This window comes from Muntiacus reevesi, chromosome 18 (genome assembly GCF_963930625.1).
Source record: "Muntiacus reevesi chromosome 18, mMunRee1.1, whole genome shotgun sequence".
Taxonomy (NCBI): domain Eukaryota; kingdom Metazoa; phylum Chordata; class Mammalia; order Artiodactyla; family Cervidae; genus Muntiacus; species Muntiacus reevesi.
The window spans coordinates 30,954,860-31,099,038 of record NC_089266.1 but is presented as its reverse complement, the minus strand read 5'-3'; the positions used below and the strand labels follow the sequence as shown (position 1 = coordinate 31,099,038).

At 44.1% G+C, this 144,179-nt stretch overlaps 1 protein-coding gene across 6 annotated transcripts; it reads left to right on the top strand.

The window, feature by feature from the left end:
- The first annotated feature begins 55,943 nt into the window (after positions 1 to 55,943).
- Positions 55,944 to 143,593, top strand: MYOCD (myocardin). 6 transcript variants are annotated; one of them, XM_065910099.1, is made up of 15 exons: positions 56,199 to 56,262; positions 86,436 to 86,501; positions 91,204 to 91,247; positions 95,930 to 95,985; positions 97,600 to 97,675; positions 99,675 to 99,836; positions 112,803 to 112,978; positions 116,870 to 116,983; positions 120,959 to 121,203; positions 122,171 to 122,324; positions 125,893 to 126,834; positions 129,574 to 129,717; positions 131,150 to 131,278; positions 134,325 to 134,382; positions 137,569 to 143,593. In XM_065910099.1, the coding sequence occupies exons 5-15, from the start codon at positions 97,660 to 97,662 to the stop codon at positions 138,138 to 138,140; spliced, it is 2,712 nt and encodes a 903-aa protein (XP_065766171.1). In that variant the 5' UTR covers positions 56,199 to 56,262; positions 86,436 to 86,501; positions 91,204 to 91,247; positions 95,930 to 95,985; positions 97,600 to 97,659; the 3' UTR covers positions 138,141 to 143,593. The 6 variants fall into 6 exon arrangements, with proteins under 6 accessions (XP_065766168.1, XP_065766170.1, XP_065766169.1 ...); XM_065910096.1 differs by lacking the exon at positions 91,204 to 91,247 and having other exon boundaries at positions 55,944 to 56,262; XM_065910100.1 differs by lacking the exon at positions 91,204 to 91,247 and having other exon boundaries at positions 56,209 to 56,262; positions 86,444 to 86,501.
- Positions 143,594 to 144,179: the final 586 nt, after the last annotated feature.

Genomic DNA, 144,179 nt, shown 5'->3' with positions numbered 1-144,179 from the left:
ACTTTAGATGAGTGCTCTATGCTAGGTACTAACTTCCAAATACAGTCATGGTAGGAATGACCTTAATACACTTTTTTGCAGAAACATTGTCAATAAGCATAAAAAGTAACAAAGATCATTCCTTTTGACCGAATGATTCCACTTTGGGGAACTGACCCTAAAGAAAAGAAGATTGACATAAAGATGAGTGAATAAGAGTACTTATAATGTAAATATTAACAATGGCAGGAAGTAGTGAAAAACTAGAGAATCCAATGATGAAAAATTGGTTAAAGAAATACTGGTATATTCACAGAATAGAATATATTGGGGCTATTAAAAGCCATGTTATAAGAATACTTAATGCCATGGGAAAACGTTCATAATCATCACGAAATAAAAAACAATAAGTCAGTTACAAAACAGTTTAGACACTAATGCTACTTTAATAGGTTAAAAATGTTCAGAGAAATGCCATATTGAGAAAATATATAAAATATCAGCATTTTAAAATCAGGTACTGCAACTATGATTTTTATTCACCAGCTCTTTATGTATTTTCCTATTTTCAAAATATATTGTTAATACCATCCTTTTGTCCTTAAAACAATCAATATGTGTTAGAGATCTCTAGTTCTTTGAGATGCTTAATGATATCATCTGAGACACCGGCCTTTCTTAACTTTTGATACTGCTTTCCATAGCTTTTTGATTTTGATTTTTATGTTTGTTTCTTCATTGGTACAAGATGGCTGTTGTACCTCTGGGCATCACCACTAATACTCCTGGTAGAAAGAAAGAGGAAGAGAGCCCACCTTCTGCCTCTCGACCTCCTCCTCATCAGGACCGTTTCCCAGTAACCCCTCAACAGACTTGTTTCCATCCCACATGCCAACAAAGGATGCCGAGGAGAAAGTATTCAATTTTCCAGACTGCAGAGTGAATGATGGCAAGAACGAAGAGGCTGGAAATGGATGCCAAGTGAGCCAATTGCAGTTTTTCTACACAGTATTTTGTGTAGAAAATTAAAAGCATATTTTGCAGAGTGCACTGATCGAATGCAGTGACAACCAAAAATGCAAGAACTGTGTTTCGCAGGCCTTGGAAAGAGCATTTGTGACGTCATACCTTTAAAGAGAGTGAGGAGATGTACTTACAAATTATCCAGATTCTGATCCCTCTGTGGAGTTGAGGGAGGGGGGCGGTGCGGCAGTATATATTGCATGTCTTTTTACTAAGAAAAGATGAGAAGGTTGATGTCAAGCACATACGTCTGCATCATAAACTCTTCCACAGGCACGTTGTTGTAAGCGGCAGGGAAGAGAGCTTTCAAGCTGTGTTTGGTTACATGAAACCTGAGTCAGCCATCCAGTGACTGCAAAAAAAAAAAGTCATCGAAAAGCAGGATTGGTCATAGGGTTGAAGGCAGCAAGCTGTCAGACAAAAAGGCAAGTCCAGAGGTCAGGAGATCTGAGGGATCCATCACCCTCTGCTGCTTACGGCTGGGGTCCCTTGGACACATCATTTACTCTGACCAACTTCAGCCTCCTAATCTGTAAGATCAGAGGGTGGGTGGAAAAGACCCCTTCAGCACTTTGAGCAGGAGGTGACCGTTGTTGTTTTTCAGTCGCTGAGTCATGTCCAACTCTTTGTGACCCCATGGACTGTAGCACACCAGGCTCCTCTCTTCTCCACTATCTCCTGGAATTTGCTCAAGTTTATGTCCATTGAGGTGGTGATGATATCTAACCACCTCATATTCTGCTGCCCTCTTCTGTTTTTGCCGTCAATCTTTCCCAGCATGAGGGTCTTTTCCAATGAGTTGGCTCTTTGCATCAAATGGCCAAAGTATTGGAGCCGAAGCTTCAGCATCAGTCCTTTCAATGAGTATTCAGGGTTAATTTCCCTTAGGATTGACTGATTTGGTCTCCTTGCAGTCCTAGGGACTCTCAAGAGTCTTCTCCAGCACCACAGTTCAAAAGCATCAATTCTTCAGCACTTAGCCTTCTTTATGGTCCAACTCACATCTGTACATGACAGAAACAGTAAAGACCTAACTGAAACAGAAAAGATTGTAAAGGGGTGGCAAGAATACACAGAACTGTACAAGATAGGAAATGATTAGATCCTATTCTGATTGATATCCTCTGAAAATGAATAACTACAAAGGTACTGAATCACATAAAGCTTTTCATTGTGATCAGACAGGAGGACACACAGAGAGGTCTGGGGAAAAAAAACATGAGGAGTCATTAGCTCTGCTACATGGTACAATCCACAAGGGAACCAGAGCAGGTATAAAGCCTCAGAACTCAATAAAACTCTACCGATGTTATTTTTGTGTCATTGAAGAAATGGCTTAGTACTGCAATCTATGGAAATCACACTCTAACTCAAGACTTGGAGACCCTGCAGATTTCAGTTCACAAACTAGAAAAAACAAACAAACAAAAACACTCCAAGAGTGAAACAAGTGATGATCAGGAAGTTACTACTGGTAGTTTACTAAAATCTTTCAATCTTGAAATCAGAGGCCATACAAGGAACCTGACATTGGGAACGTGTCAACCTTCAGTTTTGAATAAAAGTGGTGGCCATCAGCACAGGCTGTGATAGAGTTGGAATTCTTCCTCCACTGCTTAGAACTGCATGACATTCAGAATGTTATTTAACCTCTCTGTGCCTCCAGTTCTCACCTGTACAATGGGGGAACAATAATGGCACCCCCACCCACTCGGGGAAATTTAAAGTTTTTAGTCTAATGCCTGGTCTCTAGATAGTTATTATCAGGTAGATTTTAATTCTTCAAATCAATGAATTTGCAACTAAGCTTATAAGCTGTTATGTACTTAGTAACTACTTGTGACAGGCTTCTCAATTAGGAGAATAGTTTCTTCTCTGCAGAAAGGTATAGAAATGGCAGAAGCAGGCCATAAAGTAGTTTACCATAAAGTTTGGGGAAGCTTTTAATAAAATTCATTCCAGAGCACATGTGCAGTTTTGCAAACAGTAGGTGCCTAAAGCCCTGAAAGTGTTAATCGCTCAATCATATCTGACTCTTTGCGACCCCATGGACTGTAGCCTGCCAGGCTCTTCTGTCCATGGGATTTTCCAGGCAAGAATATTGGAGTGGGTTGCCATGCCCTTCTCCAGGAGATCTTCCTGACCAAGGGACTGAACCTGGGTCTCTTGCATTGCAGGCAGACTTTTTACTATCTGAGCCACTAGGGAAGCCTTAAAATCCTGGCTGCTCTCAAAGGCAGATATCTCTACCTCTGGGGAGAAGGCATAGAATAAGAGAGAGATTCAGTCTGGAAAGAGCAGAAATAGAAATGTCCTTTTGGATTTGGCTTGGACTCTTATCTTTTGGCAGACACTGATAATTTAACTGGAAATGGTCATAGAAAGAAAACTGGAAGAGTTTCCAGCTCTCATCTATTCCTGTTTTCCTTGTTGGAATCTTCTCCTGGGTGCTTAACAGGTGGTCTACTGCCAGACCCCAAATATGAGGTGTTAAAATAGACTTTCAAATCAGTGGGGGAAAGGCTGGTTGTTCATTAAACAGTATTGAGACAGCTGGCGAACCATTTGGAAAAACAAAGTTAGAACCCGATCTCAAACCAAAATAAACCCCAAGTGGGTTAAATATTTAGAAATAAAGAGACATGAAAGTATCAGGAGAAAATACAGGTGAATAACAACAGAAAAATATTATGGGAAAAGGCCTTATGACTATAATACTTAGCAGAAATTGTCACGGGAAACATGATTGTAGAGTGCAGAATATATTTGTAAGATCCCTTTCTAAAAAAATACAGCAAAATAAGGAAAACAGTAACTGAGAAAGAAATAACTTCAAGATATCATCAATATAGAATCTCTCAGTATAGAATAAGATTTGTATAAATGACTTAGGAAGAGATGACCTGTCTCCTCCTCCTACCCTAACACGAGAGCTCAGTCGCTTCAGTCAAGCCCACCTCTGCGACCCAGTGGACTGCAGCTCATTCGGCTCCTCTGTCCTTGGGATTCTCTGGGCAAGAATACTGGAGTGGGTTGTCATGCATTTCTCCAGGGGATCTTCCGGACCTAGAGATCAAACCTGGGTCTTCTGCACTGCAGACAGATTATCTGCCATCTGAGCCACTAGGGAAGCCCAACGGCTCTAAAAAGAAGAAAGCCTTATGGCTGATAGACATGAGGAGAATTCAGCCGCACGTGTAATCACCTACTTTTCTTCTGTCATGTTGTGTTAGCTTCAGGGCAACAACACTCTGAGTTTTTGATGAAAGCATAACTTGGTGACATGCAAGTGTACGCATGGATGCGGGCAGGGTAAATAAAAACTGTTTGGAGACCTGGTGGGCCAATTAGATCTTTTTTTTTTTAGAGAAAAGTCTTTGGAAACTTTTAACATTTATCCTTAGAAAATGATCAGGGACACACCTGGAAATTTAGATCAAGGATGTGCATTGCAGCAGAGTTGGGAATCGTAGTGTAAAAAGTTAAGGAGCTATCTGTCATCTAAGGTTGGCTAAAAAATTAAGATTTAGTTTTCACAATGGAATATTCTGAAATCGGTCTTTTTGTTTGTTTGTTTTAGTGATGATAAAGAGTGATATCCCGATTTAAAAATTATAAAACAGAAGTATAGTATGTCTCATATATATATATATATGTCAAAATTCTTTATCTTGCTATATTTTAGCACATTAACACATATAGTGGAAGAATATTGATGAATGATCCCTTATGGAATCTAAAAAGTAATGATACAAATGAACTTATTTACAGAACAGGAAGAGACTCACGAACTTAAGAGAACAAAGTTATGGTTGCCATGGGGGAACAATGTGGGGATGGATAGTTTGGGATGGACGTGTACACACTGCTGCTATATTTTAAATGGACAACCAATAGAGACCTACTGTGTAGCACAGGGAAACTGCTCAGCATTATGTGGCAGCCTGGACGGGAGGGGAGCTTGGGGAAGAATGGATACAGGTATATGTATGGCTGAGTCCCTTCATTGTTCACAATATTGTTTGTTAATCAGCTATACCCCAATGTAAAATAAAAAGTTTAAAGTGAAAAAAAAAAACTCTCCCCCCAAGACTCATTCTCCTCAGGATTGTCATAATAATGAAAAACAAGAAGGCATCACAGACCAGGGGTGCCTGGGAGATACAACAGCTGCACGGCTACTACACCCTGGACTGGCTCCTGGAACCGGAAGAGGACCTCAGTGGGAAACTGATGAAGTCCAATAGAGCTTGGAGTTTAGTTAAGCTTAATATATCAACATCAGGTTCTTGATTTCGACAAATGTACTGCAGTCATGGGACAGATGGTAAAGAATCTGCCTGCAAATTAAAAAAAAAATTTTTTTTAATCTGCCTGCAATGCAGGAGACCAGGGTTCAATGCCTGGATCGGGAAGATCCCCTGGAGAAAGGAATGGCAACCCACTCCAGTATTCTTGCCTGGGAACTTCCAGGGACAGAGGAGCCTGGTGTCTACAGTCCATGGACATGAACGAGCGACTTAACACACACATCAATATTGTTTAGTAAAGAATGATCAGATTTAAAAATAAAGTGATATTATAGAAATTTATTTGTAAACATGAAATAATGTGAAAAAAAAACAAATAATACAGCATAATTCTATTGAAATGGTTTTCACGTTGGTGGTTTGCTTTTGCTTAACTCTGCTTTTCTAATTACAAAAATATGCATTATGTATAGGATACAGAATAAAGTTTAAAACATTCCTGAAGGTGATCATGGGGCAGGTGCAGTTCTCAAGCCTCTGGCCTCATGAGTTGGGATCCAGGGTTTTCTGGCCATGCACCTTCTCCTTGTAACTTTCGGGCCACAGAAAGTTTGTCTCATCTGGTGATATATTTAAGTAAATATTCCATTATTCTAATTATGACCCAACATATCTTACCTTTGCTTAAGGCAGTCCATTCAAGAAAGAAGGGAGGGGACCTCCCTGGCGGTCTAGTGGTTGGGACTCTGTGCTTCCACAGCCAGGGGCCTGGGTTCCTTCCATGGTCATGGAACTAAGATCCCCCAAGTCATGTGGTCAAAACAAAAAAAAGATGGAAAGGTAAACTGTGAGTCGTGATGTAAGTAAAAAGAAAGAGAAAATGCAGGAAACATTATTTCCTTCTGGGTTGGTTATTTATATGATTTTTCAGAGAAGATGACAACCAGCTGAATGAGAGAGAAAAAAACAAGATCGCTAAGCTCAAACACTGTTATTGGAAAACTGAAGACAAAAACGTAAATAACCATTTAGCCTACTTCATGTTGATCACATAATCACAGCCCTGCCATATTTGGAATAAATAGCCTAACATTTGAATGCAAATGTGACTGATAATTTATTATAATATTTTGGACACGGATCCATATCCTGCAATCTTTTCAGATGCTTGCCTTACCCAGAAATGAATTAGCTGGAGGGTTTCCAAGCTGTCATTTGGACTTAGAAGAATGTAAATACCACATGACAATTGAGTTCCCAGTAGCTTTTAAGTTCGTGGAAATCAGGCAACAGCAGATGAAAGTGTGTTCAGAAGCCCAGAGACCCATCTGCCTGCCTCCTGCCCCCATGGGCCTCCCACTCGCATGGGCTGTGCTTTAGAATTAATTTCTGTGCATCTCTGAGACTTTATGATTTTCAAGGGCCTTCCTCAGGACACAATGGCTCGTGTCTGCTTGGGGTTACAGATAAGCCACACCTATACGAGGCACCCCTGGTGCCAGTAGACAGGTCAAGGAATGGAAAGAAGTGAATAGATTTGAAACACATTTAGAGACTACTCAGTGATTTTTTTGACTGCATGGCATGTGGAACTTCCCCAACCAGGGATCAAACCCATGCCCCCTGCTTTAGAAGCACGAAGTCTTAACCACTGGACCACCAGGGAAGTCCTAGACTCAGTGATTTTTGAAAATTGTTTGGATGCTACCTGTGAGAGAAAGGATAAAGGGTAAAGATGTTTTCAGTATTGGGCAATTGGGTGGGTGGATGGGTACACCTACCAACCACATATGATACCAAGAAGGAAGAACTGGATTGGAGAGGATGATGGAGTCTGCTTTGGCTTCGAGTTTGACAAACCAAAGAAAGGTTGTCCAAGTGGAACTTTTCAATAGGGAATTGGTTGTGTGAAGACGTAAATCTTTCACACACGTCATGATTGAAAAGTCACTATTTTAAACAACAGAGGTTGGTAGGAACAGAAAGAATCTTGTGTAAAATAAGGAAAGAGCATAAGAGATGTCTTTAAAAGGGATAACGAACAAGGTCCTACAGTCCTATACAGGTTCCCTGTATGGCACAGGGAACTTTGCTCCATGTTGTGTGGCAGCCTGGATGGAGGGGGGTTGGGCAGAGAATGGATACAGCTGACCCCCTTCACTGTTTACCTAAAAACTCACAGCATTGATAATCGGCTATAATCCAATATAAAATTAAAAGATTTTTAAAAAAAAACAGAGAGCAGCCTAATAGAAAAATAAGCATGATTTTTATCATCCAGACTCCTAGGCTCATTACAGAAATGAGGGCGCAAAGCAAGGTAAGTGATGTCACGGTTTCCTTCCCGTCTGCTAACCACCGTCTGGTTCCAGACCAGTCAGTTCCTCACACCCATCTCCTGGAGACTTGGGAAGTTGAGTCCACCGGAGGACCTGGATTTCCCTTCAGTTCAGTCACTCAGTTGTGTCCGACTCTTTGTGACCCCATGGACCACAGCACGCCAGGCTTCCCTCTCCATCACCAACTCCCAGAGCTTTCTCAAACTCATGTCCATCAAGTTGGTGATGCCATCCAATCATCTCATCCTCTGTTGTCCCCTTCTCCTTTCAGCTTCAATCTTTCCCAGCATCAGGGTCTTTTCCATTGAGTCAGTTCTTGGCATAAGGTGGCCAAAGCCACCATCAGCTTCAGCATCAGTCCTTCTGATGAATATTCAGGATTTCCCTACTCACCAGCAATTACTAGGTACCTAAAGTGTCTGTCCTATATTGTGCTAAGCTTCTGTTGGTCAGTAGAAACCATCATATGGTTCCCCCTTCTCAGAACAGTCCCGATGCTTGGTCTATTGCAGGGGACCCTAGAACTGTAATTCTCCTGACAGCATGGAAGAACAAGACTGTCTTTGTTGAAAGCATGGCTGAATTTGCTTCAAGAACACGTGTAGATCTGGAAAAGATGGAAACAAGGCCACTCACTGTCCTGTCCCCTTTATTGTCACACATAATCAAGGTCCAACCATAAAGTCTCCGAGGGTGGTACTTTGCATTTGGCACCGTCTGAGTTGAAGCTCAAATAGTGCCAGTTGCCACACACTTCTTAGATATCTTATTCACTAATAAGCCCGAATGCATTTGTCTACTTACTGGGAAGGCATGCGTGTTTAGTCGCTAAGTCACGTCTAGCTCTTTTGTGGCCACATGGGTTGTAGCCTACCAAACTCCTCTGTCCTTGGGATTTCCCAGGCAAGAGTATTGGAGTGGGTTGCCATTGCCTCCTCCAGGGGATTTTCCCAACCCAGGGATCGAACCTGAGTCTTCCATGTCCCCTGCATTGGCAGGCAGCATTTTTACCACTGAGCCACCTAGGAAGTCCTACTTGTTAGGGAAGATGGAGTTAATAGTTAGGCTTTGCAACAGGACAGGGAAGGACAGAAGAGGTTGCACAGCAACCATAGCTGACTGCTTGGTTTTGACACACCTGGGAGGAACCTCTTGGGGACCACTTGAAAGTAACCCATGAGCAAAGGAGAGGAGGCTTTGTTCTTGCTTGAGTTCCAAGGATTAGAATTTGTGCACAGATCGTTGTTGTTCAGTCGCCTAGTCATGTCCGACTCTTTGTGACCCCATGGGCTGCAACACTCCAGACCTCCCTGTCCCTCACCATCTCCCAAAGTTTTCCATTGCGTCACTGATGCCATCCAGCCATCTCATTCTCTGCCGCCCTCTTCTCCTTCTGCCCTCAGTCTTGTTCAACTTCAAAAACCCTATAACCAACCCCAGACTGGTGAGATCCAGAAACATTTGGACAACATGAGCTAAGTAAACACATATTCAAATCCTTCTGGGAACCTGGGATAAGATCGTCTTGCTTTTGGGAAAAGAATACTTGTAACATGAAATAATCCTTGATGTTGATGTTTGACTTAAGATGACAATTTGATCAGCTTAGTAACTCCATCAAGAGCAAAAAATTCATATGCAGGAGATTATAGGAAAGCAGGAAGATTTAGTCTCTTGGCAGAAAGGATGGGAACCAGTCAGCTATGGCCAAGAAGTCAACAATCCCTAAGCAAGTTGTAAAATCCAGTCTGAAAGCATGAGGAAATCTATGGACTATAGCACACCAGGCATCCACTGTTCTCCACTACCTCCCCTAATTTGCTGCAAATTCATGTCCATTGAGTCCATGCTGATGTCTAAGTCGTACACCATTTAGCAGCTGAACAGCAGGAAGTCTTTGATTATAGAGCTATAAGAGGTCTAACAAATTTACACCAAGTCAAGAGGGAGAAGAAAAATTCACAAACTGAAGTCAATTCTAGGAAGCATGTCTATATAGATGGGTGTGCTAACACCCACTGTGCACACCCATTGTTTTCTCATGCTAGAACAGAGATAAGCTGCCTAAAACACAGCCAGATGGTTTTATTGAGTGCACTGAGCTTCTGCATCCAGTTCCTACAAATCAGTTATGAGGAGGACAAAGCTGACCGTCAAAGGCACATTCTTAGTGGGCAAATTCTTCTTCTGCAACTCATGAAGTCAGAATGTTTGTGCTTCTCAACTATACTATGCCTATAAATCATCTGGGGGTTATGGTTAAAATGCAGATTCTGATTCAGAAGGTCTGAAGTGGGACCTGAAATTTTATATTTCCAGATGATGCTGTTTTTCATGTCACACACTAGCTAGTTGACTTTTCCTATAAACTCTCATAGATAGAGCAAAATCTCATTACCCTTTCCACTTAGAACTGTAAGGTGAAAATCAACAGCTACAGGGCAACAATTTCCCTTGTATTAAGCATGGATTTAATTCTAGGCAGCCTTCACAAGATGGATGAACCTTACCAATTATTACTAATTTAAATAAAACAAGATTGGTGTCAACTGTTTGTCAGTCCTGTTTTACATGGTTTTTTACAACTGTAACAGGTAACATGGTTGTGAATGGTTGTAACATGATTGTAAAACCTGTTGTGAGAGGCTGAATTTACTCAGATGTCCACAACGACTGGCAAACTGTCCATGTTCAGCATTGAATTTCAGACCTGAAATTTCAAAACTTTTGTGCCCTAGCAACTTGCAAAGTCAGATATGCCCTTGGGAACCAAAATATAAACCTGGGAGACCAGTTTCTTTTTCTCTGTTAAATCACAGATAAGTTAGGCTTAAGACTGAACTTGAATGAAAATCATTTGTGCACTCTTTTTTTCTATCTTCTCAGATTTCTTACATCTTATATACCATCAGTTTCCTATCTGAAATACTTTTGAGTTTTGGTTAGATTTGAAATTCATTTGAATCTAGTATTTTCATGATCATATAAGAATAATTCAGTTGGTTGCTGTTTCTTATTTCAGCAGACTTCTAATCATGCCATGATACTGTTTTTAAGAATACCCAGGAGTTTCTACTACTGCCTTAGAGGAAAAGCTCAAATCTTCTCATTAAGGACTCCTTATCACACAACAACTTACTTTTTTGGTCTAATGTCTTTAGGATCCAGAAGCACTAGCTTACCCACTGGTGGCCAAGTGCCTCATTTGCTTTCTTCCTACTGTCCATTCATTTACCTTCAATACCATCTCGTTGGTGATGCTTTCCAGACATGAGAGCCCTAGGCAGAATGAATCACCTTCCTCGACTCCCAGAATCCTCTGCTCCCATCATTGGCCCAGCAGAGATCTCACAGGTCCTCCAAAGCCATGGGTGTGACTGTCTTGTTGTGCAGACAGTGTTGAGAATGAGAACAGGGACTATGCTTATTCCTCTTTCTAACTCCGGCATCTGAAGTAGAACCTGGCATATATGCTTGAGAAATCTTTGGGGAAAAAAAAGTTTTTAATGAGTGAATTCTCAATGGCATCTAGAAATGAGAGGACTGAGCGTTCCTCTACGTGGTGGATCGCTCTTCTGTATGTTTTAAATGTATAAGCGTATCTACTGGTTGTGAAATGAAGAGCACTGTGTTCTTTTAAAACTGAATCTTTCTACTTTAGAATAATTGGTTAAGCATGTGTTTTGTTCTGTTTTTTCTAGGTTGCTTTTTAAAATTTAATTCTATATATACTTCTATTGAAATATAGTTGATTCACAGTGTTGAGGTAGTTTCAGTTATAAAGCAAAGTGATTCAGTTATACACACACACACACAAATATATATTATGTTGTGCTCTCAGTTGCCTCAGTTGTGACCAACTCTTTGTGACCCCAAGGTCTGTAGCCTGCCAGGCTCCTCTGTCCATGGGATTCTCCAGACAAGAAAAGTAGCCATTCCCTTCTCCAGGGGATCTTCCTGACCCAGAAAAAGCAAATTATTTATCATCTGAGCTACTAGGGAATACACACACACACACACACACACATACTTTTCTTACATTATTTTCCGTTATTGCTTATTTGAAGATATTAAGTATAGTTCCCTGTGTTATATAGTAGGTCCTTATTGTTTATTTTATATATAATAGAATGTACATTGTAATCCCAAACTTCCAATTTATCCATCCCCCTCTTTCCCTTTGGTAACCATGTTTGTTTTCTATGTCTGTTTCTTTCTTCTTTATTCTGTTTTGTAAATAAGTTGATCAATATCATTTTTTTTAGATTCCACATATAAGCAATATCATATGATCCTTGTCTTTGTTTGGCTTACTTCACTGAGTTTGATGATCTCTAGGTCCATCCACCTTGCCAGAGATGGCTTTATTTTGTTCGTTCTTATGGCTGAATAATATTCCATTGTGAATATGTCCCTCTCTCCATCCAAATGTCCATAGAACCGCCATTCTCCCACAAAGAAAAATTAGCAAAAAAAAAAAAAAAAAAAACAGCAACAACAACAACAAACAAGCATATACAGAAGGACATTAACTGCATGAAGGAAAAAAAAACCAACTCTGAGGACTTTCTATTAAACGTAGTGTTGACATACTGAGACGGAGTTGATCCTCATCATTTGTGATTCCATCTTTACGAATGTGCCTTGGAGCTAAAGAGGGCAGGAGGAGAAGGCGACAACAGAGGATGAGATGGCTGGATGGCATCACCGACTCAATGGGCATGAGTTTGAGTAAACTCTGGGAGTTGGCGATGGACAGGAAGGCCTGGCATGCTGTGATTCATGGGGTCGCAAAGAGTTGGACACGACTGAGTGACTGAACTGAACTGAACTGAAAGTTTATTTGTACCCCCCATCCCCGGTCAAGACTCAGGTGCTCTTACACTCACTGGGGGATGTGAGCAGATGTGAGGAGATGTCACCTGACGGGCGTGTTCCCGTGAGGTCAGCAGCGCAATGTCCACCCTGTCCTCCTCTCTCAGCTCATTCTGTCCACAGTGCCCTTTGCCATCCATTCAGTGCCACATGTGTGGCATTTGTGTGCCTTTTGTTTGTGACTTCATTGCTTAAAACGGTCCCCAAGCGTATGCTGAAGTGCCGTCCGGTGTCCCTAAGCACAGGAAAGCTGTGATGTGCATTACAGGAAAAAGTAAGATAAGTTTCCTTCAGGCGGGAGTTACGGCTCTGTTGGCCACAGGTTCAATGTTAATGAATCCACGATATACATTCGATAAGGTGTCTTTAAACAGACACACACGTAAAACAAGGGAATGTACTAATTGTTTGACAGAAAGTTAGCAGCCACAGGCTTTCAGGAACCTAACCCTGTATGTTTCCAAGAGCCATGGTTCAGTATTTGCTATTTTGGCATTCACTAGACTTTAAAGAGCATCAGTACCACGAATGAAAGAATCAGCTGTCAACACAGATTAACTGATATATGTCTGAAACTTGCCTGAAGATCATCCAGAAGACCAGAAATAGTAATATAAATGAAACAGGTTATCTCTGAGTAGCTCACTGAAGATGTTTGATGGATGTAAGAGGGTTCATTACACTAGTCTCTCAGCTTTTGTATATATTTTAAATTGCCCATAACCAAAAGATTTTATCCTTTAAAAAAAAGAGAGAGAGAGAGAATAGCAGAAACCCAGGGTTGGCTTTTTCTTCAGGCATTTAAAAAAAATCATTTCGTGTATTCTATAAAGAAATATAATTATTTAGAAGTAGGATGAATTAAATTTCACATTCAGTATAAATGATCCAGGGCCACATAAAGTTAATATATACAAATCTGCAAAAGCAAAAGACAGTGAACAAGTGTGGGCTTTATAAATTGTAAGTTAATATAGAAACTTCCATGAGGTTTTAGAAAGTGAAAAGAGAAAGGCAGGCGACATCTAAATAAAAGACCACCTTCTGCCATTTCATTGTACGAAGGCTCAGTTCCTAACCTGCACTCATGTTTATCCTGTTAATAAACCTGCTTCAGGCTCCTGGGAGGGCTGTGGCCCCCTGCCCCATCTTAGCCTCTGAAAGTTCAGAGCAGGTCAAGGGCAGGGACTAACATCCCGCTTTATCTCCACCCGTGTCCACCACGATGCCTCGGCTTGCACTCTAGCCCCCTGACACTAATTCGAATCACTTGTGCCAAGCTAAAGCCTCTCTATCATTCCATCCTCCCTTACTTCCTAACTGTGTTCTCCAAATGCATCTTGATGGTCTTCGAGCTCCAGGAACATTTCCCAGGATGGGGAAGGGCGGGGAAACTAAATGACCCCACAGCATAGAACCACACCTCTTTTTTTTTTAAATGGAAGTATAGTTGATTGACCTTGTTGTGTTAATTTCTGCCATACAGCAAAGTGATTCAGTTAAACGGAATATTCTTTTCCACTAATGGTCTATCACAGGATATTGAATATGGTTCTCTGTGCTGTGCAGTGGGGTCTTATTGTTTATCTTTTCTCTATATTCTAGTTTCCATCTGCTAACCTCAAAATTTCTCTTCTACGCTCTCCCAACCCCTTCTCCCTTGACAACCACCAGTCTGTTCTCTATGTCCCTGATTCTGTTTCTCTTTCATGGATCAGTTCATTTGTGCTGTATTTTAGATTCCACATGTAAGTGATATCATGTGATATGTGTCTTTCTTTTTCTGACTTAACTTCCCATAGTATGGTGATCTCTAATGCTTGGTTTTTGTTTGGTTTGGTTTTGCTGCACCACATGGCATGTGGGATCTTAGTTCCCCCATCAGGGATTGAACCCACACCTCATACATTGGAAGCATGTAGTCTTAACCACTGGAGCATCAGAAAAGTCCCAGCATGATGATCTCTGGTTGCATTCGTGTTGCTGCTAATGGAATTGTTTCATTCTTTTTTATGGCTGAATAGTATTCCATTGTATATATGTACCACATTTTCTTTATTCATTCATCTCTGATGGACATGTAGGTTGTTTTCATGTCTTGGCTATTGTGAATAGTGTTTCTATGAACATAGGGGTGCGTGTGTGTCTTTTAATACAGTTTTGTGCAGATATATGTCCAGGAGAAGGATGGCTGGATCACATGGTAGTTCTATTTTCAGTTTTCTGAAGAACCTGTATACTGTTTACCATAGTGGCTGTACAGACTTACATTTCCACCAACAGTGTAGGGTAGAACTACAACACTTTTATCTGCTTTATAATTTGGATTTTGCACAAGATTTTGCAAGGGGAAAAAATAATATTCTGCTTCTTAGGAAAAAAAAAGAAAAACCAAGCTTCTGAGTCTCATTGTGTACTAAGGGCACCTGAGGGCTTGAACCTGGCTCAGTTCAGGTGAAAGACACACTTCCTTGGAATGTTTCACTCTGTTTTCTTAGAGAAACCAGGCTCTTTTGCGGTCCACATTGGCATCAGGACCTTTGAGATGCTTATCTTGGTGGGTTTTTGGCCCAGAGCTGTGTGTTCCAGGCTGAGAAATATTTGGAGAATCTGAGAGGTTTTGGATTCACCATCTTCATTTCCATTTCCTGAGAGCCTTTTGTTTGCCCATTCTTGCACTAATTTGTTGCTGTTCAGTCTCTAAGTAGTGTCTGATTCACTGTGACCCCATAGAGTCACACCAGGCCTCCCAGTCCTTCACTATCTCCTGGAGTTTGCTCAAACTCATGTCCATTGAGTTGGTGATGCCAGTACTTCAATATCAGTACTTCTGAAAACATAAGACCCTAGGAAGGCTTCGAGAAAAGGAAACAGACAATTAAATAATACCTAATGTGTGTTATATAGTATAGAATTTAGGAGCCCCAAGAATGCTGGAGTGAGTAGCCATTCCCTTCTCCAGGGGATCTTCCTGACCCAGGGATTGAACCCAGGTCTCCTGCATTGCAGACAGATTCTTTACCATCTGAGCCACCAGAGAAGCCCTAATATTTATATTATGGAATATATAATTTATTCATTAATTTTATTAAATGCATTAACACATATAAAGTCAGGAAGTTAAAAGGTAAAGATAGAAAGTAATGCTGTCCAATAGAAGTTTTTGATTTCTATTAGCCAAATTTAAAAAGTAAGAGAAAAGTTGTGGAATTAGTTTTAATAATTCATTTTAGAAGACCAAATATATCCAAAATACAGTCAACATGTCAAGATATTTTACATGATTGTTTTCTCATACAAAATCACAAAGCTATTAAAAAAGTTCTTTGAAACCCAAGTATATTTGACACTTTCAGCATAATTCAGCATGTATGCTAAATGTTCAATGGTTAAAGTGAAATTGGTAGTTCTAACAAATAATAAAGTTGTTTAACAGGAAAATCATTTACACACCATCAGTTTTAAAATTTAAAGACAATTAAAAATTTGGTGGCACTAGAAGCTGAAACTCCAATATTTTGGCCACCTGCTGCAAAGAGCCGACTCACTGGAAAAAGAACCTGATGCCAAGAAAGACTGAAGGCAGGAGGAGAAGGGTACAACAGAGGATGAGATGGTTGGATGGTACCACCGACTCAATGAACTTGAGTTTGAGCAAACTCCAGGAGATGGTAAAGGACGGGGAAGCCTGGTGTGCTGCAGTCCATGGAGTCGCAAAGAGTAGGACATGACTTAGTGACTAAACAACAAAGTGGCATATCCAGTGCCCAGTACCCATGTGTCTCCTGATCACCGCTTGGGACAGCAAAGCAGCGGAAGTTACCAGGTGGCTGGTGGGGTGGGGAGGTTGTTTCAGATAGAGAAGGCAGGAAGATCTTGTGTGGCGATGACACTCTAGCAGAGACATGAATGGAATGGGAGAGTGAGTCTGCCAAGATGGGAGAGAACAGCATTCCAGGAAAAGAGAAATAAAAATCACAAAGGTCCTGAAAATGGAACTATAAATCCTAACACATGTATAACCTCCAAGGGCACGACCTTGGAAGTCTACTTGTTTTAAGAATGCCATCATGGTGCAATACCTCTTTGGTGCTTGGGGCACAGAGTTCCTGAAATATGCATTGTTTTCCCTTTCTGCGGTTCATTAGAACAAAACATGAGATTCAGCTGCATGATGAGAAGGAAGTGAACGGAGTCCAAGGCCCTGTGTCTGGTCCCAGGACGGAGTTAGTCATCTCCCTCTGGCTGTGTGGCATGTGCCACTAAAGAGGAATCCAAAGAATGAACTTTCTGATCACACCTGGCAGCGAGGTGCTGCTTGCTCTCAGCCCACCACTGTCCCTGAGAAGAGTTCCCAGTGGCCCTCTGCATTTAGCTAATCTCAGTGTTCTTTGCTCTCGGCAGTTTTCTGGACAGCTGACACCTTCGACAGTGATAATCAGAAGTAGGTTTCCAAACAGCGCTATTCATGGTCCATCCACTCAGAGCATCCGAGCCAATGGATGAAAGCCCTCCTTATCTCTGCTTTTTCTTAGGCAAGTTAGACAGAGGTGCACAAGCTGCTGAATAATCTCAACCAGGGACAAGAAGTCTAGAGGAACCAAAACACCAAGAGCTGAAAAGCCTCTCAAGTGGGGCCCATGCTCCAGGGCAGGGAGCACGCGGGGCTTAGGAGCAGAGTCGGGGGGATAGACTCTCTATCCACACTTCCTTATCCCTGTGCACACAGCAAGATGCCTGAGTGTCTGCACAGTATTGCTGAAATGGATTAGAGAGATGGAAGGGTTTAAGATAGCAAAACTACATTTTCTGGGAGTGATTGGTTGAAAGGTTTATTTTTTTTCCTTTTATCAAAATTGTATTTAGTAATTCGTATTAATTAGAAGTTGAAAAACAGTGAAAAGAAGCTCAATATCACTAGTTGTCATGGAAAGGAAAATTGAAACTAAACGAGGTGTGGCCTCACACTTGTTAGAATGGCTTTCGTTAAGAAGACCAGCGATAACAAGTGTTGGCGTGGATGTGGAGAAAAGGGGAGCCTGGAAACACTGCCAGTGGAAATGGGAACTGGTGCAGCCTCAATGGAAACCAGAATGGAGAGTTCTCAAAAAATGAGAACTAGAGCTACCGTATGATCCAGCAGTCCCACCTCTGGGCATATGTCCAAAGGAAATAAAATCATCCTCTCAAAGAGAGAGCTCTACTCCCACATTTACAGCCGCACTATTCACAATAACCAGCACGTGGACACAACCTGACCGTCCGTCACAGGTAAATGGACAGACGCTGTGGTGCATGCATACAACGGAATACTACTCAGCCAGAAAGGGAACAAAACTGGGCCATTTGTAGTGATGTGGGTGGACCTAGAGTCTGCCATACAGAGTGAAGTCAGAATGAGAAAAATAAATATTGTATATTAACACATATATATATGGAATGTAGAAAAATTGTACGATGAACCTATTTGCTAGGCCGGAATAGAGTTGCAGATGTAGACAAGGGAAATGTGGACAGAGTGGGAGAAGGAGGGGGTGGGGCGGATTGGGAGAGTAGCTTTGACCTATATAGTGAAACTGAAAAGTGAAAACGTTAGTCCCTCTGTCGTGTCAGACTCTCTGCCACTGCGTGGACTTTAGCCCACCAGGCTCCTCTGTCCATGGAATTCTCCAGGCAAGAATACTAGAGCAGTTGTCGTTCCCTTCTCTAGGGGATCGTCCTGACCCAGAGATCGAACCCAGGTCTACTGCGTTGCAGGCAGATTCTTTACTGTCTGAGCCACCAATTAATGAATGGGCTAAAAGTTTGCCTGGTGACATTAAAGCCTGAGGATCTTAGTGAACATAGCAATAAATATGACAATGTGTACAGCCCCATGGCTGGGAAATCTACTGGATACAGAACACTTTGCAGGACTTGTGGTTTAAGGGGAGTCCTCAGGTTTGAGGAACAGAGGTGATTAACAGTAAGCAAGGCTGGAGGGAGGTGTGTTTCAAAACTGCATTTCCAAAGAGACCTTGAAACATTTGTAAAATAGGACTAGGAAAGTTTCAAATTGTACTGTTTTCTTTCATCTGGAGAGCTTTGGGGGATGTCTGGAATAGAACTGGGGGAGATAAAGCGCCCCCCGTCACTGTATTGCCCCCACGCTGTGCTATCCTCAAGCCACACCCCCGAGCTGACACAGCCTGGGTTTGCTAAGGAGTACCCATAGGACTGGGCCCCTTTCTGAGCAGCGGAAGGTCAAGTCCACACCCGTGAAGCCCAGGGGGCTTTGCCCCGGGTTCCCGTATATCGTGGACTTCTGTGACTCCCTTCTGCATTGGCCTTCAGCAGCCCAGCTGATATCACGCCGAACCCTGCAGATCTACCAGAGTGACTCATTGAACGTTTGCAATCTTTGAAAGATGTAGTCTTTGAAAGAGGGGTTGCTCCTTAAAGGAGTTAGAAAAGAACCAAGTCAGGAGTCCCTCTGGTCCCAACAATTTTATCATGGCCTGTGCTTTTACTTTCTTCCACTGGCTTCGTATCCACCCCCACACCCCCTCCCTGAGCTCCAAAAGTCAGACTCAGACTCACGCTGGAACAGTTTGCAAAACTCCAGTCTTTTCTGATTGGGTACATCTGAATGGAGCCGCCACCAGTGTCTTTACAAATGGCATTTCCATTAACATTTCTATTTCTGTCCATTCGGGGCACCTAAAGATTTCCCACCAAGATTTACATCATCTATTTTAAGCAAGTGCTTTTAAAAAGCCAACGCGTTGGCTAAGTTTAAATCTGACTTTCTCAAGGGATGCTTAAAAGAAATACACAAAGTTTTTTTTTTAAAGGAAAAAAAAAAAAGAACCTTTGTAAGTTCAAAATAACATTCCAAAAGGAGTCACTAGAAAAACATTCAGGGGAAGAGAAAGAAAGATTTTTTTCTTGAGTTTGGGGCAGTCCTGGCTTCATCCTCATGTTCTATGTTTGTTTTTTGACGCAGGAAAGTCAAATAGCCCTAAGAGTCAGATAATAATTGAAAGAAAAATGGGTTGTGCCTCTCATAGCTAGGTTATTTACAACAGAGGGAGGAGTCAACCCTGTCTGGACCCATTATTCAGTAGACCAGGTAGAAAGAGAAGATTTTGACAAATAGTGGATCAAAGGCAGGGCTTCGGAGAGTCTCTTAGATGTTAGATGATCAGCGTCAGAACCATTGCTCAACCATGCCAGCTGTAACTTTCCATCAGGCTGATGACCACAATCTTCTGATGCCATCGCCCTATGGAATGACTGATACACTTGGACAACTGCCAGTCAGGAAGATCAGCCATGGATAATTCAGCAAAACCGAGAGCTGAGATGATTGTTCTCCTAGGCATGGAGACAGACCTCTGCTAGCAAAGCAAGATGAATGGCATCTCAGTGAAAATTGGATTTTGCTGCTAAAACCAAAAAAAAACCCAACATTTATAATTGCGGTCTAATCATAAAAAGTCTCAAAGAGGAGGTTTAGGGCTAATATGTTGGGACCCCATTGTCATCTTCCCTTCTCAGATGGTTAAGAATCTGCCTGCAATGCAGGAGACCCAGGTTCCATCCCTGGAACTGGGAAGATCTCCTGGAGAAGGGCATGGCAACCCACTCCAGTATTCTTGCCTGGAGAAGTCCATGGGCAGAGAAGCCTGGCAGGCTACAGTTCATGGGGTCACAAAGAGTCAGACACAACTGAGCAACTAACACATACATACATACATATCAGTGTCATCAGGGTCCCAAGCTCTTAACTGTTTCCTCTGCCACCTTGAACACATGACTTCCATTCTCCAGTTTACCTCATGGCCCCAGAGGCTGCCAGGTCACTATCCATCATGACTGCATTCCACATAGAAGAAGAGAGGAAAGGTGGGGGGGGGGGGTGCAGAGTATGATCCCTTTTCTTTTAGGAGATGTTCCAAGAGTCCCATACAATGCTTCCATTGTGTGTCCTTGGCCGGTTTGGTCACATGGCCTTTAGGAGCCACAAAGGAGTTTCTACCTTGTAGTCTATTCCATAAATAGAAACTGGGGTGAGTGCTCTCATATCTTCCAGGGGCACCAACTTGCCTAAACTCAGTATTGTAGATTACAGAAGGCCTTTATGAATGTTGGCTCACCCTTGGACATGAAAAAATAATCCAGAAATTTGAAAAGAAAGCCATTTTCCATGACATATAATACATGGTAAATATTTAATCCTTAAAATAGTAGGCAAAAAGTATCTCCTGGGCTTTCTCCAGAAATGAATATGAAAAGATAGCCTGCACTGTAGTCTAATAGAGATGGGGTGTCCAAAATTCACTTTTGAAGGAAAATGAGAAAACTACTGGCTTGTAGAGAAGCAGCCCATGTGCTTGCAGCATTTATCCCCGGATACCCAGGTCTGCGTGATTCTACCCAGGATGGTTTAAGGGGTGCCAGTCTGGGTGGAAGTGAAAGGGGAAACAGAGATAGTAAAGTCTGTCCTGAGGGTGATTTTCATAAGCAAGCACGATGCCCCTAATTTGCGCAAAGTATCGATTTCAAGCTGCGTCTTCCCTACTCCAATGGCAAGGCATGTTTGGAGGCAGTCTTGTTTTGGAAGCTTTTTCAGGGTTCCTACGCAGCAAATGTCTATATGGCAGGTGCCACCACCATAGGCAGGCTGTATTCAGACACCTTTGCAAGAGTAACTTCCCTGGATGTCTGCTCTAGGTTCTGAACTCTTGATTGAAAATAGTCAGTGGATCTTTTGGCTTTAATATTTCCTTCCATTTTAACACATGATACATACAAGGTTTCTTTCACACCAAAATATATAATAATAAACATCACATACTTATTTGAGAATAACTGTATCCATTATTTATGCACTATAGAAGGAAAAAAGACCATGTTGGTCTTGAAACTATTGACTGATATCATTATCTACAATAAACTCCAGTAACTTGACTCTGATTGGGGTTTTTTTTAATATATTTTCCCATTTTTATTGAGATATGATTGAAAAGATTGTAAGACATTCAAAGCATATATGTGATCATTTGATATATGTATGCATTGTGAAAGGATTCCCCTCATTGAATAAATTAACCCATTCATCAGGTATATATATTTATCTTTCTTTTTTGGTGGTAGTGGGGGGATTGCATTTAAGTTCTCTTTTGTGAAATATTTTATTTATTCATTGTTTGATTTCTGGCTGCACTGGGTCTTTGTTGCTGTTCGGGCGTTCTCTAGTTGCGGAGAGCAGGGGCCACTCTTCACTGCAGCGCTCAGGCTTCTCGTTCTGGTGGCCTCTCGTTCCAGAGCACAGACTAGAACACAGGATCATCGTTGTGGTGCATGGGCTTGGTTGCCCACAGAATGTGGGATCTTTCCTGGATCAGGGATCAATCCCGTGTCCCCTGCATCGGCAGGTGGATTCTTAACCACTGGACCACGAGGGACGTCCCTAAGTTCTACTCTTTTAGCAAATTTCAGTTACTCAGCACAGTGCCATCAACTGTCATCACCACGTTATACATGAATAGAGTCCTCTGACTCTATTCATCTTGTAACTACAAGTTTGTACCTTTTACCATCTTCCCCCCATTTCCCCCACCCGCCAGCCCCTGGCAACCACTTTTCTACTTTGTTTCTGGGTTCAAGTTTTTTGTTTTACATTTTCAGGATCCTTATATTGGCCCTCTGGTAGAGAGATTTTTTAATGTAATTGACGGGAAAGCTTCGTCATCTTGTTCTTTTCTGCCTCCTCCTCACTCCTCTGCCTAGAGGCCTGGTGCACATGAATAGGTTCAGGGAGCCAGTGAGATTGTGTGTCCAGGTGTGTGTATTTGTGTGTTTGCACTGGGAGCAGGGTACACATCAGACTCTCAGAGAGGTCTCTGGTGAGCTGTGCAGACTTCCTCCAAGGCTAGCCATGCAGGCTTGTCTCCTGTCTCCAGGTCTGCTGGGGACAGGAAGAGGAGGTCTTTCAGACCGAGAAAGCAGCGCTGTCTACCTGGTGGGCTCCTGCTCAGCCTTAATATTCCAGAACAAAACGAGTCTTCTCTGCAGAACTTTTTGACTCCCCTAAGCAGATTTTTTTGGAGGGGAGATGCTGTGCTGTGCTACCTGCACCTTATTTCATCATATCGTGTTGTAATTACTTGTGTGTTTCTTCTTCCTATTTGTCTGTAAACTCTCTGAGGCTCAGAGAGTACGACAACCACCACGTTCCAGTGAGTTCCCAGTGGGCGGGCAGGTGGGTGGTTGGATGAATGGTGAGTGAGTGGTTGGGTGGGTGTATGAAGGATACATGGATGGATGAATTGTGGGCATATGGGCAAATGAATGGCTGGGTGGATGGATGGAGGAATGGATAAATGGGTGAATGGAGGGAGGGAGGGATGGGCAGCTGGTTGGATGAATGGATGGGTGGATAGATAGATGGATGGATGGAGTGAGTCTCTCCTTTTATTGCTAATTTTGCATTATTCACATATCCTAACCCTAACAGACCTGCCATTTCATTAACTCAGGGCTAACATTAATTTTAGTGCCTAATATTGCTGAAGGTTCAGGCTTTAAAATAAACAATCCTGATTAATCGAACTTGGATTTCTTTTTTCTCTGGACAAATTCTAGAGCTGTAACTACATATTGTAAATGAGCCTCATTTGGTTCCTGAATAACAAATGGAAGCGGGGCTGTTATTCTCTTTAATTGGGACTGTTTCATCCTTCTGCCTTTTTGGAGAAAGAAAACAACTTCTGGTCTCAGACTTATTTGAATCTAGCACCATTTTTCACAAAATGTTTTTGTCTCGGCTACTTTACACGGCTCTCCATCAACTGTTGATCCTCACTCCCCATCATAACTGGATTTTTAAAACTGTCTCCATCCTGAGGTTTTGTTCATTTTTAAGCTTTGCAGTGCTGACTTTCAGGTTGCAAATTTGCTTATGTCTAAGCTTTCTCCCAAGAGCTGATGAACTCTCCCTTCCATGTTGATAAGCCGTGAAAGAGTGAAGAATTAGGAAAGGAAAGAATTACCATCTCCCAAGCTGGGAGCTTGCCTGTCTAGCATGCTGTTTGGATGAGGTTCCTTACTTGTGGAAATGGTGTGTTCCACAGGCAAAAATAGCTTTTTAAAAAAGAAAAAAAAAAATCTCTGTACCCTCCTGAAGTCATCTCAGAATGAATTCAAGATTTCTCATGAAACGGAAAAACCTTTATCACATCCACAGTGGGTCCTTGGGTACTTGGCCATGCCACATTAAAGCCTAATCTCAGCAACATCAGGGTCCAGAAAAGGCTAATAGAAGCTTAATGATGAGGTAATGAAAATGGAGGTCAGGGGTGGGGTGGAGGCGCAGGGAAGCAGGTCTTCTATCTGGAACTACATGATCGTGGGAAAATCTCACTTGAGACCATAAACTACCAAAGAGAAACAAAAGAGTGAAGTGAGTCAGAAAGAGAAAAAAATATTGTATATTAATGCACCTATATGGTATACATAAAAATTGTTTAGATCTTATTTGCAAAGCAGAATAGACACACAGAGGTAGGAAGCAAATGTATGGATACCAAGGAGGGGGATGAACTGGGAGATTGGGATTAACATACACACACTACTATGTATAAAATAGATAACTGATGAGAACTTACTCTATAGCTTAGAGAACACTTCTCAGTGCTCTGTGGTGACCTAAATGTGAAAGAAGTAGGGAATATATGTATATGTATAGCTGATTCATTTAGATGTTCAGTAGAAACTAATATATTATAAAGCAGTCATACTCCAATAAAAATTAATTAAAAAATAAAATTAACAACAACAAAAAACTGAAACAACTGAAAGGGCTGTTCCAATATGGGACCTTTCCCTTACCTGATTTTAAATTAAGCACAAAGGAGACCACATTTTGAGTCATAAATCAAAGCATTTTATGTCAGCTTCACATGAGAGTCAGCTAAGGAAAAGAGAAAGCAAAGGAAGGATAAACAGAAAGAAGGGTGGTAAACAGAAGAGAAAACTGAAAGTCGCTCAGTTTAGTTCAGTTCAGTTCGGTGGCTCAGTCGTGTCCAACTCTTTGCGACCCCATGAATCGCAGCATGCCAGGCCTCCCTGTCTATCACCAATTCCCGGAGTTTACTCAAACTCATGCCCATCAAGTCGGTGATGCCATCCAGCCATCTCATCCTCTGTCGTCCTCTTCTCTTCCTGCCCCCAATCCCTCCTAGCATCAGGGTCTTTTCCAATGAGTCAACTTTTTGCATGAGGTGGCCAAAGTATTGGAGTTTCAGCTTTAGCATCAGTCCTTCCAATGAACACCCAGGACTGATCTCCTTCAGGATGGACTGGTTGGATCTCCTTGCAGTCCAAGGGACTCTCAAGAGTCTTCTCCAACACCACAGTTCAAAAGCATCAATTCTTCAGTGCTCAGCTCAGTTTTGTCCAACTCTTTACAACCCCATGGACTGTGGCCGGGCTGGCTCATCTGTTTATGGGATTCTCCAGGCAAGAATACTGGAGTGGGTTGCCATGCCCTTCTCCAGGGGCTCTTCCCAATCCGGGGATGGAACTGGGGTCTCCTTCACTGTAGGTGGATTCTCAACCATCTGAGCTACAAGGGAAGCCCCCAAACAGAGAAGAGAAGATAAAAGAGAGAGAAGGAATTTCTGGACAAAAGAACCAGCACTTCCTTTGTTCCATGTTCTAGGTGTTTCACTCATATTGGTTGTTTTAATCATATATCCTCAAGGCCAATGTCATTATTCTCTGTGAAGAAGTGATGCACAGAGAGGTTGAGTAACTCACCCAGTCAACATAGCTAGCAGGAAGAGGAGCTGGGACTTGAACCTGAGCAGTCAGATTCCAGGGTCTGTGCCTTGATGATGATATGACTGCCCATGTGGCTGAGGAGCTGGGAAAGCTGAGCTCTCCTGGCCCCAGGCTGACTGTTTACATCCCCTCAACATTCATGTACTAAAACCTCACCCCCAATGTGATGGGATTTGGAGGAGAGGCCTTAAGGGTGATGAGGTCATGAGGGTGGGTCCCTCACAAATGGGATTAGTGCCCTGATAAAAGAGACCCCAGGGAGCCCCTTCACCCCACTCCTCACTTGAAAACAGTGGTTTATTAACTAGAAAGTGGACTCTCACCAAATATACAATCTTCTGACACATTCATCCTGGACTTGCCAGTCTCCAGAACTGGGAGAAATAAATTTCTATTGTTCATGAGCCATCTGGTCTGTGGTGACCTGTTACAGCAGCAGAAATGGACTCAGACACCATGGAATCCATCCCAAATTCCATTCAGAGTCCAGCCGCCCACATCCCTGCTGTGTACCCTCCACCCTCTTCTCACACTGAGGTCTCTTGATAACCCTTTTCTGATTGTCCAGGTCAGCTGGTCACTCCTCACCAACTATGAGCCCCACCTAAGTCTCCTGACCTATGTGACCTCGTATCCTGTCCCCATGGGGCCTGATGCCCCTGCTGAGGCCACAGAATTCTCCATCCGACTGCCCATGCCTCCTACTCAGAGCAAGCCTGGCGTGAGCAGCTCACCTCAACATTTTTGTTAACTGATGGCATCCCATTGCTTCTCAGCCTTTTGGTTAAGATCAAGTGTAGTACCTAATGGAGTCCCAGAAAGAATGTAGCAAGATGAGTGTGTCTGAACTCTGAGCTGAGGACCCCGGGGTCCAACAGAAACCTAACCTTTGTAAGAATATGGGGAAAATCTAACACAATTGAGTTAGTTATCAGTGTGGATTTCCATGGTGGGATTGGACATGGATACTGAATTGCATGGACACCTCCGATCTTGTGGCTGTTGAAAACTCAAGGTTTTGGCTATACCAGTAAACACTGCAGGGTGTATGTCCTAGTCTTAGCAGTATTGATCATTGCAGTTGGACATGGCAGCACACAATACCTCCTTGAATAGACTATGAATATTCCCAGCCCTGAACATCTTCCTGGACAAGACTATACTATATTGAAAATTTTTATTTTGTAGATAATCCTCTCTAAATAACTTACCTCTCCTAAGAGTTCTAGTCTAATAATAGGCTTTCCTTCTAATTCAGAAGGCACAATAGGGAAAGCCCTGGATTCCAGGTAAGTTGCTCTGGGATGGGAGTGCAGGGGTAGGGTGGTGGACATAGTAGTGTGATCCCAAAGCCCCCAGGTACTTGGAGTGGTGGGGGCCGATGCCTTTTACCTGAACCCCCCTCAGAGATTTGGTCTCAGCCAAAGAAAATAACCTAAGGTCACATCCACTTCATGGTCTTCCCAGGTGGCTCAGTGGTAAAGAACCCTCCTGCCAATGCAGCCAATGTGGGTTCAATCCCTGGATCAGGAAGATCCCCTGGAGAAGGAAATGGCAACCTACTCCAGTATTCTTGCCTGGAGAATCCCATGGACAGAAGAGCCTGGCAGGCTACAGTCCACGGGATCACAGAGAGCAACAGAGAACACAGCTGAGCAACTAACACACATACTCCTGGAGAAGGAAATGGCAACCCATCCCAGTGTTCTCGCCTGGGAAGTCCCACACAGAGGAGTCTGGCAGGGTACAGCCCATAGGACCTCACAGAGTCAGACACAACTGAGCAAACACGTGCACACACACACACAAATACACACATGCCTTCTATGCCCAAACCTAACACTGTCAGAGTCTGTTTCCTGAGGATGCTGCCCCAGGACACGGAGACAGCAGGGTTTAGCAGCTTCTATGATGAGCAAGCTTGGGACTGAAGCTCAGCCCTGAAACTTTCTCAGAGCTTGATGCTGGGTGGGCAATGCAACCCCGGTAGCTCAGTTTTCCTCCAAAGTGGAATTAAAAGCAACGTCTGTTATTGATTTGATTGTGGGTCACTGTGAAGAGTGAATGAGCTCATGTAGGTAAAGAATTTAGTCCCACAAAGAGCAGGTGTTTGGGAAACGTTCTTATCTTTTCCCCATTTCATCTCCACCTTTCCTGAAACAGACAAGACTGGGGATCTTGGTTAAAGAGATGAGCCCTCGTGTCACTGGTTTTGTGTAATCAGCCTGGGTCCAAGCTCCTACAGCTAAATCGACACTTCTTATCCTCAGGCTGCTGATAACCTGATCCGCTGCTTCCTGGTAGGATCCGTAACGCGGGAGGTCTTCTTTCTGGGTTGTCTCTGAACATCTGTGATTAGGGACAATTAGGGACCAGTGTGCCTGCCTGTCCTCTCCTTTCAGCTGAGGAGGAAGTCCTGATGGACTATTATCAGGGGCAAGACATCATCTGTCAGCCGCAGTCTCAGGAATCCTCGGCTCATTCAGACCCAGCACCAATGTCGCTAACTTTATCTGTGTTCCGAAAATGCCTGGACTGTCTGCTTCCCACTGATACAAAATCTGGCATCTACTTTTCTCAACAACCAGAAAAAGATTCTTCAAGAGCAAGACAAACTAAGATAGGTGTTACAGAATGTCAGGAAAATCAGGAAAACCACATAGGGGACACTGTCGCCTCCAAGGAGCTTCCAAAATTCCAACAGGAAAGAGGAAATAAACATATACGTGACAGACAAGTAAAACCCAAAACCATGGGCTTGTGATGGCTTGCACTCACCCTCCCTGTCAGCCACCCTTCCTGTCAGAACCCATCAGGACTCATGTGACACGTCCACAATTAAACATCTCTCTCTCCTGTGCCCGCTGCCTCCTGCCCTAGACAGAAGCAATTTCTTTACTATTTCCCTAGCAAATTGCAACATTATCACAACAGCATATATTTAACAGCTCACTGAAACACTCCTCTCTTTTCTAGATGCTTTGCTTTAAGTTTGGATGGCTGCATCCACTCTTGCTTTTTTTGTTTTTTGTTTTTGGTCTCTTCCACAGTGTTTTGTGCAAAATAGGTGCTCAGTCAAAGTTTGCAAATGAGTGACTGAGCTAGAAAAGACTAAGGGCCACAAGCAAAGGAAGGAAGAACAAATTTCCAGGGGAGGTGGGCTTTGGGAGCTGGGCTTTGGGAGACAGTTATTGAAGGAATGAGACAATACATCCCTCCAGAGTAGGAGTTACAAACTGGAGCCCCATGGGCCCATTCAACCCACCCATGTGTTTGCTGAGCCAGCATGCTTGGTGCTATGAAAATCTGAAGGCCTGTGGTTAGTATATGTATCCCCACTGAGCTGCAGTTCCCATCACTTCCTGTCTTCTCTCTGCATCTCTAATATCTGCCTGGCTCCTAAGGCCATTAGAGTTTGTCTCCTGCTCTACAGCAGCCTGTTCATGACTGCTTTCCTCTTGGAAGCTAGGTCTTCCTGGCCAAAACACGTGGAAGATGAAGGCAAGTGTGTGGTTCCCCTAGTTTCTCTGCCATTTTCTTCAAGGTAGATTAAGATCTCTTCTTTCAGGGCCAAATACAGATCTGGAAAGAGAAGAGGCAAAGCAGTTACTGAGTCCCCCAGCCCCCACCTCCCATATAACAAGGCTTTATTGCATTTAATTCCCACAGCCATCTTCAAATTGGGTATTCTTCAGAGATATGACTTTGACAACAAAGGTCAGTACAGTCAAAGCTATGGTTTTTCTAGTAGTCATGTACGGATATGAGAGTTGGACCATAATGAAAGCTGAGCACTGAAGAATTGATGCTTTCAAACTGTGGTGCTGGAGAAGACTCTTGAGAGTCCCTTTGACTGCAAGGAGATCAGATCAGTCAGTATTAAAGGAAATAAACCCTGAATATTTCTTGGAGGACTGATGCTGAAACTGGAGCTCCAATACTTTGGCCACCTGATCCAAAGAGCTGACTCATTGGAAAAGACACTGATACTGGAAAAGACTAAAGGCAAGAGGAGAAGGGGGCGACAGAGGATGAGATGGGTGAAAGGCGTCACCAGCTCAATGGACATGAGTTTGAGCAAACTCTGGGAGATAGTGAAGGACAGGGGAGCCTGGCGTGCTGCAGTCCATGGGATCACAAAGAGTCTGACACGACCGAGCGACTGAACAACAACAATGTTCCCATTTTATAGATGAAAAAACTGAGACTCGGAGATGTTAAAAAAAAAACTTGCTTGAAGCTACAGAGCTGGGAAGTAGCCAAGCCAGAACTCAGACCTTGCTCTGTGGGTCCCACATCCATCATCTAACCCTAGCTTGGAGGTACCCAGGAGGAGCAGCAGCATAGAGCCTCCTTCACAGGCAGAGTCCTGGGAGGGAGCACGACACATGTCCTGAGCAACACAGGGTCTGCATGCAAGTAATTCCAGTTTATCTGCAGTAAGGCGGGTGAGCCATGGGCAGATAATCCAAAAATAGTTTCTCATTTTTCTTGGGATAAATATAACATTTTGGCAGCAGGCACCCCTTTCAAAGTGTGTTTTGATTAGAATTACACGAAAAGGCGCTTTTATTCTATGAGGATCTGCCAACTAACAGGCAAAAGGGGACCGAGGAGTGTGCCAGCCCGACCTTTCTCCTCTGCCCACCAGCAGGACTGTGTCCAGGACACAGAGCTGTCAGTGGAGGGATGCTGGGTGGACGTGGGCCACCTGGGCTTGGGCTGAGTCTGTGCCGCTCTTGAAGTTGAAACGCAACTCAACCCTTGTCGTTTCTTTGACACATTTCTTATTTTGATCCGGTTAGCAAGTGTCTTAGCCACAGCCTCAAGGCAAATCAGAAGAGAATAGGATTTAGTCTTCCAGAGCCCTTTAGTTTAAATATTAAGCCTCCTCCTGATCAGAATTCCAGAGTCAGGAATTGAGATAATGAGATATTTGCCTATGGGTCAAGGTGTTTACCCAAAGCAGGAGGGACAGAAAGCAGTGGTGGGCACTGTTCTATTTTAGCCTAGAAACTGGGTTTCCATGAATATGCTACTTCTGAAAATTAACGAGGATGTTGCAGACAAAAGTGAGGCAATTTGAGTTGAGGGAACAGAGCTGAAGTTTGGAATCAGGCAGACCTCTGTGATTTGGGACACCTCATTTAACCTCCCTTGGCTTTTCCTCGAATGCAAAATTCATTTATGGTGGGAACTCACAAAGGCAGCCGCATGTAGGGAAGAATTGATTAAATAAGTGGTCTCCTTGAAGGTGGAGGGACCCTCCTGCTAAAGTCCTTGTGGATGAATCTGGCTTTAAGATTGATTGTTTAAGTTACAGATTTAGTGACGGGCTGGTGGGTCTCTTTTCCTTCTTCCAAGTATCTGCGGTAGCCGAAAGAGAAATTAATACACTGCCATGCAAAGAAAAGCAGGATCTATCTTCCGTGCCCTTCGAGCTCAAGACCCATGCGTTTCTGTCCTCTTGTGAAATGTCGAGGCAAAAGTGATGATCAGCTGGGCCGAGAACACAGGGACGGGAAGAGGCCAGAAGTGAGGCGGCCCCAGACTGTCTGCTTCTGCGGGCACAGACTCCACAGCCCGAGGTAACTGGAGTTGTCCGGTGCACACGAGACAGCCATTCTGCCTGTAGGAGCCAAACCAATGAGCACCGTGTTTCTGTCTTTAAGATGAGATCTGAGAAGGCCTGGCATCTACCGTTAACATAATTTTATTATTTTTAAATTTTATTTATTTGACTGCAGCAGGTCTTAGTTATGGCATGTGGGCACTGTGGTTGTGGCATACAGGATCTAGTTCCCTGACCAGGGGTGAAACCTGGGCCCCCATTGGGAGCATGGAGTCTTAGCCACCGGAACACCAGGGAAGTCCCTAATATAGTGTTAGGGGAAGACTTACAGCTTTAGAAAGCCCCTAATTCTCACTTAGTAGTAGTAGTGTTAGTTGCTCAGTTATGTCTGACTCTGCAATCCTGTGGACCGTAGCCCTCCAGGCTCCTCTGTCCATGGAATGCTTCAGGCAAGAATATTGGAGTGGGTTGCCATTCTCTTCTTGCTTACTTGATCCTAATTGATACTCAGGAATAACTCAACAGTGGTCCAACAGGACTCAATGATCCCATTTTACAGATAAGAAAAATTGAGATTCAGGGGAATCAAATAACTTTTCCAAGCACACACATCATGTAAGGATAGCACCTCTCTGAGAATCTATTGTATTGAAAGGGTGTATTCATATGCCTTTTACTTGAGTGAGGACAGAGGCTGTGTGCCTTATTCATCTTTGTGTCAAGCAGATGATACAGCTTTAGTAAGGATTTGTTGAAGGGGTGGCTTTCCTATATATTATGCTGTGTGTGTGTGCGTGCGTGCCTCCACGGACTCAGTCTCTCGGTCATGTCTGACTCTGTGGCCCCATGGACTGTAGTCCACTCTGCGTGTATTTGAAGAAGTCCAGGGTTGTGAATCACCATGCCTTCTCATCATGAGTAAGACAAATATTTATTTAGCTATATTAAAGAATCTTTTAGTACAAATGTTTCTACACAATCATAATTCATCAATCATTTCAAAATCAATTGTTTTCTGAATTTCTAAATAGAATTAAGAAGACTGGGTTATAATTCTTTTTATTTTAATAAATTTGTATTGGAGTATGGTTGATTTACACTGTTGTGTTAGTACTGGTTTCTGCTGCACACCAAAGTGAATCAGTTATACATATACATACATACACACTTTTTTAGATTCTTTTCCCATATAGGCCATTGCAGAGTACTGAGTTGAGTTCCCCGTGCTGTTCAGTAGGTTCTCATTAGTTATTTATTTTATATACAGTAGTATGTGTATGTCAATCCCAGTCCCCCAATTTATTCCTCCCTTCTTTCCCCCTTAGTAACTGTAGTTTGTGGTCTACATCTGTGATTCCATTTCTGTTTTATAAATAGGTTCATCTGTGCCATTTTTTAAGATTCCACATAAAGGTGCTATCATATATATATTTTTCTCTATCTGACTTACTTCCCTCAGCATGACAATCTCGAGGTCCATAATTCTTTGTGAGATATTGAAGTAACACCACCCAGAGCTATTGTTTTCCCAGTAGTCATGTATGAATGTGAGAGTTGGACTGTAAAGAGGACTGAGAACCAAAGAATTGATGCTTTTGAGTTGTGGTGCTGGAGAAAACTCTTGACAGTCCCTTGGACAGCAAGGAGATCAAACCAGTCAGTCCTAAAGGAAATCAACCCTGAATATTCATTGGAAGGACTGATGCTGAAGCTGAAGCTCTAATACCTTGGCCACCTGATTCAAAGAGACAACTCATTGGAAAAGACCCTGATACTGGGAAAGACTGAAGGAGAAGGGGGTGGTTGAAGATGAGACGGTTAGATAGTGTCTCAATGGATATGAGTGTGAGTAAACTCCAGGAAATGGTGAAAGACAGAGGAGATTGGCTTGCTGTGGTCCATGGGGTCACAAAGAGTTGGACACAACTTAGCAAATGATCAACAACAACAAACAATAGCCTCATTTTAATTTAATCACCTCTTTAAAGACCCTGTCTCTGGGGACAATCACATTCTGGTGTGTGGACTGATAAAGGCTTCAACATATGAATTTTGAGAGGATATCATTCAGCCCATAACAGAAGAATATGTAAAAACACTGAAATCAAGCTTCATTTTCATCACAAATTTTCCCAAGGCAGAGTTAGACATTGGACCCAGGAAAATGGAAAACTAAATATGCTTTCTAAAAAGCAGCCATATGCTGGTAAATGTTTAACCGCCATCTGTCATTGTGGTGACATGATTTGTAGTATTTGACAATGTCTGTGGTGTAAGTATTCCTACTACCATCTATTTCAGTTAACACCGTGATGTCACTGAAGATGGAGTTGGGAAGAGATGCATGCAAACAAACATCATGAACAGTCCGAGTTGACTCCAGCACACCTGCAGAGACTGGGATGGTGTAGGGATGTTGTCTCATTGGGGCCAGATTCCCTCTTCCACAGTTACCTCTGGTTTGAAGTCCCTCCTCATTCCCTACAACCTATTGGATCTCTAATCTGGCAAACTGAAAATCTATGAATCAAAAGTTTTCCTTTCCATTCACCTGGACCCCAGATATTTTAATACCAATATACAAAATCCTTGATAGAACTGATCTCAATTCTCTGTACTGGATAAATCACCTAAATGGTCAGGGAGGAAAAGCAGATGTATAAAATTATTCCACAGTCTCCAAAAGAGAATTGACTTGTTAAGTCAGAAAAAATGCACCCCCCTTCAATAACAGTCATTGAAGTAATTATAGATCACCTCATCTCTAATATGCATTTTCAACATTCTTCAGGGAGATTTTATACTTATGAAGCTGGTCCTGAAGAGGAAGCAGACTGACATCAGAAAATACTTACTAGCAATTGAAAAATGACAGATACTTAAAATGAATAAAGGCAGCACATGTCAAATGGAACCTGTATAAAAACTGAATAACTTAATTATAGTACAAAATCAAGAAGTTTCCCTATTACTTGGGATATGAACACCAAGAAACACCCAAACTCAAATGACATTAAAGGGTTAAAATAAAAATATATAGAAAGATATCAGCTGCAGACAAAAACAAGCAGAAAAATGCAGAAGTAGTAATACTACCGACAAATAAAGACAAATCCAAGGTAAGAAGTGTTTAGTGACAGAGATTATGTACTAGTTACTGTCCCCTCAGCTATAAAACAGAGGAAATAATAAGTGATACTAAGAAAATAATGGAGAAAATAATAAGTTCTATTGGAATACTGAGATGATGCTTGAAAGTATTTAGTGCAATCCTCAGTTCAGTCATTCAATCGTGTCTGAATCTTTGTGACCCCATGGACTACAGCATGCCAGACTTCCCTGTCCATTACCAACTCCCAGAGCTTGCTCAAACTCATGCCCATCAAGTTGGTGTTGCCATCCAAGCATCTCATCCTCTGTCGTCCCCTTCTCCTCCTGCCCCCAATCCCTCCCAGCATCAGGGTCTTTTCCAATGAGTCAACTCTTTGCATCAGATGGCCAAAGTATTGGAGTTTCAGCTTCAGCATCAGTCCTTCCAATGAATATTCAGGACTGATTTCCCTTAGGAAGGACTGGTTGGATCTCAGTTAGCGTAATGCTACCTGGTTCATAAAAAGAGTTAAATGAATGATGATTATGTAAAACAAGAGACATCATTGACCAATTTGTTCCAAATTTCTCTCAGACCTCACCTTTGTTCTCCATTCCCATTTTCTAAGACCCTAGCATAATCTCTCCTTAAATTTCTTATGGATTATAAAAATAATCCACTATCTGCTCTCCTTGTCTCCAGTTTTACAAACTTCAATCCACCCTGCACAGATTAATCCTCTTAGAACACTATTTTTAGTATGCCACATTTTGGCTCAAAATATATATACAAGATGAACTCCAAACTTTCCAGCTTGTTATTCAAAGTCCTTTAAAATCTTCCGTGATCCCACCTTTCTTTACAGGCTTATGCGGTACCGCTTCCCTATAAGAACTCTCCACCCCAGGAGTGTCTACGTTTTCTCTAGCCCTGGGACATACTTTAATCACTTCTCTCTTTGTGTCTTTCTTTGTTCACACATGTAACCTATTTCCATGTCAACTGTCCCTGCTTCTACCCCTCCATCCCAGCTAGATCTTCCTTTCTCCTCTTCGAATGCAGTCTAGCTCCTCCTACAAAGAAACATTCCTCTTAGGATGTCCAAGGAATTAGGTGCTGTATTCTAATACTTAAGTAAATCCTACCTTGTGTCATTATCATATATCATCAAATTCAAAAGTATTGATTGTAAGAGAAAATATTGTATGAACTACTAAGAAAGAAAAAAAACTTCCAACTACAGTGTGACATTTCATTAGTTCATTTTTTTTTCTTTTCTTGGTTGAAGTATGGTTGATTTACAAATGTTGTGTTGGTTCAGCAGAGTGTTTCAGATAGAGATAGAATATTCCTTTTCAGATTCTTTTCCCTTCTAGGTTATTACAAAATGTTGAGCACAGTTCCCTGTGCTATCAGGGCATCCCTGATTGCTCAACTGATAAAGAATCTGCTTGCAATGTGGGAGACCTGGGTTCCATCCCTGGGTTGGGAAGATCCCCTGGAGAAGGGAAAGGCTACCCACTCCAGTATTCTGGCCTGGAGAATTCCATGGACCGTACAGTACACGGGGTCGCAGAGTCAGACACAACTGAGTGACTTTCACTCTCACTTTCCCTGTGCTAGACAGTATGTCCTTGTTGGTTATTTATTTTATATATAGTAGCAGTGGTGTGTATGTGTTCATCAAAAACTCTTCACTTATACCTCCCTCTTTCCACTTTGCATTCCGTTGGTTTTTCTAATATTTGTTTATTTATTTATTTATTTTTGGCTGTGTCTGGCCTTTGTTGTGGCACTAGCTTCTCCCCAGTGATGGTGTGTGGGCTCAGTGGTTACCTTGAGGAATGTGGGATCTTAGTTTCCTAACCAGAGATCGAACCTGCATCCCCTGCATTGGAAGGCAGATTCTTAACCACTGGACCACTGGGGAAGCCCCTGCATGTCACTGATTCTTTAAGAGGTGTTATTTTGGGGCTAATGTGGAGCTGAAACTCCAGTACTGTGGCCACCCGATGCAAAGAGTTGACTCATTGGAAAAGACCCTGATGCCGGGAAGGATTGAAGGCAAAAGGCAGAGGAGGCAGCAGAGGGTGAGATGGTTACCTAGTATCACTGATTCAACAGACACCAATCAGCAAACACAGGGAGACAGTGAAGGAGAGGGGAGCCTGGCGTGCTGCAGTCTATAGGGTCGCAAAGAGTTGGACGCAACTGAACAACAAAAGATAGAAAAATGTGCATCTTGGATTCAGCGAAATATAGTGAGAGATTCATACACACGTTCATTTACTCAGTACCTATTTCCTGAGTAAATTTACTCAGTAAGTATCACCTACCATGTACTCAGCACTGCACCAAGGATGTCCACAAACAATACAGACAAGGCACCTACATTCAAGCTCACACTTTGTTGTACCCACACTTTTTATGGCCCTTACCCTCTAGGACGGACAGTAAGGTTCTAAAGGTAGAAATTAATGGATTGCAATTTATGTCCCCTGGTAGGTAGTGTTTCACATAATTTTGCACATAGTAGGCACTTTAAATATTTAAAGTGAGGTAATGAGTAAAAGTGGGAGAGTGGAGGACAAGGAGGCCTGGCGTGCTGCAGTCCATGGGGTCACATAGAGTCGGACATGACTTAGTGACTGAGCAACAACAAGGAGTAAAAGCAGGTGTACATAATGTAATAAAGTCTGTTCTAAATTCAGACGCAAGAGAATACAGTCTGTTGAAGCTAATTAGCTTATAGGTCACTCAATGTGCATCTTCACAGGACTTCCTCAGTCAGGAGGGAAAGATTCAAAAACTGAATGAAGCAATTGTGTCGATGTGCCCAGGAGCTGTCTCAAGGATTCACAGGGGGTGGGGGAGAGGGGCAGAGGAACACCAGAAAATTAGAATCAGTGCATCATTCACACTGCTTTATGAAATTACTTTCTCCCCAGTTATTTACAATAGCGAATCAGCAGATCCTCGTCATTTGTTAATTTCAGATTTCTGGTTTTCGTTATGAGCCACCCTAGAGTCCACTATGTCTAGAAATTTGCCTTTGTCCTGGGGATTCAGTCACCTGGGCAGTCACCAAGCCAGGGGTGAGTGCAGACTGTCTCCCAGCATCTCAGCCTCTCATTACAGCTTTGTCCTTCTCCTCTTCAAGTTTCTTCAGGAACCTAAGGCTTCTCAGGTTTGCAAAATACACCCCTTGAGAACAAGGGCCCACTGCAATCTTGATCAGCTGGGGATCCTCATTCTTGGAAATTCTGAGCACACTCCTTGCAGCTCTGAGTGTGGAGAGGACTGCGTAGGCTGCGAGCAATGCTCATTTATTCGATCAACAAACTTATAAAGAGGCTTACAGTGTGCCTTAGTCTTAGGTGGCAGAACGCATACAGTGATGAATACACTCTCATGTGAATGCCACGCTTCCTTAAATGAGCACCGTTCTTCAGAGAACTTTCGTACTTTTCATTTTTAAAACTGATTTATGTTGTTTAGCTGGTAAAGAATCTGCCTGCAGTGTGGGAGACCTGGATTTGATCCCTGGGTTGGGAAGATCCCCTGGAGAAGGGAAAGGCTGCCCACTCCAGTATTCTGGGCCTGGAGAATTCCATGGACTGTATAGTCCATGGGGTCGCAAAGAGTCGGATACGACTGAACGACTTTCACTTTCACGTGTTGTTTTTGGCTGTGCTGGGTCTTCATTGCTCCATGCGGGCTTTCTCTAGTTGTGGTGAGCACAGGGCTACTCTCTAGCTGTGGCGAGAGGGCTTCTCATTGCAGCGGCTTCTCTTGTTGCTGAGCAAAGGCTCTAGGTTTCCGGGCTCAGTAGTTGCAGTCCTCAGGCTTTCTTGCCCCGCAGCATGTGGGATCTTCCTGGACTCGGGATGGAACCCATGTCCCCTGCACTGATAGGCACATTTTTAACTGCTGGCCCATCAAGGAAGTTCCTCACTTGGATTTCTGACCCTGGTAACCACCCAGTGTAACAGACAGGAAACATCTCAGTCCCATCTCACAGATGAGGAAGGTGAGGCCCAGAGACGTTCAGAGAACTGCCTGAACTCGGATAGCTACAGAGGCTTCCCAAACTCAAGCCTCTTGACTGTAAATCAAGTGCTCTCTGCCAGATTATCATGTCAGGGATATCAGAGGGAATGGATGGAATTTCAGAGTAACTCCACAGAAGTCCTGGATGGCATTCTAGAAACATCACCCTCACCCCACAACCTTCAAATGCAAAATCAGAGGATCACACCAAAGAGCGCCAACTGAACTGAGCATCTGAAGGTCCAAGTGGCAGTGCCACACAGAAGGCTCTGTGCAAACCACGTGAGCGATGGAAAGGGACCGGGAAATGTCCAAGGTCCCTGAGTGTTTCATTCAAACGCTCTGCTCTCGTCTGTGGCTCGGCCTGACCCAAGAACTCCAGATGGCATGGACAGTGTCTGGGGCCAGTCTCGGGGTTATGTTAAGACTGCAGGTTGGCCTCTCGCCATGTCGGGCCTTGGCTCTGTCCTCCCGCCATGACCCTGGCCCATTTCAACTGGCTGCATTATTTAAATATTGTACATTGCTAGTTAATAGACACAACATATTGAAAGTTTTACAATCAAATATTTATGCTGCTTGAAAACATTTTCCATGATCTTTAAACAGCCATGTCATCTATTTATTTTCATTCTCTGATCTTTCTGTTTTGTATCAGAATCGGAGAATTTAGCCTATTTACCCAGAAGTAAATATTATGATGAAAACATGGGGCGGCTCGAAAGTAGACTTAGGAAAGTGCAGAAGTATTTTGTGTCAGTGTCAACTGCACAACAGCCCCTGCATGGTAATAAATTAAGACATTTCTTTGGGATGCTTGAAGAATGGAGATTAATGCTTCATGGCTGGACGCTGCCTCCGTGATGGACCAGCCTCGCCATCCTTTCTGTCCACTTGCTCCTTTTGTAAAATTCAGAGAAAGTCTTCTGGATTTTCTGGTGACTTCAATGAACGAAATACACTGGATATGGAACCTGGGGCTGCAAGTAAGAGCTGACACTCGATTGTCTGAAATCTTCTGTTCGGCAGCTGCTGAAGGACACACAGCCCTCAGTTTGGTCCTTCTTTCTTTGCAAATACTCCTAACTTCTGAGTTCTTCTCCCTAACTCTGTCCTTGGTGATGCTTTATTAGGCCTGAAAGCTAGTCACCTTCTTTCAGGGTCAACTTCTCTCTGCCCTAGATAGTCTAGCCAGTGTCTCCTCATTAATGGATTAGAGAGAAAGGCCCTCCTTGAATATCAGTGTCCTTTCCAAAAACTAGTCTTACAGATGCAAAGAAGGCACCAGAGAGTCAAAGGGCCTGGAAACACGCTCTCTGGGGTGAGCCTCAGATCCCCATGTCTCACTTTGGGCTCAAGATCTGACTTCGAGGGACTTCCCTGGGTTGTAGTGGCTAAGACTCCTTGCTTCCAATGCAGGGGGCCTGGGTTTGATCCCAGGTCAGAGAACTAGATCCCCCATGCCACAATTAGCAATCCTGCATGCTGCAGCAAAAACTTGGTACAGCCAAATTTTAAAAAGAAAAAAATTTTTTAAAGACCTAACTTTGAACTTTTTGCTTGAAACCGGCTGCATATGCTCTCAATTCCATGGACTTCATTCCTCCACTAATATCTGACTTTTCCAAGCTCTGGCTAACTCCCTATCAGCGTCTTACTTCTGTCTCACCCCTCTCTTCGAAGGGTTACCTGCAGTTCCCCATCCTGTTTACCAGGAACCTCATTAGACTTGGAGAAAGTAGTAAACGAGGTTTAGTGAGGCAGACCCATGTCTTCACCCATCTCCTAATCTTGAATTTTGACTTCTGTCCCTAAAAGAAGAGGAAGATATATAGGTCAGAGGATTGCCATTAGAAATATGTAAGAACTTACATGGATTATACGTAAAGTGCCTCATGCTATGTTTGGTCCAGACTGAGTGCTCGTCAATTAAGTATCGGTAACTATATTACTATCACGGCATGAGGGACAGAGGCTCTGACTGCCTCCAAGATCTCCCAGGTCTTGATTCCCCTAGTTGCTCCCCAGTCCTCGCATGGCTTTTTTCTAAGAATCTAAACAACAGCTCTTAATCAGTGGCTCATAGCTACCATAGGCATAGAGATGGGACATAGGAAAGAAAGAGAAGAAGAGAATAAAGAAAGATGGGAGGAGATTCAGGTTAGAGCACCATCCTTGAGGAGAAATTAATCATTTAATTAAAAAAATCATAGTCAGTAAAGAGATAGTAAAGAAGAGAGACCTCTTTCTTTTTTTTTTTTAATAAAGTGTCGTTTTAAATTTAAATGTATTTTTAATTGGGCGTCCCTGATGGCTCAGACAGTAAAGAATCTGTCTGCAATGCAGGAGACCCGGGTTCAATCCCTGGGTCAGAAAGATCCCCTGGAGAAGGGAATGGCTGCCCACTCCAATATTCTTCCCTGGAGAATTACATGGACAGAGGAGCCTGGTGGGCTGCACCCCATGAGGTCCCAAGGAGTGAGATGAGACTGGGTGACTAACACTTTCACTCTCACTTTATTTTTAATTGGAGGATAGTTGCTTTGCAATACTCTGCTGGTTTCTACTATGTCTCCACATGAATCAGCCTTAAGTAAACGTATGTCCCCCCAGAGAGGAAAGATCTTTCCACAGGAAAAGTGGAATGAAAATGAGACAGGAGGGACCTTTCTGGTGGTCGTGTTTAAGACTTCACTTTCCAATGCCGGTGGTAGGGATTTGATTCCTAGTCAGGGAGGTAAGATCGCAGTTGCAGCCTAAAAAACCAAAACATAAAACAGAAACAATGTTGTAACAAATTCAATAAAGGCTTAAAAATGTTTCACATCAAAAATCTTAAAAAAAAAAAAAAAAAAGAGAGAGAGAGAGAGACTCAGGAACTTGAGAACAGGAAAGGCAGCCTGGGTCACAGAACTCTTGATTCCATTTCCATGTGAGGACCTGGACAGGGTCTATTTCCACAGATCTCAGCTTCCTTGACTGTAAAATGAGATGGCCCCATTGCATTCATTCAACAGACGTTTAGCTTGGGGGCTTCCCAGGTGGCTCAGTGATAAAGAATCCGCCTGCCAATGCAGGAGACACAGGAGATGCAGGTTTGATCCCTGGGTTGGGAAGATCCCCTGGAGGAGGGCATGACAACCCACTCTAGTATTCTTGCCTGGAGAATCCCATAGACAGAGCAGCCTGGTGGGCTACAGTTCGTGGGGTCGCAAAGCATCAGACATGACTGAGCGAGCATCAGTCTTAGTCAGTCAGTCATACTGAGCACCAACTGTGTGCAAGGTGCAGTTCCAGGCACCGGGGTCGCAAAAGGGGCACTGGAAAGACACGATTCCTGCTCAGGTGTTGGTAACAGAGACAAAACAGACACACAAATGGACAACCAGGTAACTATCTATGACCATTTCAGTTAATGGTGAGGGACTGGAAAAAAGCAAAGCAGAGAAATTGATAGAAAGAGGCTGGGACGAGTGGGCTACCTAGGGGAAGAAGGTCAGAGAAGGACTTTCTATGAAGCTGATTCCTGTGAGTGGAATCCAGGCACGTGGAGATCTGGGGAAGGATGTTCCAGCCAGAAAGACACCTCAGGCATTCCTAGGGCTGAAGAAAAAGGATGGAATGGTAAGCAGGGCCCACAGGAAGAGATCTTAACAGATAAGACTGCCTGTTGAGAGCTGCAGTCTTCACAGGGATGCTGCTGAGGTCACAAGACCCTGGGAAACAAACTCAATAACCCCTCTCTCCCACCTGGAATCCATGCTAGAGCTCCACATTGGCCGGACACACCCAGAAGTCAGAGGATAAAGGATATCTATTAATGCCAGCCATGTTGGTCAACCTCCTGGACACTGCCTCTCCCCCCCACCCCCACCCGAGAGTGGAGGGTTGGACAGAGGAGGCAGGAAGAAGATCAGAGATGAAACAACAAGATATTAGAAGATATACCCAGAATGTCCATGATAAGGTGTGTGGTTTAATTCTGAAGACATTCAAAAGCCACTGGGGAGTTTTAAGTAAGGGCATACTATATTTTTTGTAAGATTTGCGGGGGGGGGGGGGGGCATTTTTAAAATCCTTACTGTAATCCTTACTGTTACAATATTGTTTCTGTTTTATGTTTTGGTTTTGTGGCCTTGAGTCATGTGGACTCTTATCTTCCTAATGAGGGATTGAACCCACACCCCTTGCATTGGAAGGTGAAGTCTTGACCACTGGACCGCCAGGGAAGTCCCAGTAAGGGGATGCTTTAAACTGATTTATGTTAAAAAGATTAATTCGGCTTCTGTGTGGGGAATTGACTTTCCATGGGCAAGACTAGAAGTTGGGAGGATATTTACGAGGTTATTACACCATCAAAATAAAAATTTATGTTGGGGTGGTCTAGCGTGGTGGCTGAAGATAAAGAAAAATAAATATTTGGGAAATATGCTGAAAACAAAATACATTTTAAAGGCAAGTCCTGCCATTGCCGTGAGATAAAGGAGACCCTTCTCCAACCCCGATGGGAAATAAGAACATACATACACCCTCAGAGCTGCAAACTCTAGGACCTCAGCACTAGTGCCAACTCATATGGCTTTTATAGTGCAAAGTGCATTGAGAGAAACCTGCCAACTCTGTGCTGTCTTTATTTACAAGAAGGAGAGAGAAAATAAAGAATTTCCCGAGCCTGGCATGTAGAAAAATGATGTGTCTGGTGGACCTGATAAATAACAAATTGTAAAGTCTTCTAGTTTTATTGTTGGCATTGTCGTAAAGAACATGCTGTGCTTATTTTCTGGTCAAAGGGATTTCACTCTTTGTGATGTTGAAGTGAGTTATAATCTTTACTAAACAAATAACGTCAGTAATTTTTAAATTCCACAGTCATGAATGTTTGTAGAATTTTTTTCCCCCTCTTTCTCTCTCTCTTTGATAGTTTTGTCAGATATCAGAAATGCTTTCACTGTGTTCCCAGATGCGGTATCATTTCCAGCTAAAGAGCTAAAATCCATCAGTGTCTCTAAGAACCCATCAACGTTGCTTCAATCACAGGCTGTATCAGTGATGAGCAGCTTAAAGGCTGATGTCATAATACTGGATTGGCCAAACAGTTTGTTTGGGTTTTTCCCAAAAGATGTTACAAAAACCCGAACAAAGTTTTCGGCCAACCCAATACCAATCCCAAACCATTATTCATTCCTTGGGAAGTTCTGATGTTCCATAAATAGTCCTAGGTAGACTATTAAATTTATATTTTTATGGAAGACAGGCCTAGAATGTAGGTGGTCACAGATCAAAGAAAACTGTGGAAAGGTTTTTGGCTCATTCTGCAAATAACTTAGAACAAATGACTTAGGACAGTCGAGGGAACTGATCTTTTTTGTTTTTTTTGCAAAATGTATATATTCTATTAGCTTTAAGAATAAAGAGTGTGTGAAGCACTTCAAGACACAACTGAGGTCAAATCACAGCCTGCCTCTTAAGTAACTGGATGGTCTTGGTCAAATCGCTTCACCTCTGAGCAGGACTGCTGGGACCCAGGTTTGATCCCTGGGTCAAGAAGATCCCTTAGAGAAGGGAATGATAACCCACTCCATTATTCTTGCCTGGAGAATTTCATGAACAGAGGAACCTGTCAGGCTACAGTCCATGGGGTCCCAAAGAGTTGGACACAACTGAATGACTCTCTCTCTCTCTCTCTCTCTCTCTCTCTCTCTCTCTCTCTCTCTCTCTCACACACACACACACGTGCCCATATATATGACTTTGTACACAGAAGTATGTATGTTGTACCCCAGATTCAAAAAACTTTATGATGACAGCTGATCCCTCAGCATTTAGCACTTGGCTGTATTCTTTGGCAGGTGTGGTGTATGTCCAGCTTCAAATCACCAGTCAGAAAACCCTATAGAGCAACAGGAACAATAAGGGGGACTCAAAATCCTTGGAGTTGTTAGTTCTGGCTTCACAAATTTCACCCAAGCATATATTAATTTGCAGGTTTTTTATTTTTCCTTCTCAAATAGGGTAAGAAGAAAACTTCCAAAATCTAAATGCCTCAAAACTGAATATTGTTCCCATTATTAGAATTCACTTAAGCATGGGTCATTCCACATTTATATTTCCAGTGGAATCTTTAGAAAAAAAAACTCAGACGCCAGCCAAGACAAATCTGCAACTCAGGGGTCTGACCGCAGCATCACTTGGCAATGGGTCCCCACCTGCAGGACCACAATCAGCTGTGAAGGGACAGCTTGGTCTGATGAAACTGGGGTTTGAAGGATGCTGAATTTTTCACTACTTGCGAATAGCTCTGGCTAGTTTTTCCACAGAAAACAGTTATTCCAGAGTGACCACAATTCACAGACTCTAATATGCAGCCTTCGTAGAACACTGTAACACATGTGAGGTACTTCTCTGTACCTTAGTTTTGCCTGTAAATGGGTTGGTCAATAAGGAATGCATGATTGTCAGTGATGATAGCCATCACCACCACCTTCATAGCCATCTATGGGATGGGGGAACTCTCTTTTTTCCCACTCTCAAATGGGAAATTGCCACTTGCCAGGCTCTGTCCTAAGTGCTCTATGTGTGTGTGTGTTAGTTGCTCAGTCTGTCCAACTCTTTGCAACCCCGTGAACCATAGCCACAAGGCTCCTCTGTCCATGGAATTCTCCAGGCAAGAATACTGGAGTGAGTAGCCATTCCCTCCTCCAGGGGTTCTTCCCAACCCAGGATGGAACCCAGGTCTCCCGCATTGCAGGTAGATTCTTTATTGTCTGAACCACCAGGGAAGCTCCCTGAGTGCTTTAAATGTATCTATTTACCGATCAGATCCTCTCCATAACTTTTTGAACTGGATCTTCCTGTCTTACAGATGTGGACTCTGAGGTACAGAGAACAGAGAGGTTAAGTAACTTGCTTGAAATCACACAGCTCGCAAAACGTGGGGCCAAGGAATGACACTTAGCTATCCTACTCCAGAACCCACATCTTTGGCCATAACTAGCCCTCAAGCCACTACCGCCCCTGAACACGAGGAAAAATGACACCACCGACAGCTCGATGTTTCCATAACCTTTCCAAACCTAAACCTCGGCAGACGTGTAAATTTCACTGACTCTTCTGGGATTCACCTTTGGTCATTTTTAATAAATTTCATTTCAAACACACTGGAAGATACCCCAGCCTCATGTCACGAATGGTTTCAACACACAGTTACCCTCCTTTAGCTTTAAAGGCTAATGTAACAAAATCTTGGGTTTTATGGATTTTTTTTTAAATGGGTCAGTACGAAGGTCAGTTCGTAATAAAGAATTTTCCAGAAGAAAAGCAGAAATTGGCAACATACTGTAAGAAAATACTGCATGAGCCAGGAAGCAATGAAGAGATGTTTAAATTTTCCCTGACATGAATACTGACCACCCAGGGAATAAAGAAAACACCTGTTGAAGCCCTGGGCACGTGTATACCCAGAGGCTGAAACTGGAGCAGGCTTCGGAGTCACCTGTCAAACCAGAGGCTATGTGAAAGAGGAAAGAGACACACGACTTAGAGAATGAACTTACGGTTGCTGGGGTAGGTGGGGAGTGGGATGGGGAGAAGAGGGAGTTAGGGGGTTTGGGATGGTCGTGGACACACTGCCGCTGTATGTAAATGGACAACCAACCAACAAGGACCTACTGTATAGCACAGGGAACTCTGATCAATGTTATTATGTGGCAGCCTGGATGGGCGGGGAGTTTGGGGGAGAATAGATACAGGTACACATATGGCTGAGTCCCTTCGCTGTTCCCGTGAGACTATCAAAACATTGTTTGTTAAGGGGTTATACCCCAATACAAAAATAAAAGATTTTTTTTTAAAATTAAAGGCTGCATCAGCCATGGAGAAGAACAGACATGCAGAAGCCTTGAGCCCTAAGCCCTGGTCTTGCCTCTACCTAGAGGGACAACTTCTCATGGACCAGAGACCCTCTCCTCTGCATCAATTATTTCAGCTGTCACAGTGTTTCAAATGACTCCAACTCAAGGGCTTTAAAAAGTGAAAAGTACATGTGTCCTTGGGGGGGGGGGGGGGGGGAAGAAGCATGAAAGTAATGCAATTATAAGACAGGAAAATCTTATGGCAGGAGAGGGATGAAAAAGAGGAACACAGAGGATTTTTATGGCAATGAAACTACTCTGTATGATGCTATAATGATGGGGCTGTGTCATTATGTTGTTGTTCAGATGCTAAGTTGCGTCTGACTCTTTGCGACCCCGTGAACTGCATCACACCAGGCTTCCCTGCCCTTCACTACCACCTGAAGTTTGTTCAAATTCATGTCCATGGAGTCGGTGATGATATACAACCATCTCATCCTCTGTCACTCCCTTCTCCTCCTACCTTCAATCTTTCCCAGCATCGGGGTCTTTTCCAATGAGTCAACTCTTCGCATCAGGTGGCCCAAGTATTGGAGCTTCAGCTTCAGCATCAGTCCCTCCAATGCATATTTTGGGTTGATTTCCTTTAGGATTGTGTCATTTCCTTTAGAACTGTGTCATTTGGGGCTTGTCCAAACCCTGAGAATGTACAACACCAAGGCTGAGCCCTCCTATGACCTGAAAACTCTGGGTTGTAAGGATGATTCAGTGGAGGGTCATCAGTGATAAACTGTAACAAATGCATCACTGTAGCGGAATGTTCGGGGGTGGGGGTGGGGAGCCAGGCTCATGTAGGAGCAAGGTGCGACAGGAAATCTCGGGGCTGTCCTCTCAGATTTTACTGTGAACCTCAAACTGCTCCAAAATGTCTTAACAAAAACAAATCTTGCAAAAAGAAGACCACTGATGATCACAGCCCCTGCCTGAACTTTGTGTTAAGTTTCAGTCTGAGAGTTTCAGGAACCCATTTCTATCAAGCTAGGGTGCCTGTTCCAATCAGATTTACAGGGCTTCCCTGGTGGCTCAGTGGATAAGGATCCACCTGCCAATGCAGAAGACACAGGTTCAATCCCTGATTCAGGAGGATACCACATGCCTCGGAGCAACTAAGCCCGTGCACCTCCACTACTGAACCTGGGCTCTAGAGCCCAGGAGCCACCACCACTGAAGCCCCGCGCCCTAGAGCCTGTGCTCTGCAACAAGAGAGGCCACTGCAATGAGAAGCCCAAGACCACAACGAGAGAGAAGCCCGCACAGCCCTGAAGACCCAGCACAGCCAAAAATAAATAAATAAAATTTTTAAAAATCATCTTCATAAAGAGGAATTTTGTGGTAGAAGCATTTAGTGGATTGTAAAGTCCCTTGGCTATTTGCTGACATGAATTGATTTTTTTAAATTTCCTTTTACTGAGAGGAGCTGAGGATATTATGGGTTAAGAAACTTCCCACCGTGAATGGTCTTGCCTGTTGTAATTGCTGATTGCAACAGCGCTTGGGTTTCTCCCTTCTCAGACGTTCTCTCTTGGAGCGTACTGATTATAATAGTCAGATGTCAGTTCACCTGTTCCAACTCCCCGAGTAATATTTCCAAGGCAAGAGAAATGTCCTCCCTAGACTACATCCCCGAAACCTAAAAGCTCCCCTCCCTGATTCACAGCCCTGGAAACCGGGGGTGAGACAGAGATGGGGTTTGGAAAGCTCTTGGCTGATTGGGGTCCAGGAGGAGTCCATGCTGGCCTGCCCGCCCTGCCCTGCCCAGGTGGTGCGTCTCCATTCCTTGGCCATAACAGGCGTCCAGGGTTAATGAGAGTAGACATGCATGATTCGTAAGGTCATCTGAAGCAGGTCAGGGATTTATGGAGCTCCATTCTGTTTTCTGGGGAGCGGGGGAGATGGCAGGCAACTGAAGCAAAGGGAGGAGTTAGGAAACAGAATGTGACCAGTTGCAAAAAAAAAAAAAAAAAAGATTTGGAAGAGAAAGCAGACTCCCACGTCAGATCACTCTTTATGAACCAGAAGCGGTTTCGTCATCTCTGGAAAGTGTGTAAGGTTGTATCAGGCTCTGAATGGAGTGAATCAGAACCAAACAGTACCTACACCAACCCCTGTTACAATGACTATTCGAAAACCATCACTTAAGATGCCTTGGCAAAGATGAAGCCTCTCAGATGTATCCAGAGCCCTCAAGAAATTCATAATATAGTTACAGAAGAGACGATCAAAAACAAAAAATACTACTCTGTAGACAATAATTCAAACACAAAGTATGTCAAAGGGCAGTTTATGACGACAGGAGTAATGCAAGAAAATAGCAAAATAGAATGAAAGGAAAAATATTAGACAAAGAGTTACAGATAAATGAACATGACATTTCTGACCCCCAGTAGCTGAGAAACTAGTGAAGAGATGTTCACGTCAAAAATAATTGATAATACTCATTGACAAATGCAAAAACAGAGGTATAAGCAAGATATGAAAATATCAAAGCAAAGAAGGTGTGATTAATTCTGCCTGGGACTGTCAGAGGTTTTCTGAATAAGGGAAAATTTGAATTTTTTTTTATTGGTGTATAATTGCCTTACAATATTGTATTCAGTTCAGTTCAGTCACTCAGTCGTGTCCGACTCTTTGCAACCCCATGAATCGCAGCACTCCAGGCCTCCCTGTCCATCACCAACTCCCAGAGTTTACTCAAACCCATGTCCATCGAGTCGATGATGCTATCCAGTCATCTCATCCTCTGTCGTCCTCTTCTCCTTCTGCCCCTAATCCCTCCCAGCATCAGGGTCTTTTCCAATGAGTCAGCTCTTCACATGAGGTGGCCAAAGTATTGGAGTTTCAGCTTCAGCATCAGTCCTTCCAATGAACACCCAGGACTGATCTCCTTTAGGATGGACTGGTTGGATCTCCTCGCAGTCCAAGGGACTCTCAAGAGTCTTCTCCAACACCACAGTTCAAAAGCATCAGTTCTTCGGCACTCAGCTTTCTTTATAGTCCAACTCTCACATCCATACATGACCACTGGAAAAACCGTAACCTTGACTAGAAGGACCTTTGTTGAATGGCTCTGCTTTTAAATATGCTATTAGTTTCTGCTATACAACAAGGTGAATCAGCTGTATGTATACATCCATCCCCTCCCTCTTAAATCTCCCTCCCACCTACCCCCATCCCAGCCCTCTAGGGCATCACAGAGCAAGGTGAGCTTTCTGTGGCAGACAGCAGGTTCCCACTCGATATTTCTTACACGTGGTGGTGGACATATGTCCATGCTACTCCCCCAATTCGTCCATCCCACTCCTCCCCCTGCCTTGTCCACATGTCTTGCCCTGCAGATAGATTCATCAGTACCATTTTTCTAGATTCCTTATATATGCATTAATATACGATATTTGTTTTTCTCTTTCACTCTGTTTGACAGACTCTAGGTCAATCCACATCACTACAAATGACCCAATTTCATTCCTTTTTATGGCTGAGTCGTATGTAGGATGTCTCTAGACAGAGAAACGATTCTAGGCATTCTAGGTAACAGAAACAGGAAAAAAACAAAGAGAGAAAAGACTCGGTGTTTTTAAAATCCTTTGTTTCTGTGAGTATACAGAGAATGAAGTAGGAAGAAAGGCAGGAAATAAAGTAAGAGCTAATGGGGACAGATTATGTGGGGTTTGCCATGTCATACTTAAGGTTGTGGATATTATCCTTTGGCACTAGGGAGCCAAAGAAGGTTGTAGGCAGGAAGCAGACTGATCCTGCTTATGACTTAGAAATATCCCCTCGATGACAACATGGAGATGAACTGGAGCAGGAAAAGAGCAGGGGGACCACTCAAAAGACACTTGAAATATACCAGGAAAAAACCAAGGAGTCGGGGCTTGAAGTAAGGGAGAGACAGTAGGAGCAAATTAAGGGGTAGGTTAGGAGGTTTTTAGGAGGAGAATGGAAAAAACATGGTGAAAGATTGGAGGTGGGGAAAACACAGGGGTGTGGATAGTGAGGCATCACCCAAGCCAGAAACTCGGGTAGATCTCCCCTTCACTTGACAGGAACTCCCAGGAAAGGGACAGTTTTGTAGGGAAACTCAGCTAGAGGGAGTACAAGTTAGGTTTTGTACCTCTTATTTTCAAAGAAACCCCAGTGGAGAAGGCATTTGAATACATGAGAAAGGACCAACAATGCCTGATCCCAAGAGAATCTAGAGAGACAAAAACTGACAAGTGTCTATTGGACAAATAGGTCATTTCTTGTCATCTTGGTGCCCCTGCTGAATAGACAATACAAAGGGGAACTGAAGAATTTGCACCATATCAATGGCACCCACCTAAGACTGAATGACGACCCTGAGTCCAGTTGTGGGCAGTGCGCTTCCATCTTCCATACCCTCCATGGCAAGCAAGTCACAGCAGTGCGACAGGCTCTTGCATATACCCTGGGCCAGGGACACCATCATAGCTTAAATTCAGTACCAACCAGCCTAATGGAGCTGAGATGACTGGAGTAGTTTGAGTCAAACACTGCTAGATGTATGTATTTTTGTTGTTGTTTCTGTTTTTTTAGAATCGAGGTACAGTTTTTGGCTTCCCTGGTAGGTCAGCTGGTAAAGAATCCACCTGCAATGCTAGAGATCCCAGTTCAATTCCTGGGTTGGGAAGATTCCCCTGCAGAAGGGATAGGCTACCCACTCCAGTATTCTTGGGCTTCCCTAGTGACTCAGATGGCAGAGTCCACCTGCAATGCAGGAGACATGGGTTCGATCCCTGTGTTGGGAAGATCCCCTGGAGGAAGAAATGACAACCCTCTCCAGTATTCTTGCCTGGAGAATCCCCATGGACAGAGGAGCCTGGCAGGCTGTACAGTCCACAGCGTCGCAAAGAGTCAGACACAACTGAGCAACTGTGCATAGCACAGTTGATTTACAGAGTTGTGTTAATTTCTACTGTTCAACAAAGTGATTCAGCTACATATATATATATATATAAACACGTTCTTTTTTTTATTATGGTTTATCATAGGGTATCGAATATAGTTACCCATGCTATACAATAGAACCCTGTTGTTTATCCATTCCATACATAATAACATAACATCTGCTAAGCCCAACCCCCTCCCCCTTGGCAACCAGAAGTATGTTCCCATATCTGTGAGTCTGTTTCTATTTCACAGACACATCCATTTGTGTCCTATTTTAGATCCCACATATAAGTGATATCATATGGGATTAGTCTTTGTCTGACTTCGCTGAGTGTCATCTCTAGTTGCATCCACGTGTTGCAAATGCAATACTTTGTTCTTTTTATGGATGTGTAATATTCCATTGTGTGTATACAGCACATCGTCTTAATCCATTCATCTCTCAATGGACATTTATGTTGGTTCCACATCCTCGCTCTTGTAAATCCTGCTGCTGTGAACATAGGGGAAGATGATGATGATGAGATGATGTTAGTGACTCAGTTGTGTCCAACTCTTTGCGACCCCATACACTGTAGCCCAGCAGGCCCCTGTGCCCATGGCATTTCCCAAGCAAGAATACTGGAGTGGGTTGCCATTCCCTTCTCCAGGGGATCTTCCCAACTCAGGGATCAAATCTGCGTTTCCTGTATTGCAGGCTGATTCTTTACCGTCTGAGTCACCAGGGAAGCCCGCAGGGGCCAGATGCACATTCTTTATTTCAGATCTACGCTCCTCCCCACCTCTTAAAGTGAGAGAAGCAAGGAAGAAGCCAAACAGGAGGCAAAACGCATATGCGTGACTTTTCAACACAGTGACCCTGTTCTGCAAAAGTCCCCAACCCAGTGACTCTAACTCTGAAGTATCAAATTAGATTCCCTTGTCTTGGGCAAGGGTGAGACAGAGAAGGAAAGGTGAGAGGCATTGCTGGCAGGCAGAGGAAGAAGAAGGAGCTGTGACCAAAACTCTCAACTGAAACTACTTTCTTCATATTTGTTTAACTTAGAAGTCATTCAGCCATGTCCGACTCTTTGAGACCCCACGGACTGTACGCTGCCAGGTCCCTCCATCCATGGGATTTTCCAGACAAGAATACTGGAGTGGGTTGCCACGTCCTTCTCCAATTGTTTAACTTACAGTCTCTGTTTAAATCAGGCCAAAGTCCTTTTGTATTCACATTCATGAGAGAAAACAGGCTACGTTCATAGGGTGGTTCATATGAGTTCCATCTGAGATTTCATTACTGGTGTAGTAATGACGTGGGATTTCTGGTTTACTGGGAGTTTCGGGGGGTCCCACCACTCTGTTCCAGTCCTTAGAGATCCAGGATAATGTCTGCTTCATCTTTATAACCCCTAGATTTCTAGAACACACCTGTGCTTCATACGCATTTCTGGAATTGAAACTGATAGGAAATTGAGAAATTGATAGGCAGAGGCTGAATTCCTTAAACAGGTCATTGGTAGTCCAGATTCACCCCTCCCTTCTGGGATCTAGATAGAGACCCTTGGAGATCAGAGCACAGATGTCATCACAGGGGTCGCCAAGCAGAACTACACGAGTCTCCCTGAGCTCACACATGTTTCACCGGCCCCAGAGGTGGATTTACCGGGAAGGCAATGGGGGTCCCCCAACTTGCACTGGACGTATGGGTACCTAGAGGAGCTGTGAATTCTCCAGAGTTTCAAGTGGGAAAGGGAAGCCAGGTTGTAACTGGTAAACATTTCTGTGTTGCCATTGCTGGTCAGTTGACCACGCATCTCAGAAGACTTGAATCACTCCAGGTCACAAGGGTAGCTTAGATTCAAATGGAGACCTCCCTGGCAGCTCCTGTCTCTCCCTTACATCACATCACATGCCAGGCTCACTCCAGGCCTCAGGGGGAGAGAAAGTCCCCCGAGACGTGCAGCCGCTGTGATCAAGTTGCGACAGAGCCTTGGGGGCTCCGGTGCTGTGTTAGTCCACTGCTCTCAAAACTCAGAAGCCTGGAAGATCAGCTTCCCTCGGGACAGCCTCTTCTAAATTCCACCAAAAAAAAAAAATTTTTTTTTCTTTCTTTCTTTTTTTTTTTTTTTAAGAAAAATTGCTTGCATAGAGAGAGGGACAGATGAGCTTCTATACGAGCATATTTATGTCCATAGATATTCCGTGCCATAGGCTGTATAAATCCCAGAGAGCAGATGTCAGCAGCTCCACACTCAGATGGGAAACTTAAGGAAGGCTACAGTTACTAGTATTTCTTAAATGTACTCAAAAAAGAAACTACACTCCCAGACACACACACACACACACACACTCTCTCTCACACACACACACACACACACTCTTTTTTCTTTCTCTCTGTCTCTCTCTCCCTCGCTCAGGCCTGCAGAGGAAAAACAATCTACTCCTGTCCAACTCATCTGGGTCAGGCAGACCCTTATTCCAACTTTCACTGCAAGAAAGAGTTCTCACTGCAAGAGTTCTCTGCCAAGTTGCCATGTATCTCTCTTCAGCTCCACAACCCTCAGGATAAAAATGTTTGGCTTTTTTTTTTTTTTAATGTGACTCAGAATAGTTTTTTCTCTACTCAGATAATTTAGCAACATTCCTTCTTCCACCAATCCCTCCCCTGTTGAGTACCTCCCTGCCACAGGCATCTCAAAGCTGGCCAGGATTCTTCCAGGCCCCAGGAAACATCTCTATTCCCCAATCTCCCTCCCCCTGACCTCTTTCTATTGAAGATCAGGAGCCTCGGGTTCAACCAAGGATGAGAACATGCTGGTAGGGAAAGTGGTCACTTTGTGTCACAAATAACACAATGCCACTACCCCCTATGTTCACATCATAACCCCAGGAATCTGTATTTTCCATCACATGGTGAAGAAGAGTTAAAGAATGCATGTGGGGACTTTCCTTGAAGTCCAGTGATTAAGATTCTGTGCTTCCATTGCAGAGGGTGTGGGTTTGACCCCTGGTTGGGGAACTAAGTTCCCACATGACATGTGGCACGGCCGAAAAATTAAAAATTTTTTTATTTGCTTCCATATTTATTTCCCTTTAAAATGAATTATATTTGCATGCTCTTTACCTACTTTTTCTTTTTTCAAAAAAGTATTTTTAATTGAAAGATGATTGGTTTACATTATTGTGTTGGCTTCCACCATATATCAACATGAATCAGTCATAGATATATATATGTCCCCTCCCTCCTAAACCTGCCTGCCACCTCCCACCCCATCCCAACCCTCTAGTTAAAATTAGATAGCCAGTGGAAATATACTGTATGATGCAGAAAGCTCAAATCCAATGCACTACGATAACCTAAAAAAATTTTTTTAATATTATATAAAAAAAAAAAAAAGATGCAGGTGGAATTAAGATTGATAATCAGCTGACCTTACCACAGGGTTTATCCAAGGTGGGCCCAGTATAATCACAACGTCCTTAAACATGGATGAGGGGGACAAAGGGGAGAGGGCAGAGCCATCTCACATGAGAATAACTGGGCCCATCAAGATGACTTTGAACCTGAAGAAACCACGAGACATAAAACATGGGCGCCCTCTAGAAGTTGGAAAGGGCAAGGAAACAGTTCTCCCCTAAATCTTCCATAAGGGAAGGTGGTCCTGATAAGACTGGGAAGTTAGCCAAGTGAGACCCACTGTGGACTTGTGACCACCAGAACTGCAAGGTAATAAATCTGTGTTATATGAAATTACTCAAGGTGTAATTTATTCCAGCAAGACTAGGAGACTGAGGTCTTCTTCAGGAGCGTGTGGCACAGAACCTGAGCTGCTAATGAGCTCATCCTTGGAAAACAGGACTCCAGGGACAGGACCCTAGCTCCAAGAGGAACAAGGACCCAGCTGCTCTGCCTCTCTGATGTGTCAGGAGTCAGATGGTCTATTCCAGAAGAACTCAGTTATGCAAACTACTGGTCAGATCCCAAGGACTGGAGGATTTGGGCAAGGCCCAAACTCAAAGCATTATAGGTTGTCCCAGGAGCTATGGTCACATCAGGTCTTCACCTGTCACTCATTTATCTTGGAAGAGTTTTGCGCTCTCAGACAATAAGCAGGCATGTATGTAAGTAACAGATGCTACTTCGAGGCCCACATGCATAGAACGTTGCAGATAAATTCAACCCAACGCTGTATGTGTATATAGTTTAGTTTTTATTTTCTGTGCCTAACAGTTAAGTAAACTTCTTCAGGTCTTGAGAGCAGGTTTCATCTACAGAGGCACCTGTCACATCTGGCACATTCTGGATGCGCAATCCCTTGGGGTCAGAATCTAGATAGATTTGCCCCTAAGGATGGAGGGACTCCCTCCTGGAAAAAGCCAGTCTTTCCAACCTGAACCCAAGCCCAGCTCCGACATCCCTCTGCTCCCTAGACTCTCCCTCCTTGAGCCCCGCCCAAGGGAAGGCAGCTCTTCAAAGGGCTTCCAAGTGTTGCCTGTCCCCCTGAAGGGACAGCATTGAGCCCCGGCTGGATCTGCAGCCATTCTGACTCCCAGAGAAATGAAAAGCGTTTCCTTTTTTCCGTGGCCCTGTGTCCAGGTTTGATACGGGAACTGCGGGATGTTTGTTTGGTCTCTGCCTCTGCAGACGGGGAGAGAGCGTGCGGACCCTGGGAACGCTGGGATTTGTCAGAGCGCCGTGCGCCCCGGGAGCGCAAGTGTACCCCTGGGGTGGGACACACCCACCGCCTACAGCCGTTCCCCTCGCCGTCTCCCAGGCTGCGGGCAAGGAAAGCCCCCTCCTCGGGGGTCCTCACCCTCCCACCTACGCGCCCGGCGCCGCGCGCCTCCGGTCCCCTCCCCGCCCCCCCACTCCGGCTCCGCTCCCCGCCCGCGCCCCCGCATCCCTGCCTCCCACCCCCGCGCAGGCCGAGTCCAGACCCGCTCCCGGGACTCCGGCGGCTGCGAGTCCCGGGCGCCGCTCGCTGCTCCTGATTGGTTGAGCTCCTGTCAGTAGTAAAAAAGGATCAGATAGCAAACTGGGGACCTTCATAAAGGCGTGGTGGGGTGGGGATGCTCGAGGAGCGGGCAGCCTATGACATCAGCCGCGCACGCCTGGGATGCCCGCGGCGCCCGGCCAGACCCCGAGGAGGCGCAGGGTCCCGCCGGCCGAGACCGCAGTAGCCCCGCTGCGGCGAGGGGGGAGCTGCCGCTTTCCCGGGGAGACGGGTTTCGGTCCCTGGCTGCCGCTGTACTCCTACCCGGGGGAGCTCGCGGAGAGTTGGATGTATTCTGGGTTGTTCACTGCGGTCAGCTGAGCTCCCGGGAGCCCGTTCCTGGTGGACATCAGGGGGCGTCTGGCTAAGGGACCAGCGGCTCTCTGAGACTCAACTCAACATGACACTCCTGGGGTCTGAGCACTCTTTGCTGATTAGGACCAAGTTCAGATCAGGTAGGGCGGACACTGAGCGTTCCTTCTCCAGCTCTTCCTCCTCTTCTCCGTCTCAGCTGCACACTGCTTTCCAGCGCACGTTTCAGAGCCCGCCTTGGTTCCTGCACCTCTGTCCCCCAGAAGCACATTTGGGAAGTCAAGAATTTTATTAGCCTTGGGGGAGCGGGGGTGGCTTTCATGTCTTCTGTTGTCAATGCTTTGAGCCGCAGAGCGTGGTTTGGTTTGTGAGAAGGCCAATCCTTTTATTTTTGTCTCTGTATCTGTGACTAGAAAAAAAAATTGGGGGGTGGGGGGAGAGGGGGAGGGTGCATCCAAAAAGGAATAACCTTGAAAATGAGCTCTTCGGGATTTCAGGTTTGAGAGTTGAGAACTGTGAGAAGATGAACCTGGTGCTGGGCATTACATACAGGAGCCACTTCAAATGTAGCTAATCCAAACAAATGTATTTCCCAAAAAAAGTCACTTGGGGAAAGTAAAAATAGCAAATTTGGAGCGCACCAAGTATTCAAAATGACATCACTGTAGGAAAAAAAAAAAAGTCTAGTGCCACAAATATTTTTTCCCAAACCATCCGATATTTATAAATGGAGACTTTCCCCCCCAAATTTCTGTCCCGATAGAGAAACTTCTCCGAGGACACTGAGGGAAGGTGAGTGGGGGAGGAGATCGGGCCTTTACCTGCCCCTCAAACAGGCTGGCGCGTGTACTCGCCCCTGGAAGACCTTGGTGTGCGAGTCTGCACACTGAGGCAGGGACAGTTCTTCAGTTCTTTCTCGGCAGCTCTACGTAGAATATTGGTTTTAGAAAAGTGGGGACAAACTGCTTAATAAATGGCACAGCTTCTGCCTAGAAGTTGCCATGTCTGCATGCTCAGTCGCTCCAGTCGTGACCGACTCTCTGCAACGCTGTGGACTGTATCGCGCCAGGCTCCTCTGTCCATGGGATTCCCCAGGCAAGAATATTGGAGAGGGTTGTCATGCCCTCCTCCCAGGGATCTTCCCGACCGAGGGATGGAACCCGCACCTCCTGCATTGGGAGGCCTGGGTTCTTTATCACTAGTGCCACCTGGGAAGCCCAGAAGATGCTGTGAGTTACTTTAAACTGTGATGTGAACATTTCCCGTAACAGGTGTCATAAGGATGCTGGCATAGCTTGCTAAGTTTTCCATAGCCTTTCTACATGGGACCACTCAGCGTGTCACTCGGAAGGAGGTTAAAAAATATGAGAAGAGTGGATGCTGTAAAGTAGGGTCCTCTGGGACCTCCTTAGGTGCTCCTGGCTTTTAGATGTCTGTGGGATCCCATGGAGATTTTCTATGGCTCTGTACTGTCAAAGCGAGGTAAAAACTTGAGAACTTAGGCTCAAGACAAAGCGCCCTGAAACAAGACTCAGCGCCCTAAGAGCCAGGGCGAGTCTGTGAGGCAGTAGGTTCTGCAGTGAGTAAATCCATCCTTTCCGTGGTGAGGTGAGGTGCCTGGTCCGTTAATCTGCTAGAGACACGGAGACACGGCCACCACTTCACATTTTGGTCAGGACCGCAGGGCAACACTGCCACCTTTCTGAAGAACAGAGGATGTGAGTTTGTTTTGTGAGAAGCTCCACACATTTCAGATGCACCCTCACCAGTTTCCTGTAGGGCCAGGGGAGGGCCTGATTTGTCTCTGGATGGATTTGGGGATGTACTTGATAGTAGAATTTCGAAACAGGCTTGTCAAACGATGCTTCCTTCAGCTGTGGTGCAGAGGCGAGTCAGACAGTTCTCCTAATTCCTGCTTTGGTGGGTTGGTGGCCTGTGTCTCCCAGGCAGACCTTCCAGACCTGGACCCTGGAGCTTCTGAGAATTCCAATGGCAGCCTCACTTTGGTTGTTCTTGGTTCATTTGTGTGTTTAACTTGGACATGGTTTTGTGTCACAGAAAGTGTTGCTTTGGGAAAACCTGCTATCAAAGCAGACAAAGGCAGGCTTAATCTTCTAACTTCGATAAACAGAGAAACAGAGGGTCTGTAAATGGACAAAGTGGTTTGGTCGTCTGAGATGTAAGGAGTTGATGATGTCCTGAAAGATAGAAAAGAAGATAAACTGAATGTAAAACTAAGTAGACATCATTTTTCTCGTGTGGTTATTCTTCCTGGAGATCATTACCGCTGTAGCTGCGGGAACACAGAAGGCTGGCTGGCAGAAGGGGAGCATAAGGGCCTCTTCAAGAGTCCTCGGTTTACTTTATCGCTAACAATGGATCGAGAAGCCTCTTCTCTGTTTTGATTTCTCTCTCTCTCTCTCTTTCTCTCTTGTTTTCTTTTTTTTCCTTCTTTTCCTTTTCTTTCACAGACTGCTCAAAATGTAAACTCATAAAACTCTATCTCACTGCTAATGTTTGCTTTGATAGTAGATTCTGGTGTATTTCATTTAAAATGTTTCAAAAAGCAAAGGAAACAAAATTGTTCTCTGATCATAGTAAGATGGTAGGACTGGCTTATAAGGCAGCAGATAACTGTTTCCACTCTGAAACTAGCGTTAAGATTACAGTTTCCAGCTGTCTTTCTATAAACTGTATTTGAGTGACCTTGTTATTGAACAGCAAAGTCTGCTACCAGAGCAATAAACATGAAAGTTTACATGGACAAACATGTTTAGTGACCTAAGCTCATCCTACTGGAATGCCAGACTCCTGGGTTTTTAGCAGGTACCTCTTCTTATCAGCTGTATAACCCGAAACCTTAGATAAATTACATAATTTTCTCTGCCTCAATTTGTTTTGTTTGAATAATGAGAAGAATCATAGGATTGTTGTAACAAATGTGGTAATACAAGTAGAGCATTTTAAAAAATGCCTGGCGCTTAGTAAGCCCACAAAAAAATACTGTTCTATTATTCATATTCATTTACAGGGTGGTCCTAGGCTTGTCAGTTCTTCCCTGTGACTCTTGGTTGCTTCATCTGTAAATGTCTAGATTGAGCTAGGTGATTTCTTCCACCCTTGAGAAACATTTTATGGTTCTGTGAAAATATAAAGATTGGGAATAAGCAAAATTGTGATCGGGGTGTGTGTCAATTGGGCATACATCATAGACAGTTTACTTAAGTGCAGTCATTTTAGTGTTGTTTTTGAATTAACCACATTTTCTTGTATTTCATCTTCTAGTTGTCATGTCAGTATCTATAGTCGGTATAACTGTTGATAATCTTCTAATACCATAATCCTGTGCCAGTAAGACACAAGGACCCACATGTGTGCACACACACACGCACGCGCGCCATGCACAAAGGATCAAAAGGAGAGAGACAGGTCCATTAGTGGGTTCCCCTTTTAAAGAACTATTGTGTTTCTTTTGCTTTGTTCTCTATTTCTCTTCTTCCCATTCAAACAGCTCATACAAAGGTGGACTCTGGTTTCTGCCACGACCTTGACTCTATCCCTCAGAAATTTAGGGTTGTCAAGATATAGCAAATCAAAATGCAAGATATCTAGTTGAATTTGAGATAAGCAGTGATTAATTTTTTAGCCTGTTACAATATTAGGAATATACTTTCACCTAAACTGGACATTCTGCGTTTTCTGTGGTAGCTGGGCTATAAAACTTTGTATACTCACCAAATTTAATTGGACTCTTCAGATCTCTTTTTTTTTTCATCTACAAAATAGAGGATTTGAGTGGTTCATCTTTGCAGTTAGTTTTTAAATTTTCCCAAATGAATAGCCCAGGTACTTTTGTAAAGTTTTGGTGACTATAAGCTTCATAAAAGCATCACTGTGTCATTTTTTAACTGTCATATCCTTGGGGAACCAGACATAGAATAGATGCTCAGTAAGTTTTTCTTGCGTGGATTGATGAATAATTCACACCTGCCATCTTTATAATTTGTTGGTTTCGTTCAGTCACTAAATCATGCATGACTCTTTGGTGACCCCACGGGCTGTAGCCCACCAGGCTCCTCCGTCTGTGGGATTTCCCAGTCAAGAATACTGGAGTAGGTTGCTATTTCCTTCTCCAGGGGATCTTCCCAACTCAGGGATAGAACCCACGTCTCCTGCTTTGGCAGGCGGGTTCTTTACCACTGAGCCACCAGGGAAGCTCTGACTTTATGATTAGCCCATTATTATTCTAAGATGATTCTGAAGGCAGTCTTTTCAATTGCTTCATATGTTCAGTGTTCTTTTCATAATTTGGTATTTTGTGAGAACAAAACACCATAGCCTGGATAGCAAAACAACAGACATTTTAATTTCTCTGGGGGCTGGAAGTCCAACATTACCATCATGGTGATTTTCTGGTCAGAGTTCTCTCCCTGGCTTGCAGACGGTCATTTTCTCACTGTGTCCTCACATGGCAGAGAGAAAGACAGGCAGATAGACAGTGAGCTCTCTCATCTCTTCTCACAAGGACCCTGATCTCATCATGAGGGCCCCACTATCGAGTCCTCGTCTAAACCTAATTATTCCCAAAGGCTTCATCTCCAAGGCCATCCCTGATGGTCCAGTGGTTAAGACTCCAGTCTTCCAATGCAGAGGATTCTGGTTTGATCCCTGGTCGGGAAACTAGATCCCGCATGCTGCAACTGATACCCAGCCAGAGAAATAAGTAAAATAAATAAACCAAGTCTGTTAAAAAAAAAAAAACTATCACGTACAGAGGTTAGGGCTTCAGCGTGTGAATTTGGTATGTGGTGGATATGTGGGGGGCACAGTTCACAGTTCAGTCCATAAGAACAGCTAAGGTCACATGCTCATAGGACCCAGGGGTTAGGACGTGCACACCTCTGGGGAAGGAGACATTATTCTGCCCATGACAGTAGCAGCCACTATGCCATTCCTCACTGTAACCCCTCCACGTGTCTCTGTCCTACAGACTGTTCTTCAGCCCTTTTCCCTGCATATGGATTATCCAGCCTTAATCCCATTGTTGTCTGCAGGGTGGTCCTTAGAAGACTCATTTCATAGTATGTTAAAGTTGTTCAGCAGGAAATTCAAGGGACACAAGGACTTCCTTGGTGGCCCAGACATTAAGACTTCACCTTCTAATGCAGGGGGTTTGGGTTCGATCCCTGATTGGAAAACTACGACCCCACATGCCTCTCAGGCAAGAAAAACAAAACATAAGACAGAAGCAATATGGAAACAAACTCAATAAAGGCTTCTGAAAAATATGGCTCACATCAAAACAAAAAAAGGAAAGAGGGAAGCAGAGTATAGTGAAAAATTAAATTGGATTTTTAATTGCAGAATTTCTGAAGACTTTACTATTTCTAACGTCAATTATGAGCTTCTAAAAGGCAGTGAGTCCCAGCCATGTTTCACCTTTATTCACGCGGCACCTCAGAGGGCAAGTTTAGCTGGACAGACACATCATGGAAAATTTTTTCTGGACAGAGAGGCTCACAGTTTCCGAACATGATTTCTCTAATGGGGTTAATCTCTACACGTAGGTCACTGACAGGCCCTCCGCACCAGCCAGGTGTAAACTCTGATGCTTTTCCTTCCCCCACCTCACTCCTCAAACCTCTGTTATTTATTGTCACCAGTGCCCCATCCCAGGAATATCCATCAGAGGCTTATATAATCGCTGTCCCCAAGGAGCTCACAGGCCACCTGGAAGGTGCTGAGAAATGCTATATGAGAGTTACGTATTTATGCATTCATTCAACAGACATGCATGAATATCTCTTTCCTGTTGCCATTGTAATGGAGACTTGTTAGGAGCTGGGGGTCTGTTTGGGAAACAAAAAAGACCTAGCCCATGTCCTCCCATGGGATGTTAGAGCCAACCCTCTAATTCTCTGTATGTGATTCTTTTAAGCTGTGCTGTCTAAAAGCCCATGTGACAACACAGCTAGTTGGATCCTAGAAGATGAGTATATTTCAAGTCCTAAATAGGAATTTAAAATCTTTTATAAAAACTAGAGGGGGAGGACTTCCCTGACAGTCCAGTGGTTAAGAATTCGCCTTCCAATGCAGGGGATGTAGGTTCAATCCCAGGTCAAGGAACTGAGATTCCACATGCTTCAGGGCACCACAACCAGAGTGAAACTGGTGCGATGCAGCCAAAAATAAGTAAGTAAATAAATTTTTTTTAAAAAACTGGAGGAATATTCAGTCAGGCCACCTGCCTGAGACCATTGCCTTCACCTCATATACCGGGGTGGGGGGGGGGTTGGCTTCCCTAGCATCTTCATTACCATGGCAACCCCCCCAAATTCCCCTCCACACATAACCATCCTTATTATTATCCATAGCTCTTACCACTTCAGCAGACACTAAACTTTTTACTTGGTTATTTGTTTATTTGTCCACGAGGGCAGGAATTTTTGTTTGTTCCTTCATTTTCACTGCTCTCTTCCCTGACACCTAAAACAGTGATGGGCATAGATTAGGCACTGATAAAAATGCCTTGAATGAGTACATTTTATTTTCCCACCAAAGACTATTCAGCAACAATAAAAGTAAACAGTGTATGTTTTTATATATTTTTAGGCATAGTGTCAAGGGTAGGGGCTTACAACTAGAACAACAGAAAAAGAATTAGTGGATATAAATACAGAATTCTGAAAAGTAGTTGCCTCTGGAGTGGGAGATGCAGGGAGAGTAGATACGGATGTGGTCCAAGGGAAGAAAAGGGTTACCGTGATGCTGGTTTTAGCTTAATTGGTGGTAACATGCATGCTGATTATTAAGCAAATGAGTTAAATTGAAAGATGCTTGCTTCTTGGAAGAAAAGCTATGACAAACCTAGACAGCGTATTAAAAAGCAGAGACATCACTTTGCCAACACAGGTCCTTATAGTCAAAGCTATGGTTTTTCCAGTAGTCATGTACAGATGTGAGAGTTAGTCCATAAATAAGGCTGAGTGCTGAAGAATTGATGCTTTCAAACTGTGGTGCTGGAAAAGACTCTTGAGAGTCCCTTGGACTGTAAGGAGATCAAACCAGTCAATAGTAAAGGACATCAACCTTGAATATTCATTGGAAGGACTGATGCTAAAGCTGAAGCTCCATACTTTGGCCACCTGACACAAAGAGCCAACTCACTGGAAAAGACCCTGATGCTAGGAAGGACTGGAAGCAAAAGGAGAAGAGGACTGCAGAGGATGAAATGGTAAGATAGCCTCACTGACTCAATGGACATAAATCCGAGCAAATTCCAGGAGATAGTGAAGGACAGAGGAGCCTGGCATGCTGCAGTCCATGGAGTCAAAAAGAATCAAACAAAACTTAGTGGCTGAACAACAACATTCATGGGTCAGTGATGACAATGTGACCTGTACTAAGGATAATAATGAATCCAATTTAGTGTACCTGGGATCTTTGGAAAAATGAAAATGTAAGTTTTTTAAGACCATAAAGAGTGACCTTCCTCTTTTATCTGCTACAGTGCATGATAGACACAGTAAGATTTTGTCAAATTGGATTGAACCAAACTTAATGGTTTCTGATCTAATTGAGTTGAACCGGAGAATTAACAGAATTGCACAGCAGATGTCCAAGTGCTCAACTGGAGAGATAGGGTTTTATGTATCTCAGAAAAGCTGAATCTGAATAGGAGATGTTGGAGCATAAAGTGGTCTTTCATCTTCTTCGTTCTCATGTGCCTAGCTTGAGCTCACTGGTCCTCTATTGAATGGTGACCAGCTGTCTTGCATCTCTGCCCAGATCAGGAAGGTGAAGTCAGCAAGTGTATTTCCCAGGTACCAGCCTTTGAAGTCTCATGCCCGCTCTCCAGTGGGTAGAACTTCGAACTATGCAGGAGCCCACACATCCACTCTCTGACTCACAATCTTGGGAAAGTCAGCTCAGCTCACTGGGTACCTGTTTCCATGCTGGCAAAATGGTTCCTGCCATTTGTGAAGGAAAGACCTTTGTAGAATTATTGAGGCTTTCTTCTACATTCCCCATGTGAGAAAGGATCACTTGATCTGGTGGCTTGTGAATTGCACATGGAATGGTGAGTTTGATAGACATAATTAGTTAATTTTTGGCTGCACTGGGTCTTTGTTGCTATGCACAGGCTTTCTCTAGTTGCAGCAAGTGGAGGCTGCTCTCGAGTTGCGGTGATGGGCTAATCTTTGTGGTGGCTTCTCTTGTGGAGCACGGGCTCTAGAGCAAGGCTCAATAGTTGCGGTACATGGTCTTAGCTACTCCATGGCATGTGGAATCTTCCTGGACCTGGGATTGAACCCATGTCCCCAGCATTAGCAGGTGGATTCTTAACCACTGAACCACCAGGGAAGTCCTAAATATGATTTTTAAGACATCAGCAACGGCCATTAACCAAATAAAAGATTTTTTCAGTCTTATGATTTTAGTACTCAGATTTTCAGCTTTATAGAGCAGACAGCATTTGTTTAAATCAGTGATTTTCAGTCATTTCCATCCTGACATCATCCAGAACAGCTGGTAAGTCAAGCTTTACTTAACTAGATTTGAATTGCTTTAAACAAAAATTTTCTGTCATACTGCGTGGCTTGTGGGATCTTCGTTCCTTCACCAGGAATTGAGCCCACACCTCCTTCAGTGAGAATGCAGAAACCTGACTCCTGGACCACCAGAGAATTCTCTGAATTAATATTTTTAGGTAAAACACAAGGGTCTCCAAATTTTGTTACAATAAGATGTATCATTTATTCCCAGAAATTTACAATAAATAAGGCTGATTCCTGACTTTAATTTTTGTAGAGCATAGCAAAGTACCCCCTGGAACCACTGAAGGAAGAATCATTTCTCTTTTTTCTCCTGTTAGTTGAAGGAAGATAAATTCTCCTATTCCCCTATAGATACTACTATAATAGTTCTTTTACATTTCAGCCACTCCAGTTGATGTTTGCTGTATTCAGATACCTTAGATCATTAGAGAAAGCGGTAGGATTCGAGCAGTAGAAGTCGTGGATTAAGCCACTGTAATATTGTAAAATGTATTTATTGGGTCCCCCATCTAGAACCTCAGTCATCACTTGGTATGTGTAGCAATGGTCAGTGATTACAGCCTCTCAAATTCTCAGTATGTCTTGCCTAACATCTCAATCTGAACTGCCACTCAAATAAGTTATCCAGTCCTCAATCTGCATCTCTTTCCCCTTGGACTCTTAAATGGTACAAAGTCATCAGTTCTTTCTCATTAAATATAGTTCAATAGCCCCCAGGTATGTCCCTATTCCACAGATAATGACTAGAAAATACCCCATAAGCAGTTTTTTACTTTCCTATTTCTGGGAACTCTCCTTTCAGGAAGTCATTCAATTTTGTTGTCCTCACGACTGGTTGGTCTGGCTTCTTATCTGAGGTAAAGTTCCACATGGAACTTTTTGATACTCAGTTTTACAGTGAGTAACTGATGAGGCATAAAATATTAGAAGATGATTTTCTTTAAATTTATTTATTTTTTAATTGAAGGCTAATTGCTTTATAGAATTGTATTGGTTTCTGACAAACATCAACATGAATCAGCCATAAGTATATTTATGTCCCCTCCCTCTTCAACCTCCTCCCCACCTCCCTAGAAGGCAGTTTTAAATTTAGTACCCTCCCCAAACACACAGAGAAATGTCAGTAAATGTTACATATTATCTCATTTCTTGATCAAATGGCAATTAAAAAGCATTCTTTTATTTTTTGTTTTTTTTTAATTTTTATACAATTTTTAAGTTACTTTCCATTTATAGTTATTACAAAATGTTGACTATATTCCTCATGTTATATAACACATCCTTGAAGCTATTTCATACCCAGCAGTTTGTACCTCTTAATCCCCTACACCTATATTGCTCCTCCCCCTCTCCCCCACTGGCAACCACCAATTTGTTCTCTATATCTGCGAGTCTGCTGTTTTTTTTGTCATATTTTATGTGTTATAGCGTGTTGTATTTTTTAGAGCCCACATATCAGTGGTATCATACAGTATTTATCTTTTTCTGTCTGACTTATTTCACTTAGAATAATGCCCTCCAGGTCCATCCATATTGCTGCAAGTGACAAATTTTCATTCTTCTTTATGGTTGAGTAATATTCCACTGTGTGTAAATACCATGTCTTCTTCATCTATTTATCTTTATCCATGTGTTGATGGACTCTCTGGTTATTTCTATATCTTGGCATTTATAGATAATAATATTGTGAATGTTGGGGTGTGTGTATCTTTTCAAATTAGCATTTTGGTTTTTTTTTTTAATGTATACCCAGGAATGGAATTGCTGAATCATTTGGTTGTTATATTTCTAGTGTTTTGAAGAACTTCCATACTATTTTCCTCAGTGGAGGCACCAATTTATATTACCACCAATAGTGCATGAGGGTTCCCTTTACACAGAAACTACTTTAAAAGTTGGAATATTTTAAACTCAGCAAATTAGGGATCAAAACATACCACAAACTACCAGAAGTGTTAAAGCATAGAACAAAGTCTAAAAAGACCCATTCTCAGTGATGATCTCTGGGTGTCTAGACAATAAGTCATTTTGAATTTTTCTTATGTTCTTTCTTATATTCCTCTATTCCTTATTTCAATGATCTATCCGGTGTCTCCTGTATCTTCTGTAGTCATCAGGAATAACTTGGGTAATTCGTAAATTAGTAGTGAGCTTTGCTTGCCTGTTCACGTTTAAGCTGTGGAGTCGCAGGAGATGAAGATTCCTGATGGGAGCCGCTGCTGAGCCAAACTGGCTGAATACCTGGGAAGATAAAGTTGCTATAAATCCCCACCAGTCCAAGAGCATGTTCACATTCAGACTACAACAGAGAAAACCTGGTCCCCAGCTGAGGCTGAACACTCACAACCCCTCCCATTAATTTGTGTTGGAAAATTCCAAGATGTATGTTGTGATACAGACCCTGCTGTCTCGCTGACCTGGGTTCAGATTCTGGCTCCTCCATTCCTGATCGTGTGAGCTTGAGCATGCTCTTCAAGCTCTCCTCTTCTCCATCTGAGAACATGGGACCAAAAAATGCCTGCTCCATGGAAATTTTGTGCAGCTTTAGTGAGAAGGCAAATAAGAAGTATTTGATCTAGTACAAGGGTGTGCTTGTTGTTGTTCAGCTGCTAAGTCATGTCTGACTCTGCAACCCCATGGGCTGCAGCACACCAGGCCCCCCTACCCTTCACTCTCTCCCAGAGTTTGTCAAACTCATGTCCATTGAATCAATGATGCCATTCAACCATCTCTTCTTCTGCTGCCCCCTTCTCCTTTTGCCTTCATGTGTCTATAGACTTCAACAAAGCTAGCAGTTTTATTCACAGATTAATATTCATGATTTTATCCTTACTTACATCCACATACTATAGACTGTTGTATGGTATTTTTAAATACCTTTAGTATTATTAGAAAATATCATATTGTTTGTAAATTACCAACTACTAGCCTCTGATGTTTATGTCATAAGATTTGCTGCTAACTCTCCTCATTGCTTCCTTTCTTTAAGATATCTTTTAATGTGGACCATTTTTAAAATATTTATTTTTATTTGTTTATTTATTTGTCTGTGCCGCGTCTTAGTTTCAGCATGTGGGATCTAGTTCCCTGACCAGGGATCAAACCCAGCCCTCTGTATTGGGAGTGTAGAGTTTTAGCCACTGGATCAATAGGGATGTCCTTGGACCATTTTAATGTCTTTACTGAATTAATTGTTTACTGAATTTTTTGTTTCTGCCTTATGTTTTGGTTTTTTGGCCGTGAGTCATGCGGGATCTAAGCCCTCCCACAGCTGGGAATCAAACCTGCACCCTCTGCGTTGGAAGACGAAGTCTTAACCACTGGACAGCCAGGGAGGTCCCTCATTTCTTTTCAACCCCAGGTGGTGTTTGCCAGTAATACAGACCATCATTATCATTGTAGTGTTTACAATGTATTCTATAAATGTTTTATGTACATACTATCACTTATTCCCTCTCTTTCAACAAAAACTTTTTGAGGAAGACATTGTTATCATTTTCATTCTCCAGACAGAGGTGGCGGTTGTTCAGCTCAGGTCTTTTTTTTTTTTTTTTTTAAATTATTTGTTTATTTTACTTTACAACATTGTATTGGTTTTGCCATGCATTGACTTGAATCCACCATGGGTGTACATGTGTTCCCCATCCTGAACCCCCCTCCCAACTCCCTCCCCATCCCATTCCTCTGGGTCATCCCAGTGCACCAGCCCCATCAGATCAGGTCTTAATGTGTTTCTGGTGAGAGCCGGATCTCGCAAGGTTTAGCAAGATCAGCTCTAAGGATGAGCATGGCTCATGGCTGTTCTTCCAGCTCCCCTGAGATCCCAGATCCTCCACCTTGACAACTGAAAATGTCATTCTGTCTAAAGCTGAAACCAAAGTGTAGAGCTCTGACCGCAGGGAGCAGTGCCTGGGGTTCAGACAGCAGTCTGCTAAATTATAGCATCTTTTATTTTTATGGTGAATTAAACTCTCAAGTCGTTGTGTTTATATTTTCATAACAACTCTGTGAGATTGCAAAACTGGTCATCTGGATGAGGAGACCTGAGGGTCAGGGATGTTTAGAAATTTGCCCAAGGTCACTTAGTAGATTTAGAACCAGAGCCTGGACTCCGAGCTCCCAGAACCAAGTTGGCCACTTGATCCTCTGAGGAACGCACAGCCACGGGGAAGCACCGATGGTGCAGCGATGGGTAGACGCCTGGCTTTTTCAAAGCCAGTCACTCTCAACAAAATAAATGGTCCTTCTGCTTAGAGCTGTTTTCACATGAAGCAGCCATCTCCCCTGGCTTCAAGACAGAAGGGACTGAATTAGGAGAGGTGGAATTCAGCAAGTTCTACTGAGAGGAGAGAGAAGAGCTGAATAGGCATAAAAACAAAGGAGCCTTTGGCTTCAGTAAAGCACCACCCTCTGCAGAAGTTTCTGGTCTTAGCATATAAACTAGAACCCAGCAACATGGAATGTCCCAGAGATAGGAAATGTTCCAGCTAGAATACTGGAGTGGGTTGCCATTTCCTCCCCCAGGGGATCTTCCCGACCCAGGGATTGAACCTGCCTCTCTTACACCTCCTACATTGACAGGCATCTTCTTTACCACTTGTGCCACCAGGGAAGTCCCGAAATATTATGTTTGTTTCAAAACCTTATTAAAAAAAAAAAGCAGGGCCAAGATTATTTTCTAATGTGTACAAAAAATGTAATATACCTACATTTTCTATTTTCCCTGTAACTCACAATGTTTCCCATGACGGGTGGGTGCCGGCAGGTGGAAATGGGAGTTTCTTTCCTCCAGAACCCCCCCACCCCCAGCATCAGCTTTCAAGGAAAGCAGGTCAAACAGCAGGTGCTGGTCGGCACAGGCCCCTCCCGCCTCCCTGGGCATGAGCGCGCTGTCCGCCTAATTCACTTGTGGCTGGAGGCCACGGAACACATAAACAGGCAGGGAAAGCCTCTGGGAGGGATCTTGATGCCCAAATGGAGCCATTTGTCTTCTGAAATGATTGTTTGAAATTGTTTATGTCAGTTGCTGAGTTGCTGTTCTGCGCTCCAGGGACCTGTTTGCGATGGAGGAAAAAATTTCCCCACGGCCGAGCGGGCAGGGCTCAGTGGGAAGCTCTGATGGCGGCGTGGCCCGAGGCCGGCTGGTCCTCCCCACACTGGGAGGACTTTGGGGACACGCGCCACAGTCCTGTAGAGCACCCCGAGAATGATCGAGTGCTCACTCTTTACTGGGTATACGGCTATTAGCACATCACAAGTATGTTATACTACCTGACTCCTCATGACAGTCCTGGGGGTGGTACCTTGGCTCCCTGTCTGTCCCCCCACATTCACAGATGGAGAAATTGGAGCACCCAGCCCCAAAGGACATCTCATAAAACTCCACGAGTAGTAAATGGAAAAGCTGGGACTTGAACGCACCCACCCCTGGCTTCAGAGCCCACGTCTGTGACTCCTGCTCTGTACTGCTCTTCACAGGCATCTAGGCTGGCCAGAGCTGGCTTCCTCATCCCATCCCCACCACCAGCGAGCAGGTGAAGAGCGCCTTCTGTCCCCTTCCTGACGTCGTCAGCCCCACGGGATGGCCACTCGAGGCCCGCGTTCCTCCTGTCTCTAGTGTCTTGAAATAATGTGACATAAAAGCCTTCGGCTCACAGACCTGGCAGCTAGCTGCATGAGAGAGAATTCCTTTTGAGGCCTGAATTAGTCTTCTTCAAATGTTTTGACAAGCTGAGAGCATGGTGCTTAGGGAGAGGGTCGCTTTGCAGTGTTTGTGTGAACACACGTCGTTCTCAAACAACTCGACTCTGCGCCTGAGGCTTAATCACTGAAACAACCACGTGGTCAGCCCGCGCTGGGGCTCTTGGCATGTGAACATGCCCGTGATTTTCTACCCGACACGTGCCCAGCGCTGGAAGCTGACCTGAGTTCGTGTGTCTCCTTCGTGTGTCTCGAAGGAGGCAGAGTCAGGATGTCTTGTGAGGTGAAGAAAGGGCTGTGATGCCCGGTCCCTGCCTCTTCCCCGTGCTCATCTGCGAGGACCGCTCAGGCCAGTCCAGCAGCGCCCAGGCTCCCCTTCTCCGCCTCATCACAAAGGGTTACTTTCCATCACCCAGTGGTCATTTTCTCCTCCTCTTTCTGGATGTCCCCAGACATGGATGGGTGGACGGTCCGCTTCTGTCCTCAGTCACTGTGACCCCTTGGCTGCATGTCAGTGCACGGAGTAACACGTGGCCAAGGGAACAGTTATTATTCGTACCTGGACTCTGAAGGTGAGGAGCAGGGTGTGCTCAGATGTCAACAGGACACACGAAAAGAATCCCTGGCTTTCAGCCTTGTTTGAGAAACACGGCCAGGATTGGGGCAGGAACAGTGTAGACAACCGGGCCTAAAAGGCCACCTTCTCTCAGCTCTCGTCGGCTTGTTTCCTCTGCACTAGGTGGGTTGATGCCCATGTATCCCAACCGAGACAGCGTCAGACCCACGAGTGACGCAGGCTGCTCCTGGGAGGGAGGTTTGTCCCAGAGTTGGAAAATACCAGGTCAGTCAGTTCAGTTGCTCATTGGTGTCTGACTCTTTGCAACCCCATTGACTGCCGCACGCCAGGCTTCACTGTCCATCACCAACTGCCAGAGCTTACTCAAACTCATGTCCATTGAGTCAGTGATGCCATCTAACCATCTCATCCTCTGTCATCCCCTTCTCCTCTTGCCTTCAGTCTTTCCTAGTATCAGGGTCTTTTCCAATGACTCAGTTCTTCACATCAGGTGGCCAAAGTATTAGAGCTTCAGCTTCAACATCAGTCCTTCCAATAAATATTCAGGACTGATTTCCTTTAGGATGGACTGGTTGGATTTCCTTGCGGTCCAAGGGACTCTCAAGAGTCTTCTCCAGCACCACAGTTCAAAAGCATCAATTCTTCGGTGCTCAGCTTTCTTTACCGTCAAATTCTCACATCCATACATGACTACTGGAAAACCATAGCTTTGACTAGATGGACCTTTGTTGGCAAAATAATGTCTCTGCTTTTTAATATGCTGTCTAGGTTGGTCATAACTTTTCTCCCAACGAGCAAGCGTCTCTTAATGTTATGACTGCAGTCACCATCTGCAGTGAGTTTGGAGCTAAAAAAATAAATAAATAAATTCTGTCACTGTTTCCATTGTTTCCCCATCTATTTGCCATGAAGTGGCAGGTAGAGGAAAGGATTCTGTGACAGGCCATCCACTGGGCAGGAAGAGAGCAATTATTTCAGCAGTCCGTGTCTGACAGTATCAGCTTCCAGTCCTGAACATCACTGAAACTTCCCGGGGTGGTCCTGCTTGTTACTTTCTTTCCTTTTTTTAAACATCTTATTTTTTTTTTTTTTATTTGACTGAACCAGGTCTTAGTTGCAGCATGATAATTCTTAATTGAGGCAGGTGGGATCTAGTTCCCTGCCCAGGGATCAAACCTGGGCTCCCTGCATTGGGAGCCTGGAGTCTTAGCCACTGGACCACCAGAGAAGTCCCTTGCTTGTTACTTTTCACAAAACCCTCCACTGGCCTGTGTCCTTGAAGACAGTGATGTCAAAGTCAGGGCTTGTACCTGAAGGTCGATTCAGCTAAACCCAGGGTGTGGTTGTTCTTTAGTTGCTCAGTCATGTCTGACTTGTTTCAACCCCATGGACTGTAGCCCACCAGGCTCCTCTGTCCATGGGATTTCCCAGGCAAGAATACTGGAGTGGGAAACCATTTCTGCTCCAGCAGATCTTCCCGACCCAGGGATCAAACTCCTGTCCCCTGCATTGTGAGTGGATTCTTTACTGATGAGCCACCCAGGAAGCCCAAAACCCAGGGTGGAGGTCAACAAAAAGAAGTTCAAGGCCTACGTTACAGACAGATACGACTGCCCCTTCTGAGGGGAGAACCTGCAGCTGGCTGATGCTCTGCTCCATCCAGGGCTTGTGGTCCTTACCTGGCCCCACAGAGAGAAGATGCAACATTAACAACCTCTCAGAGATGTTTCCTGCAACAGGCCTATCCCGGCTTCCTGGCTCTGCCAATGCCACGCTTTGCAGTATTTGTTTCGGCCACCTTTACAACCCTGGGTCCATACCTTAGGGATTTTGATTAGTGAACCAGGATTTAAAAATAGGTTTCAGAACTTTGCTTGCTTGTCCTGGTAACTTTCCACCGCCACCGGCTGTCCCTCTTCAATGCTAATCAGTAGGGAGCATCTTGGTTTGCAAACAGTAGAAAATTAATTAGAATTCTTGAACAAGCTTAAACAGAAAAGCTTATAAGCATACTGGGGTGTCTCCTGGAACTCAGCAACAGGAATGTGGTTGATCCATAGAGGAGGATGGGCTGGAATTGCGGACTGGAACACCCTCCAGCCACACTCTCACTGGCTCTTTGCTTCCCTGTCAGCCAGGTTCACCATCTGTCCAGTTCATGTGGTTGAAAATGGCCACTCCCTGTAGCTCCAAAATAGACATCTGTCTCCCAGTCCTATTTCCAAAATTTCTAGGGAAAAGCCCAGCCTGGCTGGGTGAGAGGCCATCCAGTGGGAACATCTTGGCTACACAAAACCCACCTCTGTAGCAGATCAAAAGAGCATTGCCTTGTAATTCAGTAGGAAACCATTCAGAAGGGAATGGAAGGCAAGTATCACTTGCTTCTCATTTTCTCTTTCACTCTGTCAGAATCTCCCCCTTCTCATCAGGGAAGCCAAGTCTTTTGGAAATGGAAATTACCCCTGCTCACATGTGGACACACACACACACAAAGTCGGCTGTAGTTCAATGAAATTGAAAGGTGGCAAATTAAGTGTCATGGGCTTAACAACTCCATTCATTTATTTGTTTAAGTTTCCTGGGAGAAAAGACCAGAAAAGTCTCTCTGATTCAAAATGATGTGCCACTTCCCTTTCATCATATACCCACAATTGTAATTGTTTAACATCTTTCCCTTCCTAGGCTGTAAAATTTTCATAGGCAGAGCCCGTGACTGCTTTATTTGCAGCCAGATCTTTAATGTCTAAAGTGGTATCTAGACGTTTAGGAGGAGATCAGTAAATATTGAGTGAATAAAATGAAGGACTGAACAATGTTCACCCACTCACCTTACTGCCAAGTTCTCGAATGAAAGCCTTGCCTCAGAGGCCCCTGACAGCCCTACCAATTTTGCCACCAATAATTATAGTCACAGTGCTTTAGTTTTTGTCATTTTATTTTTATCTTTTTTTTGCAAAAGCCTGGGGAAAGAAATTGTCGTGTAAATTTGATTCAACTGTCTCTGTCTCTCCATCTTCAATTTATTATCAAGACACAGTGATTCCTCTTTTCCATTTGTTTCTCAAATTTTACCTCTCCTCTCTGCTCTCACCATGTCTAAGTGAACTTTCTGACTTTGCTAATGGATCCTGATAAAGGTCTTCACACCAGCCCTGTCTCCCCCATTCATGTTATCACAAGATTATTTGTCCTCAAATCTCAATGTTGCTATATAACTCTGCTGCTCAAAAAATACCTTCTAGAACTATGGTATGACATCCCTTTTATGCAGAATCTAGAAAGAAATGATACAAATGAACTTACTTACAAAACAGAAAGAGACTCACAGGCTTATGGTTGCCTCAGGGGATGGGGGGGTCAGGAATAGTTAGGGAGTTTGGAAAGGTCATGTATACACTGCTCCATTTAAAATGAATAATCAACAAAGTGCTACTGTATAGCACAAAAAACTTTACTCAATGTTATGTTAGCCTGGATGGGAGGAATGTTTGGGGGAGAATGGATATGTGTACAGATATGGCTGAGACCCTTACCTATTCACCTGAAACTACCACACCATTGTTAATCAGCTGTACCCCAATACAAAATAAAAAGTTTAAAGTTTGAAAAAAAAAATAACCTATCTTCCTACAGGATAAAGTCTGAGCAGTTCAGTGTAGAATTCAAGGCCCTCTGTCTATGAACCCCACTTCCTTCTCCAGTCCCATCTCTTACCACCCCACAGTAGGATCCCTCTCCTGGAACAAGGTGACATTCTGGGGTACACCCCATAGTGGGTGGAGCCCAATGCAGAATTATAATGTGAGGCCCTGTAAATGGTTACAATTTCAGGTGGTGACCACACAGCCTTAGACTAAGCACAGGGCCCTTTGTGGGATGCTGGTGGCAGGTGATGTGATCACAAAGCTGGCACTGGACAGGTGGTACCATGTTGATTCCATGTTCTAGTTTCTAATGCGTGCTTCTTCCCTTGATCAACAATTCCCTTTATCAGCCGTCTTTCTAATAAGATTCTCCCTTGAAAAAGGAAAGGTTCTGTTCTTTTATCCTTGGTAGCCCGCCTATGAATATGGATGCTTTAATCATGTGTTGCCTAGCACTTTATTTCTCTGACTCATGTGTGGGTGTCTGCTCTTCCTCACTAGATTATTCACACCTTAAATTACTGTGTATCATGGTCAGTGTCTGGAGACGCTTCAGCCAATAACAAGGAACAACTGAATCCTTTTTGAGAGACTGAGTCGGTAGATTCATGCAAGATTGTGTGATCACCAAATTGGCCTGGGGTCCCTAAAGATTTCTGGAGTTCTTGTAAAAGTGATAGTATTTGGGGGTCATGTTTCCTTCTGGAGATTCATTTCAAGACCCAGCATTTCACATCTGACTTCTTAGAATCATCAGTGGGGGACGGCTTTCTATCTTGCAGCCTTTTTCCTACAGTTTGAATATAACGCTTAGAACTATTCCAAGACATGTCGCATCATCTCATGGGGAAAACTCTTGAGATTAAGAAACATCTCAGCAGCTTGAATTTGGAGACTTACAAAGAAAGACCCTGGTCAAAGATGAAGCCAAGGGTCATGAAATATTAACACGCCAAGGGACCTCCAGGATCACCAGCTCATCTTTCTTGTTTTAGTAGGATGGAGCTGAGTTGTGGAGAGGTGACATATCTTTGGCCGAGGTCACACAGCTATTTCATGGGAAGAGCCGGGCCTGGTCCCCTGAACTCTCATGTGACTTGCAGGGGACATCCACTGATATATTTCAGCAGACAGAGCTCTGGTGATCTTCTAACTGCAACTCATAAGTATTTTGCCTGTGTGCAAAGTAGAAATTCAGTATAGATGCAGGTTAATTTTTTAATGCAATTCACTTTGGTTTTCTCTAGGATTCTGGACTTTGACCTCCATTATCCAATATTCAAATGATTAAAAGAATTCGTGTTTAGACAGAGGGCATGTTGCATATGCAGGACTTGAAAAAAGTATAGAGTAACAAGGGTAAAAGCAGAGCTATAGGTCTGATAGAAAGATGGCTCTCAGGGTTACCAAGGGATGCTGGTTGCTAACTAGGGTGCAGAGGATTCTACTGGAAGCCAAGAACCCATTGTAAGAAGGTGATGCAGAAACAGAGCAACAGCCCACCACCATCTGCTGGTGAGAAAGGCTTCGCTCTGCTGCTATTGCTAAGGAACCTGGGTGTGGTCCTCTGAATCCGAAGCTTTCCTGCATCTTGCGAGGCTTTGTACCCCTGCAAGGAGGTTCAGTGGAGAAGGAAATGGCAACCCACTCCAGTATTCTTGCCTGGAGAATCCCATGGACAGAGGAGCCTGGTGGGCTACAGTCCACGAGATCGCAAAGAGTCAGACACGACTGAAGCGACCGAGCACACGAAGGCATTCAAAGGATCGAGAAGGGCTGGAGAAACAGGGTTCTGCTGCGGTGAAGAGGACGTCATAATGCACCCCTCAGCCCTCACTCCGTGGATGAAATCATCCCATCTCTTCCTAAGCAATGTCTCCTTGGAGGGTTGAGACTTTTTCAGATCAAAATCACGAAAGTAACATATTTAAGTTGGAAGAGATTTAGAGACGATCCAATCCAATGATTTTTCATAGAACTCTGACATTTCACAAGAGGTTCTGCCTTTATCATGCACCGTTGTCCTGGGTATTGTTTTGTTTTTGCTTTTCCTTCCATGTAGAATTTCAGTTTGAAAAAAAAAGTTTTCAGTGATTTTTTTCTTTTTTTTAAGTTTGAGAGCACCTATTGCTGACTTTGTCTGTCCTGTCCTTCATGGGGAGGGAGACTGGGGCCGAGAGAGATGATCTCCTTGTGTTATTATTTTGAAATGTTGTTGGAAGAAGACTCTTGGGTTCACTCAGCAAAATTAGGGAATTGCTTTCACCTTCCCTGGTAGTCATGGCAGTGCCATTGTTATGCTGGATTTTGTGGAACATTAGAAGAAAGATGATTATGATGAATATATGATTCATCATATGTATATCCATATGAATATATATTCATATGGATGATGAATATATGATTGGTTTAGTAAGTACATGTCTTCTGTTTATCATTCACCTCCTTTGAGGTTTTTTTTTTAATTTATTTCTCCTCCTACCCAAAAATGACTTACTAAATGTAAAATAAATACAAGTTAGGTTATGATATTTGTTATGTTTAAACACAAATTAATTTAAAATTTGGGGAAAAAATCTTGTTAGTCCATGCATTCTGGGGTTCTTTTAGAAAATATGACCATTCTTAGAGGCTGCAGAGGTGATGGCAAGTTAGCTGCACAGAGATCATGGGTGAGGCGAGGCTAAGAGAGATTCACTTAAGAAAAGTGGAGAACTTGGTAGGGAAAGAAAAAAAGTTGAGTGGCGGAAGGGTGGAACAGAAAACCAATCAAATGCCAATCATATGATGGTCTTAGGAAGCCACTGTTTCCATGGCAGCATGGGAGGAGTGGTGGGTAAGGATAAGGATGATGCTCTTTGTAATGATTTTTTTTAGATGGACCAAATAAAATGTAACACACAGATCCCAGCAATTTCTTTGGGATTCTTTGTGTGATACAGCTGTATGAGCCCATGTCACAATCTAGACAGAAAGTAATACACAAGAATTCACAATTGCCAAAGAGTTGGGAAACACTAAGACACAGGGCCCATCTCTTGTTTCCTTTCTGGAGCGGGACCTCACATGCCCCTAATCTGACCCATCTTTTACATTCTGTTCAATACATATGAACTGAGAGCCATCACTGGAGTACGCATACAAACACAAATACTCTTCTTACAATAAAAATTTAAACCTCTGTCCTACTCTCTTTCTTCTTTACTTCCTCTTTCTACCTTTAGCCCATCTTTGCTTTCTCTTCTTTTGTCTTCTCCCTTTTCTGATAAAACGAGAAGTTCAGGACTGATTCAGACTCAGATTTCACTGGATTAAGCTTTCCCTACCTGCCATATATAAACATGCCCACAAATACATGGCACTGTCTTGACTTGGTATGTCACCTCTGCTGCTGATAGAAGCTACTGTATTATTTTTCAATTTTTATTTTTTAAATTATGAAAGTGTGAAGACACTTTTGCAGGAGACTTAGAAAATACAGAACAAGGTTATATATAGTTTCACTATATATTACAATTATTTATAAATAGATAAAATGAGATTTTTAGGTGGAATTTCAATATCAAGCTCTCAAAAATTAATAGACAGTATGCAGAGAAGTAGAAGGATATGTGTGCAGGTGCTTGCCTAGTAGTGTCCAACTCTTTGCAACACCATGGACTGTAGCCCGCCGGGCTCCTCTGTCCATGGGATTCTCCAGGCAAGAATACTGGACTGGGTTGCCATGCCCTCCTCCAAGGGAATCTTCCCATCCCAGGGATTGAACCCACATCTCTGACATCCTGCATTGGTAGGTGGATTCTTTACCACTAGCACCACGTGGGAAGCCCAGAAGACTATAATAGACCTGAAAAGCTCTGTGAAGAGAAGCTTTTGTATACATATATATACATACATATTGTATATACAGTATAATACGTATATATTTTAGAAATTTTATGAATTTTTGTCTAGCTAAAAAATTTATGACATTCTGATTCCACTTGTTTGACTTAGTATGATTAGAATGCTAGATTTCTAAATTATGTTCACACAAAACTTTGATACAGTTCCATGTATTTTGGCATCTAGTATTACTGCTGAAAGTCTAGACAATGTATACTTTTAGAAGCTACTTTTGTTGTTTGGAACCCCAGACCCTTGTAATTACTTGGGAATCATTCTGAAGGCTTGGACTGGGTCACCTACACAAGTATTAAGCAACTGAGGAGCTGAGGGTTTCCCAAATCAGACTCCCATGCCATACAAAATGTATATTTAAGTTAGGAATAAATCCAGCCTATAAGCAAGCAAAACAAAATATTGAGGTCAGAATATAAAGAAAGAGTAGAAACAGATTCAAGGGTATATATGCAGTGTATAACAAAATTGATATCTAAAATCTGTTTGATTAGAAATTGTTAGAATAATTAGTTAACAATTTGTAAAAATAATGAAAACCTTTTTTAATACTATATACTAAATTTAATTCCAGGTGCATTGCAAAGTCAGATACAAAACCCAAAATCTTAAAGATATAAGAACATTTAAATGAATATATAATCTGGAGATGAAAAGGATTTTCCAAAGCATACACCAAAGATAGAAATCATAAAAGAGCTTTTAATAGGATTGCATATAGAAATATAAAATGCCAAAAACCATTGCACTCAAAACTGAGTGGAAACTAAAACCCAGGGGGAATTTACAACATATAACTATGTTTAATGTGCTTCAGATAAAAATAGCTCTCCCAAAGCCTATAAGAAAATGTAATGCCAGTGGAAAACTTTGCAAAGAATATTATCAGGTCATTCACAAAAGAAAAGATACTAATAATCAACAAATCTATGAAAATGTGTCTGACTTATTAGAAAGTATAATGGATGCCAATCAAATTAGTCAGGCTTTTTTCTTCTTTAATAACATTGATAAGGATGTAGTGAAATAGAAACCCTCCAATAGTTCCAGTAGGGGTACAAATACAATACATGACTAATGCAGGGAGAAAAATTAAATGTACAATTAAAGGAGATTTGTTAAACAGATATTGGTGCATGACCAGATACTGTGTAGTCATTAAAAATGATGGTGTACAGATATACCCCTGACCAAAAAAAAAAAAAAAAAAAAACGACAGTATATTACCAATGAAAAAGAAAGTCACAAAACAGTATAAAAACATTGTCTTGTTTTTTCACATAGTCTAGTTGCTTATTTCTATTTCTCAAACCTACTTTTTTCCTCAGAATTTCCTGGAAAGTTTGCTAAAATATATTTCCAATATACCGCAGGACTATTGGACCATAGTCTCCAGGAAAGGTCCCAAAGAGATACTGGTTTTTTTTACACCCCCCCCCCCCAGGTCCCAGGTGACTCTTGATATAAGATAAATTGGGGAAATCCTGATCTAAGCTAAGCTAATCTCTTCTTTTGCTTTGTATTAAACTGCGATCCAGAGAGATTCTGGAACCAGTCCAAACTACAGCTTTGTAGGAGCGAGGGATGGGGGTGGGAGTTGAAATTATGTGTGCTACATTCCAGATGAGTGATCCCATTTTAGAGCTCTAAGCTTGTTCAGACCAATATTATTAAATCAAATTCCCATCAGCCTCCTTCTATTTTGGTCAGACAGGTAACAGAACTTCTCTTCTGCTCCTCTGCTTCACATTCAGTAACGATCTTCCTTTGTTGATGGCAAATGGAAAGTTTTCCATTTCCACTGTTCCCTAGCAATGTGACATTTTCAAACAGTAGCACAAAACTCTTTAAATAGAAAAGATCCATTTCTACTCTATCGTGACTCAGTAACAGCCCCAGGATTCTTCTCAAACTTTCCTAAAAATGTCATCTTTGGGCTGGACTCAAGAGGAACATTTCAGCCAAGGAGACGCATTTTCCACTCTGTCAGGAATGAGCCAGCATGGGGTTGGAACATAAAGTGTTTTGTAATCCTCAGAAAAGCAATACTTCTCACCAAAACCATGGCAACAACTCTGTGATGCCGTCAGAGCCTAGGATCATTCAGGAGCCTCATCCTAACCAGACACTCGACTGAGCCATTCACCTGTGTTGGTGAGAATGGTACCCTACATGACTGTTGCTATAGAGACACTATGGACAGTGAAACTGAGCTGAAGATCCCTTGTGCTTAGTTACCAAGGAAGCAGTGAAAATGAAACATGCTTCATGTTTTAGTGGCTTCTGATTCTTCATTTGAAAGGAAACCTTCCAATGGAAGAAATACATTAAAACATAGGGTTTAGTGTGGCAGAAGTTACCATTTTATCATCCAAATTGTTTCATTTGAAATTTGCACCCATAAGGCTAAACTTTAGAGTCCAAAGTCTATGTGACAAGAGGAATGTCACTATATCCATCAATTCCTATATTTCCTTCCTCTTCTACCTGAAACTCTTGAGAGATGTGCCCAGCTAGACCTGGTCCTTTCCATTCTGGCTGGCTCTGCTCTGCTGGGCAGAGGCCTCTGTCATATTCTGGTTGCAACCCAGTGGTGTGTAGACATATTCTAGCTACTATTTTTAAAAAATGTATTTTATTGAGGTATAGTTGATTTACAATGTGTTGATTTCTGCTCTCCAGCAAAGTAGATATCTTCTTTTTCATACTGTTTCCCACAATGGTTTATCGCAGGACATTGAATATAGTTCCCTATGCCGTACAGTAGGACCTTGTTGTTTATCCATTCTTTATATACTAGTCTGCATCTACTAAGCCTAAGCTCCCAATCCATCCCTTTCCTCAACACCCTTTGGCAACTGTCCTCTGTGTTTGGGAGTCTGTTTCCTACGTTTTTCCCCAATGCATAGATGTGATCATTTGTGTTGTATTTTAGATTCCACGTATGTGATATCATATGCTATTTGCCTTTTTCTGACTTACTTCTCTGAGTGTGATAATCTCTAGGTACACCCATGTTGCAGCAAATAGCAGTCTTTCATTCTTTCTCACAGCTTAGTAACATTCCATTGTGTGTGTATACCACAGATTTATTTATCTGTTTATCTGCAGATGGTCATTCAGGTTATCTCCATACCTTGGCTACTGTGAATAGTACTTCTAGCTCCCTTTCTTGAGTTGGGTACCCAGTCTCAGTCCCAGCTGCATTCAGAGAACCTATTCCTGATCTTGCACTATCCTAGACCCTGAAGTTTCTATATATTCTTTGATAATCTTAAACAGGATAATGCTTCTCTGGCTGGTTAGGGTTCACAGTTATAATTATAGAATATTAAAGAAATGTATCCCCTCTGCTTCCAGAGAGGTAGGTTCTTGAGGTGATGGCAGAACTTGCTACTCACATCCTAAAATTCATTTGGGGAGTGGGGGTGGGAAAGCAGGCTAGAGTAGTCAAGATACATTTATAAAAGCGGGTTGATATAAGATCCTCACTACCAGGCATGAACATCTATGCTTAAGTCTAGAATAATTTAAATAGTGTAGAACTGGGACAGAAAAAGCCAGACAGATGAAAAAATCAGAATTGAGAGCCCAGAACTTCTGAATAAAGAAGCAACTTGATTAGTATAAACATCTGTGTTTGTACCAAGAAAACCGCCGCTGCTGCTGCTAAGTCGTTTCAGTCATGTCCCAACTCTGTGCGACCCCATGGACAGCAGCCCACCAGCCTCCTCTGTCCACAGGATTCTCTGGGCAAGAATACTGGATGGGTTGCCATTTCCTTCTCCACCACTAAGACAAAATTGGGCTAATTGTCAGTCTCGAAGAGAATTTAATATAGTAGAGCTGATATTTTTATGATTAGATAAAAATCACTAATCTCAGTATTGTGTAGAAAAGAACAGCATGTACTGAGGATTCCTTCTTGTTCTAAACTTAATATCTTCTCAGATCTACTTATTGGTTCCTAGGCAATTTATGGAAATTTCTAGAATGACATAAATATTGCCTAACTCAAATTGGTCACAGTAATCACCAAGCTTTATTTTAACATTCGGGGGGCATATCACATTGTTTTCGATTATCTCTTTTTGTCCTTAAATGTGACATTGTAGAGATTTTTTTTTAATAAGAAACTTACTTTTTTAAAAAGAAAGAAGCAACTTGAGCATAAACACAGGACTCTCAATTATGATAATGATGACCAGAAGAATGCAAAACTAGAGAAAACGAAATTGCTTTGTTTCTGAAAGCTAAGACGGATTGACACCTGAATGCCAGAACCATATGAGAACACGTTGGGATGGCGTGGAAAAGACATCAAGAACTCCCTCCCTTTCACCTCCCAAAGATAACCATATGGCCTCAAATGAAGCGAAGAGAGAGCTCCGTGGATTCCTGTAGTGTGTAGCTGATTGGACCTGGGAGCAGGGGTTAGGCTTGGACTGGAAAGCAACCCTCTGCTCAGAGTATTTTTAGTTACAGTGGAGCAGTGGAGGTTTGCCAAGGGCTCTGGGGACACAGATGACCACAGCAAGCTGAAAGCAGAGAGGGCAGTGAAGCACAGAGACCGTCAGGGACGGAGGCCAGGCAGTCGCTAAGGACAGTGGTGTCCAGAGGTGAAGGCCACTGGTGGTACAGTCTTGGCCCCAGTGTCAGGACTCTCCCAGGTGCAGCAGGAAGTAGGCTCAGAAAGGGATGTGGTCATTCAATCTCCACCTCTAGCCTTGGAGCTTTGCCAGACCTGGAGAAGGAGCCTCCCAGGGACAAATGCCACTGCCAGGATCATCCTGCCCTTGGCTGTCTGGCCTTTCCCTCTAGGCTTGGAGCGCTGAACCAACAGCCTGCCCACCAGTCCTTCACTGGAGAGAAGGACTGCAGCAGGCCCCAGGTGACCAGAGGGGCAACGCCAAGGGCGCTGGGCAACCAGCCATGCTTCACTTAGCTAGTGAGAAGAACACGATCTTTACGGTTCACCCAGCTAGTTACCATTGCTGGATACTCTAGTCATTCTTGAATACCCCGATTTCCTTCTGATATCATTTCCCTTCAACCTGAAGAATTTCCCTAAGTATTTACTGTAGTCAAGTCTGCTAGCAAACAAATTATCTGATCTTCTCCTTTACCTGAACTATCTTTATTTCACCTTCATTTCTAGGGGATATTCTGTGTTCTGGGTTGATAGTTTTCTGTTTGGTTCTCATTTTGTTTTGTTTTCTGGACTGTGATTTCTGCTGAGAAGTCTGTGGTTATTTAAATCAATGTTTTCCTTTATGTAATGTTTTGTTTTTCCTGGCTACTTTCAAGATTTTCTCCTTCTCTTTGGTTTTCAGCCATTGGATTATGATGAATCTAAGTGTGGTTTTTCTGTGACTATATCTGGTTTGGGGTTTGTTGAACTTTCTGAATCTGTAAATTTCTGTTTTTCCCCAAATTTGGGGAGTTGTGGCAATTATTTATTTTTCTGCTCTCTTTCTGGGACTCTAGTGAGCTGATTATTATATATAGATCAAGTAGATCTCATGATCTAATTGATGCCTTTGAACTGTGGTGTTGGAGAAGACTCTTGAGAGTTCCTTGGACTGCAAGGAGATCAAACCAGTCAATCCTAAAGGAAATCAATCCTGAATATTCATTGGAAGGACTGATGCTGAAGCTGAAGCTCAAGTACTTTGGCCATATGATGTAAAGATCTGACTCATTAGAAAAGACCCTGACTCTGGAAAAGATTGAAGGCAGGAGGAGAAGGAGATAACAGAGGATGAGATGGTTGGATGGTATCACTGACTCGTTGGACATGAGTTTGAGCAAGCTGTGGGAGTTGGTGATGGACAGGGAACCCTGGCATGCTGCAGTCCATTTGGTCATAAAGAATCAGACGCGACTGAGCGACTGAACTGAACTGAACTGAACTGAATGAGCTGATGTTGTTAACAGACTTTTTGATACTGGGGCGCAGGAACCTGAGGGTCTGACCACTTTTTTCATTTTCTTTCTCTTCTTCAGTTTGCTCTGTGTTCAAGTGTACTGACTTGATATTCATTCTTTTTTTTAGGCCTTTTAGTGAATTTTTTTTTACTTCAGATATTCTACTGTAAATCTTGTATTTCCATTTGATTCTGTTTTGTGTGTTCAGTCCTAAAATGGAGTCACATGAGACTGTTCAGTGAAGCACAGTCTAGCCTCCAAGAGGAACTGATAGCAATTCAGCAACATTGGTCTCGCCCATGAAGGTTGGCGAGAAGCCAATTCAAAACTCATAGCAACACCTTTAAAAATTACCTGTCTTCGTTACTCTTTCAGAATGTCTTATTTTTTTATGTTTATTTATTTATTTTTGTGCTGGGTCATCCTTATTACACAGGCTTTTTATCCAGTTGTGGCAAGCGGGGACTACTCTTCCTTGTGGTGTGCAGGCTCCTCATTGCAGTGGCTTCCCTTTTTGTGGAGCACGGGCTCTAGGGCTCAGTAGCTGCAACTCCCGGGCTCTAGATAGAGCACAGGCTCAGTAATTGAGGCACAGGCTTAGTTGCTCCATAGCATATGGGATCTTCCCAGACCAGAGATCGAACCCATGTCTCCTGCATGGGCAGGCGGGTTCTTCACTGCTGAGCCACCGGGGAAGCTCGTCTCAGTATATCTTACGACTGCACTTGCTCTGAAGCCTCGCTGTGGAATAGTAAATGAACTTGAAAGACAGCTGTATAGCCTTTTCATTTTCCTCCTCTCCACTCTAATTTTCTCTTCATGAAAGCAATGCTTGTTCTCTCTTGTCATTATAAGGTGATCAAACCAGTCCCTCTCTTTGAAAATCTCTGCTCTTTCTGTTCTCATCCTGAGCAGCTTAAACCCAGAAATCAAGACAGCAGACTCTGAATCTCCCTGAGAAAACATACATGTCCAAAGATAGATTCTTTTAGGGGGTTAAGTGAGAAGAGAAGAAGGAAATCATAAATATTACACTTATAATATATTTCATATATATGTAACTACTTACATACATAAATATATGTGATATATATGTAATCTACCTGTGCTACAGATAGTAACAGAAAGTTCCATAATTTATAGTTTGTACAATTTATGGTGTTTTACATTTTCTAACCAAAGCATGACTCCATTGGCCCTTCTCTGAATTTCCAGGTGAATTCCAGACTCTCATAATAGTACCATTTATTATTTTAATATTTATTTCATTTATTTATTTGGCTGTGTCAGGTCTTATTTGTTTGCACACAAACTTCCAGCTTCGTTGTGGCATATGAACTCTTAGTTGCAACCTGAGGGATCTAGTTCCCTGAGCAGGGATCAAACCGGCATTGGAAGCGTGGAGTCTTAGCCACTGGCCTTCCAGGGAAGTCCCAGTACTCCCATTTATTGATGATTTATGGTACCAGGCACTCTACTAAGCAACCCGCATACATGTTTTAATCAAACGATAGCAATCCCACAGGGCATTGTTCCCATTTTCAATGAAAAACCTGAGGGTCAAAGACGTTGAACAACTTACCCAGAGTCATCCATCCAGGAAGGGGCAAGATGTGGGACTTGAACCCAGGTGACACTTTTGAGACGAAGCCTTCTTTGCTCGGTCTCCTGTTTTGAAATCATTTGATGGTATTCACCTCCTAGGTAATATAGCAGGGGGAGACAGAGTGCGATGCTGTGAAAATAATGTTCACTTCAAAGAGGAGATGAGACTTCCAGTCTCTGGTGGTCACTCACTTGCTGGAAAACCCTGCAACCCCTCAGCTTCTCTCATCCTTTCTTGTCCATGCCCACAACAAAATGTAAGTGTCCTTCACACACTTCAGACTTTCAGAACTGTTCTAGAAATAATATGAGAAGAGTGATCAGGCAAAAAATGATGTGAGGCAAATAGAAGTGATCACAATCAGTCTTAGCCCAGCTCACATACTAACACTTCCTTTTCTAAGTTTTACAGTTACGACTCCAACAGAGAAGGACCCAAGAACAGCTGGCTAACCAAGGCATCGTACCACGTGAGTAGCTCTGTTTCTTATAGACTGGTCTATATGGGGGTGGCTGGGGTGGGGGGAACATGTGATTTGGGAGCTGGAAAGCACCTCAGAGGTCATAATCCAATTTCACTAATCAGTCTTCCCAGATCCTCCAGGACTCTGGGTCAGCAGGAATCCCAGACCTTAGAGGCTTTGTCCCAAATGCTACTCACGTGCCAGGGCTTCCTTTTACTCACAGAGGTTTGTACCTAAAATTCTAATGTAGCGGATTTGATTACAGGACAAACACAACTCTATGGGCCTCCATCCCCACTCCTATTTTTAGAATTGGCTATAATCACTATTCTTCCTGGAAGCATTAATTGTATCATCTTTCTCTCACCTCCTTGGTTTCACTTCTGTTTGAGTACTTGAGTCCCCAGTTAATCGAATATTGTCAATTGCTTCCTTTCTGGAATAATGAGCAGCAATACCATTCTAGTATAAATGGTATAACATTGAATTACTGGCCATCATTTGGGTCAAAGAAGAAGGATTATCCTATCTTTTGGAAAGTATATTTGAAATTTCCTACCTTGAAACTTGAAAACTTCAAGTTGAGCAGTTGAAGCTGCCTTCTGGTTAGCTATAAAAACAGAAAAAGTACCAGATAAATGGAATCACCATGTAAGCTCCTTTAGGTCACATTTTCTAACTTCTTCCCGCATAAGTTAAAATTTTTAATTTTTTAATTAAAATTTAAAAAATCAAAATCCATAATGACTCCTTCCGAAATCCAGGTCTTTGTCCAGACTGTGACTTCATAGTTAAGCATGCAACAAGCAAACATTTGCCCTTGATTGAATGTCCTACAGTTAGTAACCTTGGTGCCCTGTGATCCAAAGTCTAAACATTTTAAGTATAGTCGGTGCTTCAGAACCAGAAAAGAACTAAGAATATTTCAAGCTCTTTCCTTTGGGAATTCAGATGAAGTTCTTTGTTCATGGCTCAGCCCTACAAAGAATAAACAGCAGGTGACCTATGGCAGAACAACTTTTTTTAGCGATTTGCTAAGCGCAAAAGAAAGATCTCACCCTGCAACTGAAAGGTTGATTCGATCAAATGTACAGTTAGAATGAGAAACCAAAGTCACGAGGCTGTGTGGTCTGTTTCATCTCTGCCAGCCCAGCAAGGCAGGTGTTAAAACACAGGAGAGACCTGGAGTCTACAGGCTTCACGTCAGATAAACACACTGGCGCTCAAAGCCGAGCAGGCCAGTCTTAATTCTGAATCCTGTTGCAAACGTGTAAAATTGAATTTGTTTAACCACCATCTAGAAGAACGATTCACTGACAGTGGAGTATAGACAAGTTTAGATCCACCAGGATCCTCTCAGCAGACCACAGTCTCTACCACATGCCCTCAAATATAAGATGAATATGCCAGTTTCAGGGGGATTAAAATAATCAGTTCTTTCATGGAAGCTTCCCAGGTGGCTTAGAGGTAGAGAATCCACCTACCAATGCAGGAGACTTGGGTTCGATCCCTGGGTCGGGAAGATCCTCTGGAAAGGAAATGGCAAGCCTCTCCAGTGTTCTTGCCTAGAAGACCCCAAGGACAGAGAAGCCTTGCTGGCTACAGTCTACGGGGTCCCACAGAACTGGACACAACTTGGCAACTAAACAATAACAACAGCAGTCCTTCATGGGCATCTCTTTCCCTTAATTCTGGAAAGGCAATTGAAGTAGAGAGACCCAGTACCTTTACATCTGCTCAAGCTGTTCACAACTGATTTAAAGTTTAACCTACATGTTTAAATAATCCAAACCTGGGTCTTGCAGCTGCCATTTGGAGGAGAATAAAAATTTTTTTTGAGGTTTCTGGAGTTAAATTTCAGGAGTAAGACACCTAATAAAAACAGGAATGAATCCTATGGCACATTTTTTACATAACACCCCTGTGTAAGGCATGCAAATTAAATGTCCATTTGTAGAGTAGGGTCCAGTGGAGATAGAATATTTTGTTCTCCAGGATTTCCAGAATCAGATAGTGTATATATTAATGAAGTGCTGCTTAACAGAAATTTTGCACCCATAGCCCATTGTGTCTTGAGGACAGTTGCTGGGGAAAGTCCTATGAGTCATGCAGTGATGTTTCCTTTTTAATTCAGCAAAACGAGAAAGGTAGATTAAGCAGCATCAGTTTCCCAGAGTCTTCAGCCACCTCCTCTCCGAGGGTGTCACTTCTGCTGTAGACAATTGTCAAAGCTACAGCAGGTGCACCCAGCCCAGTGCAGGCTCAGCCCCGGGGACTTAGCGCTTCTGGGGAAGCTGGACCCAGACAAGCCTCTGCACCTGCTGGGATGTGGAGCCCAGATGGTAGCCCCATCAGCCCAGAGCCTAAACACCAGTCTCTTTACTCAGCCACCCCACCACCACCAGGCACACGTGTGTAAAGGCAGTTGCTCCAGAGAAGGAAGCAGGAACTCACAGTCTCTGGGTCTTGTCTCTTCAATCAGATTCAACATATTTCATGATGACCCAGACTCTGTGCAGGGTGGTGTGCTGGGCTCTGTGGGGACCACCGTGAGCACGACTGTACTTTGTAGAGGTTCGAGATTTTAGGGGGAAAGGCGACAAGAAACACAGAAGGTGGAACAGGTTATATTTCCCAAGAGGGCTTTTTATAGCTTCCTTCTATCATCTGAATTTTCTGAAGCAGAAGGAAGGAGGAAAGGAGGAAGAAAGGGAGAACAGAGGGAAGCAAAGCTGATAGTCATTGGAGATCACCTAATTTGATGATTTTTGGTGTTTTTTAATAGATAAATTGTGTGTTATGTGTGTGTGTGTGTGTATATATATATATACACACACACATATACTGGTTGGAACAGGGTCAGGGGCCTCTGCCCCACTCACTCGGCCCCCCTCACCCTTTTAGATAACCCTGTTTCTCTTCCCCAGGGTCCTCTTCAAACAGAGTTTGAAAACCCTGCCCTAGTCCACGTCTCACTGTCTTTAACCTTCATGAAACTGAGATTGGAGAGGGCTCAGAGATGCTTTAAACATCCCAAAGCCAGAGCCCAAAGCAGTCCTATTTACAAACTTGAACTGTGAGACTTTAAATGCATGCACAGTAAAATGATAACACAGCCTCATGTTGTCCATAACACTGGAAATAACTGCAGTGCTCCCCCTGAATTTTCAAACTTGTTATAAATTGCTCAAGTGGATAGCTGCTGGCCAGGTGAATTGTTCATTGTCCTTCTGTTAGTACCAGGTAGCCCTGCTGGTTTTAGTTTGTTCACAGAAACACCTGCTCTCCTTGGACAGAATTAGTCTTGAGTTGTACATTAGACTGACCCAAGGCCTTTGCCCATTGCAAAAAGAAGAAATTGCAGTCCCCTCCTGTTGCAGCAGCTGAGGTCGAAACCTGCTTCTCTTGATCCTGGAGTAGCACCAGCACAGAGCCCCTTGAAACAGTATGAAAGCGCTCTCAGCCAGAAGTACACCTCCAGGCTGGCTTCTAAGATTGCTTTCACATTTATAGTATCATTGGTAGAATTCACATTTCAAAAGAGTCATGAAACCTGAGTGAACTAGCCTCTCAACATTAGTGTAGAAATATTACTTTAAGAATTTATGGTTCAGACTCCCTTCCAGAATCCCACCTCTGAATCTCAAAAGGAAAGTTTCAAATTGCCTACTTGTCACTGTCAACTGGAACTCAGAAGCGTGGCTCTGCCACCGTCCCCGTCAGGCTCAAGGCTGCAAGAGGACATCAGGGTTCACTTATTTTTTCTTGTTTGGGGACACAGCCCAATCTCCTATCCTTCCCAGACACCTGTGGGCAGGCTCAGTTCTGGTCATCATTTCTCATGCAGGTTTTCTCCACTATATTCTTCTCTTTGGGCACCAGTCTCATGGGTTGAAGGGTAAATGCTGTGGCTCAGATGATAAAGAATCTGCCTGCAAAACAGGAGTCATGGACTCGATCCCTGGGTGGGAAAGATCCCCTGGAGAAGGAAATGGCAACCCACTCCAGTATCCTTGCGTGGAGAATCCGATGGACAGAGGAGCATGGTGGGCTACAGTCCATGGGGTTGCAAAAGAGTTGGACATGACTGAGTGACTAACACATATCTCCTGAGTTGAATCTTAAATACTGTTTTATTCCAACACCTTCAGAAGTCTTAGTGCAGAAAGAGAATCAGCTCTGAGTTTTTGATGAAAAAAAGAAAGTCACAGAGCAGTTCAGTAGATATTTTGACCATCTGTCAGGATAAAATCCCCAAGGAACACAGAGGAGTTAGACATGAATTCTGTTTCAAAGAGCTTACCCTCTAGAATGTTCTCCCCATTCTCCTGCTTAGTTATGCCTGTTAACAATATTGGACAACATCTCACCACTACATGGAGTAGGTTTCTGGGAGACCTGAAGGAAAGAAATGACTTTCTCTCTCCTTCTGCTAGTACACTGGGGCCTATCTCTATGAATCCAGGGGAGAGAAGCAGGAACATTGAGTTGATTCTCCTGGAATCCAGAAAACGGCATTAGAGAACAGTCGGTTACAGAAGCCCAGGGGGCACCCAAGAGGCTGCGACTTCTCCGCGGAGACTCAAAGAAAGCCCCGCTGGCCAGAGAGAAGCATCTGGGCAGCTTGTTCCATGGTCTGATGGATGTCGATGAATGGAAAGATATGATGAGCTGTGTGTGAATGGTGCTGCCTTTATTTGTTTTGCAGACTAATCCAGGCCTCCGCAGCCACATACTTACGGCAAAGCCTTGGTAAATCCCTCAATTCTGTGGTCCTCCTCCTGAATAGCGAGAGGCGTCATGAGCCGGTTCCTGCACCCACAGCACACGCAGCTTCTTGATAGTTTTGAGAAGTTGGCGGGGCAGAGTCGTCCTTCCTTTCCTCCGTGCCTTCCTCTGACTTGGCTTCTCCCCACAGCACCCACCCCCCCGCCCCCACTGTTGGCTGTTTGAGCAGAACACGGCACAAGGGTTTCATCTGTCCCCCTTCCCTCCCTCCTAACATCTCAAATGTGGAGTGAGGAAAAAAAGCCTCCTCGATCAAGCCCATTTGGGTCCAAAACCCTAACTTTTCTATCTCCCCCAGCTCTTTCGTTCTATTTTCTAGTTCCTTGCTCCTTAGAAATTAGTGAACTAGTAATGCAGGCATCATGGGAATGTATCTGTGGACCCTTCTGAGAAATTCCAGAGTATTCATGTAGAAGGCATTGAATTCCCTAAGCATGCAAGCCATAATATTACAAAGCTCCATTGGGAAAAGGCAATCTTTTCAGACCCCCTGAGACTATCCTTTGGGTCCTGAACGGGCCATCTGTTGCCACCCTAAAGAGATGAAACAGTTTCCAAAGTATTAACCACTGTGCCTAGCATGGATCCCACTCATTTGGAAGAAAAATACTCCTGGTCCTATTTGTCTTTAAAAGCAAAGCCAATGGACTTCCCTGGTGGTCCAGTGGTTAAGACTCTGCACTCCCAATGCAGGAGGGCTCAGGTTCGATCCCTGGTTGGTGAGCTGAGATCCCCCATGCCACACAGCATGACCAAAAAAAAAAAAAAAAGCAAAGTCAAGAGGACAAGCATTGCTAAACCTGTTTGTAAGTGGGAAACTGAGAACATGGGAAGACTCTCAGACTTGTTCAAGGCTGCACCAGAAATAGATGGCAAAGCAAGAACAGAACCCAGAGGGATGGCTCCCAAAACTTTAGTCGTCCAAGACTTCTTTAATTATACCCATGACTACTGTAGAGCTTGTATTTAAATCAGTTTTGTCTTCCTCCCCCCAAGTCCCTATATATGTGAATTATTATCCATATATCTGTCTTTGATTAATTAATGGCATATAAACTTACCAGTCAGTGCTTTTTGATGAGAACAAGCAGTTCTTAACCAAGTTGTTCTGCTTCTAGGCAGCAACTATGAAAAGTGGCAGTTTCATGAAACTAAGCAGCTTTTCTCTGGACAAACACACCCTTTTTCCTCAGGTTTTTGAAATACTGAGAAATCTGTCGTAGACATCAGCCACCCCTTCTTGAAGTCTCTGATTCCCATCTACAGATCAGGACCTACTTGCCATGGAAATGCCAGAGAACCAGAATCCCCCTGGGGGGGCTTGTCTGAACACAGACCCTCTGTCCCTCCGCCTCTCACCCATGCTTTGGATTCTGTAGGTCTGGTGGGGCCTGAAAATTGGTACTGTTAGCAAGTTTCCTGATTATGCCAAAGATGCTGGTCCAGGGCCACACTTTGGGAACCACTGCCCCAGCTGCTGACCCAGAATACCAGCTCTTGGTTGCAGCCTCTTGGTCCTGACCCGTATGCTGGAGGAGGAGTTGGGTTCTCCCCTCCACGCCCGAGGGGAGAAGGCAGGCCCCGCCTCCGCCATCAGAACTGCCACCAGCCCCAGGCTCCTCTCCCTAACAGATTGTCAATGGCCCTCCAGCCTGTTTTCTCTTTTTTCCGGGTCCTTGTTCGAGGCAGGAGGTTAGAAGCAGGGGGCCACCACAGGAGGTCTGTTCTTATCTTGGGATCTTTTCCTGAGCTCTAAGTAAGCAAATGTTTATACACACAGCTGACCCAAATTAGCCGGAGCTGCGCGGACAGAAATAGGAATAGCCCGTGACTAAACTCCTCATCGAGAACATGAATTCCCCTGTGAGAAGCGATTCATCTTCCTCCCAGGGGATGAGTGAGACGTGTGGCTGACTGAATTTACAACCGTATTTTAATTTGGAATCACACTGACTTATTTTTTTTTAATTTAGCAATCCAAATTCCTTTTTCAATCCTAAATGTCAACGTCCCTTAAATACAGAATGTTGCCATTTGATACTCCCAGGGCTGTCGGCAGAGGAGTTCCTTCGTGGATTTTCCAAAAAGTCAATGTGGTGCACCGGGATGCAGTTTCGCTTTTCTTGGCCCTTGGGGGGAGGGAATGAAACCCTCTTTTCTCTGGAATCCCAGAAAAGATACATGTCAATCACAGAGGCCATGGCAGGCCAATCCAGTGCCCCATGTCACATCCTTTAAGTCCTGGAAAGAAGAGCGTGGGGTACAACCCAGTGTGTGAATCTTTTTAGCTTCCTTCCCGAGTCCTTGCTGAATGGTCATAGCCTCTCCCACTTTGTGGCAGAAGGTTCCAGAAGACCATTGTGCACCTGGCATCAGAGAACTGGACTGTTTAGTCATTTCACAGGGGAATTGTTACCACCAGAGAGTGATGAATTGTAATTCTGCAGGCTAAGATACAGGAAATGAAGCATTTCATGGAAGAGTTAATAAGCTCCACTAATAAGAATCAAAAAGCCTCAGAGATAAGAGAAGCAGATAAATTCCCCCTAAACCCTCAGCCCAATTAAAACCGATTGAGTTTGGAATGTAAAAGCCATCTCAAGATAGATTCATGCTGTCCCCTTAGGGTTGCTTCTTAAGGAAAAAGTTGTGTCACTCTTTTTAACGACTTAGTAAGGAAGGCCACACTAAAACCATCTCCTTTTCTGGATTGTGGAAGGGATTAAGCCACATCAGTATATAATACCTAGGTGACCACCAGACTGTTGGACAGAGGTGAAGACCTATGGGTTCAGATGGCACAGGCTCACCAGGACCCGGTGGCCCTCAAGCAAATTTGTAGGATCTGGTTGCCTGAGGAAATGGGAGATGGTTTCAGAACTCCATCAGTGTAAATTGCAGCTGTGATCAAAGACAAGTAAAGACAAGCCTCCTGACTCAGGATGGGGGTCAGACCCAAGTCAGAGAAAATGTATGAGCAATGCAACAGACCCGCACATTTTTCCAGAGCCACTGAGTCAGGGGACAGGGGAGGGGAAAGAGGCCACTGAAAAGGGCAGAGTTGGCAGAGAGGTTCCTTTTAAGAGTGAAAAGCAGCAAAGAGAAACTGGGGGTGTTAGATCGATGGGAGATGTGGTGGCCAAGCAACAATTGATTTTTTTCCTCCTATAAAAAGGAAGCCCCTTAGTCTCTGGTCAAATTGAGGAGAAAAGGACTTGTCCAGTCTCCTTGGCACAGGGCAGCCAGCTGGGACCAGTCTGCCTGTTCCTTTAGTCAACTCTGCAGTCGTTTGGGTGAGATAGGAAAGTCTGGAGAGAGATGCCTCAGTAGCTCCCCAAGCTCCCCAAGCTCCCCAAGCAATATCCAAGGATAATGGGCTTGACCAGCTGCCGGCACCAGAGTGGAGTCTCCCTTCTCTCCAACAAGCCCGTCTAAGAGCTGGGCTCACATGCAGCATGGTTTTGAGGCTGAATGAGACACACACATTCACATGCATGCACATGCTCACACATTCACACACACAGCCCCAAGTGCCCATCTGGTTAGATATCCAATTTTTTTTTTTTAATACCAGCCAAAGTTTGGAAGACTGTTTCCTTGCCTGCAGCTTGGAAGTTGACATCTGTTGAAGTCATATTAGAATTCTGGATCACATGATCCACTCACTTGTCCAGACCTCCAGTCCAGGAGAATATTCAGTACAATTCTGCAACCACTGATTAACCTCATCACTTTTGATGAAAAGTTACCATTTATGGCTCTGGGTTGTGATTGTTCCAGGGGATCAGGAAAGGCAATGAAAAGGCAGATTTTTGCAAAAGCAAAGTCGAAAGTTCATCACCGTGAGGCATTGCTGGGAGCTGGGAGGAGGAGAAGCAGTAGGGTCGTGGAGAGAAGGAAGGCTGGCGTCCGGTCCAGGTTGTTTCTGGCTGCTGTGGACTGTGATGGACCAGTGCCCATGTCTACTGATTGTCAGTGTTTTGAGCATCACGGCTGAAGAGAAGTTAGATGGTCAGAGGACCTAGGCTCCTAGCCCTACCAGTGTGACCCTGGGCGAGTTAATCCCATTCCAGGGGCCTTAAGTTTCCCTTTTGTTTCACCATCTCCAAGGTCCCTTCCAGCCCTCAAAGCCTCATTCTGTGCTTCTCTCTCAACACCCTTGGGTTGCATGTTCTTGCCCGACCAGCCACCTACCTGACCCAAAAGGACAAATTGCCTCGCACAACATGGATCACAGCCCTTCCACTGACCTTGACCTCCACCCAGACTTCTGCGCTCAAGGGCAGGGCAAAGTCAAAGAGAGTGGTGGTCACCCTAGTCTCCCCATCTCCCCATCACCTGTCCCCACCCCCAGGCCTGCCCCTCTTGGGAATCTTGGAATGCCCTGTCTCTGCCACTCCTCTTCCTATCGCGTGTTCTGCCCGCGCTGCTCCTCCTGTTTGAGGCTGACGTCCACCTTTCTCTGTGCCCTCCGGCCTCTGGGAAGCGGGTGACCTCCAGGCCTTTCCTCTTCAACTGCTTGTGGCCTGAAGAAGGCGATCACCTCCCCCCTGCCCCCGTGCACAGCTCAGCAAGCACATCGGTAAACACCGCCACTGCTCCAGGCCCCAAGGCCCCCTGCTCACATCTGTATCTTTCTGTTTCAGCCCTGAAAAGCCCACCTGAATTCCATGAACAAAGAAAACATTTGGATAGTGACAAGGTAAATTTCTGCAAACCTCCCATCTTTCTGATATCAGACTCTAGGCTGTGGATCTCCAGGTGCTAAGTTTGGGCAAATTTCTCCTACAGTTGGCTGGTCCCCTCCCCCCACACTGTGTGGAATCTTCCTCCTAGGCTCTGAAAATTGTGGAAATAGGATCAATGATGTTGGCTTTGAAACTGCTATTGGTGAGCTTTTAAAAAAAAAGATGTCCCCAGTCTTTCTGATGTCGATCAGGGCATCTCTGCAAGGAGTTTTCAGAAAGACATGAAATGAGGTAGGTAAGCTGGCCTCTCTTTCATGACAGGCGTTTCTCAGCAACGATCAGATGATTTTAAATCCAATTCAGTGGTAGGGTAAGGCCTGTGGATACAGGGCTTATTCGAGGCTATTTAAAGGTGAAAGGGTTTCCCTGGTGGCTCAGTGGTAAAGAATCCGCCTGCTAGTGCAGGAGATGCGAGCTCAGTCCCTGGGTTGGGAAGATCCCCTGAAGAAGGAAATGGCAGCCCACTCCAGTATCCTTGCCTGGAGAATCCCATGGACAGAGGAGCCTGGCGGGCTACAGTCCGTTGGGTCGAATAAGTTGGACATGACTGAGTGACTAAACAGCAGTGGAAAGCTAAAGGAATTCTGTTTATTTCTCTTTCTTTTAGCATTTGAGGGGGGAAATTAGCATGTATTCTATACCTGAGAGCAGGTCTCTGCAACTTGAATTTATTGATACTGTAAGTGCTAATTAGGGGGCATCTGCAGTGCCCCTAGAAGGAAGGCTAGCAGGTGTCCTCCTGGGAGGTCACTGCTAGAGAGTCCTAGGCTGGCAGCTAGTGAGGGGGTGGGAGGCGGAGAAGAGGGGCAGAGCTCCAGGACTCTAGAGCTGCTCATGGGAGGCTGTGCTTCCTGCTGCCTGGAGAATAAGTGCCTTTCATCAGAACTGGAGTGAGCCCCACACCCCTCTTTGGGGGGCCAATTAAGAGATTTAATACAGTGAGATCAGAACCCAGAAATGAGGGCCCTGAAGTCCAGTTACGGCTCTGCCACAGCCAACTCCATCTCTGCAGACAACTCCATCATCAAGAAAACTTTAAGACTCAATAAATACTATGCCTGTAAGTGTCCTTGCAGCTTCAACGTGGGTCTCAATCTGCAGGATTCCCGTTTTCACATCCTGAGACAAAACTCAGGGGAAAAACAGGAGGAGGGCATGTGTTGTCATGTTATACTGGATGGCATAAGGTTACATTTCATCTCTGACTCTAGTTAATTCGTGATTCCTTTACAAAATAAGGTTGGCTATAATATAAGCAGCATGATGATATCAGTTTTATTAATATTTTGTGAATAGGTACCTGTCTGCTCTTTAATTTTGGAGCACTCAGGTGGACCAAAATAAGACATCTTTGTCTTATTTCTCCATCCTGAAATTACTAGAGAGGTTTAACTAGATGAGTCCTCCTTCATCAAAATGTAGAACAGGGATATTCGCATGTTTCATTTGTAAGAAGGTAATGCTTTTTCCTTTTGAGAGAAAGGGGATTTCTTTCGAAGTTAAAATTAGACGATTTGGCTGAGATATGATACTGAGAGTGGAATTAATTCGATGCTCGTGTCCGACAGGCTGAAGACACCCTGAAGCGCAAGGCAAGAAGCAGGTCTGACCGTGCGGCCGTGGTGAAAATGCACATACTCCAAGGTAGGGTCGCCCGGAATCGCTAATCCAGCGCCCGTCAAGGAGAGGGGAACGCGGGCCATCGTTCCAGGTTCTCTGTCTCTGCACGTGGCCGAGTCTGCTTAGAAAGGAGCCACTTCCATTCCGAAGTGGGTTTTGAGCTGTCATCTTGTCATTCGAGGTCATGTAGATGGTCAAATCGGGAAGCCACACGGTGACCCAGAAGGTACCACACTTGGGGTTCTATCTGAGCTGCACTGCTGCTCAGCTTTCTGTGAGCACATAGGGAATATCCAATGTATATCAACTTCCTTTAAAATGTCCGTCCTTCATACTAGTAATAAACGTTTAGTTTCAGAAGAGTTTCCCTGGTGGCTCAGCAGTAAAGAATCTGACTGGCAAAGCAGGTGTCTCATGTTCAATCCCTGGGTCAGGAAGATCCCCTGGAGGAGGGCATGGCAACCCACTCCAGTACTCTTGCCTGGAGAATCCCATGGACAGGGGAGCCTGGCAGGCTACAGTCCATGGGGTCACAAGAGTCGGACATGACTGAGGCAACCGCGCATGCAAGGCTTACAAAATGATGCTTACTGAGGAGACCAGAAAACAAAACGATATTCACAGTGGAATTCAGGAAAGCAAAGTCTATACATAAATTGTATTTATAGTCAGATTCCATGATGAAAAGATAAAGACCTAACAATAAATGCTGTGTAAATAATTAAGAAATATACCCAATTATTAAAAACAGTAGATTCCAAGTGGGGGAGGTTTCCCAATGCTTTCATTTCTTTTGCATAATTTTTTTTAGTATTTTCTACACTTACAGCAATATATATGTATCAGTTCAGTTCAGTTCAAAAAAGGAATGTTATCTGTTGCATCATTACCATCTGAATTAAAATATCAGGCTATGAACCCCGAGAATCGGACGCAACTGAGCGCACACACGCAGTAATAGAACAGTGGTACTATGAGGTCTGGAAAGATCTCACCTTCTAAATTTTCAGAGATGAGCAGAAAGCAGCAAAGTCTCATGGAATCCTAACTTCTGGTTCTGCCTTATTGCAACAACTGGCTTTCAAGACTCTCTTCCATGTTCTTGCACAGAAATAAGTCAGGGCCTTGCCCAGACAGGAATAAAGAGTGATTTAGAGTTTGTCAGTGATCTTTCTACCCTCCCAGTGATGAGAAACTGAGCTGCCTATTGGATATATTCATTTTTTAAAATCCCTGTTTAATTAAATAAACATTTCCCTCCAAAATTGTTTCTCTTTTACAACCGGATCAGGACATTTAAATCAGTTAGTATCACAACCTCAACAGGTCTGAAACCGTTAAGAAGTCATGCTATCACAATTATTACAAGTGTCTGACTCTTTTGCAACCCCATGGACTGTAGCCCGCCAGGCTTCTCTATCCATGGGATTTCCCAGGCAAGAATACTGGAATGGGTTGCCCTTTCCTTCTCCAGGGGCTCTTCCCGACCCAGGGATCAAGCCTGCGTCTCCTGCACCTCCTATATTGTGGGCAGATTTTTTACTGCTGAGCCCCTAGGGAACCCCCATTATAACAATAGATAATATTTACTGCCAGCTCATCATGGGCCGGGTAATACCCAGGCTTCCTGCATTTCAGGTGGATTCTTTACCAGTTGAACCACCGGGGAAGCGCATACAGATTGGATGGGCATGCAAATGCTGTCATTTAAAGTCAGTAAACAAGGCAGGCCCTGTGGACTGTTAGCTTACAGAATCAACAAATCGCACATTTCCCCCCCAAAATCCTCACAAAGCCAGTTTGTCTAACACTTCTATGCTCTTCAATTTGCCTTTATTTGGAAGTGTCTGGTCTTTGCTGCTAATTCATGTGAAATGAGGATGATTGCATCGAAAAATTATTAGGATGGTGGCGTACAATGTGTCAGAGTGTTTGGGTTACAGAAGCAAGAAACAGAATAAAAATAAAACCACAAAAATGACATCAAATTCTAGAGCCAATCCTCTTGATTTTAACCCCTCAGCCTCCACTGCAGAGAGATCAGTTCCGACTGCCCAGATGAAGCTGAAAAGAGCCCGTCTCGCAGATGACCTCAATGAAAAGATTGCTCTCCGGCCGGGGCCGCTGGAGCTGGTGGAGAAGAACATACTCCCTGTGGACTCCGCTGTGAAAGAGGCCATTAAAGGTAATTAGCACCAATGGCAGCCTTCCTCCGTGCTGGGATCTGAAGGCAGCCATGGCTCTGAAGTGCTGGGGTCCTGGGGGTGATGGCGGCTCACTAAACAAGAGTCTATCCAGGGGCAACTGTTCCAGAATGTTCCCAGAAATCCCAGGAACGAGGGAGAAATTCCCAGCCATCCCCCTCCAATGTCAGGTTGACATAGACCAGGGTGGTTCTGGTCAAGCAGGTCAGAACGTCTCCCCCATGGGGATCCATCACTCTGGAGTCATGGTGCGCCTTGGGTCCCTCTTTTAAAGGGGTGGAGACTGGCAGAACAGAAAGAGTCCTGGACCTGAGTGGGAAGAATTGGGCGCTAAGCCCAGTTTGGGCTCTGTGGGCTGAAAAGTGTTAGTTACGCAGTTGTGTCTGACTCTTTGCTTCCCCGTGGAGTATAGCCCGCCAGGCTCCTCTGTCCAGGGAATTCTCCAGACAAGAATACTGCAGTGGATAGCCATTCCCTTCTCCAGGGGATCTTCCCAACCCATGGATCAAACCCAGGTCTCCTACATTGCAAGCAGATTCTTTACTGTCTGAGCTACCAGGGAAGCCCCCCCCCAAATATATATATATATATATTTATTTAAAATATACATTTAAATATGTATATTTAAAAAGCTGATCCTATGTCACGAATATTACACATCCTTTTATCAACATGTCCTATACCTTTTTTGTTTGTTTTGTTTCTGTCCTTTGTCTTTTGATTTTCTATGTAGTATATTTTACCTGTAGCAGTTTTTAATTCCCGTATAGTTCAATCTCTTAATCTTTTTCTTTGGGTTTCTGAATGTTATTGCTTACTGAAAACACTTCTTACCTCAAGAATGGAGTTATTCACCTATTCTGTTTTCTAACATGTTTATACTTCATTTTTATATTTCAGTCTTTATGCTGAAGTATAAAAGTACTTATACTTTTATATATGAGAGTGCATGGTTTAAGAGACAAGGTCTAGTTTTCTTTTTTCCACAATTTTAGCGGTTTATTTTATGATGCATCTTGATCTCTGTCTTCACAAGGCTTTTTTACATTGGTCTGATTTTTCTCATGTTTCTTGGCTACTCTTACAAGTTTCTGGTTGGTGAAATTTAGGATCAGTTTCTTATATGCCAACTTCAATCCTGTGAGAATGTTGTTCAGGATTGCAGTGAATTTATAGGCTAAGTTATGGTGAATTCATATGTTTAAATTATATGAATTCTTCTGAGGCAAAAAGATAGTATCTCTTTTCACCTTCACAAGCCTTTTAAAAAAAATTTCCCCTGATAAGGTTTTCAAAATTAAATTCGTATCAGTTATTGCTTGCCTCTGGGAAACCTATTAATTTTGCACATTTATTTTGTAACTGGGTTGCTTTGAAGATTTTCTTAGTAGTTCCAGTAGTTTCTCATTTTATCTTAAATTGTTTGGATAGATAATCACATCATCTGCAAATAATGAAGATGTGCTTTCTGCTTTGTTCCTCCTTTCTGTCTGGAAGTGCTGGCTAGTAGTTGAAAAGAAACATCATAAATTGCAAAATATCGTTTTAAGTTACATGCAGTATATGCATAGCACAAATTATATATAATTTTGTATATTTTATTTATAAATTACCTATTAATATTTGTAAATGATATATAAATGATAACAATAGAGTGTATTATACAAGTCAAATATATATTTTATTATACATAAAATATACAGGTGTGTATCTAACCTATAAAATTATATGTATGAATTATATAAAGCACATGTAATTTATATAACTTTACATTATGCAGTTTTATTATATAATTTAATAATTATTGATACATTACATAGTAGAAAATTATTATTATTGCTACATTGCCAGTGCTTCAAAAACAGTATTATAATGTTATATATTGGATTGGCCAAAAATTTAGTCCAGTTTTATTTGTGATGTTGATGGTAACACTTTTATTTGATTCAGTCTTCCTTGGGAATTTCTCTAGTCATTCACCTCTAAATATGATACTGACTTTTGCCATAAACAGATATTCTAAGGAAGTGTTTGTTCTAGTCCATTATTAAGAGTAGCTTTTAAGATGGATGCTTAGTTTTTAAAATGCTTTCCACATTCATGAAAAGATGACCATTTGAGTTTCTTTCTCTCTTCTAAGAATGTGGTACAACTGTCTTTCTTAATCATCCTTGTATTTCTGAAAATAAATCCTACACGGATATTTTTCCCCTAGAAATTGCTAGAATTTTATTTGCGAATTTTACACCTCTTTTGTTATTAGTTGGGATAACAGAAGCTGCTAACCAAACCACAAAATTTCAGCTGCTTAACAATAGACATTTATTTCTTATTTATAAATGGTCCAGAGAGGGTTTTCTTCTATGGCAAGCCTTTCAGGCACACAGACTCCTTTGGTCTTGCTACTCCATCATCCCCTAGCACAGAGGCGGCAAACTTAAAGAGCTAGATAGTAAGCAAGCTCTCCAAGCTGTCACAACGACTCAGCTCAGCCATCGTAGTGGACGAGGAGCCGCAGGCAATACATAAACAAGTGGGCATGGCTGTGTTCCAATAAAGCTTTATTTACAAACAGACAGCAGGCTCGTCAGCTCTAAATTTGCAATCCTGTGTCCTGCAGCCTTATCATCCTCCAAATCTCGCCAGAGAAGAGAAAAGCCTTAAAGGAACAGCAGTTTCACAGAAACGTCTCTATACTATGGAAGGGGGAGGATGCAAATTTTGATGAATAGCTTTTGATCAAGAACCTGAGCAAGAGTCATGCTGTGGGCACAGAAAAAAATAGTATCTGGGAGGCACTTGATATGCATTGTTTGATACTGGTAGAATGTGTCGGTGTGGAAAAAGGAAGGAAGAGTCACAGATGACCAACCTCGGTTTCCCTGTTGGTCAGCTGGTTAAATGGCAGCCATGTATCACGGGAACTATGAGCAGAGGAGCAGATCAGGGGAGAGATGATGAATTCCTGTTTCATGTTGGAGCTGAGAGATCCACAGGAACTCGAGGGGCAAGGGTTCAGTAAGCAGGGGTTTCTACCAAACTAGACTGCAGAAGGAAGTCTAGGTCTAGAGCTAAAGACTTAGAAGACTACGGGAATTTAAACTGATGGACCTGCTAAGAGATCCCTTTCATATATTCATTTCTTCATTTAATGATTATGGAGCATCTTCTGTGTGTCAGGCACAATTCCAAGTGTTTGCGATATATTAATGAACAAAACCGACAAAAATGTCTGCTCTAGCAGAGCTTATATTCTAGTACAGGAGACATAGATGATCAGCAAAACCCGTGAATAATTATATATCCTAATAAAAAGTGATAAATGGTATGAAAATAGAAGTTGTGCAGGGTACAGAGTGCCCAGTAGAGGGTGGTTGGGTGGATGGAAGGAAGTATAAAAAGTGAAGAATAATGTATAAACAGAGGTAGGGATCTGTGAAGAATAAGGAGAAGGAAAAGCTAGAGAAAAAGGTGGTGGAGGTTGACCTCACCCAGGGAACCCCCATGCGTCAGCCTGTTCAGCAGCAATCTTTCAACATGCATGAATTTCTACCAGCAAGGCAGTGGCATCTTCAGTTCAGTCTCTCAGTCATGTCCAACTCTTTGCAACCCCATGAACTGCAGCACACCAGGCTTCCCTGTCCATCACCAACTCCCAGAGCTTACTCAAATTCTTGTCCATTGCGTCAGTGATGCCATTGAACCAACTCATCCTCTGTCATCCCCTTCTCCTCCCGCCTTCAATCTTTCCCAGCATCAGGGTCTTTTCAAATGAGTGGTATCTTATGACATGTCATTGATCTTATGACATGTCATAGGGACAGAGGAAGCTTCCCAGAGACCAGCTGTAGAAATAGCCCTCTGAGTAACCCTTCCAATGGCACTGGTGGTCCCCACCCATCTCCTGGCTGTCACTTCTCTGGATCTCATCCTCCACCCTCAGCAAAGCAGCGACTCAGGGTGGTGGTTTTCTGTGTATTGTTCTCCTGGCCTCTGTGTATTTTCCCTCCTTGGACCACGCGCCTTTCCAGATGTGTTTACATTTTCCAGCTCCCTCCACAGCTGTGCGTCTGTGTTTCTGCCAATCCCAGAGCGAAACGCTCACTCTCTTCCTCCCTGCTCCTCGACCCAGGTTTTATTCAAGACCAATTTTTCTTCAACACGAAGATGAAATAAACTAGAACATCTCGCAAGGAGGCTGTTGACAGAGAACCAGCCCCCACTGTGGGGTTTTTCTTCTCCTTGGCAGCTGTCCCCACTGTCCCCACCCTTGCCCTCAGCTGAGTGTCTGTAGCAAATCTTTCCACCTACACCTTCCTCTCCTTTGGGATGCCAGCCAACCATCACTCTTCCAGCCTGCAGGTATATTTTGAGTCAGGTAGAAGTTTACAGATTCCAGCTGGAGGAAACTTAGGCTTGTGTGGGCTATACTGATATGATGTGAAAGAAAAGGGGGCTTGTTTTTTATGTTCTTTTTGGTTTGTTTTGTTTTTTTAATTTATTTATTTTTAGTTGGAGGATAATTGCTTTACAATACTGTGTTGTTTTCTGCCATACATCAACATGAATCAGCCATGTTGGTATACATATGTCCCCTGCTCCTTGAACCCTCCTCCCACCTCCTTCCCCATCCCACCCCTCTAGGGTGTCACAGAGCACCGGCTTTGGGTTCCCTGCATCACACAGCAAATTCCCACAGGCGATCTATTTTGCACATGGTAACATGTATGTTTCCGTGCTGCTCTCTCAATTCTTCCCACCCTCTCCTCCCCTCACTGTGTCCACAAGTCTGTTCTCTATGTCTGCGTCTCCATTGCTGCCCTGCAGATAAGTTCACCAGTACCATCCTTTGAGAGCCACATATATGCATTAATATACAATATTTGCTTTTCTCTTCCTGACTTACTTCACTCCATATAATTGGTTCTAGGTTCATCCACCTCGTTAGAACTGACTCAAATGCATTCCTTTTTTATGGCTGAGTAATATTCCACTGTATATGTGCCCCACAGCTTCTTTATCCACTCATCTGTTGATGGACATCTAGGTTGTTTCCATGTCCTAGCTATGGTAAATTCCAGGCTTTCTGATTTTACTGACACAGAAGGAGACTCGGGGCTGCCTCGTGGCTACATCTCATAGCCTGCACCTGTTTTCCTGTTTCTCCTACTTAGAAAACCACCAACAGCCTCTCTCTCTCTTAGGCCAGAACACTGAATGCAATAAGTATGACGTGATGAGGGAGTGATAACTTGTGAGACCTGAAGTTGTGCACTGGAGTTGAGCCTGACTTTGTTCTGCTTATGTATGGTCATTGTCACTTCTCACTCTCAGTTTGGAGAGCTCTCCTCTGAGCTTGTTAATCCTCTCTCTGGTCATCTGAGTATCTCCTTCACTGCCAGAGCATCCCTTAGCTACCAAGGAAGCTGTTAGAGGCCTGGCTTCTGCTTGAGGAATGGAGAACCCCGGCTGGCTCTCCAGCTATTTAGACAATAAAAGGGTCCTGGGGTCCTGTTCCAGTGAGCAAGCTCCTCCACCCTAAAGTGTCCTCATCTTTCTCTTAGATTGAGCCAGGCTTCCCACCTGAATGCCTGAATTCATTTTTTCAGCTCCTTTAAAAAAAATTTACAAAAAAAACACCTGCAATTCAGAATGAAAAGAAAGTGAAATTCACTCAGTCAGTCATGCCTGACTCTTTGCGTCCCCATGGACTGTAGCCCTCCACACTCCTCTGTCCATGGGATTCTCCAGGCATGAATACTGGAGTGGGTAGCCATTCCTTTCTCCAGGGGATCTTCCTGACCCAGGGATCAAACCTGGGTCTCCTGTATTGCAGGTGGATTCTTTCATGATCTGAACCACCAGTGAAGGCTGATTCAGAATATACAGCCCCATTTTCAAAGATAAAGTCATTCTTTCTATCACTGTAACCTTTCAACATAGGAAGCAACATTTCTGTCCCTGGGGGATGGCCCAGAAATCATCCATTTACAAGTGTCATGTACATTTTTCTAAAACATCCTACGATAGTCTTAGCTCACTTATAACCCCAAGGCTAAGACTTTATAATAAAACAAAACAAAAATTCTTGTTTACTAGAAATCCAGTCATTCTTCAGACTCTCTGGAAGTCTCAACACTCTCTAATCGTTACTTTTGAAGGCAAATAGACACTAACCATTGCCCGTAAACCAGATGGCGGGGTCATTTGTTTGGCAAAACTTTCTCATGACCAGAATCTATCATTCCATAATGAGAAAGGATTTCCAAAGTGCAAATGATCCTTGGGGGAAAGAAACATGTGATAAATACTTTTCTGAGGAAGATTCTAGAAAAGGTGATGGGAAAAGAGAACCAGGAAGCTGGTAGCTTTGGGGGTCGGGAGGTCAGGGAGGAAAGTTAGGGTGTTCTAAGATGACGCTAATGTATCTTTACCCACCTAACAATCTTCTTTGTCCCTGGAGAATTGGTTTCAATAGTTGATACAGGACAAGTGTTGATGCAGCTTATCTGTTTTTTCCCAACTCCTATAGTCCTTAGCATCAGGGTCTGTCTAGAGACTTAAAGTGAATTTCTCTTTTTTTTCTTTTTAAACTTTTTATTTTGTGTTGGAATATAGCCAGTTAACAATGTTGTAATAGGTTCAGGTAGACAGCAAAGGGATTCGGCCATACACATACATATAATGAACATGTATACTGTAATTTGTATGTGCGTAGAGTCAGACACAACTGAGTGCCTAAGCGCATGGCACAGCACATAGAAAGGAAGGTGTTGGTCGCTCGGCCATGTCCTACTCTTTGCAACCCCATGCATGTAGCCTGCCAGGGTCCTCTCTCCATGGGTTTTCCTAGGCAAGAATCTTCCTGACTCTCCCACACTGCAGGCAGATTCTTGACCATCTGAGCCACCAGGGAAGTCCCTGGGTCAGGAAGATCCCCTGGAGAAGGGCATGGCAACCCACTCCAGTATTCTTGCCTGAAGAATCCCATGGACGGAGGAACCTGATGGACTATAGTCCATGGGGTCACAAAGAGTCAGACACAGCTGAGCCACTAACACTTTCACGTATATATATTCTCCCCCAGTAAAGTCAGTTTCTAAAGTGCCAGGAATTTGAGGTAAAAGAATGCTTGTTCCTCCAAAGTCCCATGTCCACTTAATTCTCTTCCTGAAGCCATCTGATCCCCTTCAAGAGCTGTGGGCTCCACAGTCTTTGTTGGACAGTTCAATCAGTCTCCTCCAGACTGTAGTATCCTCAGTGTATAGGAAACTCTTTAGGCGGGAGCTGCATTTCAACTAGCTACTGGCACCCGACCACCTCCTCCCTCAGGAAGTGGATTTGGCTTCCACCTCTTCCAGGAGGATGTTAGGAGAAGGTCTGACCGAGAATTAAAATAGCCGTCATGGTGTACCGCTCAAGCTTGCATACAGATAAGCGAATGAGGTTCGTTCTCACGTTCCACCCCCTGCATTCCAGCCCCTGGTGTGGATCCAGAGGAAAGGTAACCAGGGCCCTGACTATCTTACTGTAATCTCGGAATTTTAAATGTTTACACAGAGGAAAGTCCAACTGACTCATTCATCTAATCACTTCCGAGAGAGAGAGAGAAAGAGGGGTGGGGGTGCGCCAAGGGGCCAGACTGAGATCCCCAAGAGGCCAGGCCCGGAGACAACCCTATGGGCATAGCTGGGGGGTGATGTCAGGACTTCCCGAAGCGGGTCCTTGTCATCACACAGCCCGACGTGTCTCCAGGGACAATAGCCAGCGCCCTACACTCCAGCAGCTCCCAGCGAGCCCCAGGAGATTGGAGCAGGGGCCCTGGGTCACAACTCGGAGCCATGTCCCTGCAGCAGCCAGATAAGGTGACCTCTGTCCCTCTTCACGGAGCCTGGCCTGAACCAGGCAGGAGAGGGGGGAGTGCACAGCCTTTCCTGCGACGTCCCTCGTGCTCTGGGGAAGGTCTGCTTCGCTTTCCCAGAATGAACCTCTCAGTGTTCCTGGCTCCGGAGTTGTGCTGACTTTTGCACAGCTAACCACAGGATCAACTGCCTCTTGGGTGGTCTTCTTTACAATTTTTGATGATGGTGAACTTGAGACAAACAGATACTCCTACCAAAACCAATAATAACAACAACAACAGCTAGAAATGATTGGACGCTTGTGTGTCAGGAACCTTGTGAATAACATAAAGCATATGTCAAGTTCAATGCTTTTTTTATTGTAAGAAAGCTATCTCATTGATTTTTTTAAAAGACCTATTTATTAATTTGGCTGCCCTAGATATTAGTTCTTGCATGCTGGTCTTCCCAGGTGGTGCTAGTGGTAAAGAATTTGCCTGCAGTGCAGGAGACATGTGTTCGATCCCTGGGTTGGGAAGATCCCCTGGAGAAGGGCTTGGCAAATCACTCCAGTATTCTTCCATGGAGAATCCCATGTACAGAGGAGCCTGGTGGGCTACAGCCCATGGGGTCGCAAAGAGTCAGACATGACTGAGTGACTCACAGGGTCAGAGTGGAAAGGACGTGCTGATTTAGGACCATGGCAGCGGGGCTCCACAGTCCGCCCATGCCTTCCCTGAGACGATAGCAACAAGACTGTCATGATCCCCTGGCTCCTTTATTTTCACAGTCAGGGTGTCACATTCATTCCCTCAGATCTCAAAAGCTCAAGTAAAAGATGTCATGAAGGATAGAGCTGTTGTTAGCCCACATGTGCAGAAAAAGGGGCACAGCTGATTCATGTCATCAGCACCCCCTCACCCACCAGCCCAGCAGGTCTTAACATGTTCCCGGAACAACACACATCTGACAACCTCCCTGGAGGAAACCCGATTTTGCCACCCCCTCTGCTGGGTCTCTGAGCATCCAAAGGCTGGACCTGCAGTCTTAGCTCAATCTCTAGAGAACTGGGGCCAGCCTGGACCTTGTGATGACCGCCTCTACAAAACAGGGATGAGAGATTGCAGTCCTTACTCCGACTTCCTGGGCCATTCTGAAGCCAAACACAAGTTGACCGTTTCTGTTACTGCTGCCACTGCTAAGTGGCCTGCTGATTTGAGCTACTATCTTTTATCTGTGTGTGGGGCGGGGGGAGTTGCTTGTTTTTTAGTGTTTATTTATTTGGCTGCGCTGGGCCTTAGTTGCACACAGGCTGGTCGATCTTTGTTGCGGCACGAGGGATCTTTCTCGTTGTGGCATGTGAGACCTAGTTCCCTGACCAGGGATCGAGCCCAGGCCCCCCGCATTGGGAGCATGGAGTCGTAGCCATTGGACCATGAGGGAAGTCGCACAAACTACTATTTTCATCATTTATTATCTTTCCACTTAAAATCATTGAAGGGGAGTAGCCAGCGGGTAAGAGAAATTTTCTCTCTTTTTCCATCCCCACCCTTCTTATGATATTTCTACTTGAGTTAGAACCCTTGGACAACTTTGTGGTTTAATTAATTCACTCTCATTTGTATGAATTTCAGATGTGATACTCTTTTGTGGGGTGGGGGGTGAGGTTGGGGGGCAGGGAGGCAGCAGGTGAATTCTTTGCCTCGTTGAAGGTCAGATCACACAAACAAGATCCCAAGTGGGGAGGGAATATAAGATGCTAAAGCTTGGCCATCAAGGGTCCTATTGGGCAGAGGAGGCTGACTGCCCCCGGGGGCTGGCACAGTCAGCGCTGGGCTCTCTGAGTTGGTGTGTGCTCAGGCCCTGTGCCAAGTAAACCCCAACAAAATGCTGTAATTTCTGGGGTTCGTTCAGTCGCTCAGTCATGTCCAACTCTTTGTGACCCCATGAACTGCAGCACACCAGGTTCCCTGGTCTATTACCAACTCCCAGAGCTTGCTCAAACTCATGTCCATCAAGTCGGTGATGCCATCCAACCATCTCATCCTCTGTCATCCCCTTCTCCTCCTGCCTTCAATCTTTCCCAGCATCAGGGTCTTTTCTAATGAGTCAGTTCTTCGCATCAGGTGGCCAAAGTATTGGAGCTTCAACTTAAGCATCAGCCCTTCCAATGAATATTTAGGACTGATTTCCTTTAGGATTGACTGGTTTGATTTCCTTGCTGTCCAAGGGACTCTCAAGAGTCTTCTCCAACTGTTCAAAAGTATTGATTCTTCGGCACTCAGCCTTCTTTATGGTTCAACTCACGTCTGTACATGACAACTGGAAAGACCATAGTTTTGACTAGACAGACCTTTGTTGCAAAGTAATGTCTCTGCTTTTTAATTTGCTATCTAAGTTGGTCATAGTTTTTCTTCCAAGGTGTAAGCGTCTTTTAATTTCATGGCTGCAGTCACCATCTGCAGTGATTTTGGAGCCACCCAAAAATAAAGTCTGTCCCTATTTCCTTTGTTTCCTCATCTATTTGCCATGAAGTGATGGGACTGGATACCATGATCTTCATTTTTTGAATGTTGAGTTTTAAACCAGTGAGGAAGGCTTAATACCCACCCAACCCCAACTCCTATGCCCAGCTGGCCCTGAATCACACATGTCATCTTTTAAACAGGGACCAAGCCTTCTTTAAAAAAGATGTATGTATCTATTTACTTCCTTGACTGTGCCATGTCCTGTTTGTGACACATGAGATCTTCCATCTTAGTTGTAGGTCTTTTAGTTGTGGCACATGGGATCTAGTTCCTTGACCAGGGATCGAACCCAGGGCCCTTGCATCAGGAGTGCAGAGTCTTAGCCACTGAACCACCAGGGAAGTCCCAGGACAAAGCCTTTATTTAATTCCACAAATAGAAGTAGGATTTGAAATACCAGTGAAAGCATGGTCTCTAAAGTAAAGAAGTTAACAGGTTGAGTTACAATGGAAGCATATTCATAGAGGCTTCAGGAAGGACCTGCCTGGGAAGATCACACAATCCCCTAGAGAAAGGGAAAACAGTATAAAAATTCCTTCACATTGCATGAAAACAACAAATTGAGCTTCTTTGCAGAGCCCAGGGTTTGCTATGAGAAAAGAAGGGAGGGGATGAGCTAACTCTGGACCCTTAAAATAGAGGGTGCAGGCAGAAGTGCGGTAGTCTGAGACCAGATGGGAGAGAAAAGTGACTCGTGATTGCAAAGAAAGAGCGGACATTTGTCAAATAACTCTCTGTTAGAAAACGAATCGGTTTCTGATGCACATATAAAAAGTACTGGCATGTATTTATTTCAGATGATACATGAACAGATGTTTTATATTCTTCTCTGCACTTTTCTATTATTTCAAATTTTTATAGATACAAATAAGGGCCCTTTGGGAAATAAAAGTTGAAAACTAAAAGTTCCTATTAAGACAGTCGAATACTGTGTAGCTGTTACCAAAAAATTGAGGCCGATCTCTGTGTGTTCACATACAAAGATCTCCAAGAAGCACTGTGGAGTTAAAAAAAAAATTAAAAAAAAAAAAAAAGCAAGTTTCAGAACGGTCTATTTTACCCAGTCCTAACTGAATGAAATGCTTTTTAAATCTCTGTGTATCTTGCTATATGGATAGAATTAAATCCGGAAGAAGAAATAAACCATTAACGCAAGTGGGATTATTATATACCTTGTTATGTTCATTTCATATGGTACAAATTTTTATAAGTAAAAATTACTTTTATAATCATAGAAAAGTGACATTGAGTTTTATAAGTAATCCTGGAAGCCGAGAAGCAGCAGTGCTGGTCCCCTAGCCTTTCCAGATTAGCAGGCTGCCCAGCGACTGGAGTTCTCACCGGCTCTGAGCTTGTCCGGCCTACCTCCTGACTTGACGCTTGCGTGTCTGAGTGGGGGTCCGGGACGCATGCCAGCAGCCGTGGCGATGACAAGCCCCAAACCACGTTTGTTCCATTACTTCCAACTTCTTTCCAATCTCACCGGTGAGAGCTCCTCTCTCTTATCTGCTCAGAGCTTGAGTCAAAAGTTCTTGTCAGTGTGATTGCAGAACCCCGGACTGGAAAACTTGCTGATAATACGTAAATTCCTTTCCAAGAGCTGTGCCTGCAAGCAGGTCAGGAGGGCTCTGTGGCCTCGGCACATTTTGTACTCTGTGCTTGGATAATAAGAGAGGAGATCTGGCAACTAAGAAATGGGAGGGACATTCAAGGATGTCACTACAGTCCCATCTGGTCTGGTAACCCCACTTGCCAAGCCCAGGCCTGGGTTCCTCTCCCGACACCACACAGGCTGCTGGGGAAGAATCTGAACATGTGCAAGTCGCTGGGGATTTCCAAAATAGACACAAAGATAAGAGAAATAACAACAAAATCCAAAGAATAAAAAAAAAATAATAAAGATCATGCTCCAGTTTCTGAGACACATTTATGGCTTTTTATAAACAGATATGCATTTGTTGAATGGGGCTTCAGTACACCCTGGTGACATTAGCCCTCTTTTGACTTATAGAAATTTAAATTTAGGAGCTCCCCTGGCTTATCCTTAATAGCAAAGTTTGTAAAACATTTCGTGCTGGGTGCCTGATTTGTATTTGAACACGATGCAAATGGCACGCTGTCACATCAACTTCACCTCTGGTCTTAAAGCCCAAGGGAGACAGGGGGCCTTCTCCTCCAGTGGCCCACATTCTTTCCTTCATCTTCCCTGATTTAGCTTCAGAAAGATAGGGGTTCACATAACAAAATGTGCAGGAATGGATCAACACTAAGTAAAGGTTGACAGGTGATGATAGACCTTTACGATGTCACTCATTCCTCCCTGCCAAACATGCCACTTTTATAAATGCAAGTCCCCCTCTACGGAGTAAATAGAGGAGAGACCACATAATTTTAAATATATCTTCACTCTTACCTTGGGCTTCCCTGGTGCCTCGGACAGTAAAGAATCTACCTGCAGTGCTGGAGACCTGGGTTCCTGGAGCTGGGAACTCTGAAGGCAGCGGGTAGTGCTCCGGATGGGGGTGACACCTGGAAGTCAGCGTGTCTGCTGACCCAGTCTTGGCTTCCCCTCCCTCAGGGAACCAGGTGACTTTCTCCAAGTCGGCGGATGCATTTGCCTTTGAGGAGGACAGCAGCAGCGATGGGCTTTCTCCGGACCAGACTCGAGGGGAAGACCTCCAGGGCTCAGCGGGATCCCCCCCAGACACGAAAGCTACGGAGACCCCTGTGGCGGGTCCTCGCGGGACAGTCCAGGTAAACAAACCCCCCTTCCAGCCTGCTCGTCTCTTCAGTCTTGAAATCATGGCTGCTGCGGTGGGTTTAACATAGAGATGTTTCTTTAGACCCAGAGATGTCTCTTTATGACACATCGTCCTGTTGCTAATTCTCACGGTGTTCAGTTCAGGGTTCTGTGTGTGAAGGCAGGAGTTTCCAGAAAACACCAAGAGAGAGAGTCCCCGGAAATATGTCCTGCAACTTACATTTTCAGTATCTACTCGGCTAAATAGATGTCTTTTATCTCCGTTTTTGCAGACAAGGTAAAAATGAGGCTCCCCAAGATTTGGCAGTCAGTGGACAGTCTCCTGGAGAGAAAGGGCCACTGCAGGACTGGTTTCAAAGCCCGCAGTCCTTCCTGTGATGGAGCTGCCACTGCAGGATCTGGGGAGCAGGAGCAGGAGGTGCTGCTGGTGGTTGTTCAGTTGCTAAGTCGCACCCAACTCTTTGTGATCCCAAAGACTGCAGCACGCCAGACTCCTCTGTCCTTCACTGTCTCCAGGAGTTTGCTCAAATTCATGTCCACTGAGTCAGTGATGCCATTTCATTCATCTCATCCCTGCTGCCCGCTTATCCTCCTGCCCTCAATCTTTCCCGGCATCAGAATCTTTTCCAATGAGTTGGCTCTTCACATCAGGTGACCAAGAATTACAGCTTCGTCTTTAGCATCAATCCTTCCAATGAATATTCAGGGTTGATTTCCTTTAGGATTGACTGGTTTAACCTCCTTGCAGTCCAAGAGACTCTTAAGAGTCTTCTCTAGCACCACAACGCGAAAGCAGATTCTTTGACTCTTGGTCTTCTTTATGGTCCAAGTCTCACATCCATCCTTGACTAATGGAAAAACTGATTGACTGAAAAGCAGGAGCCCCAAGCTGCTCCTGCCTTTAGCAGGCCTCCACCCACCAAATCCTGCAAGAGCTGCCTCCAGCCCCAACCCAAACATAGCACTCCCCTCTTTCTGAACAAATCCACAGACTGTCCAGATATGATAAATATATGTTGCAAATACTATTAAAAGCACATTTATAAAGAGCAGGATGATAGCTGTCAACAGCTATTGCCATGATTAAGCACTAGCTGTGTACCAGGACCAGTGCTAGGCACTTTGCAGGTGTTTTCTATCAGATGTTACAGAGAAGGAGATGAGTTGGTGAGGCTGAGTACTGTGTGGCCCCAGGAGCACCGCAGAACACCCCCTTCCCCAATCTCTGGAGTGTCCCCTCTAGAAGCCACATCCAGTCTTGATGGCACTCCCTTCTGCCTGGCAGGATTGTATTTCTGGAGCCCCCAGAGAAGATGAGTATGAATGTCCACACAGGAGGGAGAGGAGCGGTCACACTCGTGTGACAGCGAGATGTGAATCTTCCACCACATCCCGGCTCAGGAGAGAACCCTCCACCCTCAGCCCCTTCCCTTCAGGAAGACCTCACTCCTCTTGGCCTCACAGGAATTGTTCAATGACTTGAAATCAGATACTATATATATATGTGTGTGTGTATGTATGTATGTATATATATATTGCATATTTTTATTAACATGTATTATTTTACATGGGGCTTCCCTGGTAGCTCAGTGTAAAGAACCTGCCTGCCAATGTAGGAGACATAAGTGATGCGGGTTTAATCCCTGGGTCAGGAAGATCCCCTGGAGAAGGAAATGGTAACCCATTCCAGTATTCTTGCCTGGGAAACATCATGGACAAAGGAGCCTGGTGGGCTATAGTCCCTGAGGTCGAAAAAGAGATGGACATAGCTTAACAACTGAGCATGCATTATTTTATGTGTTTTAATTATCTATATTGATATCTTATATCTTATTTTTATTATATATAGATATTTTATATCTGTGTGCACTTTTAATTTTTTAATTGAGGTATAATTGTCATCTAACATTGTATTTAAGGTGTTCACCACAACTGTTTGATACCATATATGTCGTGAAATACACAATGTATACAGTATATACAATATCAGATGTAGGACATAGTTGTTGGATATTATATCTACTGTATATATTGTGAAATATAACATATGCATGTGATGTATAATAATATATGTGTGAATTATGTGAGTATTTCACAGTATATATGATAGATACAATATATCATCATGTATATTGTGAAATGATCACCAGGATAATTCTAGTTAGCATCCATCTTCATGTATAGTTACAAATTTTCTTTCTAGTGATGAGAGTCTTTAAAATCTACTCTCTTAGGAACTTTCAAAGAGACCATGCAGTCTTGTTAACTATGGTCACCATGCTGAACATAATACCCCCAGGATTTATTTATTGTATGTGTGTGTGTGTTAGAAGCTCAATCTGTCCAACTCTTTGCAACCCCATGGACTATAGCCTGCCAGGCTCCTCAGTCCATGGAATGCTCCAGGCAAGAATACTGGAGTTGGGTTGCCATTTCCTTTTCCAGAGGGTCTTCCCAACCCAGGGATTGAACCTGGGTCTCCTACATTGCAGGCAGATTCTTTACTGCTGAGCTACCAGGGAAGACAGATTTATTGTATAGCTGGATGTTTGTACTTAAACCCATATTAGTTGAAAACATTTTTAAACTGTAAAGCATGGAGGGATCAGAGACAGTTTCAGGAGTTATTTACTATGACCCTCTTTCCTGAAACTGCACTGTTACCAGTTATTGTCAGGCCCCTCTTCACTCCATCAGAGCAAATTCAAGGCTGCCAGGAGGAAATGTGGAATGAGAAGGAGACAGAAGACAGAAAAAGTAGAGCCAAAAGAGCTGCATGTTTATTGTCCAAGAGTTTGTAATCAAAGCATTCTTTCTTCCCTGCATCCCGAGCTTCTTTGCAGCCCAGCATCTTTGATAACATCAAATAGTACATCGAGCCATTTGTACTCTTATTGCTCTGATAGTAAATTCCTCAGCTTCTGATTTAAAGATGTTTTGGGAAGAAGACACACACTTTTCCTTTTTAACCCTTGAAGTGGGGAAGAAGGGAACGAGCACTGAGCAATGTCAGGCAAAATGCAAAAATCATTTTACATCAGTTAACCCAGCAGCCTCAAGTGATAGATGAGGGCATGGGCTCTGAGAGAAAAGGATGCTCCAGACCTTTGATACGTGTTCAGGCAAAGACTGGGCAGCTCGGGGGCCTTTCCTCAAAGTCGCGCCATAGGATTGTGGGAGAGGAAGAGGATGCTGTGTGCATTTCTGCATCCTCTGCGGGTGGGATCGTGCCTCTCATTAAGGTTTTCCTGATGCTGCACCCATGCACACACATATTTATATACACAGACATACACATAAACACACATGTATGCACACAGAGACACACACGCAAAGGAATGTATACACATACACATGTGCACACATACATTACAGAGGCATACACAGAGACATATACGCAGATACAGAGACACACGTACACACAAATACCTACACACTTTCCTTCCATCTGCCAACCCCCTTCTCATCTAGCCTTTTCATTGTCCCTAACTTTCCCCCAAAGTTCCTCCACTCATTCCTCCCGCTTCCTCTCTTTTTCAATCCCACTTTCAATTCCAACATGTAGACCTGACTGCAAGTAGGTGGATCCTGCCCACAGGGTGACCAGATGTCCCAGTTCACCTAGCCCAAGCCAGTTCTACACCTGTTGGATGGGATGATTGTATATCATGCTTGCTTTCTCTCTTAAAAAGGGTCCTCAGTTGGTTGACAAATCATGTACCTGACTCTCCACCCTCAGGGACAGAGCCTGAGGTTTTCCTCAGATAAGAAGCTGGGATTAACACAGCAGACCTGGGGGGTGAGGGTGGGCGCCTCCACTGCAACATTTCCGTGTCACAGTTTCTACTCCTGCATCCTAATCAGGCTCAAATTTGGATTTTCAGGATTCAGAAAATGAGAGGAGTGACTCAGCCCCACAACCCGGCAACCAGCCAGACCCGGGCAAGCAGGGGCTTGGCTCCCTGGGCACCCCCATCCCTGTGCACACAGCCGTAAAGGTAGGATGGGCCAGCCTCCACGCCCGCCCGAGCCTGCAGCTCACGGGGCCACTGTGGGGCGGGGTGTGCTGAGTCAGGTCTGGCAACGGCGAGAGTCATGTGACTGATGGATGGATTCAGTCCACTGGGAGCATCGCTAGACAGGGGTTGAGAAGTGGGCTTTCAGTGTACATGGACCAAGACGCCCTTGCCCATCAGGGGTCTTCCCCACAGAAGAGAAGCGTTTGGCGCTCCTTTCTTCGGGCTCACAGTTCAGCCAGCAGGTTCCTGACTTGAAAGCCTCCGGTAGCTTAGCCTAGAGACAGACACTGACTGCAATGCACACGGGATTTGCACGCGCCTTAACACAGGTATAGGACAGTGGCTTTTCCACAAGGGAGGCCAGCCTGAGGGCCTTGCCTAAAGTAAAACCTCTGTCATTCAAGCCAGTCTCCCTGTGGACATAAAGATGAAGGGAGAGCTTACATTCGCAGGAGGCACAGAATAAGCAGGATCATGTAGTTTGGGTTTAATTTTCTCAGCATTACATCTAACAGTTCACAAAATATTTTCTCCTCAGTTAACTGGTAGTCATTTGACTTTTTTTCATAATATTTTATCCCAAATAACTTCTCATTGACTTGGGGGCATATTAATATTTTCTCAGCTCTAAAGCTGGCACTCAATGCTAAGCTGATTCTTAAGAAATACTTTTAAAAGCTTGTAAATTGAGTAAGAATCAGTGTTAAAGTAATGGCCCTGCCACCCCCTCCACTGCGTATACACAAAAGTCGTTTTCTTTTTTTTTTAATTTTATTTGTTTATTTATGGCTGTGCCGGTCATCACCGCTGATGGGCTTTTCTCTAGTTGCAGAGAGTGGGAACTACTCTCTAGTTGCAGTGTGTGGGCTTCTCATTGCGGTGGCTTCTCCTGTTGCAGAGCACAGGCTCTAGGGCGCTCGGGCTTCAGTAGTTGCAGCACGCGGGCTCAGTAGTTGTGACTCATAGGCTCTGGAGAACAGGCTCAACAGCTGTGGCCCTCGGACTTAGTTGCTGTGGGATCTTCCTGGATCAGGGATCGAACCCATGTTTCCTGCACTGGCAGCCAGATTATTTACCACGGAACCGCCAGGGAAGCCCACAAAACTAGTTTTCATGTTCTGAACGGATGGCAGGCATTTCATTCGCAGGAAAGCTCCCCAGACTGCGGTGGCTTAAACCCAGCCTACAATCCACTCTTCCCTGGTGGCTCAGCTGGTAAAGAATCCACCCACCAACGCGGGAGACACCAGGAGACCTAGGTTCAATCCCTGGGTTGGGAAGGTTCCCTGGAGAAGGGAACCCACTCCAGTGTTCTGACCTGGAGAATGCCTGGACTTGTTCGTGGAGTCACAAAGAGTCGGACATGACTGAGCGACTTTCACTTCACAATCCACTCAGCTCAACAGCTTTGAAATTATGCGGCTATTGGTGAATTTTGTTCATTACAGGTGGAGGGAGGAGACATATTGACTTGGGAGCATATTAACATGATTCAGTGATTTCCACCATTGGGAGCAGAGAGAAATTGTATTAATATTAATACATAAGTGTTTAAATTTTGCCTAAAGCAAATGAGTTGGAAAAGACCCTGATGCTGGGAGAGATTGAAGGCAGGAGGAGAAGGGGACGACTTAGGGTGAGATGTTTGGATGGCATCACTGATTCGATAGACATGAGTTTGAGTAAGCTCCGAGAGTTGGTGATGGACAGGGAGGCCTTGCGTGCTGCAGTCCATGGGGTCGCAAAGAGTCAGACGCAACTGAGCGACTGAACTTAGCTGAATGCAAATGAGCCGAGCCTTCAGCCTCTTCGTACTAAGAAAGTGTAGTAATAGTCCTGAGAAAGGACAATCAGTTTCAATGAAGAGTCTTGTCAAAAATATGGAACTATAATACAGTTACAAATGTGCTTCTCATGTGGCGCTAGTGGTTAAAAAAAAAAAACCCGCCTGCTCATGAAGGAGATGTAAGGGATGCGGGTTTGATTCCTGGGTTGGGAAGATCCACCCACTCCAGCATTCTTGCCTGGGGAATCCCATGGACAGAGAAGCCTGGCGGGCTCCAGTTCACGGGTTTGTATGGAGTCAAACATGACTGAGCAAATGAGCGCAGCCCATGTAAAAGTTTCAGTGATTCAGAGTTTCGTGGGTTCAGTGATCTGTGCTCCTCACTATCCGGAGAAAATGGTCCGATTTACAATACCTTTTTTTTTTTTTTAAATATTATTTTATTAGTTGGAGGCCAATCACTTTACAACATTTCAGTGGGTTTTGTCATACATTGGCATGAATCAGCCATGCAGAGAGTCTCTGTGATAATAAGGCAACAAATAGAAGATGACTGAGCCCCTGATTTAGTTGCTTTAGACACAAGGCTGCAGCTTCCCCAGACAAGCAGGTCCTAGGAGGACTGGGAGCAGAGCAGAGCTGAGTGCAGGAGCTCGGGGGAAACTCTCCCAAGAACAAGGCTGACTCATTACCTGGAGCACTAACCCATCGATGAATGAGCAGGGAGGAGGACTCCCGGCCTATAGGAATCCTTGAGCTAAGTGTACAAGAAGAAGCCTTCCTGAGAAAACACACACACAAAAGGCTTTGGTGGACGGGCACGCTGAGTCAGAGAAAAGCAAATCCAATAGGTCACCTTCACATGTGTGTTTTGTAGTTAAAATGGGAAAGCTGCCCGGTGACAACCTGCCTGCTGGCTATTCAGGAGCTCCCTCTTCTGGACATTGCTGGTACCACACCTTCCCCCGCCAGCTTGTCCTCAGATCAAGACCCTTCCATCATCACATCCCTGTTCATTTCAATCTTCTGTAACACAATCTGGGATTGGAAATTTTTTTTTTTAACTGACTGAAATACACACCTACTGCTTCTCAATCTCTGGAGGTCTTTGGATTTCAGGAACAGGTTATAAATATAATCACACTGTACTTTGAAATCTTATTGTTTCAACAATATGCTTTACCATCCTCCCATTGGTTACTGAGATCAAAAGTAGAGAATATTTTACCCAACTTGCAGGTCGGGGTCATTGAGATGTGGTAAAGTTGGATACTATACCACGTTCAAAAACGTGTCTTTACTTCCAGGCCTCTGTCCTTAACTTTTTTCAAGGGTCCAAACCGTACACCATGATTGGTAACTTCTGGAAAGGTCTCAGTGGGTGACTTGTCCTTCCTATAGTCAGTGAAGAATCTTTAGTTCAGAGGGTGTCACTTCCTGATCTTATATCAGTATTTGGTGGGAAGGGGAATTGATTTAGAAGCAACAAGAATCCACCTTTTGGGTTTTTAGAGACAGCCTTAATTTCATCTTCTTTCATGTTATTAATAAGTCAGCTCACGAGGAGCTTCCCTAAAGATGATGACACGTATACAGATGAAAGAACCTTCTTGGGACCTCCCTGGTGGTGCGATGGTTAGGACTTCCCCTTTCAGTGCAGGGAGTGTGGATTTGATCCCTGGTTGGGCAGCAAAGATCCCACATGCTTCACGACCAAAAAACCAAAAGAGAAACAACAGCGCAACAGATTCAATGAAGACTTTAAAAATGGTCCATGTCAAACTTTTTTTTCTTTAAAAAAAGAACCTTCTTATGAATCTAACCCGAGAACAGAATGTCGTCTTCACTAGTCATCAGATTTAGGTTTTAGGTTAGGAAGCTGGCCTCACTGACACATAGACTTACCTCTCTGTTCTGGGAAGGAGGTTCCCCGAAGCCACTTCTAAGACTCAAGACTTCCTGCCTAAGGAGTGTCCGTCCTTTGCGTTGTATTTGCATGGATTTGTTTGTTAGGTACCTTAACATCCCGGATCTCTTGTACCTCTTGTCTTTGTGTGTCGGGGGCTCAAAAACATCCATCAGATAAAATCTAGAGATAATATTCCTGATGCCAAACTGTTCCCATCCACCACCTAAAAGCACATGCCGTCTCTCCACCCGCTTTGCAGTCCAAGTCCTTGAGCGACAGCAAGAACCGCCACAAAAAGCCCAAGGACCCCAAGCCAAAGGTGAAGAAGCTCAAATACCACCAGTACATCCCCCCGGACCAGAAGGCGGAGAAGTCCCCTCCGCCCATGGACTCCGCCTACGCCCGGCTGCTCCAGCAGCAGCAGCTCTTCCTGCAGCTGCAGATCCTCAGCCAGCAGCAGCAGCACCGCTTCAGCTACCCCGGGCTGCACGCAGCTCCACTCAAGTAAGTCAGGCAAGCCCAGGGGGTGGGAGCGCGGGCACCGGGGATGGAGGCTGGCTGTGGCTTCTCCATCAGAGGCCCCAGCGGGTCCCACACCACACCACGTCCTGATGGTCGACTCACCCAGTCTTCCCCATACCACCAGACACCTCTCTGACACCAGCTGGGGTGGGGCGGGGGGGGGGGGGGGTCCCACAGCTCAATTCAGTTCTGATGCCCCAGAGATGGTGTTGGATCTGTCTCACAGCTTGGGGCTTAGTCCCCCAAGACTGGCCCCTCACCCTCCAGACACCAGTCACGAGTCCAAGTTGTCACCTGTCCTTCTGACAGACCAGCTATCGACTGGACGTTCCAATAACCTCTTTCTTGGGTTCCAATTAATTTGCTAGAGTTACTCACAGAACTCAGAGAAACATTTTACTTAATAGACTACTGGTCTGTTGTAAAAGCACATAGCTCCTCATGGGAACAGCCAGATACAAGAGAAGCTCGGGGCAGGGTACATGGGAGTCAGGCAGAGCATCCATGTCCCTCCAGATATACCACTCTCCCCAAATTTCCACCTACTACAAAACCCGGAAGCTCTCTGAACCCCGTTCTTTTGGGTTTTTAATAGAGGCTTCGTTACATTATTGAATAGATCATTGGCCATTGGGAATCAACTCAAGCTCCAGCTTTTTCTCTTCCCTAGAGGTCAGGGGTGGGACTGAAAACTCCAACTCTCTGATCACATGGTTCAGTCTCCAGGCCACCAGCCTCCGCGCTTACCTGGCTTCCAACAGTCACCTCATTAGGATAACAAAAGACAGCCTTGTTCTCAGGACTTAGGAAACCCCCAGGGTTTTAGGAGCTGTGCCAGAAACCAGGATGAAGACCAAATATATACATTTCCTATTATAAATCACACTGTCATATCCCCATACATAAATTTGACTGTATTTTCAGTACCTCTTCTGTGTTTGTTTTGCAGGGAACCAAATGAGCAGATGGCCAGAAATCCAAACGCTGCTTCAGCACCGCTGAGCAGTACCCCTTTGTCTCCTGCCAAAAACAGCTTTTCTGGACAAACTGGTGTCTCTTCTCTCAAGCCAGGCCCACTCCCATCCAACCTAGATGATCTGAAGGTATAGGGTTTGGCACTATTTTGGTTTTTTAAAACAAATATTTTTAAAATATTTATATGTTTATTTGGCCGTGCCGGGCCGGGCCTTGGTTGCAGCATGCAGGATCTTTAGTTGCAGAGTGTGGGACCTAGTCCCCTGAGCAGGGATGGAGTCCAGGTCCCCTGCGTTGGGAGCACAGAATCTCAGCCACTGGGCCATCAGGGAAGGCCTGCCGTCGGTGGCTCAGCCGTGTGCGACGCTTTGTGACCCCACGGACTGCAGCACGCCAGGGTTTCCTGTCCTTCACCATCTCCCAGAGTTTGCTCAAACTCACGTCCATTGAGTTGGTGATGCCATCCAACCATCTCATCCTCTGCTGCCCCCTTCTCCTCCTGCCCTCAACCTTTCCCAGCATCAGGGTCTTTTCCAATAAGTTGGCTCTTCACATCCGGTGGCCAAAGTATTAGAGTTTCATCTCCAGCATCAGTCCTTCCAGTGAATATTCAGGGTTGATTTTCTTTAAGGCTGGGTGGTTTGACTTAAAAATTCATCAACAGTTAAAACACCAGTGAGTGTATGAAAGAGGTGAATACAAATCTTTGTGCCAAGCAAGCCTACACAGCATAATAGTCTGAAATTTAAAGTAAACTGGACTGAACAAGTATTCATTTTATTTTAGAATATGAGCTGCATTATTTAATAATGTAGTTTAAATTATTCAGTGCCAGAGCAGATTCTAAAAATAAATGTAGAACTCATTAATTTTAAGTAATTCTAAATTAAAACAATAATGAGTTGCCATTTTTCCACTTTTTCAAACCAGTGAATATAAAAGAAAATGGTACAACAACGCTAGCCAGGCTAGGGGGCTGAGAGCATATTTTATTGCTTGTGATACTGTAAGTAATTGCAATCCTTTTTAAGATGATTTTTAAAATAACTCTTAAGGTAGTATATATTCACTACTGAAATATGATAGTGTAAGAAAAAGTATTTCAAAAGACAATTGACTCAGAGATTCTATAGTATTTCCTTCTAGACTTAAAATATTTGTGAATGTGTTTGGTTTTAAAATAATTATGTGAGTATACACTTCTGGCATGCTTTTCTATTTTATTTATCATGGACTTTTTCGTAACTTTTAATATTCAGTAAGGTTTTTCTTTTTAGTACTGGCATATCATTTCTCCACCTCATTGACCTCCAACTATTGGACTTTTGCTTCCAAATTTTTGCTATTAAAAGTATAATTCATGTGCACATTTAATTTCTCTAATTATCTCCCCAGGCTGAATACACAGGAGTGGAACGCTTGAACCTAAACGCATGACTATTTTTGAAAGCTCTTAGTCCATGTTGCCACATTCCTGTCCTGAATGTTTGTGCCAATCTATTCCCAGAAGGAGTGTGTTAGGGCAACACTCCTCAAGCCGGCATGTGCGCTGGCCCACCTGGGGCTCGTGGTCAAATGCAGATTCTGACTCGATAGGTGTGGTGAGGGCCCTGAGAGTCTGCATTTCTATCATAAGCTCCCAGATGCTGTCTGATGCTGCTTCTGACTCGATAGGTGTGGCGAGGGCCCTGAGAGTCTGCATTTCCATCATAAGCTCCCAGATGCTGTCTGATGCTGCTGGGCCCATGGCCACGCTCAGAATAGCAAGGTTTAAAAAGCTTTTTTTTTTATTCTTAACATTTTTATACAGTTATTTTTGCTGCTACTTCACTGACACAAAGTGTTATTATTCATTTCTTTGTCCATCTGGTGAACACAAAGCTATGAACACAAAGCTATGTATGTGTTTCTTGGAATACTAGCTGGTACACAGATGTTTATAGGTCATTTTTCTTTTAGTTTTTTTAAGGATTTTTTTTTTTTTTGATGTGGACCTTTTTTCAGGTCTTTATTGAATTTGTTACAATATTGCTTGTTTTATCTTTTGGTGTTTTGGCCACAAGGCATGTGGAATCAGCTCCCCAACCAGGAATCGAACCCACACCTCTTGCATTGAAAGGTGAAGTCTTAACCAATGGACTGCTAGGGAAGTCCCCATTTTCTTTTAATTTTATCTTTTGTTTGTGAAGGGTTAGATCATGTCCATAACCCAGTTTTAGTTTGGGTGTCAATATTTTCCTTTGGATATACTGAGCTTACTAACTCTTTTGCCCTGCAGTTTTTTTTTGTTTTTTTTTTTAATGAGATGGCTATTTGGATTTTCTCCCAGTATTTTTGACTTATAGTTTTCAGTTTTGTGGTCAGTATTTTTATTATCAGCCTCTTAGCTTTGAGACTCAAAAAGACCTTTTTGTACAAAATGTCACAAGAATATCTCCCTACCGATTTCTGGCTGTTGTATGGAATTATTAACACTTAGGTATTTGATTACAAAAGTAATATGCTGATGAGGGCTATTTTAGAAATACAGATAAAGAGAACTGTTGTTAGAATTTTAGCTTATTTTTATCCAGATGTTTTCATGTGCAAGCAGAGGTTTTGATATATATATACATATACACATATTTATAGGCTTCCCTGGTGGCTCAGTGGTAAAGACTCCACCTGCCAACACATGAAACACGAGTTTGATCCCTGGGTCGGGAAGATCCCCTGGAGAAGGAAATGGCAACCCACTCCAGTATTCTTGCCTGGGAGATCCCATGGACAGAGGAGCCTGGTCCTACAGTCCACGGGGTCGGAAAGAGTTGGACTGAGGTGACTAACACAACAGCAACAAACATTTATATATATATATAAATGTGGGGTTAAAATAAATATATGTGAATCCACATAATAATAAAGCGAGCACCTTCCACCAACAATTGTGAGGCACTACTCCAAGTCCTTTACAAGTCCTAAGCCATTTTCATCCCCACAAAAATGTGTAAGAGAGCTACTGTCACCCATTTCACAGAGCGATCACTGAGCTGAGAGAAGGCGGGGCCAGGATTTGAACTGATGGTCTCATCTCCGCGCACACTCTTCTCTCACTATAGGACTGTTATCCAGCCAGTCACTAAAATTAGGACATTCATGGTAACACAGAACCGCGGTGCTCAAAGCCTGGTCCTAGCACCGATAGCATCCTCCGGGAACTTGTTTAAGACCCGGATTCTCAGTGCCCAACCCAGACCTGCTGAATCAGGAACCCCACGGGGGGCATGGCTCTGCTCTGATGCTCTTGCCGGGTGTGGGGAAGATGGGGTGAGCAGGATGCTCACCAAGGGCACAGAGGTCCTGGCATGTCAGGCTGTCCTGTGTTGTTGGTTAAGGGTTGATCTCTAAACCCAGGCAGGTACCAGCTTTCTCACCTGTTAAGTGGGGGCAAGGACCAGGAGGGGGGTTGCAAAGCAGTAGACCAGATGACCCCTGTGGTTCATCTGAGCTGGATGTTTCTGTAATCTGAGACTGTGAAAACATGGTGTATGATTTTTTTTTCAAATCATTAAAAATGTGCAAGATGATATCAAAATCGGAAACAAATACGGGGACATGTTAGATTCCATTTGTGACATCTTAAAGCTGCCGTAACAATACTTTAGGGAAAAAACTGATTGTCACTAACCAGCACTAACGCCAGTCTGGCTCCTTCAGGTCTCTGAGTTAAGACAACAGCTTCGAATACGAGGTTTGCCCGTGTCTGGTACCAAGACGGCCCTCATGGACCGACTCCGGCCCTTCCAGGACTGCTCTGGGAACCCTGCGCCCAACTTCGGTGACATCACGACGGTCACCTTTCCGGTGACGCCCAGCAACGCGCTGCCCAGTTACCAGTCCTCCCCCTCCACCGGCGCCCTGTCCAACGGCTTCTACCACTTCGGCAGCACTAGCTCCAGCCCCCCGATCTCGCCCGCCTCGTCTGACCTGTCGGTGGCGGGGTCCCTGCCGGACACCTTCAACGACGCCTCCCCATCCTTCGGCCTGCATCCCTCCCCGGTCCCCGCGTGCGCCGAGGAAACCCTCATGGGCAGTCTGAACGGCGGCTCCATGCTTCCGGAGCTGGACGGGCTAGACTCGGAGAAGGACAAGATGCTGGTGGAGAAGCAGAAGGTGATCAACGAGCTCACCTGGAAGCTCCAGCAGGAACAGAGGCAGGTGGAGGAGCTGAGGCTGCAGCTGCAGCAGCACAAGAGGAGCGGCTGTCCCGACAAGAAGCCGCCGCCCTTCCCGGCCGCCCCCATCAAGCAGGAGGACGCCGTGTCCAGCTGTCCTTTCTCATCCCGGCAAACGGCCGTGAAAAGACAGAGCGCCGGCTCGGAGGGCCAGCCGCCGCCGCCTCGCGAAGACGCTCAGCTCCTGCCCCTGGGGAGCACTCACTGTTCAGAGCCCTCGGGTCCGACCAACGCACTGTCCTCCACATTCCTCAGCCCGCAGTGCTCACCGCAGCATTCGCCCCTCGGGGCTGTGAAAAGCCCGCAGCACATCAGTTTGCCCCCGTCGCCGAACAACCATTACTTCCTTCCCGCGTCATCAGGCGCCCAAGGAGAAGAACACAGGGTCTCCTCACCTGTCGGCGGCCAGGTGTGCACTGCGCAGGTAAGAACTGGCCCCCTGCTCTTCCTGAAAGTGCAATGCAAATTTGCAACTGCTAACTAGCTGACCTTGGAACTTTGCATGGGGAAGGTTTGCTAAAAGTCTAATAGTAACTCCTGAGCACCACGATCCACAAGCCTTTATGGTTGGACAAACTCATGAGACAAGGATGGCAAACTTGTGCTGTAAAGAGCTAGATGATAATTGTTATTTCTTTGTGGAATGTACAGTCTTTGTCATGGCCACTCAGCTCTATCCCTGGAACCCAGAAGCAGCCGTAGACAACATGGTAAATGAATGCACATGGCTGTTCCAATAAAACTTCATTTATAAAAACAAGCTGGGGTCCAGATTTGGCTTATGGCTGTTCCCAGGACTCCTCCTTGTCAAGCTTTATTGTAGGCTAAACTAACTCATCAAGAGGGCCAAAGGGAAAGTTATCAGACCTTACTGTTCTCCCTGAGTAGTGGTCTGTAAAGTGCAAATATTTACCTACTGTGTGCCAGGCTGTGTTCTAGTCTCTGGGGATTAATGTTGAGTTAGCCAGACAAAAATCCCTATTCTCATAGGGAGATAGACAGTAAAGAAAAGATCTAAGTAAAGTGTTTAATATATTAGAAGATGAAACATCTTACAGAGAAAAAGCAGACAAGGGAGATGAGAAGTTTGAAAGTCTAAATGGAAGGGCCAGGGACATTTGAAGAGGGTAAAGGAGAAAAACTTGTAAGTGTTTGGGGTGAAGCCATTATAAGCAAAGGAGGAACAGCAAGTGCAAGGGCCCTATTCTAGGAACTTGTGTGGGATAGTCCAGGATCAGAAAGAAGCTGGTGTAGCTGGAGCAGAATGAGGCGAGTCGTAGGGATGGCTCAGAAGAATATCTGATTCAAAGACTAGACCAAGGGGACCATCCAAGACTTCCTCTGTCCATGAAACCAAAAAATTATTAGAAAACTCTAAGCCTCTTTGAGAAAGAAAATTACGAAGGTTCTGAAATCTATGTTATTAGGAAGGGAATAGGAAGAAAAATTAATTGGATCCCTGCCATGTGCCAGGTATTAAGGGGCATGTACAGGACTTCCCTTGTGGTCCAGGGGCTAAGACTCCATGCTGCCAGTGCAGGGGGCCTGGGTTTGATCCCTGGTCAGTGAACTAGATGCCACAAGTTGCAACTACAAATCCCCTATGCCACAACTAACACTGAAGATCTCATGTGCTGAAACTAATACCCAGAGCAACAAAGTCAATCTATCAATAAGTCAAAAAAATAGCAATAAGATCTTTTAAAAAAATCACAATGTATTTTTTAAAAGAGGTATGTTTGTGAGCAACTCATTAATTGTCAAAACAACCTTGAGTGAGTGAGTGAGTGAAGTCGCTCAGTCGTGTCTGACTCCTTGCAACCCTATGAACTACAGCCTACCATGCTCCTCCATCCATGGGATTCTCCAGGCAGGAGTACTGGAGTGGGTTGCCATTTCCTTCTCCAGAGGATCTTCCGGACCCAGGGATCCAACCTGGGTCTCCCACATAGTAGGCAGACGCTTTACCGTCTAAGCCACCAGGGTGGTCCTTATGAATTCCAAAATAGCCTTACGAATTCCAATTTGTTATTCTTCACTACTGAGGAAAATAAGGCCCAGGGAGGTGAAGCCAGGTGCCCAGGGCCACAACAACCAAGGATTATCTGATACTATTAATAAAATGTATGCCTCTTTCACGTTGAATATTCTCTATCCTGGGAGTATGAGGCGGGGTAATGCAGATACATTTTTATGAACCCACCAGAGCAGCACATTCACATGAAGGATGCTCACTCCTGAGTCAGCCCTCTGGGAGGAGCTGAAATTTAGCATGATTCTCATCCTCATTGACAACAGGTGTCAATGTGGTGTCCTTGGCATCAAAGGTAAAAGTAGCTCTTGAAATACCTCTGGACCAGAAGGTGCTCAAGTGAAGGATACAGGGGAACCACCACTTGTACAGTAATTGATGGCTTACATAGCACTCTTGGAAGACATGAATGATTCCATGACAAGAAATAAATAAATAAAAAGACAAAGAGCAATATCGGATAACATCACTGAGCGGCATGGTGTTAAATGCTACACAGAGCCTTAGGGGAGTGGGTATCAACCATGAAGGGCTAGAAGAGTCTGCGAGGACTTGCAAAGGCATTGGACTTCAGAAGAGGAGCTGGAAGAGGAGAATCTGGAAAAGGTCATTCCATGTGATAAAAGCATAAGCAAAATGTACAAGCTGTGGCTGGATGAGCAGAATTTAAACTCGCAGAGGGCTTCCCTGGTGGCCCAGTGGTAAAGAATCTACCTATAATACAGGAGACGAGAGTTTGATCCCTGGGTTGGAAAGATCCCCTGGAGAAGGCCATGACAACCCACTCCAGTATTCTTGCCTGGAGACGCCCATGCACAGAGGAGTCTGGTGGGCCACAGTCCACAGGGTCGTAAAGAATCAGACCTGACTGAAGCAACTGAACATGCACACAGGCAAGCTCCCAGAGGGAAATGAATAATGCTTGACCGTGGAGCATTTTGAAGACTCACCCTGGTTAGATGTGGGGACCCTCCACTGTAGATGTGTGGAAACCATGGAGTGTTTGTGAGCAGGAGGTGAAATGTCCAAAGCTGGATTTGAGACTTTGGTGCTGGAATTTAGGGAGGTTTGGAAAGATAAGACACCAGGGCAGGGACCAGCCATCTCATTTGTCCTTCTTCCTCTCCGCAGAACTCAGGGGCACACGAGGGCCACCCTCCAAGCTTCTCTCCCCAGCCTCCCAGCCTGCACCCCCCTTTCTCTGGAACCGCGGCAGACAGCAGTCATGGTGCCGGGGGCAAACATTCTCCCAAAAGCCCAGGTGTGCAGCAAAAGGTAGGCGCCTGGGGAAAGGTTTAAGCTGGGAGTCAGCTTGGCCTCTTCTCTCTCTGGGGCCCCTCTCCTCCCCGTGTTGAGGTTCAAACAGAAAGAAATGACGTTTTGGATAGAAACAAGTCTACTTGAAAAGGACAGAAATGGGTGTACGGATATAAGTGAGAGTACTCCAAGGCATCATTTCCAGGGTTCATCCCAGAAATTATGACAACTAAAATGGCCTTGGCAGGTTTGCAAAAGAGCGTGGTAAACAGACCAAGTTCAGTGAAGTTGAAGACAGGAGTCAGGGCACATAGGGAAAAAAATGTGGAGGATGAGAGAAATAGTGGATCCTCGGAAATGAATGGAGAGTTGCAGAAATTTGGAGTTGTTGTGTAAAAGGGAGGAGACGACACATGTCAGCAGGCGGGAGAATCAGAGAGGTAAAAGATGCAAGATGTGGGGAATGCAAGGATCTGTGGGAAGGTAGTCAAAAAGGAGGCAGACTTTTATGTAGCAGCCTGGATGGGAAGGGGGCTTGGGAGAGAATGGATACATGTATATGTATGGCTGAGTCCCTTCACTATTCACCTGAAACTATCGCCGCATTGTTTGTTAAAGAGCTATACCCCAATACAAAATAAAAAGTTCAAAAAAATTAAATAAAATTAGTCTTAAAAAAAAAAAAGGTGGCAGACATGAGTTGGCCATGACACAAAAGTGCTGCGTGCCACAGGGCAGGGCATCCTTGGGGATGGAGACTCTCTAATGTCCCGAGTACCCTCACAGAACACACTCACAGCACGCAGCGCTGGCTTATGAAGAGACACTCCAGCAATATATGCACATACACTCACTTAGGAATGAAATGGGCTTCCCTGGTGGCTCAGATGGTAAAGAATCTGCCATCAATCCAAGAGACCTGGATTCGATCCCTGGTTTGGCGAGATCCCCTGGAGAAGGGGGAATCCAGTATTCTCGCCTGGGAAATCCCATGGACAGAAGAGCCTGGAGGGCAACAGTCCATGGGGTGCAAAGAGCTGAATATGATTGAGCAGCTAACGCTTTCATTTAGGAACAACACAGGCTGAGAGGTAAATTACTGTGGAAATGCCTGGGTTGATGGAGCTCTTTGTGTTGGACTGGATAGACACTTTGCTTCGTTTTCTTTTCTCATCTCGCTTTCTCCCAACAGACAGGGTGCACCTTAGAGAATGGGAATGAATTTCTGAGGCTCCCATCCTGAGATGCCTCCAGCATCTCATCCATAGTGATGTGCCCTATTGTTGATATATATCTGTAACATCTCTGTGATATATATTTAAGCCCCAGCTCTTTTTTTTCCTTTTAATCAATTTTTTTCTACAGTTGAGTCTATAGTTTCTAAAACAGGAGCTATATACAATGTCTGATGCATGGATTGATCGTCTTTCTCTGCATTTTACTCATGCAGATGGTGGGTCTGCACTCTTCTGATAAGGCAGGGCCAAAGTTTCCAATTCTGTCCCCAACATTTTCCAAGTCCACTTCCACGGTTTCAGAAATAACCCAGCCGCCATCCTACGAAGATGCAGTGAAGCAGGTAAGCGCACGATTTGATCTTCATGGAAGAACAGACTGATTCACTGCATGTTGTTTTATATGACATGGCTTCACGTGTGTAGATTCTGTTGTCTCCCCCTCTGGAACAAGCAGACTGTCCAGATGCTCACTGTGAAGAAGCGTGGAGTGTGTAGAGACACAGTGTGAGGCAGAGAGAGGAGGTTAACTTAGCACCCAAATGCCCAGACTTGGTGCCAGCTGCCATTGCCACAAACCCTGGTCAAGAATTCAACTTCTCTTCTATGAAATGAAGACGATATCTACTGGATAAGGGTTCTGGATGACATAGTATTGATCGAATTGTCCTGACACAAGATATGTACTCAAATATTAACACATGAGAGTAATTGCTGGGGTAACTGTTTCTAAGGTTCTTCCTCGCTTCAAAACTCAGTGATCCCAGGGACTGAGGTCCATGTATGCCGTTGGCCTCCTCATTCCCATCCCCTGGTATCTGTAAGCATCAAATGGCTCCTTTGTGGTTTCAAAAGAAAAGAAGAGGGCCAGGCAAAGTGGACTCCCACAGACAGAGTTTACTTAACTCAGATGAGCCAGAAGGGAAGGTGTGTTCACTACAAGTACAACGGGGAGCCAGAGGAACATGAGCCACATCCTCAGCACCCAAATGGGAGGCAGATCCAAGTCACTTCATTTCTTATTTTCTTTTTTTGGGTCCTTTCTTCTTGGTGAGCCAAAGGTTTGTCGATTTTGTTCACTGTTTGAAAGAACCAGCTCTTGGATTTATTGATTATTTTTTCTATTGTTATATCATCTCTATCTTATGTAATTCCTCTCTGATCTTTAATGTCCTTCATTCTTCTGAGTTTAGGTTTTGTTTGCTCTTTTCCTAAATGTTTTTTTCCCCAGCCCCCTTCCTTAGTTGCTTTTTTTTTTTTTGGCCACACTGCACGGCATGAGAGATCTGATTCCCCAGCCAGGGACAGGACCCACACCCTCTGTATTGGGAGTGCAGTCTCAACCACTGGACCACCAGGGAAGTCCCTCTAACTGTTTTAGATGATAGGTTAGGTTGTTCATTTGAGATTCTCCTTATTTTATTGAGGAATTTCAGTATCCCTATGAACTACCTCTTAAGAACTGTTTTCGCTGCATCCCATAGATTTTGCATGCTTGTGTTTTTATTGACATTTGTCTCTCAGTTCAGTTCAGTCTCTCAGTCGTGTCGGACTCTTTTCAACCCCACGGACTGCAACACGCCAGGCTTCCCTGTCTATCACCAACTCCTGGAGCTTGCTCAAACTCATGTCCATCAAGTCGGTGATGCTATCCAACCATGTCATCCTGTGTTGCCTTCTTCTCCTTCTGCCTTCAATCTTTCCCAGCATTAGGGTCTTTTCCAATGAGTTCCTTTCATCAAGTGGCCAAAGTATTGGAGTTTCAGCTTCAGCATCAGTCCTTCCAATGAATATTTAGGACTGATTTCCTTTAGGATGGACTGGTTGGATCTCCTTGCTGTCCAAGGGACTCTCAAGAGTCTTCTCCAGCACCACAGTTCAAAAGCATCAATTCTTCAATGCTCAGCTTTTCTTTATAGTCCAACTTTTAGACTAAGACCAACTTTTCTATGTCTCTAGGTATCTTTTAATTTCTTCTTTGAATTAATCACTGACCAATTCATGTTTTAGTAGCATGTTGTTTAGCCTCCACATAAGCATTTTTTTCCATTGCTTTTTCTCTGATTAATTTCTATTTTCATGCTGTTGTGATCAGAAAAGATGCTTGATTGTTGAGGCTTATTTTGTGTCTTAGCCAAGTCACTTCAAAGTGATAAAAATGGCCATACTACTTATATATTAAGGTGCCCATCTCCTGGAATGGAAACTTTTCAAATCACTGAATTTACTCTGAACAACTCTGGGCTAGGGATCATTCTGCCTCCTTTCCCCCCTTCTCTTGTTGTGTCAGATTGTTTTATTTAGTGTTTTCCTGTCCAAAAATACATGCTACCAAAACCTTTAGCCAGCCTATAGTCTGTATTCACGAAGGCCAAAAGGTGGAACCAACCCAAGTGTTCATTGAAGGATGAATGGATAAATGAAATATGTATTCTATACATACAATGAATATTGTGCCTGCATGCTAAGTTGCTTCAGTCATGTCTGACTCTGTGCAATCTCGTAGACCATACCCCGCCAGCCTCCTCTGTCCATGGGATTCTCCAGGCAAGAATACTAGAGTGGGGTACCATGCCCTCCTCCAGGGGATCTTCCCCATCCAGGGATTGAGCCCCAGTCCCTTATAGTCTCCTGCATTGCCAGGTGGGTTCTTTATCACTAGGACCACCTGGGAAGCCCCACAATGAATATTACTCAGAATTAATAAGGAAGGAGATTCTGACCGCTGCTGCAACATGGATGAATCTTGAAGACATTATACTAAGTAAAATAAGCCAGCTATAAAGGGAAAGATACTGTGAAAGTGAAAGTCGTGTCTGACTCTCTGCGACCCCGTCGTGGTCTATACAGTCCATGGAATGTTCCAGGCCAGAATACTGGAGTGGGTAGCCTATCCCTTCTCCAGCAGATCTTCCCGACCCAAGAATCAAACCGGGGTGTCCTGCATTGCAGGCTGATTCTTTACCAACTGAGCTATTAGGAAAGCCTGAAAGATACTGTATCAGCCTACTTATATGAGATACCAAGCGTCATCAAATCCACAGCGACAGAAAACAGAACAGTGGCGTCCAGGACCTGTAGGGAGGAGGGGATGGGGAGTTAGTGTTTAATGGGGTCAGAGTTTCAGTTTTGCAAGATGAAAAAGTTCCAGAGCTGAACAGTGGTGCCAGTTGCACAACCACATGAATGAACTTAATGCCTTTGCACACTATACTCTGAAATGGTTAAGATGGTAAATTTTTATGTTGTTTGCAGTTTACCACAATTAAGAAAAAAAACACTGCTAACCAAACCTAATCCAAAAACCTGTCATACTGCTTCCGATGATTTCCTACAGAAGCAGTCGCTACGTTTTAATTTCTCTGTTCTCCTTTGGTTAATTGGCAACAGCAAATGACCCGGAGCCAGCAGATGGATGAACTCCTGGATGTCCTCATTGAAAGTGGAGGTAAGATATCAGGGTGTTCTGCCCCTGTGTGCGCTCCAGGGTGTGGACTCTCAGGGCCGAGGTCAGATGCTCATTGTGAGTTGGACCAAAGAGCCATGTCGGGGTGGAGCGTCCCTGCCTCTGAGCCTCCTGTCCATGTTTGGAGCAGATAAAAGAAGTCCTAGAGGGTGATCTCTCATCACCATTGTTCCATTGTCCTCAGAAAACTTTTCAGCAGTCGTTTTAACAGTTTTCATCTTTCAACTTGGTCCTTGTTTTCCTAAATGTTTTTCCTGCTAAACCATTTCCCCTTACTGTTCTAATCCCAATGTCCCTCTCTTCTTAATTATGAGAAGAAGGAAGCAGGTAAAGCAAGTCTACTCAAAATGAATCTCCCACCGATGGGCCCTTCAGGTTCACACATCATTCAAGCAGTGACAGTGATCAGTGTGTTCTTTTTTTGCCTCCTTTTAAGTCATTCATTTATTTCTTTCTAAACAGTTACATAGTTGTGCCTAAAATTTGAAAGCACACAAGTGACTATGATCATGTAAGGAGAATGTGTGGATAAAAAGAAAAGACTCCATATTGGAGACCTTAAGTTGTTGCTGTTGTTCAGTCCCTAAGTCGTGTCCAGCTCTTTGCTACCCCATGGACTACAGCACGCCAAGCTTCCTTGTCCTTCAGTATCTCCTAGAGTTTGCTCAAACTCATGACCATTGAGTCAGTGATGCCATCCAACCATCTCATCCTCTATCATTCCCTTCTCTTCCTACCTTCAATCTTTCACAGCATCAAGGTCTTTGCCAATGAGTCAGCTCTTTGCATCAGGTGACTAAAGTACTAGAGCTTCGGCATCAGTCCCTCCAATGAGTATTCAGGGTTGATTCCCTTTAGGATTGGTTTGATCTCCTTGCTGTCCAGGGGACTCTCAAGAGTCTTCTCCAGCACCATAGTTGAAAAGCATCAATTCTTCAGTGCTGAGCGCTTAAGTGACAGCATTGAAAGTTTCAGAGAGAAAGTGGCCAGGCATCGGACTAGGTCCATCCCTGAACTAGGCAAAGTCTGCACCTTTAGGGGGTTTGCTGTCTGGCAAGATAGATGGTCGCCATGCAAGGAAACAGGCAGTTCCTCCCTTGTAACAAGAGGGAAGAAGAAAAACATGGGCACAGGTGTCTGTATCGTTGTTAAGTTTCGTGATGGAAAGATGAGCAGGTTCCTCTCAGACACCATTATATTTTATATTTGAACTTTTTATTTTGCATTGGGGTATAACCGATTAACAACATCGTGAAAGTTTCAGGTGAGCAGCAAAGGGACTCAGCCATGGATATACATGTATCCATTCTCCCCCAAATTCCCCTCCCATCTTGGCTGCCAGACGATAACACTGATCAGAGTTCCCTGTGCTATATTGTAGGTCCTTGATTATCCAGTTTAAATATAGCAGTGAAGACACCCTTATGTTTTTAATGAAGTATGTGGCAAGGTCTGCAAACAGGGTGTGGGAGTGGAACCTGGAGAATTCCAGGAAAGAAGAACAGTGATGAATTGATCACAAGAAACAACAGTAGGATCACCCTCTCTCTGTGCCTGAGTTCATGCGTGCAAAGTCGCTTCAGTTGTGTCTGACTCTGCGACCCTATGGACTGTAGCCCGCCAGGCTCCTCCAAGGGACCTTCCCGACCTAGGGATTCAACCTGCGTCTTTTACATCTCCTGCGTCTTTTACATCTTACAACTGCAGGATGGCCGGTTCTTTACTACTAGCAGGTTCTTTACCACCAGCACCACCTGGGAAGCCCCCTACTCAGCAGTATTAAGTGCCGACTATAGGCTTGAGAAGGAAATGGCAACCCACTCCAGTATTCTTGCCTGGAGAAACCCATGGACAGAGGAGCCTGGTACGCTGCAGTCCATGGGGTCGCAATGAGTCGGACATGACTGAGCGACTTCACTTTCACTTTATAGGCTTGACATCATTAATTTAAAAATGAACTTGGCAACTTCATTGTGCGATTTTTTTCTGAAAAGTCCCGCCAATCCTGGAAGGGCTCAGAGAAAACAGATGGTCAGATTCATCCAGGTGTGGGGTTTTGCCAAGGGGGTAGGGTGATGGAAGAAAAGGGCAGGGGGATTGAGGATATATGTGAGAGTAATTAGAGTGGTGGATTAAGAGTACAGACTGCACAAGGAAAGAAGTGAAAGCCAGGAAGTTGCCTGGTGGTCCAGTGCTTATGATGCTGTGCTTCCCCTGCAAGGAAGGCAGGTTCGATCTCTGGTTCAGGGAACTAAGATCCTGCATGTCGTGTGTAGTGGCCAAAATAAATAAATAACTGAAAACCAGAAGAAGCTGTTGGATGGTGACAAAATCATGGAGTCAGTAGACTGGGGTGACTCAAAATGGCTGAGAATTTGTTGTCAGAGGGTCCTTACAAAGTGAACTTGAGGAGTGGGAGGTGATGGACAGGGAGTTGGAAATGGTGAATGAAACTGAACTTTCAGAGGATGCAGTGTTTGGGGCCACAAGATCCAGGGTGTGTCCAGCAGAGTGGCGATGGCAGCATCACTTGCACGGAGCAGGATGGGGTGTCAGGGAACGGAGAGGCCCTCTGGACAGCAAGTCGCCTCCGGGATGCTGAAGTCACGGAGAATGACAAGAGTTGAAGTGGAAGATAGGCAGTGAGCTGGGGAGTAGTTTTTGATGGATGAGGAGGAGGGACCAGGAGACAGGGGTGTGGGTGGGGGGACACTGAGAGCAGGATGACCTTCCAAACCACTGAGGAGTTATAATAAGGAGGAGGAGTAACGATCAGACAATGGTGGCAGGAAAGGGCCTGATGACTCATCTTCTGGCTGGCAGCAAGAGCCCCCAGTGAGGGTATAGTGAGGACGCAGTGTCTTCAGGGGCAGCCAGGTGACAGTGAGGAGCAGGTAAAAGCACCTGCTTTGAGCGTCTGATAATCGCAGAGTGGAGTTTCCAGCAAGAGAGGGTTTGGGGAGAGACCCAAGGGAAGGACTTGTATAGAGTGGTTTAGGGGTGAGACTGGGTGAAGAGCCATGACCCAAGAAGCATGGTCATCTCCTTCTGTAAGTCATTCATTCATTCCAAAGATTCATTCAAGTTTGAATGTATCTTTGGTCGATCTTTAAATGATCACGATCGATCAGAAGCGATTGAACAATTCCCGTTGTGTTTTACCAACAGAAATGCCCGCTGACGCCAGAGAGGAGCATTCATGTCTTCACAGAGTCCCAAAGATCCCCGGGTCTTCTAGAAGCCCCACTGGTGCCCTCCCCAAGTCCTCGGCAGCCTTTGAACCGGCGTCCGCAGGAGGCCAACTCTCCTTTGATCACTTCGGTGCTGACAGCGATGAGCACCTGGAAGTCTTATTAAATTCCCAGAGTCCCTTGGGGAAGGTGAGCGACACCGCCCTTCTGAAAATCGGGAGTGAGGAGCCCCCTTTCGACGGGATGATGGATGGATTCTCAGGGAAGGCTGCGGAAGACCTCTTCAATGCACACGAGATCCTGCCGGGCCCCCTGTCCCCCATGCAGACTCAGTTTTCACCCTCCTCTGTGGACAGCAGTGGGCTGCCCTTAAGCTTCACAGAATCTCCTTGGGAAAGCATGGAGTGGCTGGACCTCACGCCGCCCAGCTCGACCCCAAGCTTCAGCTCCCTATCTACCGGGGGCCCCAGCATCTTCAACATTGATTTCCTGGATGTCACGGATCTCAATCTGAATTCCCCCATGGACCTCCACTTACAGCAGTGGTAAACACCTGATGAAGTGCTAAGGAAGGCCAAGAGGAATCCCATCGGGGAAAGCACATGACCACAAATATTTACTCTCCCAAAGAAGGAGGAGCTAGAAGAGGAGGAGAGGAAGAAGAGGAAGGAGGAAGAAGGAGAGGAGGAGCTGGAGAGAATGAAAAACAAGCATGGAGACTTCTGTGACGACCAGAAAGAACAAACAGGAGTCTTTTTTTTAATAGATGGATAGTGTAATTTTTGCCAACATTCAGTGACTGTTATTGATTTCAGCAATGCTTTCAAAATTATGTTTTCTCAGATCAAAAATGCAAAAAAAATTTTTCTTCCAATGCCTTTCAAACACGAACCTTTTTTTCTAGCTTGTATTTTTTTTCAGGCACTGTTGGGGCATAATCTCACTTTGTAAGTTTTCTCATGAATTTGTTACTCTTACCATGGAAAGAAGTTGTAAGCTCTCTGGGGAACACACAGAAGCCAGTCCTTCAAAGGTGATGGAAGTCGTACCCCTGAAGGCTGCTTCTCCTGTCTCCATCACCCACCTTTCAAAATAGAGGTCAGGCCCAGTGTCAGGTTCTTAAGGCAGAACAGAGGGACAGGACCAATCCATTCCCAGGGAAGTGAAGTGAACTCAGTATCCCTTGGCCACAAAGCCACCCCCTACAGTGACCCCAATCCTGTACCCACGACTCCATGTGATCACTGAAAACAACTGACCTACCTTTGGCCCAAAGAACCCCACCTGAAATTTCCCTTTCTTTTAACCAGTGGCCGGATCACTGTCACTGTCTCCATGGTGATGTGTGTGCTCGGCGCTCGGTTGGTTGTGTCCGACTCTTTGCGATGCTCTGGGTTGTAGCCCGCCAGGCTCCTCTGTCGGTGGGATTTCCCAGGCAAGAGTACTGGAGTGGGTTGCCATGTCCTCCTCCATGGGATCTTCCCCACCCAGGGATTGAATTCGGGTCTCCTGCACTGGCAGGTGGATTCTTTACCACTGAGCCACCTGGGAATCCCCGCCATGGTGTTGAGCACTGTGAAACAGGAGAGAACCCTGAAGCAAGAGAGAGACAAAGCCTCCTTTAGTGTCAAAGGCTAGAGACGACCACGTAAGCAAATCAGAAGTATCTCTCTGGTCTCAAGAAACTGTCAGACAGCACGAAAGAACATCATTTCACGTATGATGGGAATAAACACAGTAGGTTGCTATTCATATAACAGGGTGATTATTTATGGACGTTTGGCTTCTCTATTTTCTTATTGGAAGGAGGGGTTCACTTCCATTATCTTTCTCCCACTCTATACTTTCCTTTCAAATTCTCCATCCTTTCTCTCCCCTCTTTTGAAGATCTCCCTTTCTCTGCTCCAACATTGGGAGAAGAGGATTTCATCCATTTACCAGCTGTCCTACTGCTAATAAAACCATACGTTAAAAAGCTGAAAGTCAAGGTTCTCCTGGGTAACTCATTCTCCATCTGCATAATAACTTGCTGTAAAAGGAAGTCAAAAGAAAGAAATCGAAGGAAAGAAACCAGTGATTCCATCCACAGTCATGAAGCTACCCCCATTTGGTTGGCAGTCACTGATTTGGGTTGCTCTGGGGAAAACCGGAACTCGTTATGTTGTAAAGGTAAATACAAAGTATAGTTCCAAGGAAAGAGTATTTTAGGTCTGCATTTCTGAAAGAAAACACAATCGCACGTCGAAAGGATGGAAGGAATAAAAGATGATGGCCTCCTGTGCATTCCTCGCCACTTCCCCTGCTTTTGCTGGGAATTGAAAACTTAAATTGCAGAATCGTCTCTAAGGCTCACTGTGGTTCTAATGCACGGATTCATAGTGTTGCATGCTGTAGAAGGTAGCTCTCGCTGTTTTTATTTTTTATTTAAATCACTAAGGCACTGTTTTCTTCTTTTGTAAAAAACAAATTGTTCACTGTGCACTTATGGAGAAAATAACCAAACATGTTGTGATTTTAGAAGTTCTCTTTTTGAAAAAAAAAAAAGATTTAGAAGTCATTCCATTGTTAACCTGTTAACATGTGTGAACACAGAGTGTTTTTGGTGATTGCTACTCTGAAAGCTGCCAAATCTTACTGGGAGGCGGGGAGGGGAGGAGGGGAATATCTATATTATATATGTATATGTATATATATATATACACACACACATATGCATGTGTGTATAGATATATACATATGTATATGCATGTGTGTCTATAGGTATGTGTGGATATGTGTATACATATATACACATCCATATGTACATATACATACACATGTGTGTATGTGTGTGTATCTTCAAGGCAGTGCAACGGAGTTCTATACCAAAAGCCTTTAAGCCTCCATCTGCTGTGAAGTGATCTTGGCCTTTCTCACTGCGCATTCCCGATTCATCACCCAGACTGCAAGTTGCTTCGACGTATGACTCATGGCTCCAGCCCAGTGACGCACAGCCGGCTGCTCACGATGAACAAGCCCATCTCGACAGCGACTGTGATGTGAAGAGCCAGGGAGCATTCACCTTTGGTCACTGGAAAGGTACCGCCTCCTCTCACAGAGAGCAGCGGTGGAAGGCGACCGTCGTTTTACATTCCTTCATCGGCCTTGTGCTTTAAAAGAGCCACACGGTACATTTTCCACTTTGCTTTGATGTCTGTCATCAAAACCAAAGATCCTGAGGGGAAAATTGCCATCTCTTCTTTGATGATGAAGCTATGGGGAAGGAAACCTTCCTGACACATTCCTCACCTTTGTGTGTTCCTCAGACGTTGACATTTTGGGGGGGGGGGATCTTGACAAAGCTCGCTGGTCAGTCCGCTTCTCATGTGCCAAGTTGTGTGAATTTTTTAATCTTATTTTTATTCCCCTTCCTTTGGAAAACAACCTCACAGCAATCTCTGAGACTCTGGTTTGAGTGTCAATTATTTTTTCCCTTTGGGTATTTCTGTCTGAAGGGCTAGACTTGGCTAGGAGGCCCCTGTCTTTATGAGACTATGCATTTTCATTGGGATATTTTTAGGCTATTATCTGGCACTGACATATATGCCTCACAGTTAACGAAAGATATTTGCTGCTACAAACCGGCACACAACCCGGAGCAGACTCCAGGATCATTGCTTTCAACCTCCACCCACAACCCCCACCCACCATCTTCACGCTCTCTTTCCTTAGATCAGATGTGAGATTTGAAAGATAAAACTGAGGATAATTGGGAAAAGGTTGATGAAGCTGGTTGCTCCCTGACCATCTGTGTTAATTTATATTTCCTATAAGGGATTTTTTTTTTAAGTTCTTTTAAACTCTTAATTGTGTCTTCTATTCTGGGGACAAATTGGGCATGACTAAAAGATGTACAGAGACTTAAGAAGATGGCCACGGTCAAGTTTCTTAAGGCTCTTAGAGCCTGAAATTGACCACATGTGTCCTCTCAAGGTCCCCAGCACTACCCTGTGGTAAAGCTGACCTGCAGACATTTGCAGCTGCTCCCAACTCTGGTGCAGTCCTGTGGGTTCACCCTTATCCCACGGATTCAGGAAGCTCCTCTGTCCTTCCATTAAGCCTGTGCTCAGTAGAAGCCCTGCTTCTAACAGTGTTATTGAGATGATACACATTCTACTAGAAGGAAAGGAGGAGGAAGGGGGAAAGGAAAGAAGGAAGGAAGGAAAGAAGGAGGAAAGGAAGGAAGGTCAGGTCACAGCCGCTCAGTTCGGCTGAGACATTATGTTATGTAAAAGAAATCGAAAAGCTTGGACTGAGAAATCATTCTCTCCATGAAGTGATCGCCCTGGCAGATAAGGAAAGCAGGAGGGTGTTCAGTTGAACAATCAAGAGTCTGTGAACTGGTGGCCTTTGCCATCCAGAAACATTTTTTTCCAATCTGAACAAAAGAGGGGGGGGGGGGCGGAATCAAAAACCTACCCCAAGCATTCAAGACAGTCTTTTCTAAAGACCTCTTGAAGAGGTTTCTATCATCTCTTCTAGAAACCAGTGCTGGTTTGACCGAAAATTCCTGCATCAGATTTACTCATCCAGCAGATAATAACTTGATGTCTTACCTGTGCAGAGCACATCCCCTGTCCCAGATGTCCAGTACCACGTGGACTCTGCACAGATGGTTCCCATCTTGAGGGACTGGGAGGTTGCAAGAACCCTGCTAATTTCCAAGTCTTCCAACCGGAATCCCTTTACCTTTGATGACAAGGGGGTCTTCGTTTTCCCAAAGGGGAGGTGGCTTTTTAGCTAAAACCTACACCCATGCTGACATTTTTTTTTTCTTCTGTGATCAAACAGCAGCATCATATGACTTAGATGTCTTTCTACCACTTAAAACATCTGTTTGAGCTTTTAGGGTTTGTCTTCATTGCCAGATACAGAAACATTTGGCAAATCAGAGAAGTATAAAGGAAACTTATTATTATTTTGTCCTGTGCCTTCATCTTGATCTTCAGAACAAGCTCTCTGGACAAAAGGGACACTTAGAGGGTACAGTGTCCATGGAGAGCCTCTATCTTTTAGGGAAAAAAAGCTGCAGGATTGTGAGGGCAGCTTGACCCCCATTCAGGGCTTGTCTGTGGTCAACAGATGCACCAAGTTTGCTGTCAGCTATGAGAGAACTCAGAGTGAAAGAGTCTGGAGTCTTAAGTTTTCTCATAAATCCAGTAGAAACCAGCAGGGCGGTTAAGATGAGGAAACTCAACTAGTGCTTTATTAGATGATATTACTAGACACACAACAAGACAGTCCTATAAGCTAGAGAGCTGCTCAGCGTGGTGAGGAGCTGGGTTTGATTCTGGAATCCACATTTTCAGAGGAGCCCTGGCTAGTGTGAGACTATGCATTAGGAAATGACTTTAAGACCGGAAGAGATCCGAGAAAAATTTCTCTATTACCTCCCAGGGAAATTGCTATAGACTCATTGGGTTTGATAACATGAAGAAGTTCCCTTCTGATGGTAGGAGTTGGTGGAATCTAAGTTTCTAGAATTCTATGGATTAAGACAAACTCCTGGTGGTCTCTTGTGCTTACTTCACTCACCTTTGGCCTTGTGAGCTCCCTGTGTGTGCTTTAACAGCTCCAGAGGGTTTTGGGGAGAAGGTCATAGAATGATGGGGATCCTGGAGGCTGCTGTAATGTTTTCCAATGGAAGGGAAGCCACACTGCTCCCCAGAGTTCTCTCCAACGTGCCTGCAGCGAGGAAAGAGGGCAGTGCACAGCTGGGTGCTTGAAATCCTGCCTCCTGGAAACACAAAAAGGCACTTTGCAAAGAAATCCAAAGAGCCAGCATATGTTCTCTGCAGGGACCCCGTGTGGTGGAGCTTTCATGTCGGGCTCCTTCGCTCAACTATACATAACTAGGAAGAAATGTGGGTGACCAGGAAGAGAAAAGAAGCAATGGCTAAATACCAAAGTTGGCATGTGTTCTTTTTTAAAAAATATATGTATATTTTTAAATAAAATGTTTATTTTAGAGAGAGATGAAAACTTTTTTTCTTGACTCTTCAATGTACCAGGCATTGTGCTGTTATTTTGTAAAATCCCCACAGTGGTACCATGAAACAGTATCACGATCACCCCCAGTTTACAGATGAAGAAACTGAGTCCAGAAAGGCTGAGTTAATCACTTAAGGTTACACATCTGAAACCTGGCAGAACCAGGGATCACACTGTACTTATCTGCAGTGCTTCTGATCTCATACACTGTACATCTCACCCACACTAATCAAATGAGGACATTAGTGAGCCTACAATTATGTATATGCTATTAAAATACATGCAGTAAATTGTGAATTAGTTTGATAAATCACTGGTGCCTTCCTTATTCTACAGATGTAAGAGCTTTAAGGGAAATTCAACATACTGAATTCAGTACAGAAAAAATGATGGAGTGATGGTAGGGGTTGGAGTGAAAGTAGTAACTTAAGATTCCTTAATAAACCAGCCAAGTAGTTGGTGACTCAACTAAGAAAAACAGCTGTCAGAATAGAGACTAAGGTAGTTTTGAAACATGTTAATAGAATGGAAAGTATGGGACTTGATCATGGGATGGGA

Coding starts and splice junctions, on each gene's coding strand:
- MYOCD (XM_065910096.1), top strand. CDS start 56,208: ATGACACTCCTGGGGTCTGAGCACTCTTTGCTGATTAGGACCAAGTTC. Junction 86,502..95,929: donor TAACCAAGGCATCGTACCAC/GTGAGTAGCTCT, acceptor TTTCTGTTTCAG/CCCTGAAAAGCCCACCTGAA. Junction 112,979..116,869: donor GTCCTCGCGGGACAGTCCAG/GTAAACAAACCC, acceptor TTGGATTTTCAG/GATTCAGAAAATGAGAGGAG.